Raw genomic sequence first — 139,672 nt, 5'->3', positions numbered from 1 at the left:
ACAGCAGAAGGAAGGAAGAATTTCTCCCTTTCCAGCAAAACACCTGAATGGTCACCTGAACTTCTTTAGCTGGTTTTTCTTTGGGTTGAGCTCCTGGTTACTGCCCAGCCAATGAGTAACTGCCACACTCAGCCAATGAGAAGCTGTCACCACCTTGAACTCTTCAAACAGCCCCTCCCAACTTCCACTCTAGTCCCTGTAAAAGCATACTTCCCTCTGCTGTTCTATGATCTTGCCCGTGGTTTGCCATAGTTTGCTCGTCCTGAATTGCAATTCCTCTGTTACTCCCAAATAAACCCATTTTGCTGGTAAAATAGATGGTTCATTTGTTTTTTAAGGTCAACAAGAGATGTAAACAAACACTCTCATTTGTCACCTGCAAAGGACCACGAGTCAATTACCGCTCTGAACATTTTTATCAGACTTTTTGATTCTGGGAGCCCCTGAAGGAGTGAGCCTCATAGTGGGAGGCCTTGGCAGCCAGAGGCTGGGCCTCCCTCCAGGAAGGCCCTTATACTTTGCTCAGTACCATAGTTACTGGCATATCTTTCTCTTTCACAAGAAAGTGAGTTACCTGAGAATAAGAATACCAGCTTATTTGTCTTTATATCCCCCCCCCTTCTTTATTTCTAAAGTCCTACAAAGAAGAGACAAAGTTCTTTTAAATAAGCTCTAGTCAGTCTGTGTCTCATTACTTTCTTCCCATTTTCTGTCCCCTTCTTTCTCTGTTCTCTGTTCATCCCGGAAACACTGATGGAGACCTCAGTGTTCTAAGACAGGGTAGTTATTAAATAAACAAAGACCAGTCCTGGGTGGCAGGAGTTCACAGCTGTGAGGAGAGAGACTACATGCCAGCCCTCCTGGGACCTTAGCAGCCTTCCTCTTCAAATTACAGCACAGAATCCAGATATACCTACCCAATAGTTCAATACTAACTTGTTAAACTTGACTTAAACATGAATTAAAAACCTTGTTTATGTAATTTAAACATTAACTGGTTTTTACTTATGGAATTTTCTAAAGGGTCATTGCCTCCTGAGGGAAGAAAAGTTTCCTCCTTAATATTATTAAAATCAAAAGCTGCCCAGCCAGACGCGGCTCAGCGGTTGAGCTTCGACCTAGGATCCAGGCGATCAGGGTTCGATTCCCGGTCAGGGCACATGCCCAGGTTGTGGGCTCGATCAATGACTCTCTCATCATTGATGTTTCTACCTCTCTCTCTCCCCCTCTCCTTTCCTCTGTCTGAAATCAATAAAGATATATTTTAAAAAATAAATAAATAAAATAAAAATATATATATTTATAAAAAAAAAAAAAAAAGCAAATGAAGACCAGCCTTGAAGGTTTCCTGGGCAGACAAAACCAGCTTAGTCATTAATTTAACTTAATTCCCAATCACTGTGAAGCAGTGCCTTCTCATTGTCGAAGCTGCTTTGTAACAGTGTTCCTCGGAGTCTCATTCTGTGTTTTGGTTTGAGTGCCCTGGGTGTGCAAATTTTTTTGTGTGTGCACAATAAATTTTTACTAATTACTACTTCACTGGTTTTACTTTGGCTATTTCTGCACCTTTGATAGTATAATACAAGTAGGTGCCATATGTACCCTCCAACTGCTGTACCCACTCCTTCTGTGAGTTGTTCCTTTAAAGGGGAGGCCACAATAACAGGGAGTGGCCTGGAGACCCTAAGGGCTGTGGAAGTGGCACTGGGAGCCTGAAGCTCTTCACAAACAGTTCCCAGATGAGCAACTCCCTCTAGTGGCCAGAAGCGTTAGCTGTGGTGTCCTCAGCCAAGGAAGTGTCAGAGGAGTGTAAGTCCCGCGAACCCTGGACTTCCTTTTCAGAGTCTGTCCTGTGGAAGAGTCACAGGCCACCTCCATTTATACAAATTTCCCTAGGTCCTAGGTGGAGTTGACGGGTGTACTGAACTCTCCTTGGTTGTACCAGGCCAGAGCCTTTGCTTGGGGCCTGTTCTGTGAAGGCAGCTCCTTGTAGTCCAGCCCCACCAGGCATCAACCCTTGATAAGAAGCTTAAGCTTCAGCACCCTCCCTCGCACAAGTCCCTTCTAAGGCCAGGGAAGAGGCCTTAGCAAAATGTTTATATGGGCCTATATTTATGCAAAATATGCAAAAGAGTAACATTTTAAATATATATATATCTTTTTTTATTGATTTCAGAGAGAGGGATAGAAACATCAATGATGAGAGAGTCATCATTGATCGTTGCCTCCTGCATGCCTCTGACTGGGGATTGAGCCTGCAACCCGGGCATGTGCCCTTACTGGGAATCTAGCCGTGATCTCCTGGATCCTAGGTTGATGCTCAAGTGCTAAGCCACGCTCGACCAGGCAAGATTTTTTTTAAATTTATTTTTATTGTTGGAAGTATTACAGATGTCCCCTTTTTTCCCCCATTGATCTCCTCCACCCTGTACCCCTCCGGCCAGGCCTTCACCCCACTATTGTTTGTGTCCATGGGTTATGCATATATGCTGATAAATTCTTATGTTAATCACCCCCCACCCCCCCAACCCCCCCCCACCCCCCCGCCTTCAAGATTTGTCAGTGTGTTCCATGCTTCTAAGTCTCTGGATTTATTTTGTTCATCGGTTTACTTTGTTCATTAGATTCCACATATGAGTAAGATCATGTGACACTTGTCTTTCTCTGACTGGCTTATTTCACTTAGCATAATACTCTCCAGGACCCACCATGCTGTCTCAAAGGGTAAGGGATCTTTCGTTTTTACAGCTGCATAATATTCCGTTGTGTAAATGTCTGAGAAGATGCTTGATATGATTTCAATCTTCTTGAACTTGTAGAGACTTGTTTTGTGTCCTAATATGTGGTCTATCTTTGAGAATGTCCCATGTGCACTGGAGGAGAATGCCTATTCTTCAGCTTTGGAGTAAAATGTTCTGTAAGTGTCAATTAAATCCATCTGATCTAGTTTCACATTACTGTTTCCTTGTTGATTTTTTTCTCTGGAAGATCTATCCAGTAAAGTTAGTGGGGTGTTAAAATCCTCTACTGTGACTGTATTGCTGTCAGTCTCTCCTTTAAAGTTGCCAGGAGTTTTTTGTTTTGTTTTGTTTTGTTTTGTTTTGTTTTGTTTTTCCAGCCTGTGTGAGTCTTTTGTTCTGAGGTGGGTCTCTTGTAGACAGCATATATTTAGGCCTTGTTTTCTTATCCATTTGGCTACCCTATGTCTTTTGACTAGGACATTTAATCCATTTATATTTAAGGTTATTATTGATAGGTACTTATCTATTGCCATTTTATTTCTTTATACCTATGTTTCTCATTCTCTCTATATCAACTTCTTATTATAGCAATCCCTTTAACATTTTTTGCAATGCTGGTTTGGTGGTGATAAATTCCTTTTAGCTTTTTTTTTGTCTGGAAAACTCTTTATTTCACCATCTATTTTGAATGATAGCCTTGCTGGATAGAGTAATCTTGGTTTTAGATCCTTGTTTTTCATTACCTTGAATACTTCATGCGATTCCCTTCTGGCCTGTAGAGTTTCTGATGAGAAATCAGCCGTCAACCTTATGGGAGCTCCTTTGTAGGTAAGAGTTTGCTTTTCTCTTGCTGCCTTTAAGATTTTCTCTTTGTCTTAGATTTTTGGCATTTTAATTATGATGTGTCTGTGCGTGGGCCTCTTTGAGTTCTTCTTGCGTGGCATTCTCTGTGCCTCCTGAACTTGTGTGACTTTTTCCTTGACCAGGTGAGAGAATTTTTCTGCCATTATTTCTTTAAACAGGTTCTCTAACCCTTGCTTACTTTCGACCTCTTCTGGCACTCCTATGATGTGAATATTATTACATTTCGTGTTGTGCCACAGCTCCCTTAAACTGTCCTGTTTTTTAATTGTCTTTTCTTTTTGGTTCTCTGATTGAGTGATTTTTTTCTACCCTGTCATCTAATTTGCTGATCTGATCCTCAGCTTCCCCTAATCTGCTGTTCATTCCTTTCAGTGTTTTTTTTTTATTTATTTTTACTATGTCATCTTAATTTCCTTCTTAGTTTCTATATTTTTCTCATGCTGTTGAGCATCTTTATGATCAGTATTCTGAACTCTGTATCTAATAGATTGCTTATCTCCATCTCATTTAGCTCTTCATCTGGAGAATTATTTTGTTCTTTCATTTGGGGCTTATTTTTTTGTCTCCCCATTTTGGCTGCCTGTTTGGATATATTTCTATGTATTAGGTAGATCTGCTAGGACTCCCAGTCTTTTGGATGATCTTTGGTGCAGGCCATGTCAGACACTGTTTGTGAAGTTTTCCACACTCCACAGCTTCTGGTTTCCTCTGCTGGGACTGGGTGTGTTTGGACAGGACCAAGATGTACACCAAGGTCTGCTTTTCCAAGCCCTGGGTCCAGAAGAAAATCAGGCAAGGACTCAAAGCACCCAGAGGCTGTTATTCAGTCTCTTAATGAGCCTCAGGCTGTAGAAACTCTAAGGGGTGGGGCCAGAGGTTTTTCAGCAGGGTGGCACAATTGCTTCCCCACCAGGCAAAAGCTGCTTGGAAGGTAAATGCCTGCCTGAGAAAGATGTCCTCTGCCACAAGGGGGAATGACTCAGCACTGGGGTCCTGATGGGTGCCCTCTGAGATTTATTCTCACAGACAGCCCCCATGGAATCTCCTCACACTGCTTTAGTCCACTCTGCCTCTGGTGGAGCCCAAGGTAAGTGGCTGCACACGAAACTGTGCATTGGACCTTTAAGAGGACCTGTATTTCCAGCTGTCTATCCCTGGCAGACGGAAACCCTGCTGCTTTTCACAGCCAGATGTTATGTGGGTACCTTTCTCAGTTCTGGTGCTCTGGCTGGGGTGCCTAGCTTGGGGTTTAGATCCCAGAGTTCTCTGTGGGAACCCCCAACAGCTGAGATATCCCTCTGGATCTTCAGTTGCTGCCTGTGGGAGCCCAGCCAGCCCTCTCATGCCTCCACACTTCCTATCAGTCTCTATGCTGTCTCCACTTTTCGTCTTTGGTTATGAGTGTGCTCTCCAGCTAGTCTTCCTTTGCAGTTGATTATTCAGGGCAATTTTTCTATATTTTAGTTATAATTCCAGTTTGGTACTGGGAAAGAGTTAGTGTAGTTAGTGTAGCTTCCACTCAATCCCCTACCATCTTGGATCTCCCAAAAGAGTAAGATTTTTTAAAAGTATTTTTCCTAAAGAGGGTCTCACAAATTGTATAAGACTTAGAGGACACAAAGTCTATATCTGAGCCTGATGGTGACATAGGGACCACTCAATCCAGAGCTCTCTGAACAGTTCATTAACTCAAATGTCCATCCTTAAGCCCACTTCACCCCCCAGAGACCACACAAAGGACTCTGGGAGGGCAGTCTGTACAAGGGTCAAGAACACATGTTGTAGGTCAGACAGATGCAGGTCTATATCCCACCTCTGTCCCTAGGCACACTACTGGACTGTGCCTCTCTTTCTTCATTTGAAAAATAGAGATAATAATTGTATATACTCTTTGGGTTGCTGTGAGAATAGAATCAGACAATACATGGTAAGACTTCTGTTTGATGACTGCCCTGTAGAAGGCACTCCAGGAATAAAGGCTATGGGAAGGTTTATAAATCAATACCCCAGCCTGGAAATATATATACTTCTAACTTAAATTTAACTCTCTATATTAAATGGGACCAAATACAATTGCTAATATTTCACTGCTTTTTTTACTTGAAAAAATGGCAGTTTCCCATGATCTCCCCAATAGAACAAATGACAATAATTACATAGGGTAGCTGGGGTATATGTTATTGGTAGGGACTCTCAGTCCCTCTCATGGTATAGTGTACCTGTGCTTTGCCTGGAGACACTGAGGGAGCCCTGCTCAGTGATCATAAAGACCTCTCATACAGAATAAATAAGTCATGGGGATGTAATGTATGGCTGGGTGACTATAGTTAATAATACTGTATTGCATATTTGAAAGTTGCTAAGAGACTAGATCCTAAAAGTTCTTATTACAAGAAAAAAAAAATTGTAACTATGAATAGTGACAGATGTTAACCAGCCTGTCATTTTGTAATATACATGAATGTCAAATCATGTTGTATACCTGAATCTAGTGTTATACCTGAATCTAATATAATGTTGTATGTGGATTATACCTCAATTTAAAAAATTTAAAGACTTCTGGTCAAGATGGCAACATAGGTAAATGTGGTACTTGAATCCTCTCACAACCACATCAAAATTATAACTAAACTACAGAAAACCATCAATCAAAACTGCCTGAAACCTGACTAAATGGAAGTCCTATAACTAGAGAATTAAAGAAGAAGCCACACTGAGACTGGTAGGAGGGGCGGAGATGCAGAACAGGCTGGTCCCACACCCACTGGTGTGAGGAATATCTCAGTTTTGGAGGTCTCCCCTGAGGAGTGAGGATCCCAGCCCCACACCAGACCCCCCATCCCAGAGTTCCAGCTGGGAAGAGAAGTTCCCATAACTTCTGGCTGTAAAAACCAGTGAAGATTGTGACTGAGACAAAGGGCTGTGATCAGAAATGCTGTTATCAGGGATTGGAAAGCTTCAAGAAGCATAGAGAAGTCTTCCAAAATGGCAGACAAGTTGAGCTGTAGTTTGAAGATAACACTAAACATCATGTAGATAAACTGAGTTCCCCAGCATAGAAAACAGGCCCTGGGGGCTAAAGGGCAAGTGGTTAAGTTAGAAAAGGTGAGCAAGGGAAGGAACAGGAAGCAGGAAGGCCTGGCAGACTCATCCTGGAGTGGCAGACTCCAGATGTTAGAAGACAAAAGATGCCTCATTCTTCAACAGCTGGAACCAGACCAGCCCCAGCTTATCTTCCCAGGGAGAAGCCCAGCCTGGAGATCTAATTCAGGCAGACTTTCAGGAGCACTGTTGGTGATCACATCTTTGTCCCTACTGACTGAAGACAAGAAGGTGAACAGAGGGTGAGACACACAGAGCACAGGCTTCCAGCTAGCCTTCTGGGAAGAGAATTTACACAGGTCAGTCCTGTGTACCATACCTTTGATGGCCCTGTGGACAATTTGTGGTTTTCTCTACACATGTGTGCTCTCAACCAGCTCAGCAGGAATCCGGCCACAAAGACATATGACTCACACTAGTGGATTTCTCATGTATCTTCGAGACTTAAAAGAATGTCAACTTCATTATAAAAGAACTTCACTCTTAAATATTATAATTGAGATGTCATTTCTTTGTGCCATTTCCATGGAGGAAAAAATAATATTTATTCATTTTTTTATGATCACAGAAGTAATTAAATTCATTGGAAAACAGCTGAAAATTCAGAAATGTATGAAGAAGAAAATTAATGTTGCTCATAAGCTGACCACTCACTTATTAATACTTACTGAGCTCAGACCTTTTCAATGCCAGGTATGCTCTGGGATGCAGAGATTAACAGAACTGGCAGAGCCCTTGTTCTTGTGCTGTTTACATGCTAATGGTGAAGCAGATAAGAGACAATTCAATAAGCATAAAATATGTCTGGTCATCACAAATAGCATGAAGAAAAATAAACAGGGAGACTAATGGGAGGGGCAATTTCTGCCCAGAAAGAAGCATAGTGAATTTTGGGGCGGTTTTCCTTCCAATTTTTTTTAAAAAAATATATCTTTATTGATTTCAGAGAGATGAAAGGAGAGGGAGAGAGAGAGATAGAAACATCAATGATGAGTCATTGATCGAGTCTGCAACCCGGGCATGTGCCCTTACCGGGAACCGAACCCCGATCGCCTGGATCCTAGGTCAACGCTCAACCACTGAGTCACACCCGGCCGGGCTCCTTCCAATATTTTAACTATCCATCAACAGTTTTATTATCAGTTGCAAATTTTCAGATGAAACTTTTAAAAAATAAACATGCTTTCTCTGTCTGACTTATTTCACTTAGCATAATACCCTCTAGGTCCATCCATGCTGTCGCAAATGGCAAGATTTCATTCTTTTTTATTGCTGGGTAATAGTTCATTATATATACAAAATATGTATATATCACATCTTCTCTATCTATCAATAAACATGACAAATACCGTATGATTTAAGTTATATGTAGAATCAAAAGCCAAAACAAACAAAACAAAACAAAAACAGACCATAGAAACAAATCGAACTGATGGTTGCCAGAGGGAGGGGTGTTGGGGGGATGGGTGAAAAAGTGAAGGGAAATACAGTCAGCAATGTTGTGATAGCTATGTACTGCGACAGTTGGTTACTAGACTTATTGTGTGATTATATCATAAGGTATATAAATGTTGAATCACTATGTTGTACACCTGAAACTGATACAATATTTTATGTCATTTGTACTTAAATAAATACACATATTTTATTAAAAACATAATATTGTAGAAAACCTGGAACATATGGAGAAGTAGAGAGACGACAAATCTCCCACATTAGTACCACAATAGGATAATTTTTTTAGGTATGTTGGTATATTTCCCTCTTTCTGTGTTGATTGCTAAACTCATGTAGTATTTACACATTGAATCTTACTTTTCTTCTCTTAACTTTCTCTCATAAACATTGCCCCGTGATGGTCAGAGTTATGAGAGAGAAAGTACCAAGAGCTACCATTTCCCTTCTAAGTGAGAAAAGGCCTTCAGAGAAACCCAGGTACCCTGCTCCCCTGGCTGGCTGCCTGGGTACTTCCCTGTCTGGGATCACCCTGGGTTCTCTATCCAATGTGTTATTGAAAGAGCAGGACACAAGTAATAAGTCCCAGATGCCCATAAGTCCAGTCTCAGGCAGATGAGCCACAATGTGTCAGACTCAAAGACAGCTGAAGTCACCAGCAGGGCCAAAGGAGTGTTTGTTTCAGAGGAAGAGGTAAGGAAGGGTATGAACTCCCAGTACATCAGGCAGGAACCAGAGAAAGGAGGCATCAGCAGCAGAATTGTCTATCCCCAGAGCCAGAGTTGACCACTCCTCTTTCTCTCTCCTTCCTCTCCATCTCCCTTCCTCTCTCTCTAAAATCAATAAAAACATATTTTTTTTAAATGTTGCTCTTCAAAAATCTCTGAGTGTGTATACTAAACCCCAAGAAGCGTTTGATTATCTGTGAAGGGTGGATGTGCCTAATCAAAGGCATCAGGGACACTCTCAGGATCTGTGCTCATGACCTGCCTATTTCACCATGGTCCAAATGGTCCACCAAATGGTCCAGTACTTGGAGCAATCTTTGCTTATGCTTCTACAAAGTCCTGTGACTTTCTAGTTGTAGGTCAATCAGCAAGTTACTTGCCCTTTCTGAGCCCCAGTTCCAGGGACTGGTAGGAATTGGTTCAAGCATTCTCCAATCCTGAAGTTACCTAAGGTCAGAACTCAGGGTCATCAACAAAGAGCTCTTGGAACTCCAAGGTGGCAGCAAGGAAATCTTGCTTCAGGGGAGGAGGCTGAGTTCAGGCACTAGGGAGGGTTCCATGTAGCAGGTGTGACAGGCACTGGGCCTTATAGCTCTAGTAGCATAGATTTACAGTCTGGGTGACCATCAGCAACCTAAGCACCTCTAAATTTCAGTTTCTTCATCTTACAACTAAAATAATAATGCCTATCTGATAGGTTTATTGTGAGCATTAAATAAATTAAAAAGAGAGGTCATCATCATAACTGGATTCATGATGAGGGCTCAAATAGTTGTTCTAATTATTTTCATATTATGATCCATGATTATTAATTACCAGGTGGAAAAGGGTGAATGGTGAGGGCATGTCAGGAAGAAAGAAAACCATTAGCAAAGTCTTAACAAGACATGATGCTTTTCTGGAAGAGAGACTTGTCTGAAGGGCTTGAAGGTATGTTGGCTGGCATCGTGGGGCCCAAAAATAGCATGGAAGATGAAGCTCCATCAACCTTTCTCACTCTGTATTCTGTCTCACATTCTCTGGAATCCTTACCACTTACCCAGATGTTCTCCCTAGAAATGCCAGCCACTCCCTTGCTCCTCACAGACCTCACCATCTATAGAGTGGGAACTGTCTCTCTAGCTCTCCCACTGCTAACACAACATGGGCCCTTGTCATCACCTACCTGGACAGCACAAGTCTCCCAGATGGTCCTCCCGGGCACAGCTTTCCCTCCAGCACAAGTCTTACACAGGGGACTCATTTATTATTTGTGCTACATAATATACATAATCATATGTATAAAATAACATTCATAACTAGTTTCAACTGTTTATTCTTAGGACAATTTTATGGGCAGAATAATTCTCAACTCATCTTTCTTGTTATGTTTATGTAACACTAATTAATAAAACTCCACCTAAAATGCAAATTAAAATCACAATGAGATATCTCTATACACCTATTGGAATATCTAAAATTAAAGAGACTGACTATACCAACTGTTTGGTGAGAATGTGGAGCAACTGGAACTCTCTACATTGCTGGTGAGGATATAAAATGAAACAACCACCTTGGAAAACAGCTTGATAGTTTCTTAAAAATTTAAACGTACACCTACTATATGATCAAGCCATTCCACTCCTAGGTATTCACCCAAGAGAAAAGAAAGCACACACCCATACAAAGACTTGTACATAAATATTTATAGCAAACTTATTTAAGATAGCTAAAAACTGGAAATAACCCAAATGTCTACAAGAGATGAAAGATAAACAAATTATGGTATATCCATATGATAGATATTGTTCTGCAATGAAAAGAAATGAACTATTAATACACAGCAGCATGAATAAAATTCAAAATAATAAAGTGTGAGTGAAATAAGTCAGATAGAAAGAGTATATATTGTATGACTTCATGTATATAAAATTTTAGAAAATTTGAGCTTCTCTGTAGTTCTAGAAAGCAGGTCTATGATTGTCGAGGCACAGAGGGTAAGGGAGGGAAGATTTACAAAGGGACATGAGGAAACTTTTGGGACTAATGGATACATTCATTATCTTTATAATGGTGATGATATTGCAGGTGCCAAAAAGGTATCAATTGTACACTTTAAATACACAGTTTATTGAATATCAATTATACCTTCTAATAACAGTATAAAAGTATAAATAAATACCTCAATAAAGCTGTTTAGAAAAAAAAATGTCCACTGTACCTTTTCCCTTTTTTCTCTTGGGACCTTATGTCTAAGGCCTTGTTTTATTTCCCCTTTTTCTGCCTTGTCTGTCTCTCCTTTAATTTCATAATCTGCCTAAATTAGGCAGGACTCTCCTCTTTGGACTGGGCAGTAATGTTATTCTTCCATAGCAATGAGATGAAAATGTCAGGATGCAACTAGTCAGAATCCAGTGGCACAATTAATACACCCTGTATTTCCTCTTATGGTGCCAAGCAGTACCCAGATATTAATCCCACTGATCTGGTCCTATGCCAAAGGTCCAATTTCTTTGCTAGTCTAGGCAGCTGTGGATCTCAGAGCTGAGATAGCTCTCCTGGTAACAGACTAAACAGAGAGGAGTCTTTTCTGTTTTCTCTACTCTGGAGAACATGGCCTCTGAGCAGCAACCATACACCTGTTCCAAGGGCAGAAACTGTTACTACATGTTTTATTACTTTCCCCAGGACAAAAATCATGACACCTAATTATACATTTCTTGAATCTTTCAATGACAAAGTAGAAAAATGTCCCCTAGTCATAAAAAGAAAACTAAGCCCAGTCAGCGTGGCTTAGCGATTGAGCATCCACCTAGGATTCAGAAGACGGAAGTTCAGTTCCTAGTCAGGGCACATGCTCAGGCTGTGGGCTTGATCCCCAGTGCAGGAGGCAGTCGATCAATGATGACTCTCTCATCATTGATGTTTCTATCTCTCTCCCTCTCCCTTCCTCTCTCTGAAATCAATAAAAATATATTTTTAAAAATACTTTTAAAAAGAAAACTGAAAAGCAAACAAAGATGGCTTTAAAATAAAAATGGATTTATAACAAGGAATTATAGTATTTATAATATACATCTTGCTGTATATATTATAAGTAGAAACAATAATCAAGTCTGTTAATTCCATATGCTTCCTATAAAAGGGAAAAATTCCCTACATGTAGGAATCAGGAGGCCTCCAGTCAATGGAGGGGATTTTCTCCCCAGGATCTACCAGAACCCCCTCCTGGCTGTATTCTGCCTTCTGCAAGCCTCACTACTTCTGCTGTAATAGAAAATGCTCCTGCCTGCCTCAGCTTTCTTCTCATCATCCAGCCCTTAACTCATCTCCATTTGGCTTTGGTCCCCTCCCTCTAATGAGGTAGCTCTCAAAGGCCACCAGTAGCCTCAGTGTTGCTTTTATTACCTTGTTTCAGGGCCAGTCGTTATCGCCTCACACTCTTCTCCCTTCCTCTCTTCTCTGCCCTTCTCCAAGTCTCCCGCTACCTCTCCAACCACTCTTTCCATTGGTTCCTCATTTTATCCCAGCCACTTATGTGTAGCTAACTTCCTAAATTCTATCCTTGACTGGCTTTTGTTCTCTCTGTGCACAGGCTGTCTCTGAATATCCTTTACCCTCCCATACTTCAAGTTTTATTTTATTCAAATGACTCAAGTTTTATTTTACTCAAATCTACATGGTTAGTCCTAAGCGCCTCCTCTCTCTCTCTCCCCCTTCCTCTCACTCTTAAAAAAATCAATAAAAGCATATTTTTTTAAAAAAAAAACAACACTCTTTTAAAAAGATACATTTCTAACAAATAAAAGAAAAGGTATTTTTTAAATCTGCAATTCAAAATTATGAAGGGGTCTCTTGGTGGATCAGAAACTGTGGAGAATTCCTGAAGATAAAATGCTGATGTAATAATAATGAGATTGGACTAGAGAAAGAACACACAGTTCAAAATGTGAATAGTAGTGCACCATGCCCAGAGGAAGGAGTTCCTGAGAGTTGGATAGGACCAAGGAAATTCAAAGGAGAACCACCCTTTGAGCCCAAAGGAGCAGTATTTGGGCTCTATAAATTAGCCCTGTCACATAAAGACAAACACCCAGCCAGTTAGAGATACCTGGGACACTCCTTCCAAGCAACACAGTGGATGGGGGCTTGACTCAGTCCCATGCTTGCTTCAGACAAGGCAGTGTGCCATACATACCAGAAACGAGCTCCCACACCCCCAGGACCAGCCTCTGCCTTACCCTATTTCCAACTGCCCACTTTTCCCCTTCCCCACTCTCACTCCCATCCCACTCCTTCTCCAAGCAAGTAGCCTGAACAGATGTTAGAGAGTCTAATGAGGCAAACCTCTCAACTACAACAATGAACATTGTCAACAATCAGCAAACTTTTGAGTAAGGTCAACACCATGAAGAAGTAGAGCAGATAATAAAAAAGAACTTAGAGGTAAAGTATAATCATAGCAAGACCTAAACATAATCCAAGTCCTCAAAGGAGTAAGTGAGAGTCTGGCATCCAAGAATAAGCAATCTATGAGGGGGGGAAAACAATGAGAACTCTTGGAAAAATATTTTTGAAATAAGAAATTAAGCAGATGAACTGTAACAAAATAATTACAGTTTATAAGAATTGCTGAGCTGGAAAATTTAGCTAAGGGGTTCTTTTAAAATGCAGCACAACAGAAGGAAAATATGAATTAATGTTTTTAAGAAATGTGGAAAGTGGGTCCAAGATGGCAGCCTAGGAAGACCCCCAAACTTACCTCCTCCCATGGGCACACCAAATATACCTCTACTCTATATAAGAGCAATTCCTCCTAAAGAACAACTGATGGCTAAGTGAAAAGCTCCTACTCAACAAATGAGAGAAGGGCCACATACAAAAAGATAGGAGAGATGGAGAGGTGGTAACTAAGGAAACCCTACATCAATGGGCGAACTGCAGTAGGGAGGCATAACACTGAGGGGTCTACAGGAGCCGATTCGCCTGCTCTGGGGCACAGAAATAAAATATTTATTTAAAGAGTACCTAAACTGTACATGAAAACAGTCCATTTACTAACCCAAAGGAACCTGCCAAGAAGGTGGACAACTGTAGGAATTTTTCGGGATCTGCAGGAACTCCCTGGGATTGAGATGCTGGTGAATACCATTGTTTACATTCCTCCTCCACCTAGAAAGCATGGGCAAGAGCTCAGGTCAAGCATTCTAGCCACCTCCACAATACTCCCTGAGTACTCCAGCCAGTGCCTGCTGCAGCCTCAGCCAGCCAGTTCACTAGGGCATTTCTGGAGCCCCATGTTCTAGGCCACCTTAGCAAGTGCTCACTGCAGCCCTGGCTGGCAGGCTGCCTCTTGAATGCCCCATGTGCCACACTCTCCAGCTTTGGTTCCAGCCAGCCTAAGAAAACCGCCCAATACACACAGTCTACACAGAGGTCGTTCCTACACAAGACCACTTCTTAAAGATCAAGAAAGATAACTATTCCCTCTAATTTATGAAAACAAACACAAAAAGTCAAATAAAATGAGAAAACAGAGGAATATGTTTCAAATAAAGGAATAATATTTTTTAAAGATAGAAAAAACCCTAATGAAATGGCAATAAATAATTTGCGTGATAAAGAATTCAGAGTAACATTCACAGGAAGCTTGCCAAACTTGGGGGAACAATAGAGGAACTCAATGAGAACTTCAACAAAGAGTTAGAAAATATAATAAAGAACCATTCAAAGCTGAAGAATACAATAACTAAAATGAAAAATACACTAGAAGCATATAGATCAATGAAACAGAACAGAGACCCCAGAAATCAACCCATGCCTATATGGTCAATTAATATTTGACAAAGGAGGCAAAACCATACAACGGAGTAAAGACAGTCTCTTCAATAAATGATGTTGGGAAAATTGGACAGTATATGCAAAAAAATGAAACTAGACCACCAACTTACACCATACACAAAAATAAACTCAAAATGGCTCAAAGACTTAAATGTAAGTCACAAAACCATAAAAATCATAGAAGAAAACATAGGCAGTAAAATCTCAGACATCTCACATAGAAGCATTTTCACTGATATATCTCCTAGGGCAAGAGAAACAAAGGAAAAAATAAACAAATGGGACTACATCAAACTAAAAACTTCTGCATAGCAAAAGAAACCATACACAAAATGAAAAGGGAACACATTGTATGGAAGAACATATTTGCCGGTGATACATCTGGTAAGGGTTAATTTTAAAAACTCATACAACTTGACAAAAGGAAGAAAAACAATCCAATTTAAAAATCAGCAAAAGACCTGAATAGACACTTCTCCAAAGAAGACATACAGATGGCCAAGAGACATGTGAAAAAATGCTCAGCATCACTAATCATCAGAGGTGCAAATTAAAACTACAATGAGATATCACCTCATACCTGCCAGAATGGCTTCCATCAATAAATCAACAAACAAGTGCTGGCGAGGATGTGAGGAAAGGGGAACCCTAGAACACTGCTGGTGAGAATGCAAACTGGTGCAGCCTCTATCGAAAACAGAATGGAGGTTCCTCAAAAAATTAAAAATGGAACTGCTGTTTGACCCAGCAATCCCACTTCTGGGAATATATCCTAAGAACCCCGAAACACCAATCAGAAAGAATATATACACAAGAATATATACACCCTTATGTTCATAGCAGCGTTATTTACAATAGCTAGGATTTGGAAACAGCCCAAGTGCCCATCAGTAGATGAGTGAATAAAAAAGCTATGGTACATTTACACAATGGAATACTATGCATCTGTAAGAAAGAAGGATCTCGTACCCTTTGAAGCAGCTTGGATGGACCTGGGGATTATTATGCTAAACAAAATAAGCCAATCAGAGAGAGACAATACCACATGATCCCGCTTATATGTGGAATCTAATGAATAAAATAAACTGATGAACAAATAGGTCCAGAGACATGGAAGCATGGAGCAGACTAACAGATCTCAGAGGGAAGGCGGGGTGGGGGTAGGAAAAGATTAACCAAAGAATTTATATGTATATATGCATAGCCCATAGATACAGACAATATGCAGTGAAGGGGTGGTGTGGGGCAGGAGCTGGGAGGAGTGAGGCAAAGATGGAGAGAAATTGGGGACATCTGTAATACCCTCAAAATAAAAATAAATTTTAAAAAATACACTAGATGGAATCAACTGCAGATTAGATAATGCAAAAGAACAGATTAGGAACCTGGAAGACAGAAAAGTTGGAATCACCCAACCATAGCAGCAAAAAGAAAAAGGGGGAAAAAAGAACTTTGAAAAATGAGGATAATTTAAGGAACCTCTGGGACAACATCAAGCACTCTAACATTTGCATTATGCAGATCCAAGAAAGAGGCAGAAAATGTGTTTGAAGAAATAATGGCTGAAAACTTTCCTAACCTGGGAAAGGAAAACAGACATACAAGTCAAGGAAGCAAAGAGAGTTCCAAACAAGATGAACCTAAAGAGACCCAAACCAAGACATATTGTAATTAAAATGACAAGTGTTAAAGATAAAGAGAGAATCTTGAAGGCACTAAGAGGAAAACACCTGGTCACCTACAAGGGAAACGCCATAAAGCTATAAGCCGCTTTCTCAGCAGAAAATTTATTGGCCAGAAGAGAGTAACAGGATATATATAAGTGTTGAAAGGAACTTATGATTCAAAGTACTCTACCTGGCAAGATTATTATTCAGAATTAGAGAGAAAGTTTCCCAGAAAGTAAAAACTAAAGGAATTGATTATCACTAAACTGGCATTACAAGAAATGTTAAAGGGTCTTCTTTAAGTGGAAAAAAAAGGCCATAGCCAGAAATTTAAAAATATACAAAAAAGCCCAGCTGGGCATGGCTCAGCAGTTGAGCATTGTCCTAGGATCCAGGAGATCATGATTCGATTCCTGGTCAAGGCACATGCCCAGGTTGTGGGCTCAATCCCCAGTAGGGAACATGCAGGAGGCAGCTGATCAATGACTCTCATCATTGATGTTTCTCTCTCTCTCTCTCTCTCTCTCTCTCTCTCTCTCTCTCCCTTCCTCTCTCTGAAATCAATAAAGATATATTAAAATATATATATACACAAAAGAAAAAAAACTCATAAAAGCAAATATATAGTAAAGACAGTAGATAAGCCACTTAAAAAGCTAATATGAAGGTTAAAAGACAAAAGTAGCAGCATCAAATATAAATACAATAAGTAGTTAGGGGATACACAAAACAAAAAGATCTAAAATATTATATCAAAACAAAGTGTGGCCCTGGATGGTGTGTCTCAGTGGTTGGAGAGTTGGACCAGGCACTGGAGGGTAGTGGGTTCAATTCCCAGTCAAGGGCACATACTTCGGTTGCAGGATCCCCACCCTGGTTGGGGCGGGTGAAGGAGGCAATCAATCAATGTGTCTCTATCACATCAATGTTTTTCTCTCTCTCTCCTTTCTCTCTCTTCTCCCCCCTCCTTACTACTCTCTGAAAAATCAATGGAAAAAAATATATTCTTGGGTGAGGATTAACAACAACAACAAAAAGTTTGGAGAAATACAGTGTTAAATATGCATTCAAACTTAAATACCTATTAACTTAAAATATACTGCTATTTATGTAAGTCAATGTACATAAACCTCATGGTAACCACAAAACAAAAATCTACAAAAATACACAAAAAGTAAAGAGAAAGGAACCCAAACATAACACTAAAGAAAACCAGGAAACTACAAGGAAAGAGACCAAAAGAAGAATAAAGAAATAGAGAACTACAAAAACAGTCAGAAAACATTAACAAAATGGCAATAAGTACATGCCTACCAGTAATTATTTTAAATGTAAGTGGGCTAAATTGGTCTAGTCAAAAAACATGGGTGGCTGAATGGATTTTTTTTCAAAAACACATCTATATGCTGCCCTCAAGAGACTCGCCTTAGATCGAAAGACACACACAGACTGAAGGTGAGGGGTAGTAAAAGATATTTCATGCAAATAGAAACAAACAAACAAAAAAACTGGGTTAGCAATACTCATATCAGGTGAAATAGACTTTAAAAACAAAGACTATAAAAAGAGACAAAGAAGGTCATCACATAATGATAAAGCGTTATCCAAGAAGAGGTTCATAAATATTTGTGCACCCTACATAGGAGCACCTAAATATATTAAGCAAATGTTAACAGACACAAAGGGAGGAATTAACAGTAATACAATAATATTAGGTAAATGTAATACCCCACTTACACCAATGAATAGGTCATCCAGACAGAAAATTAATAAGGAAATATTGGCTTTAAACAATACATTAAACCAGAAGGAATTAATAGATATTTATAGAACATTTTCATCCAAAAGCTGCAGAATACACATTTTTGTCAAGTACACATGGAACATTCTTCAGGGTAGACCACGTGTTAGGCCACAAAGCAACTCTCAATAAATTTGGGATGATTAAAATCATATCAAGTATCTTTTTCAACCACACCATATGAAACTAGAAATCAATTATAAGAAGAAAACTGGAAAAAAACACAAACATGTGGAGACTAAAAAACATACTACTAAACAACCAATGGGTCAAAGAGGAAATAAAAAACTATCTTGAGACAAATGAAAATGAAAACACAACTCTCCAAAATTTATGGTATGCAGCAAAAGCAGTTCTAAAGAGGAAGTTCTCAGCAATACAGGCCTACCTCAAGAAACAAGAAAAATCCCAAATAAACAATCTACTTTACCCAAAAGGAAGCAGAAAAAGAAGAACAAACAAAACTCAAAGTTAGTAGAAGGAAGGGAATAATAATGATCAGAGTAGAAATAAATAAAATAGACACTAAAAAAAAATAGAAAAGATCAATGAAACTAAGAACTAGTTCTTTGAAATAATAAACAAAATCTATAAACTTTTAACCAGACTCATCAAGAAAAAAGAGAGAGAGACCAAATAAATGAAATCAGAAATGAAAGAGGAGAAATTGCAACTGACACCACAGAACTACAAAGGATCATAAAAGAATACTATGAACAATTATATGCCAATGAATTGGACAACCAAGAAGAAATAGAAAGATTTCTAGAAACATACAACCTTCAAGCTGAACTAGGAAGAAACAGAAAATCTGAACAGACTTATTACTAGTAATGAAATTGAATCAGTAATCAAAAAGCTCCCAACAAACAAAAGTAGAGGACTAGATGGCTTCACAGGTAAATTCTACCAAACACTTAAGGAAGAATTAATACCTATCCTTCCCAAACTATTAAAAAACTCAAGAGGCAAAACTGCTTCCAAATTCATTCTATGAAGCCAGCGTTACCCTGATATCAAAACCAGACAAAGACACTACAAAAAAAAAATTGTAGGCCAATATTTCTAAATAACATAAATGCAAAAATTCTCAACAAAATATTAGCAAGTCAATTTCAACAATACATTGAAATTATCATGCATCATGATCAAGTGGAATTTATTCCAAGGATGCAAGGATGATTCAATATCTGCAAAATAATCACATTAACATTAACAAAACCAAGGATAAAAATCATATGATAATCTCAGTAGATGCAGAAAAAGCATTTGACAAAATTCAACATTCATTTGTGATAAAAACTCTCAATAAAGTGGGTATAAAGAGAATAGACCTCAATACAATAAAGGTTATTTGACAAGCCCATAGCTAACATCAGACTCAACAGTGAAAAGCTGAAAGCTTTCCCTCTAAGATCAAGAACAGGACAAGCATGCCCAATCTCACCACTTTTGTTTATCATAGTATTGGAAGTCCTAGTCACAGCAATCAGACAAGAAAAAGGAAATAAAAGGCATCCAAATTGCAAAGGAAGAAGCAAAACTGTCACTCTTCGCAGATGATATACTATATGTAAAAAATCCTAAAGACTCTACCAAAAGCTATTAGAACTAATAAATAAATTCAGTAAAGTTGTAGAACACAAATCAATATTCAGACATCTGATGTATTTCTATACACTAATAATGAGCCATCAGGAAAAGAAATTAAGAAAACAAACACATTTACAATCGATCACACCAAAAAGAATAAAATACTTAAGAATAAATTTAACCAAGAAGGTAAAAGACCTGTAGTGTCAAACCTCAGTTCTCAAATGTCTCCCATCTCGAACAATTCAGTTCTTGACCAAGTTGTTCACAGAAACACGTCTGGGTTAAGAAACAAAACTTCAGATGGTTCTGGGCCCAGCAACCCTTTCATGCTGATACCTGTACAATGAGTCATGCATCTCTCAAGCAACAAACAAAGGAGACAGTGAGTGAGTATGAATCATTTTACCACTAAACCTCACAACGTTAGAGCCTCAGGAAACTGTGCTGTGAATATTTATTGAGAAATATCACCATGACAAAGAAGTAACAAACCTTGAGGTAAACTTGTTCGATGATGATGCAGTGTTTCACTTCAGAGAGTGTTAAAATGCAGGCAAAGACCAACATCATTGGATAGGCTTTTAGTGAGACAGAGGGCTAGTGAGCCTGAAGTAAGTGCTAGTGGAGCAAAGAGACAAACGAGAGAAAGAAGCCCAGAAGAAGAGCTACCTGACTCTTTTATGGAAGGGGACTCCCTTTCCAAACAATAACATCCCCCCATATCTCTATCCCTCCTCTCCATTTTCAGTCATCTATAGTTCTCAACATTAAAGATAAGTTCTGGTATGCATGTTAATTTTAATTTTTTTACTGTACATTTTATTTCCTTTTTGTTAAATTTTCATTTACATTTCATGTCCTTTTTGTTTTTATAGTGTTTATAGATTAAACAGTAGATCAGATATGTACTGTATATAAGAAAGGTTAAAACAGGGAGTCATTTGGGGGTCTGGAACAGATTAATTCTATTTACATTATTTCTAATGGGGAAAAATGATTCAGTTTTTGAACAAATTGTTTCACAAACAGCCTTCTGGAATGAATTAAGTTTGAAAATTGAGGTTCCACTGTACTATGAAAACGATAAGACATTGATGAAAGAAAATAAAGATTACACAAATAAATGGAAGTAAGTGGATTGGAAAGACTAATGTTAAAATGTCCATACTATTCAAAGCAATCTACCCATATAATACAATTCCTATCAAAATACCAATGGTGTTTTTCACAGAACTAGAATAAATAATCCTAAAATTTATGTGGAACCAAAAAAGACTCCAAATTGCCAAAGCAATCTTGAGAAAGAAAAACAAAATTGGAGGGATCGTGAGCCCTGATTTCAAACTATACTATAAAGCCATAGTAATCAAAACAGTATGGTACTGACACAGAAACAGACATATAAATTAGTGGAACAGAATAGAGAGCTTAGAAATAAACCCACACTTATATGGTCAATTAATCTAGGAGGCAAGCACATACAATAGGGAAATGACAGTATCTTCAATAAATGGCATTGGGAAAACTGGATAGATGCATGCAAAAATGAATCTGCACTGCCCTGGCCAGTGTTGCTCAGTGGTTAGATCGCTGCATCACACACAGAAGGGTCACAGGTTTGATTCCCGGTCAAGGGCACATATCTGGGTTGCAGGGTCAATCCCTGACCCCAGTCATTCTCGGTGAGTGAGGAAGGCAACCAATGGATGTATGTCTCTCTCATATCAATGTTTCTCTCTCTCTCTCTCTCTCTCTCTCTCACCCCCTTGCCTCCCTCCCTTCCACTCTCTCTAAAAATCAATGGAAAAAATATCCTAGGGTGAGGATCAACAAAACAGAAAAATGAATCTGCACCATATACAGAAATAAACTCAAAATAAGTTAAAGACTTAAAGACTTAAAGACTTAAATTTAAGACCTGAAACTATGAAACTCCTAGAAGAAAATATAGGCAGTAAACTCTTTGACATAGCTCTTAGCAACAAAAGCAAAAATAAACAAATGGGACTACATCAAACTAAAGAGCTTTTGCATAGCAAAGGAAACCATCAACAAAATGAAAATACAACTTACTGAGCGGGAGAAGATAGTTGCAAGTAGTAACATATTTGATAAGGGGTTAATATTCAAATATATATAAAAAACTTACACAACTCAACATCAAAATAACTAACAATCTGATTTAAAAATGGACAGAGGACCTGAATAGTGGTTTTCCAAAGAAGACATACAGATGGCCAATAGATATGTGAAAATATGCTCAACATCACTAATCAGCAGGGAAATAAAAATTAAAAATCATGATGAGATATCACTTCACACCTGTCAGAATGGCTATAATCAGTAAGTCAGCAAATAACAAGTGTTGACAAGGATGTAAAGAAAAGGGAACCCTTGTGCACTGTTGATGGGAGTGTAACTGGTGCAGTCACTATGGAAAACAGTAGTTAGTTTCTTTCAAAAAATTTTAAACTAAAACTACCTTACAACTCAACAATTTATCTGAAAAAAAAGCACACTATTTTGAAAAGTTATATGCACCCCTATGTTTATTGAAGCACTATTTACAATAGCTAAGATATGGAAGCAATCTAAGTGTCCATCAATGGATAAAGTGTGTGTGTGTGTGTGTGTGTGTGTGTGTCTGTGTGTGTGTGTGTGTGTGTGTGTGTAAAAAATGGAAAATTACTCAGCCATTAAAAAGAATGAAATCTTCCCATTTGCAACAATATGGATGGACCTAGAGGGTATTATGTTAAGTAAAATGAGTCAGACAGGAAGACAAATACTATATGATTTCACTTCTATGGGGAATCTAGAAAAACAAAACAAATGGACAGACAAAACAAAACATAAACAGATTCATAGTTACAGAGAACAAACTGATGGTTGCCAGGAGAAAGGGAGTGTGGGGATGGGTGAAAAAGGTGAAGGGGAGTAAGAGGTACAAACTTCCGGTTATTAAATAAATAAGTCATGGGGACGTAATCTGCAACACAGGGAATATAGTCAATAATATCGCAATAACTTTGCACAGTAACAGACAGTTTACCATGTTAATCACATCATAAGGTATATAAATGTAAAATCACTAGGTTGTATACCAGAAACTAATATAATATTGTATGTCAACTATACTTAATTTTAAAACTAATAAAAAATTAATTAAATATTTACAAAAGTTAAAAAAAAGAAAGAGCTAGAGATGTGGGAAATAAATTCTGAAGTTCCAGTTTTCCTCTAATAGGTGTTCCAGAAGAAGAAAATAAAAGAGAGGAATAGTTTTTTAAATGCTAAAACAACAAAATAGAACAAAAAATAATGTAAGACTGTGTTTCCACAAATTAGTAGTGACAGTTTATAATGTTTTACCAGATGTGCTTTAAGTAATCTTTTTAAAGAAATAAAACGACAAATAAAATCAATGGTCTTTCTGACCCCAATCTCCCCTCCTCTCCTTTTTCCTTAGGGCAGCAATCACCATCATGAATTTGTGTATATCTTTCTAGTCCAATAATGTGTATTATATAATACTGTATATATGATGCTTTTGCATGTGGCTTTAAATCTTACTTAAGTAATAATATACTGCACATAGTGTTTCTGCAACTCACTATTTTCACTCAACAGTGTAAGTTTTATCTCTCTGTGTATTTATGGAGATAGTGCCAGTTAATTTTTCTAGGCTGCTGTAGAATAATTCACTGCATTTCAGACAATACCACAATTTTATATAATACTTTTATTTATAAATGGACTTGTTCAGTTGTTCCAAATTTTTGCCATCATGAAACAATGTAATAATATGTGCCCTATGCACATGGGTAAAGGTTTTTCCAAGTGCATATCCAGAAGCAGAATTACAGGGAGATAGGATATGCACATTTCTAATTTTACTAGATTCTGTGAAACTGCTCTTCAATTTATATTCCAACAAGCAGTATATGGCTGTCCCCATTTTCCCTCAACCACACCAAGACTTAATATTTTCAGACTTTTTAATTTTGTCAGTCTGATGGGTGTGAAATTATGCCTCATCACAATTTTTAGTTGCATGGCCCTTATTTCTAGCAAGTTCAACCATCCTTTCGTAGTCTATTGGCCACTTGGCATTCCTTTTCTATGAATTGTCTCTTTGAATCCTTTTTTATTTTAAGTGCTATATAATTGGCATATAACATTCATTAGTTTCAGGTGTATACCATAATGATTCAATGTATGGCAACATGATCACCACAATAAGTCTAGTTAGCGTCCATCACCACACAGAGTTACAAATTGTTTTTTCTTGTCTTAGGAACTCTTAAGATCTACTCTCTTAGCAACTTTCAAATATACAATGCACTATTATTAACTAAGGTCACCATACTCTATATTACATCCTCATGACTTGGTTATTTTATAACTAGAAGTTTATACCTTTGGACCCCCTTCATCCAATTTGTCCACCCCCAAGAAATTGAATTTTTTCTCAATTGCATTTATAGTGGGGGTTTTTTAATACAAAAGTTTTAAAATTTTTGTAATCCTCACCCAAGGATACATTTATTGATTTTTAGAAAGAGGAAGGGAGAGAGAGAGACAGACAGACAGATATCAATCAGTTGTCTCCCGTACGTAACCTTTCGGTGCTCAGGATGATGCTCCAACCAACTGAACCACACTGGCCAGAGCAGCTTTTAATTTTTTTATATTGTCAAATTTATCAATCTGATGGGAGATACATTTTTTTAAAAACATATCTTTATTGATTTCATAGAGAAGAAAGGAGAGGGATAAAGAGATAGAAACATCAATGATGAGAGAGTCATTGATCAGCTGCCTCCTGCACGCTCCCGACTGGGGACCGAGCTCGCAACCCGGGCATGTGCCCTGACCGGGAATTGAACCCCGATCGCCTGGATCGTAGGTCCACGCTCAACGGCTGAACCACGCCCGGCCGGGCTGACGAGATACATTTTTTAAAGAATGGATGAGCATTTCTCAAACCTGAAAAACATGAGGTCTCAGAATTGAGAGGATACACTGAGTGCTCAACAGGATGAATGTAATAAATGCCCATTTAGACGCAGTGGAGTGAAACTTTAGAATACGATTGTTTAAGGGGTTTAGATGTTTGGGGGGAGGGGGCCTTGTTGTTTGTGCTAGCGTTTTCAATGAGACCAGAAGAGAGAGGGGGCCCTCTGGGTACTGGGAGAAACTGGCAAGGAGCTGAGAAGGTCTTGAGCGTTCACCGGCCTCAATCTGTTAGTTGTGGCTGCTTCACAAATCACCAGAGACCTTGAGACAGTCCTGCAAACAGATTCTGGAGACTGATTAGGAAGCATGGATGGAAGAAGTTTGTTGTTACTGTTATTTGGGTTTGTTTAAAACAGTATCTAACAGTTTAGAATTCACAAATCATTGTTTGCATATTACAATGAACCATCCGAAATTGCCATTTTGGTAGAGTAAAAAAATGATTGAATGTTTGTTGGTTATGTCTTAGGGTTCAACCCAATACAAGATTTCATTTCACTCTGTGAGACACACATTATTATCATCAACTTCGTTTACAGATGAGCAACCAATGTGGCAGGGCACTTACATCTGCCGATGGGGACCTTATGATGGCTCAGTGGCAGAGGGTGGTTTGCCTGCTCCATCTCCTGGCCTGACTCTTGGGGCAGCACTACCCCTATCTGAGAAATGGGAAAAGCACTTCATGCTCTTCTCTTCCCCAGGAAGACTGTGCTTGTCATGGAGATCATCTGTCTTCTAGGGAGATTGACTCGAGATCATCAGTGCCAAGAAATGGCTTTTGCCAAGAGAACTTGGCCTGGACATTGGGACAGACAACATGCTTCAAGCATAACATATGAGCTGGAGAAAAGTATGTCAGGACAAGAGCAGACTGTAAACCAGAGATCAGGTGAGTGTGGAGAAAGAGATTTCTGTACTTGTCCCAGCTGCTGGTGTGCTGTTTCCTTACACCAACAATATTCCAGGAAGGACCGCCCGCCCACCCCACCCCCACCCTGCAGCCTGGATGACAACTCCAGCTGACCTGAGATTTTTCTGCTCATTCTTAGAATAGTGTCTGTGGTCACTTTGGTTGCAAACACAGTCTTGATTCAGAAATTAGAATGCTAATACAAGGTATTCATCAAAAGTCTGAACTTTTTACCATAAATCCCACTCTCTTCCCCCAACCTGGGCCTGCCCAGCTGGAAGCCCACAGTGGGGACAGTGTAGAGGGGCTGGCTTCTTCTCTCTTTTTCCACTCAGCCTCCCCAGCCGGTTACCATGGCTACGACTACTGCTGCTCTGTGGGAGCAGTCAGGGAAGGGGCAGCAACAGCTGTAAGTTGACTTCAGGCTTTCTTGCCAGGCAGATGTTAAATTCTGCCTCTTTCTTGCCAAATGCTTCAATGCCCTCTCCACAAGTTCCCCACTCAGCTTCTTTCTCCCGAAGTTCTCTCTAACCTGTGGATGTATCTGAAGTTCACTCTCATTTTGAGTGGTCACCTGAGACCCCTTCCTCAGCCCCTAGGCATTCAGCTCCAACCTTTAGCTAGTGGAGAGTCCCCACAGAGGAACAAAGACATGGAGTCCTCGCGGGCTCTCTCTACTGTGAGGCCCACATCTGTCCAGAGGAAACTCTCACGCTTCTCATACCCACAAAATCTCTGGAATTACAGGCTGGTCCCAGCATAGTGGCAGCAGCCCAACCAAAACAGCTTGTGGGCCCTCCTCTCACCTTTCAAATTTCCCAGGTGGAACCAAAGCCCAGGGCATCACATCCAGCTTTGAGGTCACACATTATGCTCTCGGAGTATCCCTGCCCCCAGACACAAACCCTCAGTAGGTTTGAGGTAAGGAAAGCAGGAACTCATTTGTCCTCAAGATGTGACTCACAGCACATCTTTCTTCAAGGAAATTTGTCCTCACAAAATCCTCCTGTCTCCTATTTTTACTTTTACAGAGTCTCAAAGTGGGCAAAGGGTTTTCAGAAGTCTTGGTATAGATTTAGGTGTTTCAGTAGAAAATCTCCATAAGGTGATTTCTTGTCTCAATTTGGATTTTCATATCTATGATACATATTAGTGTCTGGTGGAAATTTTAGTTTTAAAGCCCTGTTTATATGCATTGACCCTTTTTATGTTCATAAGTACAGATAACATTATTTCCCATTTTAAAGTTGAGGAAAACTTATCTCTGAGGGCTCAAAGAGGTAAAGCCAAGGCCACCCAGCCAGTCAGTGATGGAGCAGGGATTCCAAGTAGGTCTGTCCAGTGTCATCTGGGAGGTGCATGCTCCCTGGCCCTGACCTCAAGGAAAGATTTTAGAGACACAAAGGGAAGTGCTTCCTTCATTTAGGTCCCAGGCCCCAAGTCACCATAAGGGACTCCGGGTCACTATAGAGCTGATGTATGACAGCTCCTGTGGCTTGGTCCTGCCCACACCCTCACAGGACATATTCTGAGACCTAGTTTCAGAGAGAGGGTAGGACTTGGGTTGTGAGGAGAGACCAATAAATAATTCTACTGATCTGGCAGTGAACCCTCTCAGTGAGACTTTTGACTGGAAGGAAGATGCCAGGAGGGCTGACTCACCTAGTCTAGCATCCAAGCCAAACACTGAGGAAAGGGCTCTGCTCAGCCAAGGCTGTAAATGCAAGGGGACGGGGCGTCTGTGCTGGGATCCCAGCCATGCCTTTGCTGCGATGTTTTCTCAGTGTGTTCGGGCCTCCTTTTCTCCATAAATTTTGTGTGCTTGGGAACAAGGCAGGCTGGGGCTTCAACAGGTGGTCCAGAAACACCACACAAAGGTGTTGAGAGAGGAGAGATGGAACCACTGGCTTAGGGTCCTGGCAGGAGAGGGAGAATAGGGCACTGGCCAGCTCTCAAGATGGGCTTAGTTTCGTCTCCAGTGAAGTCCAGTCTGGTAGGTGTTTCCAACACAGGGAGTCAGTTAATAAGCCACGGTCCAGCCACAATGGAGTGGACACTAACGAGCATGCCAGAACACATTTAATTATGTGGAAAGATTCTTAAGTGAAGAATATGTAGAGCAGGATCCTGTGGGTCCTGGGATCGCACTCTACTTATCCTCAAAGTAGGCTGACCCAAAGGTGTAGAGTCAGGATAAGGCCCAACCCCTTCCACTTGCTAAGGTCAAAACACCTCACCTCCATCTCTCCTGCATCCTCTCTCAGGGATCTGTTGGCTGGTCTTCCACACCCTTCAAATACAAGCAGAGTCTCCATACCCCACGGCATTAGCCCCAGACAACTGGGCCCACTCACCGGGTACCCATCTAATGAATGCTCCCTTTGGCAATTCCAGGAAGCCTTGCCCCATCCCACCCCCAATTTCTGATGGGGCTGCATCCCTGAGGCCAGAATGTGTTTTTGGCACTTGCTCAAGGAAGAAGAGAAACATGCACAAACACACTCTTGTTTAATCTAAGACAATCTACCTAGAAACAAAACACAAACACGCCTATAAATATTGTTTGGGTTTTGTTTTTACATGCAATCGGCTCATAATAGGCATATTATTCTGCCACTAGGATTGAGCTAAATTCATAGGTCTGAACTATTTCTCAGAGGAAACAACCTGCAGAGATGCACCCCCGCTGCCCCACTGCAAAGCAGATCCTTCAGCACGTTGTGGGTGACCACGAGGTCACAGCGCCTCGACCTCTGCTCCAGAAGAGGCTCTCACAGGGCTTATAACTGAAGACCTGGAGGGAGATTTCTCAGGACGAGGGAAAGCGGTCAAACGGCTGGCTCCTCGATACTGCCGGTAGCTCCGAAATTACAGGGTTTGGATTCTCTTGGGATTGTTTATTTGGACTCATTCTCGCCACCAGAAGGAGGACTATGTATGCTTAGAGCAAATTCTGGAGGCACAGACAACAAAATGTTTAAAGTAGTTATGGAAATGACTTGAAATTAAAAGATTCTTTTTTTATTCTTACCTGTGTTTTCCACGATAAATGTCTTCCTTCTCTACTTTGCCAAAGAAATTGAAGCCATTGGCCTGAACTGCCTGAAATTCCTGGGACCTTCTCTTCACCCCTCCCTTAAGTCTTCACCCACCTCTGAGGCCACAGCCACCCCTTTCCTTCCCTCCAAAATCAGACACCGAGGCAAACTCTCCTTCCGCGGTCTTATTACCTCTGCCTGTGTTCTGACTGTACCAAATGTGTGAAGCTGATGTGCTCATGCACTACGAAGCTGTCGTCAGCAGTCATACTTCTGATAAATAAGAAGAACACAATAAATGATGATAATGTTTTAACTCTCAGTACCTCGGTTTCCTCATCTGTAAAATAAGATGATTATAGTACCTGCCTCATAGGATTGCTGTGAGGATTAAATGGGTTAATTTTATGTTAAAGACTTAGAAGAGCACCTGGTGCTTTATAAGTGTTTGCTAGTATTAATATTTCTAGTACTAATTAGTGTTGCTAGAAACCTCTCTCTTCAGACTCCTTCCCTTAGTTTATTCATTCAACTGTTTTCAACCCCTAATTTCATCCTTAACTTTAATAACCTATCTTTCTCCCCCTTCAAGTCCAGATGTCTGAAAGAATGGGTTTCGAGCCCTGGTTGGTGTTGCTCAGTGGTTAGAGAGTCAGCCCTCACACCGAGGGGTCACGGGTTTGATTCCCAGTCAAGGGCATGTACTTGGGTTGCAGGGTTGATCCCAGGAGGCAACTAATCACTCTATCTCTCTCACGTTGATTTCTCTCTCTCTCCCTTCCCTCCCACTCTCTCTAAAAATCAATGGGAAAAAATATCCTCAGGTGAGGATTTAATAAAAATGAAAAAAATGGGTTTTGAGGTTCACTTTTCCACATTTACTCACATTCAGCTCATCACTCATGATACAAAGCAATCTGCTGTCCCTCTCACATCTCCAATGAAGCTCCTCCAGCAAAGACCACAAATGGCCTTCTTTTGCCAAATTCAAAAGACCTATTTAGCTCTTATCTCTCTGGGCCTTTCTTATCTGACCCCACTCTCTCGCCTGAACCCTTTTTCCTTGCCCCTCCTGTCCTCCTTCTCTGGGCTCTTTTCTCAGCCTCCTTGCCTGTGTTCTTCCCTCCACTCAGTCCTCCAGCGCTGATGCTCCCAAGGGCCTGTGGCAGCCACCGGCCTCCTCACTCTGTTCATCTCCCTCAGGAAGAACTGGCCGAGCTCATTTTCCAGGCTTTTCTCGAGTCCATCCACTTCTCTCCCTAGGAGGCCATGTCAGATGCAGGCAGTGACAGCATTGTCTCAGTCTCTCTGTCCTTCCTCCTCCTAACCTTCTTCCTTTTTCATTCCCCTCTTGCTCCATTTACTGAATCAGTCAGTCAACCAACAAACACAGGCTGAACATCTCCAATATGCTAGGCCCTGGGAATATAGAAAGGAAAAAGACAATGCCCCTGAGGGATCTTGGGATTTGGTGGGAAAGCACCACCAAGAAGCCCAGTGTCATGAAATATGCACACACAAGGAGCTCAGGAGTCCTTCTGTCTGAACTGAGAGTTATGTCCATCTGGATTATTATAATTTTTACTATAATATTTCAGGCAAACAAAGAAGACACTAACATATCTTACATCTAAGCACCCAAATCTATGGAATTCTGGCATTTCTCTTTCCCCTGTATACTATAAAATATATATGTATCTGTATCTAATATTCATGTTTTCATGTAAAATGTCTCACACTTTTATGTCATTTTACAAAGTCATTTTTCCCTCAACATTATGTATTTGACATATGTCCATATTCACATATGGAGTACCTTCACTGCTCTGCAGTATTTCATTTACTTATTCATTCTACTGTTGATAAATATGTAGATGATTTCCAGTTTTTCCATTATGAGCAATGTTATAATAAATTTTTATACATGTCCTATATGTGTCTCCTTGTGCACATGTGAAGATTCCTCTAGAAGTCCATTGCAGAGTTGTAGGACATGCACATCTGACATTTATTAGGCATTTGCCAAATCACTCTTCAAAGTGATTGCACCAATTTATTCTCCCACCAGCAGCCCATGAGAGTTTCTGTTTATCTACTCTACATCCTTATAAATATTCAGTAGTATCACTTTTTAATTATTGCCAACTCAATGAGTGTGAAATGATATCTCATATAGTTTCAATTTTTATTTCCTTGGTTATTAGTGAAGTTGTCTATTCAGTTTTCCTTTTGGGTAGCAAATACTTTCCCCTAGCCTGAGTCTTGTCTTTAAATTTATTTAAGATGTCTTTTTTGAACAGAAATTGTTCTGTAAATGTCATTCATTCCTTTTATGATTGATTGTTTTGTCCTGTTTAAGAAATCATTACTTCCCAAAGGTCATAGAGATTTATCCATATTTTTTCTACAAGTTTTAAAGGTTAGCTTTTTAGTTATTTATTTTGGAGGATGGAACTAAGAACCTAATTTGATGTTTTTCCACGTGGATAACAAATTTTCCAAGCATCACTTATTTTTAAAAGTAATTTATTTCCCCTGCTGATTTGAAATGCCAACTGTTGTATATCTTTTCCATATGTGCGTGGGTCTCTTCCTGGGCTCTCTGTTCTGCACCATCACCCCACTCTCTAATTACCATTCCTTTATAATATCACTAAATCTTGTTATCTTGTAGGTTAAGTCTTCCTTCCATCCCACCTCCTCGTGTTCTTTTCTAAAATTATCTAGCTCTTGCTCTTCCGTATGAATTTTAAGATCAGTTTGTCAAGTTCCATCAAAAACAAACTTCATTGGGATTTTTAAATTGAAATGTAATTGAATTTCTAGATTATTTGGGATAAATTAGCATATTTCAGATACTGAGTCTTCTGATCCATGAACATATGTCTCTTCATTTATTTTCAGGTCTCCTTTTGTATTCTTCCCACAATGTTGTGCAATTTTCTCCATAAAAATTCTCCTATCTTCTCTTAGATTAATCACTAGGCAGTTCATACTTTATTGCACCATTATGAATGAGATCTTTGTCTTTCCTATTACATTTCTAACTGTCCATAATTGATGTGCAGGAAGACTAATTATTTTCCTCTGTTGACCTTGTGTCCAGCAATATTGCTGAATTAATTTAATACTTTTAATAGTTTATCTGTACATTCTTTTGAATTTTCTATATAGACAATTACAGTCTGCAAAACAAAAGACATTTCTTCCTTTCTAGTTTATACACCTCATCTTTTTTTCCTTGAATTGTTGCATAGGCTAGGTTCTCCAATGTGGAAAAGAAGTGATGATAGTAGGCATCTTGTCTTACTCCTGAATGTAAAAGAAATGCTTCTGAAATTGTGCTGTGTGAGTATGCTTGCTGTTGATTATTGATTGATAACCTTTATCCTGTTCAAAAAGTTTCTTTGCCCTGGCTGGGTACCTCAGTTGGTTAGAGCATCATCTCAATATGCCAAATAGTTTCCTTCTATTCCCAGTTTGATAAGTTTTATCATGAATGGATGTAAAATTTTATCAAATGCTTTCTCTGTATCTGTTAAGTTGATCATATATTTTCTCCTTTAATTTTTTTTTAATATATCTTTATTGACTTCAGAGAGAGGAAGGGAGAGAGAGAGAGAGAGAGAGAGAGAGAGAGAGAGAGAGAGAGATCAATGATGGGAGTCATCGATCAGCTGCCTCCCGTATATCCCGAACTGGGAATCGAGCCAGCAACCCAGTCATGGACCCTGACCGGGAATCGAATCCCGATCTCCTGGATCCTAGGTCAATGCTCAGTGGCTAAGCTGTGCAAGCCAGGGCTTCTTTAATTTTTTTAATATGGTAAATCAGATTAATAAATTTTCCTAAATTAAATATTCTTACATTCTAGAATAAACTCTATTATACACTGCTAAATTCATTTTGCTGGTATTTTATTTATAAGTTTTGCATCTAGGTTCTTAAATGAGTGTATCGGTTCTCCATGACAATAATAACAATTATCCCAAACTAGCTGATTAAAACAACAATAAACATTTATTACTTCTCAATTTCTGTGGGTCAGGAATATGGGAGCAACTTAGTTGGGTGGTTTTGTCTTGGGGCTTTTCATGAGCTTGTAATCAAGACATTGGCCAGCGCTGCAGTCATCTGGAGGCTTGACTATGACTGGAGGATTCACTTCTAAGATGACTCACTCACGTGACTAGTAAATTGGTGTTGACCATTGAAAAAGGCTCAGATTTTTATCACGTGAATCTGTTTCTAGGGATGCTTGAGTATGCTCATGACATGGCAGCTAGCTTCCTCCAGAGTGAGCTATACAAAAGAGTAAGGCAGGGAAGCTTTAGTGTCTTTTATAAATAAGCCCCCAAAGTCATACCCTATCACTTCTGCAGTATCCTATTGGACTGTGGGAGAGTACTACCCAGGGATGTGAAGAGCAGAAGGTTATTGGGGCCATCTTGGAGGCTGGCTACCAGTGAGATTGGTTTAAAATTTTCTTTTCTTGAGCCTACCTTGTTTTGTTAGTATCAAGAACATACTAGCCTCAAAAGTTTGTCTTCCTGTTTCATTCTCTGAAGCAGTTCTTTGAAGGTTCAGTAAAACCTTCCTGCAAAAGTGATGTCTTTTGAAGGGGGAGGTGTTTGATTAATTATACAATTATTATTGGTTAATTCAGACTTCCTATTTCTTCTTCAGTCAAGTTTGATTTCTCATATTTTTTAGAAAAGTATCCATTTCTTATTTTCTATTTCATTGACTTAAAGTTGTTCTGTTCTCTTACAATTTTTTTTAAATTTCCACTTCATTCCTAGTTTTGCCTGTTTTTTGTTTCTAATATTGTTTGTGACTTGTTTTTCCTTGATAATTCTTGCTCGATGTTTGTCTATTTTGTTCAGTTTCTTTTTCAATGAACCATTATTTTTACTATTCTCCTACTACTACTTTACTCAGGTTTACTCTGTTATACTTTTGTTAGCTCCTTGTATTGTGTCCCTAATTAATTTTAAGTCCGTCTTTCTTGTAATAAATGCCTTAAAAATTAATAATTAGTTTTGTTTCATACTATAAGTTTTGTTATATAGCACTTTGTTATCATTTAGTTTTAAATATTTGATAATTTCCACTGTGATATCTTTTTAACTCACTTTTTTAGTTTCATGTGCTTTTATCCATTCTGATCACCTCTGCATTTAATTGGTCAACTTAATCTATTTGTGTAAATAGTGGTAACTTAAATATTTTAAATTATTGATATCATTTTATTAAACAGAAGTTTAATAACCTTTTCTCTCTTTCAATTTGAAAAATCTTTGATGTTTTCTGGTGGATTGACAAAGTTTTTATATTATCTTATTTTCCCTCTGTTGGTTTGGAAGCTATATATTGTATTTTAATTCTTCAGCTTATTCTTAATTTTTCACTTTTATATCTAATTATGATTTATTTTAACAAATCTAAAGTTGTTCCATTTTCTTCTTTGTATACATCAAGGACATTATCACATTTTACTTGATCATTAAACAAATTCTCAATCTTTTGTTATCTAGAGTGATGCTGTCTTGTAAAAATAAAATATACCCCATGTATGTAATTTTATATTTTTAGTAGCCACACTCTAAATAGTTAAAAAGGGGAAGTTTATGTTAGTAGTATATTTTATTTAGCCCAATAGATCTAAAATATTGACATTTTAATATGTAATTAATTTTTTAAATAATGGGCTATCTTACATTCTTTTGTCCATACTAAGTCTCAGAAATCTAATATGCAGTGCACAGTAAATGCAATACATCTTATTTTAGACTAGTCACATTTCAATTGCTCAATGATCGTATGTGGCTGCTAGCTACCATACTGAGCTGTGAAAGTCTAGGATTTTCATTTTGCCTATTTAGAAAGAAAAAAAAGTTGCAGATTTCCAGTTACCAGTTACCTCAACTCCTTCCAAAATCTCTATTTTATAACTATTTAAAATGATTTTTTAAGCATAGAACCACAAAAGAATGGAGGACAAAAATGACACCTGGAAATTTTAGAAGCTAAAAAGCAGATGGATGAGAGTAACAAACCCAATATACCAGAAAAGGCTCACACCAAAGCCCACTGTACAAAAAATTCAGGAGCAAACTGGTACAGTGTGCACAATACTGAAAAGTCATAGAATCTGGGGACACCAGGTATCTCTGAGGGTAGGAATGTGGGTGGGACTAAACATAGGATGATTGATTTAAAATCTGTATGAGTTGGACTGTCCCAGTGGCATCCCAGAACAGGGCAAACAGGTTGACACCTCAAAGTAAACAGATAAGATTCTTCTCCAGGGAGGTTAACCAACCCTAGAGAAAAAAACTTACATATATTGACATTTGTGGACTCATGGGAAATGGACCAGACAGACCATCCTACAGTGAAACCCACCTGGACAATCCCAACCCATATACACAGAGTGTCTAGTCAGTTTTTTATTGCTTTATCCTAAATATTAACAAGCAAGCATTATCAGACATTTGAGCCTCCTGCGTGAAGAAAAAAATAAAATAAAAATAAAAAGAAATTTTGAGGAAATAAAGAAAATTGGGGAGAAAACTGCTTAGAAATCTATAATTAATATCCTTGGAAAGATAAGCAGAGATTTGTGGATAATTAAAATATGAGAGAAGAAATGAAAAATTACAAGGAGGCTTGGGAAAAAAGACAAAAAATCTCCCTGAAAATAAAACAGAGAGAGATTAAAAATAGGAGAAAAAATAAGACCTTTAAATGATCACCCTTTAGATTTATTAACATAATTTTATCAATCTATGCACTACCATTGTTTATTGTATCCTTTCCCTTCTTTCTGGGTTCATTTTTCTTCTTGAAGTACATCCTATAATAATTCTTCTAATGAGTGTCTTTACTTTATCTGTATAGAAATGTTCCTTTTTGCCTTTAATTTTAACTGTAAGTTAGCTGGGTATAAAAATCCAGTTGGCACTTTGAAAATACTACTCCATCATCTCTGGCCTCAGTTTTTGCTTAGGCTAGAAGTTCCTTTGTAAGTAATCTGTCTTTTCTCAAGTCTATTGTAAGGTCTTTTTCTTTTTGCTTTTGATGTTCTTCAATTTCCCCAAGGAAATTTCTCTGCTACTATATCCTCACATATCACTTCACTGTGATTCCGTTCATTTTCCTTTTTCCAAAACTCTTATTGGACATACATTGTCCTTTATATGTGCCATCCTTCATGTCTCATAAGTGCTTTTATATTTTTCAATGTTTGTCTCTGTTTACTGTATTAGTGTTAATTCCTAAGCAATGTCTAATTCTTTCTTGTGCCTGGTCTACAGTTTATTCTGTCTACTGTATTTTTTTAATGATCAAAGTTTTCATTTCCAAGATTTCTAATTTATTTTTTTTACCTCTACTTCTCATTTTATTTCTATCTACATTCATTCATTTATTGTTAATTTTCAATGAATAGTAAGCCTTCATTTGCCTTTTTAGGCACACTAAACATTATTATTATTTTTAAATATGTGTTTCAGAGAAAGGAAGGGAAAGAGAGAGAGGAAAATAGAAACATCAATGATGAGAGAAAGTCACTGATTGCCTGCCTCCTGCACGCCCCCCACTAGGAATTGAGCCCGAAACTGGGGCATGTGCCCTGACCAGGAATCAAACCTCAATCTCCTGGATCATAGGTCGATGCTCAACCACTGAGCCACTCCAGCTGGGCTAAACATTATTTTTCATTCTTTATAAGATTTTCACAAAATTAACTTTTCTTACCATAATATAGTTTTCATATATTTTGATTTACAATCTCACAGTGAGTTAAAGAATTTTTAAATTTTGTTTTTACATCTATTTTTTACTCTGTTTCTAAGTGTTCTGAGCTGGGACTTCAGGCCCAGTTGAAAACCAGGTTTCACAATAGTGTTTCAGGGCTCCTCTCTGTTGTGATATCAGGACATCACAGATCCAGGCACATAGCCAGAGGACGGCTTGGCTCTGCTCCTAGTCAAGAGTTTGTCTTCATCTTCCCACATTTCAAGCCCCAGGCTGTATATGGACAGCTGGCTTTTTTTTTTTTCTTGTCTCTTTTCATAAGCAGGGGAAATCTCATCCCACCCTGGACTTTAACAAGCCAGGCTGTTGTCCCCTGTCTTACATGGAGCACTTTATCTCATTACCATGAGCTATGGCTCTGGCAGCTCTTGCTGCTTCTAAACCCCAAGGCTAATCCACCCTCAACCCCACATTTCTGATCTGCTTCTGGAACACAGAGATATCCATCTTGGTTTGGGGTCCAACTATGTCTTTTTGTTTATCATTTTAAATTTTTTATTTATTATTGCTGTGTTTGGAAGAGAGGGAGTAAGCCACAGCATGAATTCACTATGCCATCTTGGCTGGAAACTGAGAACTGAATTGTGTGGTTGCCATACCTATAGAGAAATCCCATGTTTCCTTTTATTAAATGTAAAATAGAATATATCATTTTACAGAAATTCACTAGGCTTTTATACATGGGCTTTACTGTGAATACTATCTGGTTCTGATGGAAGAGAGGTAAGAGTTCATGTGTTCCTTGGTCACTCATATGCCCTCTACACACAGACACAGACACACATACACACACACACACACACACACACACTCTGAGAGTTGGCTGTACTTTAAAACGGAAGACCACAGGATGGATGCAGACAAGGCCTTATCAGCAACCACTCCTGCCTTCTCAGAGCAGAAGTAGGCCTGAGGATAACAGCTGGGAGTGGCCCAGTGCCACTGAAGGGGACTTCCCCCTAGTGGCCACAAGAGGAAACTGCAGTGCCTGAGGCCAAGGAAATGCCCGCAGGAGTTACCCTTTTCCACATACTGTATATCCATTCCTGGCCCACCTCTGACCAGTGGAGATGGCACAGTCAGTCCAAAGGTCTCACTTACACAGGCCCTAAGGTAGAATTCTCTCTCCCCTGCTATGCCAAAATGTAGCCCACCCTACTTGGGCCTGTTCCGTGAAGGCTGCCACTTCCTGTCTTGCCCTTCTAAGTATCAGAACATTTACTCAGGGGCCACCTAATCCAGAGAGCTCTTTGAATAGGTTCCTTAACTCAAATGTCCAGACTGCTCCATGAAGGCTACACAGAGGATCATGGGAAGTCAGTCTGCAGAACCCAAAACATGGGTTTGGAGATTAGATAGAACTAGGTCTGCATCACACTTGTCACTCACTAGCTATGTGTCTCTGGGTAAGTTACTTAACTTCTCTGTGTCTCTGTTTCTCCCTCTGTAAAATCAAGATACTACTGAACATTCTTTAATGTGTCATTGTGAGAATAGAATCAGATAACTCCCTGTCTCCCCTATATGTGGCCCTTGTTTGGGCAATGCCTAGGCTCTTACTGTCCCTTCCTGTCCCATTCCTGGGACCTGAAGTCTTTAATGAGCCTCCTCTGGGCCTTGGGTAGCAAGGATGGGGAGGCTGAGGAGAAACCAAACCCAGGTGGAATCCACACTGCAGAAGCCCCACATGAAGGTCAAAGGCCTGCCTAAAGCTGTCCCTGAGTATCACAAACTCACAAACATCCTCTGACTGTCAGTGCCTGGGTGGCTCCTATTTAACTATTTCCCACCCAGTGGCCTGCAGACCATACTCTCAGAGGACACATGGAGAATTCTGGAGCCTGAGCCAGAGGCACGATTCAAGCACAGCCAAGCTGGGCACTCGTCAGTCAGTTGTTAGGTGCCAACTCTGGGTATGACCTGGGGTTCTAAGGGAAAGGAGGTGATCCCTGCCCTCAAAACATTCACAGCAGGGTGAGGAGACTGACATGCAGACCCTCGTGGCATGACTCTTATAACTGCTTTAAAGAGAGTTGCAGCTCACAGTAAGAGCATAGATCAGGATCAATCTGGGTTAATCAGGGATGGCTCCCCAGAAGAGGGGTCTCTGGCTGGGCACTTGAATGTGGGGTAAGAATTTTCCAAGGACAGACTTCATCAATTCACTCAACACATTTTTTTTTAAGTGGAAGGGAGAGAGAGAGAGAGAGAGAGAGAGAGAGAGAAACATCAATGTGAGAGATACACATGGATTGGCTGCCTCCCACACCTGCCCCAGTGAGGGGCAGCATTCGAGCCTGCAACTGAAGTATGTGCCCTTGACCAAAATGGAACCCAAGACCCTTCAGTCTGAGGGCCAATGCTCTAACCACTGAGCAAAACTGGCCAGGGCTTGTTCAACACATTTTTACTCAATACCTACTGCCCTCTCCTCCAGTTTCTCTTCTATGCACTAAGCATTCAACGATGATAAAGAGAAAGCAACCCCTGACATCCAGGTTTTGGCCTGGCACCCACAGCCACGCTGTGTCATTCTCCTGTTGAACATAAACAATTTCACAGAACATCAACAGCAGACAAGGCCACTCTATGACCATGATGGATCTAGACAAAAACAAGCCCAAGCCCTGTAAGTCCTTTCTGACACCCCCATACTGAGAAGCTCACAGTTCCCCATGGTGAGTGTTCTCCTTCACTGCAACAAGCAATAAACCCAACTCGTTCCGCTGCAGGTGGGTTCCTGGCGAACTCTGGGTGGAGCGCATTGGCAGTGATGGCCAAGAGGTAGGACTGGAGTGGAGACAATGAAATGAGAGGCAAGTCACGTGGAGATGTGGGGGAAGAACATTCCAGGCAGAGAGAATAGCTAATGCAAAGGCTCAGAGGCGAGAATATGACTGGCATGTTTGAAAAATAGCAAGTAGGCCAACTTAGCTGGAACAGAAAAGTTACAGTAGGTATTCCATTCAGAGGGAGCAGACTGTGCAAAACTTCACGTCCAGGAAAGTAAACTGTTGTCTGGCAAGTATGAGTAGTTCCATGTGGTTGAATTAGAAAGTCAATGTGTTTTGTTTTGGGGAAGAGGGCAAGTACAAAGGAAAGACACAACAAAGAGTGTGCATTGCCTTTTTTGAGAAATTCTTAGCAAAATCACCTTGGGTCTTAATGCCCTATTGGAGCCACTCATAATGGCATTTTTCTTTTATATGTTAATAGAGTAAATAGATCAATACGTTCTCTTTTTGAGCAAGGTCTCCCAAAGGCAACTTCACTTGTTCATAACAATTCCTTCTTGTTATCACTAAGGGAAAAGAGGAAATAGATACCAATCTCCCCACCTTTTGGGTGACCCTGCCATCTCACACTGTGGGTGAATATCCCTAATCCATCTGGGGAAAAGCCTGTCCCTTCAGTGTAGGTCTAGCAGGATTACCTAGGCCAAATATTTGTGTGGTCAAATGTGATTTCGTAGTGAGGGAGACTGAGCAAGTTTTATCACCAGTTGTAATTTATGCCCCGGAAAGAATTCCAAAAAAGAGTCTGCCTTCTCATTGCTGGCAACATAAACCGGAAATTCCCTGCAGCTGCTCAGGGCTGCGGCTGCAGGTGTGAACACACACACACACACACACACACACACACACACCCCATTACGCCATCACTGCACCCCAACCCCAACCAGCTCAGGGCTCAGAGCTACTCAGCAGTTAGAGTTTCCCAGAGAAAAAGGGACAAAGTGATGCAGATGATAACCAGTGTTGGCATTTAATTGAGAACAAAAGTGAACGCTTTGATTCTTTCTGTCTCTAAGTGTCCTGAGATTCCTGTTTCATTAAAATTAATGGAATCCAGTACAGTCTGGTCCACGAGAGAAGTAAAATATGATTTAGGATAAAACCTTCAAAATGCCATGCACAGGCTTCTAATTTTTATCCTGCTGCCAATGGGGAGTTTTGGAAGTATTTTGAACAGAAGGGAGACGTAATCAGATTTAAAAGTTAGAAAGATCTCTCTGGTAGCTTAACAGTGGTAGATTAGGCCAATGCTTTCATCCCCACTGGTTTCTGAAATCCATTTTTGTTTAAGATTAAAAATTCATAAGGAAAAAGAGAGTAGGAGAGGTGTCAATAGCAACATTTTGGAAGCTGGAAATCAACTAGACAAATGGTAACCAATGTACCAGAACTAAGGAAGCTCAATCCTGAGCTTCTGGATAAGTAAAGGAAAAAATCCTGTTAAACCCCAGAACTGCCAGATGGTTCAGGAATCGGTGGCACCAGGTACTTCTGAAAATGAAGCGTGGGGAGGGATGCTGGTGAGGATGGAGCCCAAAACAGGAGGATTGAGGATCCTGCCCACCCCAGTCCATCCCTCATTCCAACAGACACTGGAGGTGTTTTTCTTCTGAACTGGCATGGCAGGCAGAGTGAGGGCAGGGCACCACGCTGACAACGGGATCCAGCGCCAGGTTACATGCTGGATGCTGAGACGGGCCCCACCCGCGGCCTCCTCCCCTATCTGCTCCCAACACTGGTGGCCACATTCCTAACCCCCAGCCAGGACACTGGAAGAGTCATCTCCAGAAATGGGACCAGCCCAAGAAGAAATCCCTAAAGATTCTGACAGCCACACTCCTGTGAAGCAGCCCCACCCAGCCCAGCCCACAGCAGTATGTTAGGCCAATGCAAACTGGCTAGACCCGGCGGCCCACACAGGGGGTCAAGGAGGGGATGAGCCCATACAGTGCCCTGGTTTCTGTTCACCTGGCCCCAAAAGAGACTTCCCCCATGCCTTCTCACCAACCTCTTCCTTCTGACTTGGGACCTTTTCCTCCCCACTCCAGGTCTCTTATGTCATTGCACATCTTTTGTGCCCTGTGTCACCTGGTGCATGAGACCAGGGAGGCACACAGGCACAGGATGCAGGCCTTGGGTCTCAGGGTAGATAGGGTGGATGGAGCTGCCCACGGGGTGAGGGATAGGGGTCTGTGGTCTCTCAAGTACTGCCCAAGGCAAGACCACCTCAAAGGTATTCAGGCTCCTGTGGAGCCCCGTCAATGAAAATAATTCAATTTTATAATATATTACCAAAATTCAACCCAGAACTTTGAATTTGTCCTGTGTCCTGAGTGACTCAAAGTCATATGACCCCACATGAGCTATACTGATGATTGAAGAGATACTTACACCTTTGTTTATTGTACAGTCAAAATATATGAAGGCTCTCCCTAATATATCAGCACCATCTCATTCTGTCCAGTCCAGGGACCATCTCCTCGTGTTGTGTGTGGTCAAAGTTGCCATTCCTGGTTAGCTCCATAAATCTCACCTCAAGGAAAAGGTAGCAAGGCTGTTATCACTCACAATGCCATGGCTCTTCATGGCTGTTTATATTAAAACAATATAGACCTTCCTGCCTCTGTAGTTCCCAAGTACAGTTTACTTAATGCCGGTTCCATCACTACTCATGACACAGTGCAGTCATGCTTGCTGGCTTCCCACCACTCTCTCAAAGGTTGTACTGCTTGGTACTCCCTTAGTAATGACCACAAATGCAAGTCTTCCCAGAGTATGCAAAAAAATATGTGCAATTATATATTTTGAAATCATATTAAATTTACCCTTGGGGATTTTATAGCATAAACACAGACAGCACATCTTCCAACCATAACTCCTCTAGAATTCTTTAGGCCATAATCACTGAATTCCTAGAATGTGATCTTTTCCCTTGTTGACCACACCCCTGCCTTCCACAGACCACAGGAAGGAAAGGTGAAGGGGCCCATGTCCAGAGTGAAAATAACAGTCTCACTCATGCTCACCATAACCATCATGGCAAGTAAAAACATCCATGGAAAAAGCCCTTTGTTGTTGAGCTGGTGTTGAAAGCTCTTGAAGGAGATGGGTGATTCCCAGAAGACTGCCTGGGGTGACCACCCTAGTGTCATTGGCAAGGTGGGAAGGGTGCACAGGGAACCCTTGCTGCCAACCCCACCACCCTGGTGTACTGTAGCCCCGAGGCAGTGCTGAGGTTGGAGCACCGCCAGGTGAGAAATGAAGCATGGCCACACACAAGAGTTGGCAGTTGACCATCGTTAGCCCAGAGCCTTGAATTTGTCCTGTATCCTGAATGACTCAAAGTTATATGATCCCACAAAAAAATATTGTGCTGGCTACAAGAGCAATCCACTCACCAGGCTGCCCCCCTGGAAGTGGGGCCCATGCACAGGCCCCCAGGATGACACCACTGGTATGAGTTCCAGAGCTCCTCAGGGCATGTGGTTGACCCACAGTGGGAGCAGAGGGTCAGAGACACCACAGAGGAGAGTAATGGGACCTGGGGTCCATGTGGGTCCTGGTCCTGGCTCAGGGACTCTGCTAGGAGGGCAGTTCTGACTGGTCTAAGTCATCAAAGTGGGACTTTGAAAATTTTGAGAAACAGGTTTCTGGAGACCATAACCCACACAGGCCCAGTGCAGGCTCAGGGCACCTAGCCCAGCTGGTGCTGCCAGTCTAGCCTAGACATCCAAGGGGCGGAGAGGTTAGAACATTTTGAGGGAGGCACTTAAAAGCACTGGGTCCTCTGAGGTCTGGACCAGGGCAGGGATCTGCTTGCCCACCTCTAAGAGCAGTATTAGCCCAAGGAGACAGTTTGCCTCCAAGGTGTCCTCTTAGCCCTGAGCTTTGGGGTCCTTGGTACTTCTGGTGCAGGTATGTATGTATTCAAGGTCCTCCTCCCCAGGTTGCCCTGGCCTATCTGTCCAATTTCATCTCTTATTTCGTATTCTTTCTCCACTGAACCCACACTCTTCCCTGTGATTTCCCATCCCAGGGCCCTTACGCCTTCCCTCCACTTGCAATGTCTAAAGCTTAGGGATCCTCCAAGGCTCAGATCAAATGCCACCTCCTCTGTGAGGTCTCCTCCATTGCCCCAGCTGGGAGTGGGTCTGTCCCCAGATCTCTACTGGCCTCACCTGTTGTCCTCATCACTCCCTGCTCAGTGTCATGGGGACTTTATGCACATTTTATGTCTCTCTAACTAGACAATAAGCACCCAGGGGGCCAGGCCTCTATGGGGCAGAGCCCAGGAAAAGAACAAAAGGGCCTGGAGGAGACAGGAGGAGGGGACCCATAGTGAAAGACAGGTTCTGGCATCAGTAGACGAGAGTAACCAAGTTGTCAGTGGCACCAGTACCTCTGCTACCCACACAAAAATGTACCTGTCACATAAGGGCATTTTGGCTCCTAGGAAACATCTCTAGGGTGACTGCCTGGCTCACAAATGGTCCTCGCTATGAATTCCTCTGTTCACCTACTTAACCCATACCCACACAGAGGTAGTTTCCAGGCGGCCACATTTTCCTGTGTGGCTCCATTCTCTGTACAAATTCCCTCTCCAAGGATTTGGGGTTCAAACACAGGCAGGGAGTCTCTGAGCACAGCTAGGACTGAGTCTCTATAAACCCCGGGCTATGGGTACCACCCTGTCCTTGGAAAAGCAGCAAAGACCTGTGTCTAAAAAAGGGAACTGAGAAGATGAACCAAGATCAGGGATCTTGGCCAGGTCTCATTTAGAAACAAGTGATGAAAACCCAGATCAAACCAGATGGAGCAAAAAGGGACAGCTCTGGCTCACTGAGTGCTAAGTAAAATACTGCTTTGCTTAGGGCCCAGTTGTGTCTGTGTGGCAGAACTTGGTCCCTCTCTCCACCTCTTGACTATTTCCCATCATAGACCTAAGGCTTTTAGAAGTGCCAGGGAAATGAGAATTCCTCCCAAGTTCACAGCTCTGCCCACAAAGACTCTAGCTGACATTGCTTGGACCACATGCTAACCTTGAGCCAAAGAATGCTGATAGATGGCCTCCCCAGGTATGTCTGTCTGTATCTGGAGGCAGAGTTGGGCTGGGGGAGGAATCCCTAAAGGCACTAGAAGAAGGAGTCCAGCTGAGCAAGCTTAGTGAGAATCCAAATGACCGCTGAGCTCAGTCCTGTTCAGAGCCTGACCCCCACAGTCTCAGAAGGCCAATCACCAGTGTTCTACGGATCTCCTCCATCCTCCATGAGTCAAACCTGCATTTGAGCCCTGGCTCAACTACTTACTAACAGTGTGTCTTTGTATGCCTTGCTTAATCTCCTAAGCCTCAGTTTCCTTTTCTATAATGTGGGAATAATAGTACCTACCCCAGGGCATTGTGGATGAAATTAAGAATACATAGCACAGCCTTGGCTGGTGGGGCTCAGTTGGTTGGGCATCGTTCCATACACCGAAAGGTTGCAGGAAGCAGCCGATCAATGTTTTCAAAATAGCTGTTATCATTCATTGTATTATTACCCCAAACCAGAAAGGACAGAATGAGCACATTCATACATCTGCCACAACAATCCCACACACATATCACTACCTCCACAAAATACAACACTGCGGGAGCCAGATACCATTGCCTGCAATGTGGTAGTATCAGGACCAAGGACTGACACCCTCGCCTATACCAATGACCGGCCTGCCTAATGTGGGCTTGCCCTGAATTCATTACGTGGCTTTGTCTGCCCCCCTTACCTTCCTCTTCTCTCATCTTCCTCGTTCGCCATTGATACTTCTATTTTCTTCCTTCTCCTCATTTCTACCTGCTCTTACCCTGTTTGCATCATCAAGTTTCATGACTTATGAACAACAGAAACTTACTCGAGCCATTGTGAGCAAAATGGGAATTAGTAGGGTAAGAAGGAGGAGGCAGGGAGGCTCTCGAGAGCAGTAAGAGCAATGTCCAGTCTCAGCTCAGGACCATCTGGCCACACGCTGTTGCTGTTGACACAATGAAATTCACCCACCACTATCCTCAAGCTTTTAGTCACATATTCTCAAGATTCAAAATCCCAGGAGAAGGTATCCAGTTGGTTGAGCTCAACGCACCTGCCCCCTCACAGCTGTCCCAAAGAAAGGGATAAATGGTCCCTTTGGTTTACACAAGGGATTGTAGCTAAACCTCTTATCAAGACTTCTCTCAGCCCATAAACACCACTACAATCAAGATATAAAATTGTTCCATCACCCCCCAAAATTCTCTCTGCTTCTGTGTAGTCAACCTCTTCTCCAGCCCCAGTCCCTGAAAACCACTGATCTCTTTTCTGTCCATATAGTTTGCTTTTTCTAGAATGCCATATGACTAGAATCGTACTTTTTGAGTCTGGCTTGTTTCACTTAAGCATAATGAATTCAAATTCATCCACATTGTTATGCATATTAGTAGTTCATTATTTTTTATTGCCTAGTAGCTTTGGTTCATTGAACGATGCAGCACAGTTTGTTCACCTGTTCACCTGTTGAAAACATTGAGGTTGTCCCCGGTTGTTGACAGTTATTAACAAAGCTTCCATAAACATTCATGTGCAAGGTTTTGTGAAAACATGGTATTCTTTTCAGTAGGTAAATACCTAGGGGTGGAACTGCTCAATTGTGTGTAAATATGTGTTTAACTTTATAAGAAGCTACCAAACTGTTTTCCAAAGTAGCTATACCATTTTTCTTTGCCATCAGCAATGTATGAGTGTTCTAGTTGTTCCACATACACACCAGCATTTGTCTAAAATACTTGTTTTGTTCTTTCCTCACTTCATCCATAGACCGTAATCACTACAAACCAACATTCCTGGGGCATCAGCTGTGTACAAAGCCCAGAGATAAGCATAGAGCCCTGTCTTCTCACCCTTCACTTTCCCGTTCTGGCCAGGGTGCAGATCTCCCCACCTGGGGAGCTACAGAAGCCCTGAGGGGCCAGAAGCTTCATCTCAGAGCCCTGGATCAGACCGGCTCCTGAGGTGTGCTTGAGTGGGAGAGGGATGCTTTCCCCAGAAAGCCTGAAGAAGGAGCACTGCAGCCACTGACTGATACTTCCTGACCCTACTTCTTCCCCATAAATGCAGCTCCAAGAACTCTAATCCTAAAAGCCCAGATACCTGAGTGGTTCATTTTCAGAGTATATTTATATTTAAGAAGTATAATTTGTGCCTTCTGATATGACCCAATAGGAAATACAGAGCACTCCTATGAAGCATTCCTGTGGGAAACTTGAACTGAAATCCAATGAAGACCCTATATTTGACTTTCAGTTTACAGGAATATAGGGGATGCAGGAACAAATTATATGGCACTACGAGGAGGCAATAAGTAAATCTAGAATGTGGATCATTCTGTAGATACAAAGAATCTCGTTTCTCTGACAAATCACTGGCGTGAAATAAAGGGGAGAGACCATACAGAATGAAAAGATTTGACAAGCATAATAAGAACAAAAGATGCACAACCAAAGGCACTTTAAGAGGAATTCCAAAGTTAAACAGAGACTTGCCATATGATCCAGCCATTCCACTTCTGAGTATAAACCCAAAAAATTGAAAGCAGGGACTCAGATACTTGTACACCAATGTTCATAGCAGCATTATTCATAGTAGCCAAAAAGTGGAAACAACCCAAATATCCAACAGGTGAATGGATAAACAAAATGTGAAATATGCATACAATAGAATATTATTCAGTCTTAATAACATATGAAATTCTGATGCATGCTACTACATGGATAAACCTTGAAAATATTATGTGACATTAAATAAGCACAACACAGAAGGCAAGTATTGTCTGATGCCACTACTACAAGGTTCCTAGAACAGGCAAATTCAAACCACTGTGCTAAGCTGCTGCTAGTTCAAGACATGCCATGTTTCTGGGAAGTTTTTACAAGTAAGTAAACTGAGGCAATGGAGGTCAAGTGACCAAAAAGGTCTCTAGCAAAGCAGCCTTTTCTTGCTCCTGAGGTCTGTCCGCACCATCATCCCCAACAGCTGCCTTCCTTCTCCTCACAAAATGTTATCTACTGAGCCCAAATCCATTCAGCTGAGTCTTCTTGGCAACCAGAATGAATACAAACCTTGCAAACTATTAAGGTAACCACAGCTATGTGGCGAGAGCTCTTCCAAGCTTTGGAGTAGCTTTTGCCTGATCTCAGGGGGAACAGCCCCTCCTCCCCTGGAGGCACATCTGTGACTCTCTCTAACTGCCACTTTCCAGCTCCTTCATGGCTCCCCACTGCTTCAGACTATTGTTCATCTCAGGTGTCCAAACCCATTCCTTCTTTATCCCAGGCACTGTCACCGAATATCTGCCCTGCATTGTCCCACTGGACCGAGAGCCAAGTTTATCCAATGCCTGCTGCACTCAGGCTGAAAGCTCATGAGATATGCAATAATAGGGCCAAATAAAGAAAAGAAGGATATAAAACTATAAACACAGGGTAAACTCAACAAAACACACAGGAGGAAGAAAATATCTCAAAACCTTTGTATTCTCTACAAAAAAAAAAAAAATCCTGGGTGTTTTTCTTTAACCAAATTTCCTATGTCATGCAAACATTACTTTTATAATTTAAAAAGATAGTTCACCAGAAATAACCATCTGAAATGTGCAAATAAGTCATGGTATATTAATGTTCAGAAAAAGATTAGGGGGGAAATCAAAGGTAAATGAGGATTATTTCTGAGGTGGTGTTTTAATTTTATTAGGTAATTAACATTAAATTTCTTCACTTTTTCCTGTTTTGTTTGCCAAAGCTATTTTTTCAATAAAAATTATTACATTTGTTACCAGACAAAAATAAAACACTACTTTTGTGATCCCTGTCAGGAAGTCCCCTCATTCACCTGCCTCTGGAGGAGGGCTGGGGAAATGAAAAACTGCTTCTGAAGGTCTTCCCTGTGCCATTTCCAGTGGTACCTCCGCTGGAACCTAAGTGATACCTCCGTTGAAACCTATGAGAAAAAAGTTCCTTCATAATAACGTCAGCCTTTCTTTAAAAAAAAAAGAGAGAGAGAGAGAGAGAGAGAGGAAAAAAAGCCTCTAAAAGTCAGGAAAAACATAGTTGATGTGAATCATATGTCTGAGTGGCCGAGTTCCCGCTAAGCTGGGAGAGCGCACAGATGTGCAGGACAGAAATTCCATCTCGCACAGCAACTGCTCCTCACGGAGCTCTGGAAGGTAATAGCCCGGCCTTTGTCACCATCCCTGCCTGGAGGGTTGTCTCTGTTCCCGTTTCCCTACCTCCCCACCCTTTGCATTCTCTACAAAAAAAAAATTCTGGGTGTTTTTCAGTCGCCTATCCTCTACCTTTTTTCCTAACTCTCCCCTTGTAGAAAGGAACAGAACCTGGCAATGATCATTTGCATTTGTTGACTGACAGGTTATACTTTAGCAGATGACCTAATATCGTAACCAGTTGTTTGCATTTTAAAACTCCCATCTTCCAGTTGTGGAAGGAAAAAACTCTTCTAAAGGAATTTCAGGCATCAGCCAGCAGGTGCAGTAATGTTTGTGTCAAGGGAAGAGGGGGATGAGTCCTGAAAGTAAATCTGATTTAGACCTCCTGGGGCCTGGGGGGACTGTGGTCAGAGGGAGGGGTGCTGGGCCACTCCCCAGGTGGCCCCCCCCACCTCCCCTGGGAGGACACCTGGGGTTGATCTGGTTCCAGCTGCAGGAGCTGCCTGGAAAGGGTGGGGGTGGGGAGAATGAGGCATCTTTTTTCCTCCGGCATCTAGAGTCTGCCTTTCCAGGATGAGTCCACCAGGTGCCTGCCCCTATAATCTTTCCTTGCTCCCCTTCTTTCACACGAAGCCCTTTCCTGAGCATTTTCAGGAGCCCATTTGTGTTTTCTGCATGGTGCTTCTCCAGGTGGCATTCAGTGAGATTTTCAAACTACAGCCCCACTAGCCAACCTCTACCATCCACACGAGGACCAGACAACCTCCTGGCCCACCCAGCACCCATCGGCAGAGGAGCTGGAACCCCACTGGTGGACTCGAGTCCATGTGCTGAAAATCAAATCACTGAATACTAACCTGCCAACTTTTCTGAGTTGTTGAGAATTTTTTCCAAATTTCTGGGGTTTTGCCTCCCCTGCCAATTGAAATACAAAGGGTCAGGTTTCCCTTAAATGTAATCGCCTGCTTTCCTTATTTGTGCAGACTTACATGTGCTCCAGCTCCAGAGGTTCTCACACAAATACCCGCTACTAGGTCAAGGACAGACATCACAGCCCTTCACAAGTGGCGACAGAGGTGCTGCAGGCACAGGACCCAGAGTGGGGGCAGGGCTGGGGCTGGGCAAACTAAAACCTAGAAAAATATTCAGTGAACTATTAATAGCAGTTATCCGGGGGTTGAAATTTTATTCTTCTAACAGGTGAATTTTTCTTTTTTCCTCACACATTTGTGTATTACTATAATTATTCACAATGACTTACTTTTATGATGAGAAAAATAATCCTGGCAGCCCCCTTTGTCCATGAAAACATATATTTGAGCCAAACAATGTTAAAAGGATGGCTTTATTTCACCGATACATCTCCTAGGGCAATAGAAACCAAAGAAAAACTAAACATATGGGACTACATCAAACTACAAAGCTTCTGCACAGCAAAAGAAAACAGCGTCAAAATACAAAGGAACCCCATGGCCTGGGAAAACATATTTGCCAAGGATGTATCTGATAAGGGGCTAATTCCAAAGTGCACAAAGAACTCATACTACTCAGCAAGAGGAAGATGAACAATCCAATTAAAAAATAGGCAAAGGGCCTGAATAGACACTTCTCCAAAGAGGACATACGGATGGCCAAGAGACACATGAGAAAATGCTCAACGTCGCTAATCATCAGAGAGATGCAAATTAAAACCACAATGAGGTGTCACCTCACACCTGTCAGAATGGCTCCATCAACAAATCAACAAACAACATGTGCTGGCGAGGGTGTGGAGAAAGGGGAACCCTAGTGCACTGCTGGTGGGAATGCAGACTGGGGCAGCCACTATGGAAAACAGTATGGAAGTTCCTCAAAAAATTAGAAATGGAGCTGCCTTTTGACCCAGTGATCCCACTTCTAGGAATATATCCTAAGAACCCTGAAACACTAATCAGAAAGAATATATGCACCCTTGTGCTCATAGCAGTGTTATTTATAATAGCCAAGATCTGGAAACAGCCCAAGAGCCATTAGTAGATGAGTGGATAAAAAAGCTGTGGGACATTTACATGATGGAATACTATGTGGCTGTAAAGAAGAAGGATCTTGTACCCTTTGGGACAGTATGAATGGACCTGGAAAATATTATGTTAAACGAAATAAGCCAGGCAGAGAAAGACAAATATCACATGATCTCACTTATATGTGGAATCAAAAGAACACAATAAACTAATGAGCAAAATAGATTCAGTGGCACAGAAGCATGGAACAGACTGATGAATCTCGGAGGGAAGGTGGGGGTGGGTGGGGAGAGATTAACCAAAGAATTTACATGCATATATGCATAACCCATAGACACAGACAATAGTGTGGTGAAGGCCTGGGGCAGGGACTGGGTGCCAGTTGGAAGGAGTCAGTGAGGAAAGGGGTGGGGGGGCATCTGTAATATTTTCAACAATAAAGATAAATTTTTAAAAAAAGGTAGCTTCGTTCTCAGAACTCTATCATCATTAACAGTCACACAAAAATTCTTCCCCTTTTGTCATCTTTAGCAATATATTTCCAGTATATCATATATATTTGGTGCCCCAAAAAATGTATACATACTTTAACAGCTGATAGCTCAATTTTTTAAAAAATATGTCTTTATTGACTTCAGGGAGTATAAGGTAGAGGGGGAGAGAGAGAGAAACATCAATGATGAGAGAGTCATTGATCGGCTGCCTCCTGCATGCCCCCTACAAGGGATCGAGCTCACAACCCAGGCATGTGCCTTGACCAGGAACCAAACACGATCTCCTGGGTCATAGGTCGATGCTCAACCGCTGAGCCATGCTAGCCAGGCTGACAGCTCAATTTTGAAAATGAAAAATATTTTAATAAACACTGCCTTTATAATTAAAGTATATGTGTACATTTTGGGGGGACACCCTATATTCTGTTTCCTCCTTCACATTTCATCTCTGACTAACCTATAATCTAATCTGATGAGCAAAAATGTGTCCCTTCCAGTATGCCTGCTGAACTCCCTCCTTGTCGCAATTGTATTACTTTATGAGACCTCCCCTTCCGTCACTTTTATTGTGTCAAAAGTGTCACACTTTTGCATTTCTATTTCCCATTATTTTCATAAAGGCTAAGGGTGAAATGCAATAAAACAGTTGTTCTGAAACTTTTTCAAAAGCAACTGACTCTTCTTTCTGAGAAGTGGAGCAGCTGACATGGAAGTTGAGGTGGGGGCCCTGGACTCCCCACTCCCAACAAGCACCTGGGCTGCACCACTCTCCCCAGCCCCCAATTTTCCTGCTGCCTGGAGGCACCTTCACGTGTCTGAGGCAAGGGTTTGAAAATTACCATGCTTAAGTCATTGCCGTAAATTATTCAAATACCAGCACAGACACTGCTCTGGTTGACTTGGCCCAAAGCGAACTGGTGGCTGCCAGCTGCCAGCAGCACCACTCTGTGATAGGCTGCTGCGGCTGTCCCTCACCAGACACCAAAATGTGGACGTGGCAAATAAAATATGGCAAAGCGGTGTCACCGCGAATGCATAAAAGATATTCCCAAGTAGGAAGCACAGAGTGGAGGACTGTGTGTTAAGGATTTTCCTCTTCAAAAAGCAGGTGTATCAGAACCACCCCCATCTCTCCTTGGGCCAGCCAGAGCCCCTGTGTGTTACCTTCTGTCTCTCCCAGGAGAAGCTCAGAGGCCCAGTTAAACCCTTTACAATGTGGAAGGCTTGACTGACCCAGGGTGACGGACCAAATTTTAAATCTGTTTTGAAACCCTAAAGTATTCTGCCCAGGAAAACGAGCCTCTCCTTGGATTTTGTTGTTGCTGTTTTAGGGTTGCTTTTGTTTTTTAGGAAAGCAAAGGACTCTCCGAGGTGGTGCAATTGCCTAAAGGTGAATGGATGAGGTGCCCTCTTGAGGTCTCTGCAAGTCAAGGCTTCCAGTTGTCTGATGTGTAACTCACACACTGCCCAGGGCTGGACTCTTGCAGTCACTATACCACACCCCCAGGACCTGGGGACGGGCCAGCTTTTGTTAGAATGCAGGCTGTGAGGTGAAAGGAGTTTCAAGGACTGTTGTCTAAGCAGAACAATGGTCTGCCTGGATCCATTAACTGTTCATTCCTTTACTCAACTGACATCCACCGATGCTGTTCTGCAAGCTGGCTGGCTGTTCTGCAAGCAAGCCCCCGCCCCTCGGAGCCCATGGAGCCACCCTGTGGATGCCCACTGCATCTACTCTTCTTCTTGTCTTATGAGTATCAGTAGCAAACTCATGTTAAATCTAAGGGTCAAAATTTCCCTTCTCAACCCTTCTTCCCACCAAACTCCCTCACCAGGGAAGACAGTACTGTCAGCTCATCCATTTCTGGGCCAAATCCTCCATCACACCATACCTGGAGCTGTACTTGGTTCCCTGCATTTAGCCCCATGCCAATCCTGCTGCTTTTTCATCCCTACCTGACCCTCTTGATACCCCTTACTGACAGCCAGGGCTCTGGGCCACGTCCAGTCTCCCCCATGCTCATCATATTTTCATCCCCAGCCTGCCCTCCCCATGCCCCCCGGGCACTCAACAGAATATCACACCAAACAAAACTGATGCCCATTGCCACTCTGCTTCCCAGATTTCTCCCTGCGTTTCATTTCAAACCAGCTCCAGGAATCCTACCTCAGCTAGAGTACCTTTCCAATGTATGTGTGCTAGGCACTGAGCTGTGTGATTCACAAGTTCTGATCAAATCCTGTAAGGGAGGTCTCTGTTTTACAGAAAGGAAATAGGAACTCTTAGAGGTTAAATCACTCAGCTAGTTAACAGCAGAACTGGAACTTGATGCTTCGATGGGATAAGACAATAACTTCTCAGGCACACACACCATGCCTATCCCTAAATAAGAAGGCTGTGATTTCCCCTTCCCACTACCCTACTAGGTCATAAAATTCCAGGCTCATTTTATCCCACATTGCTTATACAAAAGACAAGTCTGCAGGTGCATGTATTTGACAGCTCTCTATCCTGATGCTCCTATTTCCCACAAGCCTGTGAGGTCTGTGGGAGTGCCCAGGTGCTGGTGGCAGGAAAGGGGAAAAAGGGACAAGGGATTTTACTCTGTACATCACTTAGTCCCAAAATAAGCTCAGCCAAGAACTGGACTAGGGCTGATTCCAATGCACTCTGATCCAGATTTTCCCTAGAATTGGTCCAGAACACAATTCGTATCCAGGAAAGAAGAATAACAGGAAGTGTTTGCCTCATTTTAGATGGAGAAAATAGAGGTTGGTCATACTTCTCTCTCTTTGGAGCAACCTCAAACATGGAATCAGCCAAAGGGCCAGCCATGGGTAGACCAGCGGAAACTAAACTTGCATCTAAGTCCTGCTTCAGGTTGCCTTCGTTCCTGAGGCCCTGCTCCACCTCAAAGACAGTCCCAAGCTTCTCTGGGAATCCAGGCATGCGAGCCAGCTGCCATGCCATCCTGCTTCATCTCCAGTCTCTTCCACTCCCCAAAGCTCAGAGCAAAGCCCCTGGAGCGAGAGTTCACTGCTCTCCCATCCTACCGTCAGACCCTTCTCCACGGGGCCCACTCAGGTCCCTGGCCACAAAGAAAGACCTTTAGCTCAAAGACTGAAAAAAAAAAAAAGTTTTAATAAATACAAAAATCTTCAATAATGACTCTGCTCAGCTTAGGGGCAGCAGGAGTGAAGTGGGGGGACCCTTGGTGCTGAGTGAGGATAAATTAAAAATCCCAACAAGCCAGTGATGTTATGTACAGAAGGAAAGGGGTTGGGCTTCCAAGGCAGAGGCCAGAGGGTGATGGGGCAGGAGCTGGAGTGGCCATGGCCTTGGTCTGCCCTGATTGCCCCTTCCCCTTGTGCAGTTGTGGTTCCCAGAGGTAGTAGGGAAGGAAGAAGAGGCAGAAAAGAGGAGCCAAAGGCACTGGGTTTCCCTCAGGAGGATGCAGGGTCCTTGGCGCCACTCCTCCCAGCCCAGGCCCCATCCTCTTGGTCATTTGGTCTTCCAGCTGCTCCCTAGGAGCCCTGGGCTTCTTTCTCCAGCTCTGGAACTGTCCTGGTCTCTGGGGCTGCTGGAGACAGAAGGGAGTGAACTTTGGAGAAGAGAGGGAAGAAGTTGCATGGAGAGCCCAGCAGAGCATCTCTGTTCTGGTCCCAGAAAGGTCAGTATTTTCAAAGTGAGTCAGCACATCCCAGCTGTGTAACCTTAATCTAGTAGCCTAATTCCTCTGAGCTTCAGAAATCTCATTTGCAAAGAAAAGATTACCAATAACAAGTCCACCGGGCTGCTGGGAGAGCAGAGTGGAATGGCAGTTGTGAAGCAGAGGGCACTGTTCCTGGCACACATAGGTGCTCCCTTCCCTTCTCAGTATCCCGCAGTCGGCCCACAGCTGCTGCCCCTAGTACCCGTCACTTACCGCGTCGGGGTATGCAGTGGGAGCAGCAGCGACTCTCCTTCCCTGGGCCACAGGACAGTGGCAGCGAACAGTCATCTCGCTCACAGTGGGGCACCCCTGCCTGGTGCAGGACAGAGCAGATCCTGAGGGTCCCCGGGGGCACCGGGGCACAGCAGCCTTCAACCTCTTCAGGGAGGGCTGCCCCCATGAGCATGCCCTCCCTGGGAAGGTCTCCTTATTCCAGATCAGGCCTCCAGTGCCCAGCCCCCCATTCCCCACTTACCCCACATCTGCAGGTGATGCAGCTCATCTCCCCAAAGGGGGGCACTGAGGGGTGCCAGCTCTGGCTCTCTGGAAACCACTGCCCTGCAAAACGGCAGCCCCGGGGCCCATCGGACTGCATGGGGTCCCCCAGTTGGGGGTGGACCCCTGACCCCACTGTTGGAAGGGAGAGAGGGAGGTAAGGAGGAAGAGGTCAGCAGATATGAGCTCTGTGAGGGCCACCCAGGTTTTGTCTTTGAATCTCCAGCACCTAACAAGTTCTGGCCCTTAGTAGGTGATAAATGTGGATGGATGGATGGATGGATGGATGGATGGATGGATGGATGGATGGATGGATGGATGGAGAACTGGAACCCATCATAACCCACTAATACATGCACATCTTTCCATTGTGTTTAGAACCCTGGCTCCAGACTCGGCACAGAGTGGTGCTCAGTAAATGCTAGATTAGCTGAGAAGTCCCTTCCATCCACCCTCACTATGCATCCCCTCACCCAGGACAAGGCAATGAAGGGCCCTATATGCCCCAAGAGGCCTCAGTGCCCACCCCACTCACCTGGACACTGTTTGCAGCAGTCAGTGGGGTTGGCGCGGACAGGCTGGGCACAGGCCAGCCGGGGACACTGCACCTTCTCACAGTGCACCTCTCCAGTGTCTCCCTGTAGGGATCCATTGTGTGAGGGGTGTCAGGAAGGAGAGGGAGCACATAAGCCTCCTGCTTCCTCCCTCTCCTTCCGCATACCTCAAGTAATATATCCATGGCCTTTTATCAGAGGCCCCAGACTGATGCTTTATATACCTGAACTAAGTCCTCATTGTAGCCCTGCCAGGTAGGTGCTATCACATCTGCTTACAGGAGAGGAAAGTGCAGCTCAGGGAGGTACAGGAAGTGCCTGGGTTACATGGAGCTAGTCAGCTGGCATAGCCAGAACTCACTCCAGGTCAGCCTTTGCCCTTTCCCTGCAGGAGGCCAACTCTCAAAACCCAAAGGACTTTCCCATATTATTTTGATCCTTGAGCCCCCCTCACCAAGGCTGGGCTTTCCTCCCTAGCAGCCCCCTTCCCATCTCTGTATACCCATCTGGGTTATAGCACTGAAGAAGATTGAGCAGCCATACCTTGCAGGTGCAGACAGCACACTTAATTAAGCCAAAAGGCGGCACAACGGGGTGCCACCGGGTACCCGCTGCCCGCCAGCTTCGGTCACCATCAAAATAGCAGCCTGGTGGGGGACAGTTCCCAGCTGCCATTAGTACTGAGCTCATTGGCTGGATCCAAAACCAAGACTTGAGTCTCAGGTCAACCCCACCATCTAACCCCAGGGCCCAGTGGCAAGCCAGTAGCTATAATAAAGCCTATCAGGTGTCACTGGAACCTGTGTCCCTCAGCCTTCACCCCCACCCATATATACTCTCACCCTCCTGTTCCCTCCTGGTCCCACTCAACAGTTCCTCTTGGTTCCCCACCCTGGCTCATACACTGACAGCTCACCCTCTCCAGGGTCCCTGCTCCTCGGCATCCCTGGCAGGTCTCTGACATCTTGTTTCTCTGTGGAGCCAAAGAAATAGTGAAGGCAGAGGGTGACACTCCCCTTCCCTCCCTAGAAGCTCCATGGCACTCACCAGGGCACACAGGGCAGCACTGGTCTGGCACCTGCACTGGGCTCGGACAGCTAAGCAACGGGCACACCACAGGGTCACAAATCACCGTGCGTCTCTGCAGGGAGAGGTGGGAGGTTGACTGGAACCCTTGCCCAGAACCCAGGCCCCAATGCGCCCCTCCAGGGTCTCCTACCTGGCAGGTGCAGAGTGAGCAGAGTGGGTCATAGTTAGGTGCCCAGCGAGCCCCATGGGGGCGCTGCTGCCCCTCAAAGAAGCAAGTGTTGGGATCTCGGGCTCTCCAGGGGCTGCCGGGTTTGACAGGCGCTGGGGCATCAGGGCCAAGCACAGCAGGCAACACGGGCAGTGCAGCTGCAGCTGCATCGGAAGCCCCAGGCTTCCGCGCCTCCTCGGCCCCTGCCTCTGCCAGGCGCAGGCTGCCCACCTCGCATTGGTTGGTGATGTGCACCTGGGAGGAGAGGTGGGCTGAGGCAGCACCCGGGCTCCCCCTTGCGTCTCCACCAGCAGCAGCCAGACAGCCTGGGCAGAGACATCTCATCCCCTGAGTGCCCCTGCACCCCAGGAGAATGCTATTCATCACGGCAATCATCTGGCTGCCAAGGACAGGGTGGTCTGCTGCCAGCCTTGTTATTTATGTGCCTTGAATGGCTTCACCCTCCCAAGCAGCAAAGAAGTGTGACATTACCACCCCCAGGGTTTGAAGAGAGCAAATGACACAGGCACACAGTGCCAGCCCAACTCTGACCCTTCCCCACAGGCCCACACTGCCTGCCTACCTGCCCTCGAAGTTCCCCTTGGGGGCTCCCCTTGGTGGTGATCAGCAGGGAGGCGGTGCCCTGTGCCAGGTGCCGCAGCAGCTCAGGCTCCAGGTCCTTCACCACACCCTGGGCCTGTGAGTAGACAGGATAAGGGACGGAAACAAGGCCCTCTAGGGCTGAGCCTACTGTTCCCAATTTGCAGATAAGGAAACCGAGAGCCAGGGAGATTAAATAGTCTCTGGGATAGCAAAGCCCATTAGCAATGGTATGGAGCTCAGAAGCCCAGTTTCTCTGACACTAAGTCCATGGCAACCCACCCCACTCCTGGGGGCTTGGTCATCCCACCTATTCCTCCGGAGGTCCAGGGTCCCACCAGAGAAGGACACAGGAAAGAAAATGAATAATAAAAGGCTGGGTCACATTCACAGCCAGGTCTGTCTTACTCCCAAGCCCATACCAGCTCTGCCATACCAGACAGCCTACTCTCCGCTTACACACACACACACACACACACACACACACACACAGCCCTTTAAGCTAAAAAGCAGATATTTTCCAAACTGCCACCCACCATCACATCCTCACCTCTGGGCCATAGAATCCCTTCAGCAGCCGCCGGGGCCCTGGCATCCCAGGGTGACCAAGGAGGTGCGCAGTAACGGTGCCCTGTTCTGAGCCACCAAGCCCAGCCAGCAGCACTTCATAGTGCAGGTGACAGTGGGTATCCAGGGAGAGCCAGGCATGCCCTGCTGCCTGACTCTGCACAGGCGGCAACACCAGGGCTCCTGCCAGGGGCACGGGCAGTGCTGGATCCAGACAGAGAAGAGGTGACAGATGAGAAGGTGGCCTAGAGCAGCCACTCAATCAATCCTGGCATTCCCCATGTCCCCAGCACAGACTCCATGAGCTGGCAGACACTGTCCGTAGGCCCAGGGCTGAGAGAGCAGCAAGTGTTAGACCCCTGCACCATGGCAACAGGGAGGGTCTCCTGGGAGGGCCACCCTTTACATCCCACCTATACATCTCCAGATGCAAACCTAAAGCTCAGGCAGAGAAAGACACACCAGGCTCTGGCCCTCTGACACCATCTCTCACATGCTTGTAGAGGACAGCAAAGGGCAGGCAGACCCCCTGGGGCACTCACTACCATGGTGGGTGCTATGTCCACTGTAGGGGAGGGCAGCCACATGCCCCCGCAGCTCTCCCTCTGGAAAGTCCTTGGTGGCCACGTTCAGGAACAGCTCATTCTGCAGCAGCATATGAGCCCCTCGGGCACCCAGCCTAGGGCAGACACCCACAGCCTAGGGGAGAGTAAAGGGTGAGCCCCAGTAGCAGCCTGCCAGATCCCAGACAAACCCCTTCTCGGCTTTCACACAAGCCCAAGATTTTGAAGCCTTTCCATGTTTTGTGCTCCCACTACACCCATACATACTTCCACATACCCAGAACACTGCACAAGAAACTTGCAGGCCCAGGTTCAAGTCCCTTCTCTGCCACTTCCAACTTATGTTAACCTCTCTGATCCTTCACTTCATCATCTCTAAAATGGGTACTATGAGGGCCAAAAATAATATAAGTAAGGCAACCAGTATAGTATGTGGCACATAGAAAGGCTCAATAAGTGGCAGCCATTACTCTCACAATTAGCATATGAACTCTTGCACTGATTTCCCTGTCTAACTCCTCTCATTTGACATGAACTTGCTGAAGACAGGGGCTATGTCTGATTTCCTTTGTACTCTTTGGCCTGAGTCTCATTAAAAATGTGTCCAGTGAATCAATGAGAGAGCCTGTGAGTGAGCGAATGATGCTGAACCTATCTGCTAATCCAACCTAGCTTCCCACAGCCCCTGCATTGTGGCACATGGGCCCTGTGGCCCAGCTTTGCCTATAGCACTCACCGTGTGTCCTCTCGGCTGGAGTCCAGCCATGTGGCACAGGACAGTACGCTGGTCCCTCCGCTGAGGCTTGGTCTCCAGCGTCATGGACACCACCTCACTGCCTGTACCTACTACTTGCACCTGGTGGGCAGGGTTAGGGAGGGCAAATTGGAGTGGCAGAGAAAGCCTGAGGCCTGAATTGCAGGCCAAATCTCCACTCCACCCTACTGTCCTTCTACCTCCTGCAGCCCCCGACTCTTACCTGGTAGATTAGGGAGCCGTTTCCCAGCAGTGTAAGGCTGGCTGAGCCAGCCGCACCTGTCTGAACTGGGATCAGGGCATCTGCCCCGCAAAGGACACTTTGCAGGACTGCAGAGGAACAAGACAAGTGGAGGCAGGCTGGCCCCATGGCCATTCATACCCCAACCCCCAGGATCCCTCCCACACCCACCCTGGCCCTGCCCCTGGCACTTGTTTGTGCCTCTCAGATGTGTGTTCCCAGAGTGCCAGGCTCCACCCTGCCTCACCATCGCAGCTCTGCCTGGCAGCAATGTGTCCACTGATACGCAGCCCTGGGCCACCTGCCCTCTCCAGGGCTATCTGCAGCTCCCCCAGCACCAGCCAGTCCATCTCCTGGGCTGTCAGGTTGGGCAGCACCTCAGCGAAGCCTGGGTTCTAGGGACAGAGCAGGATATGGTGGGTGCAGCAAGAGGCCAGAGCAGGTGGCAGCAAAAGCCAGACCTTCGCTCACCTGGGCTGAGGCATTGGCCTGCAGCTCTCGCAATAGCTGCCCCTGGTGTAGAATCTGGAGCCGCAAGGGAACCTGGGCTGGTCCTGAAACAATGGTACATGTGGACACCTCCGAGAGCTAGATTTTCTCCCTACCCTCCTCACATGCCCTCCCCATATCCCACTCACCCCCACTCCTGGATTCCAGCAGCCCACGGAAGAGCAGCAAAAAATGCAAGGAGTCCTCCGTGTCACTGAGAGTGAGTAGGGCAATGCCCCCTACGCCCTGCTGTGGGCTGCCTTCCAGGGTCAGGATGGCACTGAAGGTCTCTAAGGGAGGGAGGACCGTGAGAGCCCATCAGAAAGTTCCCTTCTCATCCCACTCCATTCCTTGGGCTAGAGAAGACAGAACTTTATGCCCAGGGGCTGTTTGCTCCCCTCACCTGCAGCCAGAGCCCGGTGCCGGATGAGAGGCCCCCAGACCTCCCCTGAAGGATGAGTGGGTGTCACAAGTGCCACATGTAGCTGTTCTGCCCGAAGGAGCCTCAGAGACAACCGAGGCACTGCTCTCCACACCCCACAGACCTGGAGCAGAGAGACAAGACGACCCTACTCAGGCAGTATGTAGGACAGGCCAGCTAAGAGGTGCAGCTCTGGCGAAGAAGGAATATGAGAAGGAGCCCCCGGCCCTCCTGGGAAGCATAAGAAGGAACCCTGGATCCAGATGCTAGGGTTCAAATCCTGGCTCCACCACCTACTAGCTGTGTGACCTTGAGCAAGTTACATTCTGCTCCTGAGCCTCAATTCCCTCATCTGTAAAACAGGCATATATTGTCAGTGCCTTCCTCCCACTGGACTGTGGTGAGGCAATGCAGAGCACACTCTCAGACAGTGCCAGACTGGATAAACACATAAAGAGCATCATCTCACCAAGCCATCTTGGGTAGGGGCCGCAGGGTGTTCAAACAGGATGCTGCCGCTGGAGTCGGAGAAGCGGACTCGGGTTGGACGGTCCAGCCTGGGGATGCGGGTAAGGGAGAGCGTGGACTCAGCCTGGGCCAGAAGCAGCCCCTGCAGCCTCTCCGAGGTCTCTCCCGCGGCGGCCGGCCCACCCCTCCTCCCTGCTCCCCCTTTCTCACAGCCGGTGGGAGATGGAGAAACGCAGGCTAGAGCGCAGCAGTATCACTCGGGCCCGTGCCACCGCCTGCGACCTCGGCCCTGTCAGCAGCGCCACAAAGTCTGCGAGAGGAGGAAGATGTCCCTAGCACCCTCACCCGCTGTGGCGGCCAGGCCAAAACCACCGCCCCAGTCCCGGCCGGGGCCCTGCCTACCCGTGTGGCCATCCCCACGCGCCCGATCCTCAGCGCCCGGCTCCCCGCGGTCGCTGTAGCTGCGGTGCTCGGGGTCCCGCGGATACTCGAAGGCCAGGCCCGTGGGCTGCCTCTCGGGACCGCTGCGCTCTGCGCCAGGGTGGGGGACACGGGCTTCAGCTGCGCACTGGGAGGACCCATTGGCCGCTACATCCGCTATATTGGCTCCATCTGCCCCACACGAGAGGCTCGGGACCGAGTCCTGCAGCCGTGCCGCCCTCCGCTCACCACAGGACGGTCCTTACCCTGGGGGCAGGTCTGGCAGCAGTGGCCTGGCAGCTGGCGCGGCTGTCCGCAGGACAGGGCTGGGCACTCGGGTTTAATGTTCTTGCAGCTGACCTTGCCCGGGCCCCTGGCGCGGCGACCCCACTGAGGCTGCTCGCGGAAAAGACAGGAAAACGGAGCGAGGGTGGGACACCAGCCCCTAGGACCCAACGAGTGGCGCTGGGGGGGGGGGGGGCGGGGGGCGGAGACCGAGGCTAGGCGGCCCCACGGAGGCAGACCGCTCTGCTGCTTACAAGCTGCAGGACCCTAGACAAGTTACTTCAACCCTCTGGGCCTTGGTCCCTACCTGAAAATGGGGATAATACCAGTATCGCTCTAGGAGGGTTGTACTAGGTACTAAGTGAGAGGCAGATGAAACACAGCTGGCAAAGAGCCGACGCACAGGGGGCGACCAGCGATAGTCAACACCTGCGACTTGAAGGGGGCGCTTCCTCCCCAGTCCAACGCCAGGAAAATGTCCCAAACATCTGCAGGCTCGCGTCCTTCTCAGCAGCTCCGAGTCCACTCGGACATCCCACGACCCAAGCGCTCCCCTACCTGCGAGGGCCCGGGCCCGGGCCGCTTGGTCCACTCACCGTCTCGCAGGCGCACAGCACGCAGCGCATCACCCCGAAGGGCTCCCCCAGGTCCGGGTGCCACGTCTCGTCCAAGGCATAGACCTTCCCGCCGAAGGAGCAGCCTGCGGGGACGGGCTTGGCTGGCAGCCGCTGTCCCGCTCCGGCCGTGTGCCCGCCCCGGGCGCTGCCAGAGGGCCCCGGGTCTCCGGGCACTGCGCGCCTCGCGGCCCCCGCCCTCCCCTCCAGGCCACCGGCCGCGCCGAACCACCTGCGCCCGCGCCCCCTCCGGGCGGGCACGGACTTGCCCGAGCCGGACTCCCCTCCCGCGCCTCCCCTGGGCGCCCACCTACCTGCCGCTCCCCGAATGGGCAGCGGCTCCTTCTCGGGCCGGATGGGCAGCGCGGGGGGCTCGGGGCCGGCGCCGCGGGCCGGCCGGGGGCCGAGCAACAGCAGCCCGAGGAGCAGCAGCGGGGCCGGCGGGGCCGGGAGGCTCGGCATGACGCGAACCGGACAGCTGGGAGGCGGGAGGGAGGAGGGAGCAGGAGAGGGAGGAGGGAGCAGGAGAGGGAGGAGGGCCGGGCCGGGGGCGGTGCGGCGGGAGGGGGCAGGGGCCAGGGCCCGGGCGGTGCGAGGGGCTCGTCGGGCGGCAGCGGAGTCGGCGCGGGGCCAGGCGAAAGGAGCGGCCAGGAGGAGCGCGGCGGGCGGGCGCTGACCCGGGCCGTACGCGGCTCTAGTGCCCTGGGCGCCGGCTCGGGCCCGTTTTATGCCCCGTGCTCCGCACCCCGGCCGGGGGCCTCCTCCTCGGCAAACGGGGCGGCGGCGGCGGTGGCTCGGCAAGGGGCCGGGCTGAGCCCCGGGGGTCCGGCCCAGCCGCCGCGGCCCGAATCGCGAGTGGGGGAGGGGAGGGAGGGGCTGGGACCGGGCAGGGGAGGAGGGAGGGGCTGGAGGGGAAGGGGGAGCGAAGGAGGGAGGGGGAGGGGAGGGACCAGGGGCGCGAAGAGGGGAGGAGAGGCAGGTCTGGAGCCCCCCAGCCCCCCCTCCTCTGCGGTGGCCGCAGGGTGGCTGGACCAGGCAGGAGGTGCGTGTCGGGCCCAGGATGAGAGCCCCAGGCCAGGGAGGGGCAAAGGCTAGGCCTTAGGCCTGGGCCGGCCACTGGTCTAGGATTCGGTTCCTGCGGGAGGGATGAAGACTTGTCTTTAAGGATGACCACGTGCAGGAAAGGCCCATCAACTGGTCTCCCCCCTGACTCTGGGCTCCCAGCACCTCTCAAACCCCACCCACCCATTTTCACTGCCTAGCCTGGGTCCCTATTTCTTCTCTGAGGTCTCTCCTCCTTCTGTTCACCAGGACAGGAACTTAGCCAGAAACAGGCTGTGTCCTTTCCATCTGTGACAGGGTTTCCCTCCCTTCTGTGTAACCTGTCCTCAGGCTCATCGAACCATCATGGTCCCCAGCCTGACATGCTTTCTCACCCTCTTCCTTCACCCAGGGGACCCTCAGCCTCTCCATCCCACCTCAGCCTCCTCCGTCTTGGTTTCCTGGTCATGACTGCCTCCCTGTCCCCTCCCACCCCCCCACACTATCCCAACCATCCCAGCACCTTCCTTCCTAATCTTGAGAGGCATCTCATCTGGCTGAAATGGAGAATTCTGGGATCTAGGCCACAGTCCTTAGCAGACAGCCCCATCCTGGGGAGGAGGAGCGGGAAAGAGCCTGAAGAAGAACTGGGGGGTTGGCAAGGGCAATGGGAACAAGGTCAGTCCAGGAGGCCCTGAGTACAGAGGCTGTGGGGAGACTGGAGTTGAGAGGAAAGCAAAGGAACTAGAGCCAGGGCCAAAGGAAGAGGGGGGCTAGGCCAGCAGGAGGTGTTTGCTCACCGGTTGGGTGGGGTGTTAGGGGGCGGGGTTAGCAGCTGTCTTTCCTAAGATAGGGACTGATGGACCTGGTTATTCCTCTTGTCACAGGTGGAATGGTAGGAGATGGAAGAGGGAGAAAGACTGGGCAAGCAAAGGACTCAGGCAGACATAAGTGGGCTCAGCTGTCTGGGCGAATGGGCCCCAGCAGAGGAGCACCTGAGCCCAGCACACACACCCTTCACTGCACAGTCCTTTCAAATTGTCCAGACCCTTTCCCCATAACACTGACCCCTGACAGAGTCATTCTCTGATATAGGCAATACCCATGTTCCCACTAAGAAAGGGGGTATAAGACACAACCCCCTGGGGGTTACTGGAGAGAAAAGCAGGAAAGCAAGAGCCTTATTGGATTTCAGCAACAGGTGTGGTATCCAGGGTAAAGAAATTTGGCCAGCCAGAAACTGAAAGCAAAAATGTCCTGCTAGATTCCTCCTGAAAAAAACCTGTTCCCGTCCCATCTCCTCTCCAGCCAGGTCCCAGATTGTCTATTTCCTAGGAAAAGACAGATCCTTCAGGTGGTGTGGGTGGGTGAAGGAGCTGGACTCCACTAATGGACCATGGTCCAGGCAGGGGCTCCAGGTCCAGCAAGGGTGGGAGGAGAAGGCGTCACTTCCGGGGGCCCTCGCCAGTGTCTTGTGGCTCCCTGCTCTCTGATTGGACAGAAGTGGCCCAGGCAGGCGTGTGACCCCACTGCTGGGAAGGGGCTATGCCCCAACGCCACATACTAACCTACCCATCTGCTCCCCAGAGTGCTGCCTGCTCTGCACCTGGGTCCTGGAGCCCTTCTCCACCTGGTGAGTGGCAAGCAGGGTTTGGAGTTAAGTGAGGGTAGGAAGGACAGGAAAGAGGAATTGGGCTCTCAGCTGGGGGAGGGGCAGGCAAACTGGAACCCACAGGCACTGACCTTTGTCAAGAAGCGTATGGCCTTCCCAGAATGGGAGGAGTAGGACAGAACAGGGGGTAGGGGGTGGGGTGCTGGGTTCTGAGGGACTGATCACAGACTTATGGAATACAGCACAGTCCTGGCTGGCACTAAGGAAAAGGGACATGGACTCAGGGGAAAAATGAGAAAGGAGGTATATTAGGGCTTAGGGAACACAGCACCAAGATGGACACAGCTCCAATCTTCATTCTTACCCAGTCACTCCTAGTTAGCTTAAGGCTCTGAATCCAGGGACTGGGAAGCTGGGTCAGGCAAGCAGGGGCACACGGAGAGGGTGATGGGAGGAGGGCTCATGCATGTTGACAGACCTACAGGAAATCCCAATATTGAATCAGGTGCAGGCCTCTTTGCACAACTTGTGAAAGAAGGAAGCCATGCGGGGGGTCCTGTGAAGGAACCGGAAGGGGTCTGAAGAGGGGGCAGGGTGGAAGGTGTGAGCTATGAGAGATATGGTGGGTGGCCAAGGCGAGGTACACTATGTAAGGTGGGCATCATTTCACTCAGTAGGTATCCATTCCTGGACAACTTGCCTCAGGAAGGAAGTCTCCAGAGTGTTAGCCTATCTCTTTGCCTTGGAAAACCCAGTATTTCAGAATTTAGAGTGCAAAGAAAAACTTTAAGATGCTTCATGTGTGGGGGTAAATAGGGAAAGAATGGGAAGTTAATTTCTCCCACACCACTTTCTCTTAATCTTTTAATTGCTGGCCTCTAATAGTCAGTTTTTTGTTATCTCTTGGGGTTTTCTTTAAATTTGTTTTGTGTGTTGTTTTTTTGCATAATTCCACTTCTCAACCCCACTCCCCAAGCTACTCCTCAATACATTGTACATGTTTGCTAGTTCCTCATCCTGTTTTCCCCGTCTCCTCTCCAGGATTGTGCCACAATACTTCCATTCTCTATCCCCATTCCAGGTTTTCTCCAACCAAACAACCAAGGTTGCTCAGAATTTGAGGCCAATTAAGATGTGTGTGTGTACATATCCTGTCCTGCTGCTCTCAGCAGGGGCAGGGGCACCAAACTCATATCAGATTCACTGAGAAACCCTGACAAAGAGGAGACACCATATGCTACAATCACAAGTAAACATGGGATCACTCAGAGCTTTAGCAGTTCTAGGCTGGTCAGCATCGCAAGCCCGCCCAGCATCTGTTCCCCCAGCCAGACAGAGTCTCTTCCTTAAAACCTGAGTAAGTGTTCATTATTCCTGTCATTTGCAGGATAGATTCCAGACCCTCTTCCTCGGCCCACCTGTGCCGTGCCCCGCCCCACTCTGCCCAGAAGTGCAAGAGCCCAAGCCGCCTCCATGGCCCCAGGAAGGATTCAGGGGAGAGGCCCCATACAGGGAGCCACTCCAACCAGACAGCCTGGCCAGAATGGAGCTGACTGGTAAGAACACTCTCGACAAACTGAGGGCCAAATCAGAACATGGTAGAAGGGGAAAGAGAAAGTAGATATGCTGCAGTGGGGGAGGGATGAGCCCAGTTTCCCAGGAATAAGGCATCTGAGTGGCAGATTCCTTAGATTTCAGGTCTGGGTCCTAAATGGGAATTCCTGGACCACCACCCTACAATGATTTCTCCCTTATCCACCCCTTTCAACCTCACCTCTCCTAATCTAAGAACTGCTCCTCGTGGCCATGCTTCTCCTAACTGCAAGACTAACTCGGTCCAGCCCAGCTCCTCCTGCCTGTGACCCCCGACTCTTAAATAAACTGCTACGCAACTCTCATGTCCTTCACGGCAAACTGGTGAGAATCCCCAAGCACTGTCCCTTCTATCCATTTAACTGGTAAGATACCCTCACTCCCTGATCCAATCACTATTCTTCCAATATTGTCTTTGGTAAGACCACCACTTCCTGATCACCAATCCTTGACAAGGATTATGATTTGCAATCAAGCTCTCCTTTAAAAGATCTAGTCTGGATCTATTAATACTCATGGAAGCCCATCCTGGCCATTCAGTCACCATACCCACTCAGTTTCAGCTCCCTTCTCTCTTCCTCCCCACCAATCTTTTTCAACAGAGCCAGTGCCCAGACATTAACCCTTTGTCCACACCTGTCGTGCTGCCTGCTGTGGACTTCAGCTTGGGAGAATGGAAAACCCAGATGGTAAGAAAGCCACCCCTTCCTTTGTTTTCACTAAATCCTGTATTCATCAGTTTCCTACTGCTTCCTGTGTGGATTCTTCAAAATTCCCGAGCTCCCTGAAAAAATCTCACCTTCAGCTTGGCCACTCTAACCCAATCTACATTCTACTATGATAATATCCTCTGGACAAGACGATGGCTTGCAGTTCCACTATGTTAAATAGATTCAAAGCTGAACACAGTGAAAAGCTAGAGAGAGGTCTCTCCTAGGCCATGCCTTTAACTTATTCCAATTCAAGCTTCTTAAATTGGCATGAACCTGTCACCCACAGATGACACAAAGCTGGGAACCACGGCAAAAATAATAAAAGACAGAATCAAGATTTCAAATCACTGAAAGTTGAGGTTCAAAACATGGTGAAATTTAACAGAGATATATAAAAACTTCTACATGTGTAAAATAATTGAATCAAGTCCTATTCTAGCTTTCAGGCCACCATGCCCCTGCTCCCCTCATATAAACTTCTGGCCCTAGGATTTACTATGAAAAACATCTAGGAGGGTTAAGTTGACCCCAGACTTCACATGTGACATTATTGAAGCAGCTATTTAAAAACCTAGTGATTCTAGGCAGCTTTAGGTGTTTAGCACCAATGTGGAAATATTCCTATAAAATTCTGAGTGGACTGCACTTAAAAATACTGGACTAAGTACTAGATGTCCTCCTCTATACACATGCAAATTTATTCAGAAGGACCTATTAAACTAGCATGTGTCCAGGAGGAAGAACCTGAACAGTAAGAGGTTAGAAAACATGTTATGTGAAGAATGGTTTTAAAAAAAATTTTTTTTAAACCTGTCTGATTAGCTTGGAGGAAGTGGCGGTCTTGTGGTATAGCACAAAGAGCTTTAGTCAGACTCAGGAAACGTCCTGGAAGGGAGCACTCCATAGTAAGTCAACCCTTCTACCCTCAAGATCCTTGGGATCCCGTTCTTCCCTCAGATCTTCTAGGGGGACTGGGCTAGGGAAAGGCAGTTCCTAGGGAGCCCTTGTAGTTCCAGCTCTGCCATGTATCAGTAAGCCTTTCCTTCCCTTCATCTTTATGCTCTTTATGATGGTTTCATCTCTACATTCGGTTTGAAAAGAATCACATGATCCTAAGATTTTGTAGCAGAAAGAGATCTGCAGCAGTAGAACCAAGAGGCAAAGCCATAAAAGGGCAAATTTCAGTATAATGGGGGGGGGGGGGGCAGGGAAGAGCTTTTCTGACTGAAAGTAAGTGTAAGACCAGGCTGGTTACCGGACACTGGAGTTATTCAAGCAGAGGCTGATGACCAATTGTTGGGAGACTGTGAAGGAATTCCTGTGCTGGGTGGGACCTTGGTCCTGTCCAATTCTCAGCTTCTATGATTCATTCTGCTGGCTACTCCTCCAGGCTCCCCGCCTGCTATTAGCATGCCCTTTGAAGCAGTGCACTTCTCTCGTCCACTTCTTTCCCAGGAGCAGGCCAAGGCTCAGGATGTTCTGGGAGCAACAACCCTTCTCCTGGAGGGAGTGATGGCTGCACGGGGACAACTGGGACCCACTTGTCTCTCATCCCTACTGGGACAGCTTTCTGGACAAGTCCGCCTCCTCCTTGGGGCCCTGCAGGGCCTCCTTGGAACCCAGGTAAGTCCCCAGTCAAGAGAACTATAGAAATTGCCCTTCTTTTCTAACTCAGTCTCCTTAGAAGACCTGAGGGAAGAGGAATTCTAGGAATCTTAAGGTAGAAGAGATGACTTATCCAGGAATACTCCCTCTCAGCCATAAAGCCTGGGTGCTGGTACCCTAACTTCCCACATAGATGAGGGAGGCATGAAATCTGGCCCAGGTCTCTGGCCTCAGGCCCATCCTCTGCCCTCAGCTTCCTCCACAGGGCAGGACCACAGCTCACAAAGATCCCAATGCCATCTTCCTGAGCTTCCAACAACTGCTCCGAGGAAAGGTGCGTTTCCTGCTGCATGTAGTAGGACCCACCCTCTGTGCCAAGCGGGCCCTACCCACCACAGCTGTCCCACGCAGTACCTCTCTATTCCTCACACTGAACAAGCTTCCAAACAGGACTTCTGGATTGTTGGAGACAAACTCCAGTGTCCCAGCCAAAACTACTGGCTCTGGACTTCTGAAGAGGCTGCAGGGATTCAGAGCCAAGATTACTGGTCTGCTGAACCAAACCTCCAGGTTCCTAGACCAAATCCCTGGACACCTGAACAGGACACACGGACCTTTGAATGGAACTCATGGACTTTTTCCTGGACCCTCACCCAGAGCCCTGAATCTTCCTCCAGGAACTTCGGACACGGGCTCCCTGCCACCCAACCTCCAGCCTGGATATCTTCCTTCCCTACCCCACCCTCCCAATGGACAACATACACTCTTCTCTCTTTCACCTACCTTGCCCACCCCCACAGTCCAGCTCCAACTCCCGCTTCCTGACCCCTCTGCTATCATGCCCAGCCCTACCAGTCCTCTTTTAATTGCAGCCCACCCTCACTTCCAGAATCTGTCTCAGGAAGAGTAAGGTACTCAGGCACTGCCAACAGCAGTGTCTCTCACATGTAATTCTCTTACCCGGAGGAGAGCCCCTGGAAGACAACTGCAGCTACACCAGATTTCCTGCTTTCATCTAAAACCCAAAGCCCTTGTAAAGGCGGATACACAGGACAGAAAAGTCATTTTTCACTGTTTAAAACATCAGAAGCTATTTTTTTAAGCTATCAATAATATTCACCAGAGCAGCTAGTTATCGTTGGTCTATTTTCTGCACAAATTTACAACTTACAAATTCTCTATATGCTTTTTCATATGATAATTCCCCAAAAGCCTGGGCCTGGCCTGAACAGAGGTAGAGACTAATCTGTCAGAAAACAGAAAAATGAACTTTGGTTTTCTACTCAGAACTGAAGTTAGTCTCTGTACCATAACTCTTTACTATCATTCTCAATGGGACTCTGATCTCCTTTTCTTAAGAGATCCTTACCCTTGAGAAATGAATGAGAAGTTGTCTCCCAGAAAGACTGTCCCTACATGATAGACAAAACTGAGCCTGAATAAATAAAATGTAAATGAGTGTACCCAAAAGCTAACTGAAAAGAGAAAGATGTTCTTCTCAGGGGTCAATAGTTCTGCCCCTTCCTAAAAAAAAAAGGAAAGGAAGGAGTGGGAAGGAAGGAAGGAAGGAAGGAAGGAAGGAAGGAAGGAAGGAAGGAAGGAAGGAGGGAGGGAGGGAGGGAGGGAGGGAGGGAGGGAGGGAGGGAGGGAGGGAGGCTAACAGGAAGCCTAGGAGTGCCTCACACCTCAGGTAAGGCTGTGCAGACAGTTCAGTCAAGACAAGACCTGGATGTGACAGCTGAGCAAACAGCCAGAGCTTCAGCAGCTCAGCAGGAAGCTGCGCCAGGTTTGGGTTCCTGCCTCCCTCCTGTGGAGGTCAGGGGGAAGTGCAGGAAGTGGCATGAGTCAGTCTCCTGGGGCTCCCACAGCAGGAGAGACAAGTACAACTTAAGTACAAGTTGAAGGCTCATTTCCCAATTCCCAGAAGTGAATAGTATCTAAAAAGTGACCTTGTAGGACCACCATAAACTGTTAGGGGATCTCTAAAAAAAAAAAAAAAAAAAGCCAGGCTTTTAGTGCTTATTGCCTGAAACAAAAACTCCACTGCAAAGGACAACACTATGGAAGTGTTTCCTCTTCCCTCCCCACCAAAAGGAGAGGAAAGGCTACCATGTAGGTAGAGGAGCCAGGAACCCAGAGTTCCAAACACGGCCACAAATACCCCAGGATCACTAAAGGCATTCGAAAACAGTATGAAAGTCAGTGTACCAGGAACCTTATGTATGTTACCTTTTTTAAGGCTCACATGACTCTTTAAGGTAGGTGTTAACATCTCTATTTTACAGATGAGGAAACTGAGGCTCAGAGAAGCCAGGCAAGTTCCCAAAGGTTGCACAGTCTGTGAGCAGGAAAAGAAACACCCTAGGCTGACTTAGTCTGAAGCCCATACTCTCTCCAGTGTGGTGCACTGTCCAACGTTATGGAATGATTCTATTTATTGGGGAAAATTTCCAAGTCCTTAGGGAATAAATACATCAGCAGATAAAAGTTCTGAGTAGAAAGCCAAAGCTCTCGGTAGGGGTGACCAATTTAGATATCTCTAGGTGTCCCTCTCCCCCATTATGGACAGAACAGTTGCCATGGAGAAGGAATCAACAAATGCACAAAGCTCAAAAGTGTTGTCCAAATCTCGAATGGTGTCAGTTTCTGCATGGGAAAGAATCAGTTTATCCACACTACAAATTCCAGGATGCAGTCAAGGGAATGGTAAGTGGAAATTTTAATTTACTGCAGTACTAAGGTAGATTAAATCTAATAATCAAATGAAACCTTTTATGGTACATGAAAGAGGCAGCACCCAGGACCAGATATGACAAAGGGACAAGAAACAAAGAATTAGGGGTTCTCAGCACAGTCAGATGAGACAAAGATGGCAAAATTGCAAGAAGTATGTAGCCAGAAAGTTCCAGGCATCCAGTATTGGCATTTGATTTACTCCAGGGCAAATGCAAATAACTCATGGGCTTCTCCAGTATGAATGAATCTGTCCCTATTGAATAACCCATTCCCAAATCATTCTGTCTCTTCTTCCCTTTATACAAACAAAACAAATAATTACAACCAGAACATTCCTCTCTCTATTCAACTGTATGCCAGGTTCTCTTTCTTCTGTCACCCCAGAGAAGCTAGGATGCCACCCCACAAACTACTACTGGTAATTAGGTTCTCCCACTCTAACCTAAATTCACCCTCCTCCCTCCACCTGTCCCCCAACCCAAAACTGGACCCCAAGGGAAGGTTATAGGATTCCATAAAAATTCATCCCAACCCCCACTGCATCTCCAATTTCCCTCTCCACCCCACACTAAAGCAAAAGAAACACCTTTACCTCCCCCTGCAGGGACCATTTATTTTCAACCCATTTCCCTAAATACTCTAACACCTCATGTAAAGACCTGAAAATGATGGGGAAGGATATACCCCAGGCATCCCACCAGGAGACAAGCTCCCCCTGGCAAAATGAGAGATCAAAAGAAACAACTGCTTAATGCACACTCATAGTCTTTCTGGATAGTTACCCTGAATTTCCCAGGGGTAATCAGAGTCCTTTCTCAGAGAACTTGAATGCCAGGCTGAAGAGACAGCTACTATGCTGGAGTCCTTGTAAGCATCACTATTTCCTCAACTGTGTTCTCCCCCCCCCCTTTTAAATTAGTGACTGCAGTCAGGCTGCTGCATTGTCTCGGGCACTGGCACTGAAGACAACCTCACTGGTATTAGTGCCCTGTCCACTAAGCTGGTCTGTGCAACAGCTCAGTCCCTGTTCAGTGTCACTGGTAAGAAACACCACTTACCCTCCCTCCAGGTCACCACTAGAATATGGAGCAGACAGCTAGCTCCTCCACCTGCTCCCATAACCACCAAATCCACTCTTCCTACTTTTTTCATAATCGTGTCCCATGCTTGTGTCTAAAAGCCTCTACCCAAAGTTTCCATAAAAATGATAAACATTTCCAGGCTACGCAAGTGACTAGTTCAAGTCAATATAATTTCACTTCTTAAGAGACTGAAAGTATTGGAAGGACACAAGCAGGGCTCCTTGCCAATTCAAAATTCTATGCCAAATGGGTGTTAACTTCTGGGCCTGGAGTGCCCCCAGGAGCCAACAGCATGACATTCTCTCTCACATAGAAAGTCATATTGGAGTATAGATGTTGGGGATAGTCAGCCAGGAGACTGACAAACCCTGAACCCAGATACCAAAAGGCTGGGACAGATTTCATATTGACATATGATCATCTGGCTACCGGCCAGAGACATAATATACCATAGGCAAACTGAAAAGAATGATTTTAAAGTAAATGGGGGGGGGGGGGAGAGAATTTTAAGGGTAGTAAAAGTCTGAAAAAGTAAAGTTTAATTTTAAAAAAACATATACACAAAAACAACTTCTGGTTCATTTTAAACCTTCCCGCTAGGTCTTTCACAGCCAAGTCAGTTTCCTACTTGAGTCCAGACCACATAAAGCTGCACCCACAGTGGACAGAGAGCCAGTCCCTCCTGAATAGGTGAACAATAGCAACTGCTGCTCAGGCTTGAACAAATGTCTGTGACCTGAATGACTAAGCAGCAAGGTTGGCTTCCCAGGTTGTTCAAAAGGCCAGTTTCTTCATCAGCAGGTAAACTCTGGAATCTACTTCAAATCCATGCAGGTTGTTGGCATCACCCTGCAGCCTCATGAGCAGGCCCCCATAGGACACGTAGGCAGAGCTGAAACAGAAGGTCCAATCAGTCCCATGAGTCTGAGCTTTGGAGCAGCTGCTACTCAGCAGCTCTCCAGCCCAGCCTCAGAAAAAGAGGCACCCTTCTAATGTTTTCCCATTAGGAAACAAAATTCAGACAAAGGGGAGTGCACAGACATGTGCAAGGCAATGTACTTTATATTAGCAAAGGTGGAAAATACTACATGCCCAGAATAAAGGAAATGGCCAAATCAATTAACATATATCCATTTACTAGAATGTTATACAGCTATTAAATTTTTAGGAAAAGCTTTAAACTGACATGGGAAATATGTTTTACATAACATTAAGTAAAAAGAGAAGAAAACATTGTAATGAACAACAAGATCTCAAAAAAAAGCACACGGGGGAAAAACCCTAAATTATTCAAAAATGTTTATGTAAAAGGTTCCCTCTGGGTATGGAATTATAAATGACTTTTTTTCCTTCTTGACATTACTTCTCTGCTTTTCATATTTCTTACAAAGGGCACATATTGTTTTAATCAGATTTTAAAGAAAAGAAAAAGTAGTTGGGCAGGGAAACCAAAGAACTAGGGATTGGGTTGCAGAGTAGCAACATATACACATACATACATACATACATACATACAAACACACACACACACCTAGCAGTTTAATTACTTAATGCTACATTTATTTCCTGAGGAAGCAACCTTCCTTTGCACTACACACAGCAAGATTACCAGTTTCTCATTTGGACTACCAAGGAAGAGGCCCTTGCAAAGGGATAAGTGAGTGGCCTGCATTTCAGACTGAAAACTGTTCTCAGAAGTTTCTTTCGAGGTCCTGCTTAGGTCTGCAGTGCTTAGGGAGAAAGACTCAACACGGGGAGCATAAGCATGACCCAAACTCTCAGAACAGGGCAGAGTGAAAGGGTTCTTACAAGAGTAAGAAACTTACAGACGTGTTGCTGCTTCAGTAGAAGTTTCGTCTCCCTCAATCCTGTATACTTTCCCATACATTACATACTCAAATTGGTCAGCCCTGTGGAACAATAGTGGCAGTTACTGTTAAAAGTAGTTAACAGTTGCCCAGCTGGCATGGCTAAGTGGTTGAGCTTCAACCTATGAACCAGGAGGTCCTGGTCCAATAGTAGTAGTTAATAATAAGAGGTTCTTTAAAAGTGCTAACTAAGTTCCAGCATTATAACAGGCACTTTCCAAACACAATGTTATTTAGCCCTCACAGCAAACCTGTGAACTAGGTACAACCATCTGTCTTTTACTGATGAGAAAACTGAGGCTGAAAGAGGTTAAGGTTATTCAACAAATGAGTGGTAGGGCTGAGATTTTAACTCAATGGGGCTACAAACTCCCATCACATCAACCCCCCCCCCCCCCCAAGACCCAAGGCCCACACAGCCTAGATCATTCAGTGGTCATTTCCTCAGCCATCAAAAAACTACAGTTCAACCCAGCCAGCATGGCTCAGAGGTTGAACATCAACCTATGATCCAGGAGGTCGAGGTTTGATTCCCAGTCAGGGCACATGCCCAGGTTTCAGGCCCGATCCCCAGTATGAGGTGTGCAGAAGGCAGCCGATAATAACTCACTCTCATCATTGATGTTTTTACCTCTCTCTCCCTTCTTCTCTCTGAAATAAAAATATTAAAAAAAAAAAAAAAAAGCTACAACTCACAAGCATGCAATCACTGCTCTGGATAAACAGCTAGTTAATTCTTAAGTGCAGCAATTTCCTAAGGTTCCTCAGATTCTGCTGATAATTATTTATTCCACAAATTAAATAAAGGTCTTTGTATACCACTTATCTACTTAGTCCCCGGGCATCTTTCAAGTACTTCCTTCTCCACTCCCTCACCTGGAAGGTCTATCATCTGTGGGGTTGTATTCACCATCATCCAGGGTACCATCTTCATACAAGGTACTGGCTATGACCAACCGGAACTTGTCACCTAAAAGTAATAGAAATATCTGAGGGTGAAGAACAGCTGAAATGGCAAAAAGTCTCCTACTCTTGTCTGTGTTCAATACTTACCCAAATCTACAGGGTAAATCTGAATGTTTACATCTAAGATAAGGTCCATCTTGAAAGATTCACTCTCACAATGCAGCCGAGACACTGGAGAGAAGCAGAGAAAGAGTGGCAGGGGTTAACTGTCCGAGCCAAACTGACCCTGCAGACACCACTTTGGGATACCGTATGCAATAGAAGACTCAATCTAACTCAATCTGCAACCATTGGCCTCTCGTGTGCTCTCACAGAAGTGCAGGCTCAATCAGAACCAGATATGCAAGAAGGAAAGGGGAGAAAAACCATGGCAAGTGGACATAATCCCGAGGAAAGAATCAAAAGTCCTCTGGCAACAAATAATATCCAGATTCTAGGTCTGCCTAGGTGATTAAGAAACAACCTGACTTTGGGTAAGTTATTTATTCATCCAAAGGTTTTGTCTTTCTGGGCCAGGCATTGTGCTGAGGGGGTTATCAGGCCACCTAAGACCACTGTTTGTCTTGAAGAACATCTCGGTTTCCAGGCAAAGGGTGAGAAACCAGAAAGAAACAATTATTGATCAATGACAGAATAAAGAGCAACTCATTATTATTCCAAGCAGTCAACTTGAACTCAGAGAGGGCTTCACAAAGAGCAAAAGATTCTAAGGGCAATACAAGAATATAGGTGGAAAGAGGCTTTACTTTGGGCAATAGGCACACCATGAAGGACGCAGATGATTTGCTGAGTTGTACACTTGAAACCTGCAGAGTTTTGCCAACCAATATCACCCCAATAAACTCAATAAAAAGATTTTTTTTAAAAGAATATAGGTTCTGGAGTCGGATTACTTCTCGGAGCAAAATGGGTAACACACCACCTACCTTATGGAGACTCTTGAAAGAAGTAAGACAAAGCGTATAAGGTGCACAGTATAGCGCCTAACACAGTGGGCAGCGATCAGAAAAATGCCCAGGAACTTACTAGCACCACGAGCAAAGGCCACCCAGGCACCGGGCACAGCATGTGTGAACCCAAGGAGAGCTCGGAGTCTCCGTTCTCTCGTCGATAAAATGTTCCCTGAGGGAGGTCCCTACATCAGAACCTGACCATAGGGGCACGCCACCAGGGTTGGGTGGACCAGAGGCCCCGGGGCGTGTCCCCAAGGATCGGATTACCCCTCACCCCAAACCGCCTCTACATACCTTACTTACCTCGGTCAAACTTCTTGCCCTCCGGGTCAATGTCTTTCACATCAAAAATATCCTCAAATAGAATGCCGGCCATGGTAAAGGGGCCACGAGAGTAGCACCGGAGGCTGAGCGCGCAACCACGCCTAGGGGTACGCGCTCCCCCTCGCGCGGAGAAAACCAGGGAAGAGGGGAAAAGGCAGCGCCTAGAGAGCAGCAGCGAGGCAATAGAACGACGCATGCGCACCGACAGGCAGCAGCGCGGCCACTTCCGTCGCTTGGCTCTCGGGGCTTCCTAACTTCCGCCCCTACCTACTGCTTCCCAGAGACTTCGTGCTGAGGGCGGGGCTCCGGCCAGATAACTCCGCCCGGGGCGGGACCACAGCGTCAGACCCCACCTCCCGCCGAGGTGGCGCGGTTTCTCGTTCTCAGCGGAGGCTCCGCTACAGGTCCTGTCGGGAAAACTGGAATGCATGGGGGCCTACCCCAGCCAGAGACCTTGATCCTTGGCCCAGAGAAGCCCAGCCCAGCCCAGCCCTACCCGGCCGGTCCTCAGGCGCGCGGAGGGCACAGTCCGCGCCGAGAGAGGGCGGAGCAGAACCCCGCCCCCAGAGCGCTGGCCCCGCAGGGCGCAGTACCCAGCCCCTACAGCTGGCACCGCGGCCCTTCAGGCCGGCCAGGCCCAGCTCGACCCTGCTGGATGTCATCCGAGCTGGGTCCTTTCAGTTTGGGAATTTGCCATGATGTCACTACGGGGAAGAGGAAAGCCTGCACTGTCCCTTCTCCTAGTACTGCACCCTCCCCACCGCTGTCCTCTTGCCCTGAGCCCTGCTCTCTTCCGCCACACCACCCCTACAGCCTGGCATTGACCCCATCGCACTGCCCTCCCGAGCACTGCCCCTTGAGCTTAGTACTGCCCGTTCCCCCTCCACTGTCCTCTCCCCCTGGACATTGATCTCCTATGTGCTCCTTCATCCCGGCACTGTCCTCCCCTACCGATACTCTTCCCTGACGTTTATTGCCCCTTCCTCTTGGATGCTGGCTCCTCTCACACTGCCCCCTTCCTGGGCACTGCCCCCTCCTCCGAGGCAACACCTCTGCGTCCCGCATGTCCCCTCATCCTGTTCCTCCTCTGGCACACTGCCTGCTTCCTGGGCACTGGCCTCTCCCCCGACACTATCTCTGCCACACACGAGGCGCATCCACCCTGTATGCACCCCACCCTCTGCCCTGTCCTTCTTCGGATCCCGATGGAGAACCAAGAGCCCCATCCGGCCGTTCCCCCATGGCGGCGAGACGTCAGCGGCTACTTGGGTTTCTCCTTGGGCCCTGGCAGGAAGAAGCGACCTCTGTCCCTCCACGCCCGCCTCCCAGGAGCGCCCTCTCCCGCACCTCGACCTCCCTCCCTTCGGGCCTCACTCCCCCCCCCCCCAGGCCCGCACACCCCGCTGCAGTCCAGGTTGCTCCAGGTGCAGCTCCCCGGGGAAAGAGGAGGAAGGGGAGGGATGAGAGAGCCCGAGCGTCTCAGCTCCGAGCATTGCCCCCGCCCCATTCCCGGACCCAGTGTCCGCCTCCGAGTCCCCGCAGCTTTGCTGCTCACTCCAGACAGAGCAGCGGTGCATCTGAGCCGTAGGAGAAGCAAGAGAGGGCACCACTCGAAAGAGGGAGATTGGGCCCGGAGAGTCTGACTTAGACGGCCCTGCGGCCCCTGGCCCCGGGCTCTCCGCAGCCCCGGCGTCTCCAGTCTCCCCCGCCCGGCGCCGCGAGCCGCAGACCCGGCCCGGCCCCTCCACGTGCCAGCGGACCCGCCCCCGCTCTGGCACCGGACGCCCCCCTCAGCCCCGGGCCTCCGCAGAGCGGGGGAGCGGGCTCACGCGTTCCAAGCGCCCCCTACCGCCTCCCAAGCCTAGGAGGCGGCCCCACAGCAGACCCCGGCCGGGCTGGGCCGGTCGGCGGGGATGGGCCGGCGGGCGGAGCAGCACCGTGGGCACCGCCCTCGGCCCGCCCGCCGAGGAGGGGACGCGAGCCGGAGGCTCTCTGCACTCGGCCGCCGGGGCTGCGGGGACGGGACGGGTGTCGGCACGGGCTCCGCGGGCGGGGAGCCGAGTCCAGGCCGGAGCCCGAGCGGCAGCGGGAGGCCCGAGGGCTGTGCGCAGAGATGGCGGCCGGCGCGGCCGCGGCGGCGGAGGAAGGGATGGAGCCGCGGGCGCTGCAGTATGAGCAGACCCTGGTAAGTGCAGCCGAGCCGAGCTCGGGGGTGCGCTCCGGACTGCTGCTCCTGGCTGCCCCTGGAAGCACGAGGACCGGGGGCCTACCTTAACCTTGCCCCAGCCTTCTGAGCTGGGGAAACTGAGGCTCGAGGGCCTGAGAGGTTGGAGGGCTACGGGACGAGCTGCATGCAGGTTCTGGCTGAGGCTGGCAGCCTGCAGAGGACAAGATCAGGTGCTTGTCCCAGGTGTCCTTCCCATTACTTCTCCCCACCACCACCACGTTTTCTTTGCTCCTCCCGCGATCACCTGGGCCCAAGTCCCAGCACCCCCACTACCCCTCCCCAGAACGGCTCACACCCGTTGAACTTTATCTGTCTACTATCGTATCTCCACCATCCAAGACATTCTCTCTGTCCCCAGTAAGTGCATTTTACTGTGCTAGATACAGAAACAAGAAGAGTGTGTAGAAAGACGATCAGACCCAAACCCAGCCCCCAGCACTGGCAGGAATCCCTCTGTCTGTTCTCTGGAAAAAAGGTGGCCTGCCACCCTGGGGGACAGGAACTTAAAGGAAGATGGGTCCCGCACGAATCGGTGTGGGAACTGGGACCTTTGTCCATGCTTACTCTGAGTATCCAGCCCCTACCCACCTCAGGGGTGTCCCTTGACCTCATTAGAAGCAGGGGTCCTGGGGTTCTGAGCTGACTCATGGCCACCACTGTAACTTAGTGTTTGAGAAGCCTTTTGCCCTTCCTTGTGTCACTGGGGTGGGGGACCCAAACTCTAGGGAAGGGCTCCTTTTTAAACAACTGGTACTGGAATTTGCCCAGGAAGGAGGCAGGGAGGGAGTCCCTCCAGGAGGAGGAAGCCCCCCCCCCCCAAACCCCAGCTGTAATTGAGACTGGGAGGTGCCCAGTTAAGAGAGGCAATGACTGGATAAAACTGGATGACAGGGAGAGGTGGCAGGGGTGGGGGTGGAGCAAGGGTATAGGGGTGAGCCTTCACATAGGGTGGAGGTGTCTGTTCATCTGCACTAGCCAAAAATGGGCCACTGGTCAAGGAGCCAGGCACCTTGCCCTGAAATGGTGTCTATCTGCTGTGCCAGCCCCATCCCCATCTCCTCCTGGTCTTTATCTCTGGTATGAGTTCTCAGGGTCAAGCTCTCTCCCGGGCACTCTCTGCTCCAGGCTCTCCCCCTTCTTCCGATCCCTTTGTCTTTCTCTCACATCTCACAGGCTCACCTCCCACTCTGACACTGTGTCGGCCTGTTTATACTCTACTTTGTTTCTGTCCCTTCCTCCTCCCCTCTCCTTCCTTTTCTCGGCTCCTTCCCCAGGCCTCTCTTTTACCCCTTTCTCTCTCTGGTTTCCTCTCCCTTTCCTCGCTCTCTATCTTGTTCTCTCTCTCTCCCCCCCCTCTCTCCCTCCTCCCCCCCCCAAGCCCCAACAGGAGCCCTTTGTGTCTCCAAGCTCTGCGGGTGGCAGCCGGAATCTACTCCTCCCCACCCCTCCACACATGCCCAGCTTGGCAGGTCTAGCCATAGCTCAGAGACTCTCCCATCCCATCACCCCAGCATCCACAGTCACAGCCCAGCCATCACCTTCTGCTGTGCCCTATCATTGGACTCAGGGCAGCTCCAGTGTGGGCTGAGGCCACCAAGCACTCCCCACCCACCCAGAGAGACTTTCCACTCCCAGCTGGACAGGCAGGATGGTGGGGGGTTGGGGGGGATGGGGGTGGAGAATAGGGACAAGGGGATTAGGGTGGGTGGGAGGGGTGCATTGGACTGGGTCACTGGCCAGAGGCCAGAGGGAACGTGACAAGGATTGAGGCCCCGCCTGCTCCTAGGCCCAACTCAGCTGCCCCCAGCTCCTTGAGGACCTTATTGTTACCCATATGCCCTTGACCATCCCTTATTCTCTGACCTTCCCTCCTCCCACTATCAGACTGCCTTAGGTTTTTCTGTCTCTCCTTCTCTGGGGCATTCCCTCCCACTCCTCCTCAGTGCTCCCCCTCCCCCAGACCTGTGAGAAGAGAAGTGATTATTCTGCCACCCCCAGAGCTATGTCCCTGTACCTTGGCTGTCCCCCTCACTCCTGCCAGGACAGCTCCCACAGTCTGCAATGTGCATTGTTCCCACACCCAAAGCCAAAGTGGGACCTGTGGGTTCAAGAGGGGATATATAATGTGGGGGCTGGGAGAAGGGGAGCTGAGACCCCAGGAGCCCTCCCTGAATCCCCTCTCAGCCCAAACACATGCAGGGCTCCTAACCCTGTTTTCCCCGTTGCGCAGATGTATGGCCGGTACACTCAGGACCTTGGGGCCTTTGCCAAAGAGGAGGCTGCTCGGATCCGCCTGGGAGGGCCCGAGCCCTGGAGGAGTCCACCTTCCTCTCCCGCTCCCCTAGAGCTCCTTGAATATGGACAGAGCCGTTGTGCCCGGTGCCGCAGTGAGACTTGGGTTGGGGCAAGGGATCTGGCTGTGCTGTACTGGGGGGACAGAGGCCATTCATTAGAGCCCATTGAGGGTTGGGGGAGGCAAGGGTAGGAGCACTTTGGTGCCAGCCTCCCCATTCTTCCCTTCCCTGCTCCCAGTCTGTTCCGTACGCTGTCATAAGTTCCTAGTATCCAGGGTTGGTGAAGACTGGATCTTCCTGGTCCTGCTGGGGCTCGTCATGGCGCTGGTCAGCTGGGCCATGGACTATGCCATTGCTGCCTGTCTGCAGGGTGAGGACAAGGGCTGGCAGGGGAGGGCTGGGAAGCACCAACCTGCTTCCTCCATGCCACACTTGTCCAGGTATCTTCGCTACTTGGCCAGCCTGAGTGCCCACCTTCAGACATAGTCACTGCCACTCCCACAGGCCACGACTTCTTGCCTCTCCTCTATCCTGCAATGATCTCTCTCCCACTGAAGGCCCTCTCAGGCCCCCTCCCTGCCCCTGGTACCTGGGTTCTGTGTGATATTCCCTGGGAAGGCCTCTCATATCAGTATGTCCCAGTGGCAAAGGGGGACTGGGTGTGACCTCAGGGGTCCAGCAGCACATCCTCTCCCTACAGCTCAGCAGTGGATGTCCCGGGGCTTGAACACCAGCCTCTTGCTCCAGTACCTGGCCTGGGTCACCTATCCTGTTGTCCTGATCACTTTCTCAGCTGGATTCACACAGATCCTGGCTCCTCAGGCTGTTGGTACAGTAGGAGAGGAGGAGAGGGCAGAGGTGGAACCTCCTGAACTGGGCACATCAAATTACTCTCCTGGGACTCTATACTCTCCAGGGTCTGGCATCCCCGAGATGAAGACCATCTTGCGGGGCGTGGTGCTAAAGGAATACCTCACCCTCAAGACCTTTGTAGCTAAGGTCATCGGGCTGACCTGTGCTCTAGGCAGTGGGATGCCCCTTGGCAAAGAGGTAACTGCAGGCTGGGGAATAAAGGAGTCCTCCCCAGTGGAGGAAGGGACCAGCATGTGCCCCTTCCCCACTCACCTCCTGACCCCATCCCCCAGGGCCCTTTTGTACATATCGCGAGCATGTGTGCTGCGCTGCTCAGCAAGTTCCTCTCTCTCTTTGGGGGCATCTATGAGGTAAGCGGTACCCTGGAGGAGGGCAGAGGAGAAGGGTGGGCTGCTGAGCCCGGCTGATTCCCCTTTCCACTACTCTCGCCAGAATGAATCCCGGAACACAGAGATGCTGGCGGCTGCCTGTGCCGTGGGCGTGGGCTGCTGCTTTGCAGCACCTATTGGAGGTAGGCGGCCAGTCCAGCCCCCAGCCCTGCCCTTGACCTCGCCTCCTTTACCCTTCTCATCTGGCTCTGAGTCCTGAGGCCGGGCCCAGGCCTCAAGTGGCACTCTCCCTGGCCCCTCGCAGGTGTCTTGTTCAGCATTGAGGTCACTTCCACCTTCTTTGCGGTGCGGAACTACTGGCGGGGCTTCTTTGCTGCCACCTTCAGTGCCTTCATCTTCCGGGTCTTGGCGGTCTGGAACCGTGATGAAGGTGGGCACCTGGAGGATGCGGGGAGCCCCTGAGATGGCTCAGATGGGGCCCCTATGCTACACCTGCCTTCCTCTGCTACTCTGCCTTCCCTTCAGAGACTATCACTGCTCTCTTCAAAACCCGGTTCCGGCTTGACTTTCCCTTTGACCTCCAGGAGCTGCCAGCCTTTGCTGTCATTGGGTGAGGAGCTGTGGGAGCTGGGGCCCCTCTGAGAGGGGGGTGTAAAGGAGGGAAGACCCATTTTACGATGATGCTTCTTCCCTCTCCAGTATTGCCAGTGGCTTTGGAGGGGCTCTCTTTGTCTACCTGAACCGGAAGATTGTCCAGGTGATGCGGAAGCAGAAAACCATCAACCGCTTCCTCATGAAGAAGTGAGTTGGCTTTGGGCTCCTCTAGGCTGCTCTGGGTGTGTGAGGGTCACAGAGGGGTGGGAGTCGGGGGTGGTGACAGGTGAGCTGGCATATAGTGGCCCAGTCAAAAACAGGCACTCCCTTGAGAAAATCAGCCAATGGTGTTTTCCAGGCGGATTGAACACTTTGTCTCTTATATGAATTACCTGAAAATTGGCACTTTTGAATTTTAAGTCAGTGGCAGAGAGCATTTTAGATCAAAGGCTAAGGCTTCCTTAGCCTTTGGCCTGACACAGATAGCAGTGCTCCCTAGAGAGTATGTGAGCCTTAGTTTCCTCCAGGGAAACATGGAGATGGTGAGGGTTTTTTTAATCTCCAGAGCACAGCTCTCTCAGTTGTGACCCAAGGATTGGGAGTGGGGAGGCCTGAGACGTGACTTTTGTTGGAACTAATGTCCTTCAGGGAAAGGGCAGCCAACTGAGCCTGCTCCCTATGGCACCTTCTGTCAACTTCATAAGTGACCCCAGCTTCTTTCCCCTAACACTGACCTTCAGTCTAAGTCACCACAGAGAAACAGAGGCAGAAACTTCTCCACTCTTACACAATGCACCCTTCAGCTAGGGCTTCTGAGGGCAAGGGAAGGAGACACAGCTCAGATGTGTCCCAAAGAGGGCTGGGGGATGTGCCTTCTGCCATTGCTGCCCACCTAGGGAGTCAGGAGCCAACAGAAAGTTGTTTGGGCTCACAATAACCCCAGATGGCCATCACCCTCTGGGCCATCATCTTGTGAACAGCAAAGCAGACCTTCTCTCAGAACTGTGCTTTTATGTAAGAGCCAAGGCTCTGCTGTGACCTCAACCCTGAGGTATGTGAGGGCACCCAGCCTCTCACCAGTCTGTAGTAAGTGCACCACCCATGTTTGATGCTGTGAAACCTACATCTCTAGACGCCTGCTCTTCCCGGCTCTGGTGACCCTGCTCATCTCCACTCTGACCTTCCCCCCTGGCTTGGGACAGTTCATGGCTGGACAGGTAACCCCAGGCAGAACAGGAACGTATGCCTTCCCTTGGGATGCATCCCTCCTAAAGCCAACAGGCCCTGCTCTCCCATGGGCCCCTTTCCTTCATCCTGTCTGGTCCTCAGCCTGAGGCACCCTTTTCCTCTACAGCTCTCACAGAAAGAGACGCTGGTCACCCTGTTTGACAACCGGACATGGGTCCGCCAGGGCCTAGTGGAAGAGTTAGAGCCTCCTGGAACTTCACAGGCCTGGAGCCCTCCACGTGCCAATGTCTTCCTCACTCTGGTCATCTTCATTCTCATGAAGGTGGGGCTCCTTATAGATGTATAGCTAATGTTTACATAGGCTTATTAGGTACCAGGCACTGTTCTCAGCACTTTCCACGTATTAACTCCTTTAGACCTTACAACAGTGCTATGGAAAAGTACTATGAGTCCCCCTGTTTCAAAGATGGGAAGTCAAAACATAAAGAGGTTGTAATTGGCCCAACGTCACATAGCTAGTGGCAAAGTGAGAATTTGAACCCAAGCCATCTGGTTCTGGAGTCCTTCATCCCTTCAGCTCTAGGGGATTCTGGGGTAGCTGGGAGGGGTAGAGCTGGGGGCTACCTGGAGCCAGGTGGCACCTCTACCTGTCTAAACTGCCTCCTGCCTGCAGTTCTGGATGTCTGCACTGGCCACCACCATCCCAGTGCCCTGTGGGGCCTTCATGCCTGTCTTTGTTATTGGTGAGTCCTCAGTTGCCTGTTCTCCCAGCCTGCACCCTTTCCACCCTCTGGCTATACCCCCTGGCCATTACTTCTCTGCCCGGGAGTGGGTTTTGGTCCAGCCCCAGCCCCAATGCCCACTCCCACAGGACTATCCCCTCCACTGAATGATCCACTGGCCCCTCCCCCACCCTCTGACCCTCTCTCTTCCTAGTGCTCCCACCCTCCCCCTCCACTACCTGTTTCTCTTCCCACCCCCCTCCCTGAAGGAGCAGCATTTGGGCGTCTGGTGGGCGAAAGTATGGCCGCCTGGTTCCCAGATGGGATTCACACAGACAGCAGCACCTATCGGATTGTGCCTGGGGGCTATGCGGTTGTGGGTGAGTGCTCCAGTTCCCCATAGTCCTGATAGGGCCACAGGGTCTGAGGCTCTGGTGCCCCCTGCTGTCAGAACCAGGCTTCTTTCAAATGCAGAAACCCAATTCTCAAGACTGTACTGGGCAGCCCTGAGGGCACCCACAGGACTGTCCCCAGGTGGGGAGGGTCATCTGGTCCCTGGGAATCCTGAGGAGACTAAAGGTGGTTGTCCCCAGGAGCGGCTGCGCTGGCAGGAGCGGTGACACACACAGTGTCCACGGCTGTGATCGTGTTTGAGCTCACAGGCCAGATTGCCCACATCCTGCCCGTCATGATTGCCGTCATTCTGGCCAACGCCGTTGCCCAGAGCCTACAGCCCTCACTCTATGACAGCATCATCCGAATCAAGAAACTGCCTTATCTGCCTGAGCTGGGCTGGGGCCGCCACCAGTAAGGAGGGCCGGGCAACAAAGGGGTTGTGGGTGAGGGGTGGGTGTCCTAGGACCCCCTCACACCCACCTCCAGCAAGGTCCTCAATCAGTGAAGCTGGGAGAACAGCCACCCTGCTGCCTCCTGGTCAGAGCTCCTCTTGTTCATACCCTGGCAGGGGGCACTCCTTGGCCCTTAGCCCTTGTCCCCATGGGCTATGGGGCACTCCTTATGGCCCCAGGATGGTAGTGCTCTGGCTACCCCCTCCCCATGCTGACCACAAGCCAAGTGCCTCTCTCTGCCCCCAGGCAGTACCGGGTGCGAGTGGAGGACATCATGGTGCGAGATGTTCCCCATGTGGCCCTCAGCTGCACCTTCCGGGACCTGCGGATGGCACTACACAGGACCAAGGGCCGCATGTTGGCCCTAGTTGAGTCCTCTGGTGAGACCAGCAGGGGGCCCAGGAGCTATGAACATCTCCCAGGTCGCTGCTCAGGAACGGGGAGGAAACAGGAGCTCAGGACCAGTCTCCTTGGTCCCAAAGGGAATAGCCAGCATTTGCCCGGCAGGGATTTCCCTCTGGAGTGTGGCCTGTGTCCAAGGCCCCACTCTGAGTGTAGGAAAAGGCTGGGAGGCGGAGAGGAGGGCCTCGCCATCAGCTCCTGAGACCTCCTACTTGCTCTATCCAGAGTCAATGATCCTCCTGGGCTCCATTGAGCGCTCACAGGTGGTAGCATTGCTGGGAGCCCAGCTGAGCCCAGCCCGCCGGAGGCAGCACATGCAGGAGCGTCGAGCTGCCCAGACTCCTCCGCCACCCGATCAGGAGAGTCCCCCTAGCCCTGAGACCTCAGTCCGCTTCCAGGTGAGGGGAAAGCCCTACACAGCAACATAAACTTCTTCCTAAATGTTGTTGTATATACTGATCAGGAGGGTCACCTAGAGGTATCCTGGGACCGCAGCTTCACTAGCCCCTTCCTGCCAGTGCAGGTGAACACAGAGGACTCCGGCTTCACTGCAGCTCGGGGGGAGACTCACAAGCCCCTGAAGCCTGCTCTCAAGAGGGTGTCCAGCAACTCAATGAGCCTCAGGGAGAGTCCTCCAGGTGAGCCAACACCCACTAGCAACTCCCTCCACTCTCCCACAGTGCCGGAGACCAGCCTCTGAGACTGCACTAGAGTCCCTGCACACCTTTTGGCTGGGGCACATACCAGCTGAGAGGCTGCCTGAATAGACCAGGGGTAGAACCAGGATGCCTCTCCCCTTGCCCTGCTCCCCTCTCCCCCAAAGATGACATTGCCCTAGGGCCTTGTGTTTGGGAACACAGGGAACGTGGAGCAGGCTGGCATGGCCCTCAGGAGCCTTTTTTGTGGCAGTCCACCCCCCGAGGCTGCTTCAGAGGTGAGTGGCTGGAGCCTCTCCCTCTGGCTCTTTCTTTTCAGTCTCTAATGCTGGGATAACCTCTCCATTAGCCCTGTAGCATCTGCTTCCATTCTCCCTGCCCTTCTGTCCTATTTGCCAGCTCTGTCCCTGCAGTGCACCTATAACATCAATTCCTCTTCTCTCCCTTTCGGCTCTAACAAAGTTGGAGAAGTCAGAATCATGTGACAAGCGCAAGCTGAAGCGGGTCCGAATCTCCCTAGCAGTAAGTACCCACTTCTTTCTGCAGCTCAGGAGCACCAGACAGGGCAGGCCAGGGTCTAGGTGATAAACCTCCCTCAGTGTGGGGATACCCCCCATCTCCCCAGCCCCCGCTGCCAGCCTCCCTCCCTTTCTCCTAGAGCGACTCAGACCTGGAAAGTGAAATGACTCCTGAGGAGGTAAGGTGTGACTGGACTCTGGACTCTGTTTCTTCCGGGATGTGTTCAGTCATCATCTTGGCTTCTGTCCCCATGGGAGGGACCATGGGGTAGGAAAAAGGGCAGGCCAGCTTTCAGGGAGGTGAGGGTCACTGTTAGCACCTTCTCCCTAACCCTCCTAGTCTCATACCCTCAGATTCTGGAGTGGGAGGAGCAGCAACTAGATGAACCTGTCAACTTCAGCGACTGCAAAATTGACCCTGCTCCCTTCCAGCTGGTAGAGCGGACCTCTTTGCACAAGGTAGGGCCTGCAACCTGGGGCTGGCCTGGGCTCTCAGGAGCACAGGGTGGGGATATAGGTCCTCCCACAAGTTTGGACTCATGCCAGTGGTGGGAAAAGGGACAGCAGAGAGTGGGCTCTATGCTGAAATGTTTTTCAAACAAGGGGCGGCCAGGAGCCAGGTCCCCTTAGCCTCTTCCTGCCTGTGGTGGAATCAGGCATCATTTTTCCCCTTCTCAGCCTTGTCCCTAGGGAACTCTGGACCAAAGCAACAACAAAGACAGGGCTCAAGCTGGGTAGAAGCCAGAAGGCCAGGCTAGGGTCAGAGCTAGGAGGGAGGCTGCCAGCTCCCAACAAGGCTGATACACCCACGCTGTAAAAAAATGGGTGAGAAACAGGCAGGATAAGAAAATCTAATAAACAAGCTAACAAACATCCAAGTAGGGGTGGGGACACTGCAGAGAAGAGATAAACAAAGATGAGAAACACCCAGTGGGGGGCTTGGAATGTCAGACCCCAGAAAGTCTCACTTAATGTAGGCCAAAGGAAAACTGGTAAGGACACAGGAAAATAGCTCAGCAGAAGGGCAAAACCAGCCTCCAGGAGTGGGGAGAAAACGAGTGCAGAGAGGTTGGTGGTGGGTGAGGCTGACATTAGAGAACAGGGGCTCCCCAGGATGAGGCAGTGGCATCATTGGGCACCGTCAGGCTTCTAAGTGAAGGTAGGGAATACAGACACACCCAGCAGGCTGCTAGGGCACAAACCAAGTGGTATTTTAGCTAAATTGTTAGATTTAATGTGCAAACCTCTGAGGTGTGGGGGCAGGGGCCGGTGGGAGAGCACTCCCAAGGTCTGCAGCTTAGACAGCTAGTTTAGAGGCAAGCTGTGCCTAAAAGCCAGCTTAGTGTGGACAAGCAGGGGCCCCGGGCAGGAAAGACAGAGGACAAGAGAGATACAAAAAAGCAAAAAAGTATTAAAGGAACTTATAAGCCTTTGGGTAAAGACCTTGGATCAAAGTGAGTGGGGAACTGCAGTACAGTTACAAGAAAAAAAGGAGATAGGCCTGAGAATAATACATTTGGCTTTTATTTAAAGCCTTTCTTCCTAAGACCTCTAAAGCTTTTCCATCATCTTACTTAGTCCTCAAACATCACATAAAGATGACGATGCTGATGCTGACATTTTATTAGTGCCTGCTATGTCCCAGGCACTGGGCTAAGCTGTTCACAAGTTTGATGTAATCCTCACAACCACACTGTAAAATAGATAGTATGATATTCGTTTTTATAGATAAGGACATTGATATTCAAAGAAATTAAGCAAGTTGACCAAGGTCACACAGTAAGTAGCACAACCAGGCCTCACATCCAATATTGTCTGACCCAAAAGCCTGTGGATTTAACCATTTTAATACACGGGGAAACTGAGGCAGTGAGGTCACTTGCCTGAATCAGGATAGCAGTCAGGCCTAGAGCCCAGATTTCCTGGCCCCAGTTCCAGTATTCTTTAAGAGGGCCACACTGTCCCTCTCCCTATCAACTCACTGTTCCCAAGCCCAAGAAATGCAGGCTCTCCAATGAGCTCCCTGGTGTCTAATTAAATTAAAATGAAAAAGAACAAAGTAGGTGTTTGTTACAAACTTAAAATCAGAGGAAGAGAAGACTTTGAGGAACCGACTACCAAAAGTACAAAGAACTGGAAGCGATAAGAACATAAAAGATTAGAATTCAAAATGTCCTTGCAACCCTGAGGAGTCAATAAGTAGTAGCCCAATTAAGTTCAGGAGCTGAACATTCAGAGGAGCAAAGGAATACAGTGGAGACTATTTAGGAACCTGTGCAACTGGAGATCACCATATCAGCTAAGTACCTCATTCATTCAGAGGGACCTACAGGGAAGCAGCGAGTGGAGGTGGGGGAAGCTATAGTGCCAACACTGGGTCAGACTGGCTGAACCCAAATCTCCACTCTGCCGCTTGTTAGCTAGCTGTGTAACCTTGTCATATTTCTTAGCCTTTCTGTGCTTCAGTTTTCTTTGTAAAATGAGGATCTTAGTAACAACATCATAGGGTTTTCTGAGGATCAAAGGAGTTGATATATGTGAACCACTTAGAATAGTACCTGGCACATAGTAAGTATTCAATATATTTTAGAAATCACTACCAGTTAAGCTTAGAGGCGAATAGGGAACTTTAAAAGATGGTGTAATGAAGGAAGTGTGCAAGAAATTGATGTTTTCAGAAGACGATGAGTGATTATGTGAGACTGGAAGCTGGGGTGCCTGGAGGAATCTGAGGCTGGAAAAGACAGGCTGGGGTGGGCTTGGAAAAGGTCTCACGGGCCATTCTGGGGAGTCCAGGCTCTAACTCAAGTTTGAGAAAGCTGATAGGATGGCAGAGCGAAGTTGAATGGAAGGGAGGCAGAAAGCAGAGCCCGTTAAGATGTTACAGTCCTGTCCCGGTCAGGGTGGTGAGGGAGTCAGGGAGAATGGCCAGGATATTCACGAGGTAGATCAGTAAGGCTTGGTGACTCCCCAGGACAAGTGGTTTGCAAAACCAAAAGCTTACAGCCTGCCAGAAGCTCACTCTGATTAGGATTGTGAAGATTAGAAAATTCAGAGGAATGATTTAATAGGATCCTTGAGAGAGGATGATATGGGTTGCTAAGCATAAGACAAGGCCAAGGATTATTAATGCAGGAAATCTTATCATAAAGATATGTTTCCCTATGAAATCAGATGAGGAAATTAAAGATAACGTGTAGCATGTAGGATTCAAGGGACTTGCTAAACACATGACAGTTATGACAGGTATTAAAGGAGTACAAAAAAGCTTATGCTAAAACAACTTCCAGCTCCTTTTATAAGTACTGTCATGCCTTAGGAGAAAGGAAAGTTCTGAAGTTCTTTCCTAAAGAATTCAGCAGCTGTATAAGAAAACATTTTTAAAGTGTTAAGACAATTAAAATTACTTCTGAGTAACTGGTACTCAAGAAGCTGGGATATTAATGCCCATTTCGATTCAAGCATTAAACCAAGAGGCTTACAAGTAAACTGAAAACAGTGTGATAAATGATAGGCCAAAAATTCCAGGAACTGCTGAGTCAGTAGAGTGTTTTTTCAAGACATCTGGCCCAAGAAAATCCACTTGGAGCACAAGGGGAACTAGCTGACAATTTCTGAACTCTTGGTGATTACATTTGAAAGCTTGGGGGAAGGGCCCAAAGCAAGAAAAACATGGGGGGTTGGAGAGACTGTTGTCCTTTGGACTGTAAGCTACATCTCAACAGGACTGCGGTGCTTTGGGCCCCAGAAAAGGCAAACTGTGTGAGAGATACAGAGTGCTGCAGGCCAAGATTGAGGAGTCAGAGCCAGGGTGAAGGGATAGCTTACATGTTCATCCAGTGGAGGGCAAAGGGGAAGCATGTGTCAGCCACCCAGGTGGGATAAGAGGAACAGGATTCAAGGCCAGTACCCCTAAGGGAGGTGTGGAACTTTCCTCCTGGATATATCATCCATAACTAATTGGACATCTGCATCGGACAACTAGGGCAGTGCCTCTTCTAGTGTGCTGAAAAGTGGCCTGGAGCTGCAGGGGCACTTCTTACTGATGACCCCGAACAAGTCACTCCACCACTGAGCCTCATGCTGCCTGTCCCATAGAATGGGTGTCAAACTTCTCAGGACAGTGCTGAAATTAAATGCTAATGTAAGACTTAGCTGGGTGCCTGGCCAATCATTAGGTATTGTATTTCAACAGCTGTTCCTTCCTCAATTCTCTTTTCTAATATGGGATGATGAATCCTTTCTCTGTCCGTTTTTCTATCAACGTAAAGATTCCCACTATCAAGTTTCTGAGGAGTGGGTGTACATTCTCATTATACTTTTTCCTCTGTTGGCCCTTCCCCCTCCCCCCACCACCTGTGGCACCCCTTCTATTCCACCCCCAACCCAACATCTCTTCCTGGGCCCCTTTCTCCTTGTGCATAAAATCCAATGTTTTTCTGCCCACCCTGCAGACTCACACCATCTTCTCACTGCTGGGAGTGGACCATGCTTATGTCACCAGTATTGGCAGACTCATTGGGATCGTCACTCTAAAGGAGGTAAGATGATAATGGCTGTTAAAGCCACTTCCACTTCCAAAAAGGCATGGATGCTTATGTCCAGCTCACCTGGGGGAAGTGCTGGGGAGGAGTATGTGCAAGGAGCTCCGATTGACCCTCTCACCTTTCCAGCTCCGGAAGGCTATTGAAGGCTCTGTCACAGCACAGGGCGTGAAAGTCCGGCCGCCCCTCGCCAGCTTCCGTGACAGTGCCACCAGCAGCAGTGACACAGAGACCACTGAGGTGCATGCACTCTGGGGGCCCCGCTCCCGCCACAGCCTCCCTGGGGAGGGCAGCCCTTCTGACAGTGACGACAAGTGCCAGTGAATTCCTCAATGGGCGGCCTGGGATGGCGGTGGCTGGGGCTGTCAGCCTGGATCCTACAGCTCTCCTGTTCCTTCTGCCTTGGGAAAGCAGGAGGTAGAGCTACAGCCAAAGGCTGGAGCCCTAGCCCCCCTTCCAGACCAGGGGTACCAGCTTCTCCCAGTTTCTCCTACCTGGAGTCTGACCCAGCAGCACCCACTAGCAACAAGTATTCCAAGGGCAGGAAGATCAGCACTGCCCTAGCAGATGGAAGTGGGATCACTTGAGCGCTGCTGCCCCTTTGAGGGGGAAAGGGGTAGAACTAAGATGGGTTTATACTGGAACCTCCAATGACCAGATGTATATAGAGATTTACAAAGATTTTTATATTAATTTAATAAAACAAATTCTTAAATAGAACAAAATAAACACCTAATGAGCCACTTATATATAGAATGCCTGTGCCCATCAGCTCGTGTTCTTACCTTGGGCCCTATTACCTGCCTAAGCCTACAAGGCCTGAAATCTGTAGCCACCTACACCCCCATGGCCATAAAACTCCAGAGCCTGCTGTCCATGGAGTGTAGGATCTGCAGAGGCCTCCACTGCTTGGCCATCAACACCCTGGTTGCCCCCAGTACAGTAGCTTTAGCCTGTCCTTCAGCCAAGAAAGGCACTACCCTCTTTCCTCCCCAATGAGAGACAATCCTTCATGACTGTCACCCGTTGGCACAATTCTTGCCCTGCTCAGGCATCAGCAGGCAACTGCCTGGTCACCCGTGTGGCCCCCTGGTGGCCCCCTCTGGAAGAACATCAAAGTCACAGCTCTGTAGCAAACAGAGCCATCTCTTCCAACTCCACCCTACAGAGATCTCAATGAATGAAGCAGCCTGGTAGTCTGGGAGCCACTGGGCCCCTGCTCACACATCCTACAAGGGACTGGGAAAGGGCACAGACCCCTTCAGGGTGGCCAGGAAAAGGGTGGTGGGTAATGCTTTCATCATTCCAGTGCCTCCCAAAGATCCGACTGAAAGAACAGACCAAAACCCCTTTCTTGAGAAAAAAAGATTTAGAGACAATGGAGAGGTGAAGCACAGCACGAGCCCAGCTGGGAGAAAGACCCTGGGGACAGCTCATTCTGTAGGCTCCCTGGGTGGGGGTGATTCTATCAAGCACTGCACATGGACTCAGACTCGGAGGTGAAGAGAGAAGCAGAGAGGAGAGAGGCAGGGGGAGGGGCAGGGAGAGGCCAGGCTCCCTCCCATTCTATCCCACACAGCCCAGTCATAACTGCCCCCTCAAGGGTTCACATCATCAGAGGAGGAAATGTGTGGCATTTTTGATTTAAGAACATGAACATCACTCTGCCACAGCTGTAGCCATGCCCCAGGGGCCCCGGGCAACCCCCGGCAAACCCCAGGAGTGGGGGCTGGACATGCGCCCCCAGCCTGGTCCCCTGCCTCCTCTCTAGACACTTTCATGCAAAACACACAATGAGGAGTGAGTGCTCCCAGGAGCCCTCTAGGCTTTGGAGCTCTGCTGGAAGCCTCAAGCCCACAACTGGGCACAGAGGCTCTGCCCCCAGCAGCCAGGGGACACATGCCACCATCAGGCATGATTTGCATCACTGTTCCTCTGGCTCCACCTCATCCTCGTCTAAGGACACCACCCCAGAAGAAGCCACGTCAGAGGCTTGTAGCTGGCATTCCCAGCTGCCCACCGCTGGTGGGCAGAGTGGCTGGCAGTCCTCGCAGGGGGCTGGCTCCTCCTCGGCGGGGGAAAGGCAGGACTCTGTGAGGGGCGAGTTGTAGAGCGAGTCCTGGGCCTCCAATGGGCCCAGACTGCGGAAGGCACTTTCCCGGCTAGGGGGCAGTTTGGCAAGGAGCAGCTCTTCGCCCAGCAGCTGGGAGGCCAGGTGGGCCGGGGAGCCCAGCAACCCGTCCTCCAGGCTGCAGAGACTAGAGCACAGGGTCTCTGGGGACACGGTCTGCGAGCAGTCGCTCTCAGGCTCCACAGAGCCCTGGCGCATAGGCCTGGAAAATCGGTGGCCAGTGAAGAGGTCCTGAAGGTGGGGTCCCAGGGGCAGCTGCCCAGCCATGTCTGTTGAGGGAGAGAAAAGAAAACAGCCCTGCTAGCCCCATCTCAATTGGCCAACCTGGAAGCCACATTCTCCCCATTCCACCTTCGTCCAGCTCTGGGGATGGTGGGTAGGAGCTGGGGAACTTTAGGAAAGTCACTTAACCTCTCTGCCTTAATTTCCTTAATGGTGAATTGGGGATTCTAATATACCTACCTTATGGGGTTGCTGAGAGAACAGTCTGGCACACAGTAAGAAAGCAATAAATGCAGGGATATCCTACATGGTCATGCAGGTTGTTCACTGCCCAAGGGGAATGAACTGAAATTCAGCCCACACTCTGCTCATCAAGCAGCACGCCCTGGCATGGGGCTGTTCCCACCAGCGAAAAGAGTGCTTTTCTCAAATTTGCACAGTGATTCTACATGGGCTAGTAGTGGCCTTGGATAAATGTTACTTATTATCATTATACCAGGAGTCAAAGCAGGCCTGGAACTCAATCAAACAAAAACACTGTGGTTCAGGTCTATCTTGGTCTCGGTCATCCCAATCAGTCCTCTCTGGACAGCAGCAGTCTCCAAGCTGCTCTAATATATTGCCTGCTTCAGAGAATTTGTTAATTAGCTAGAGGAATGGGGCCGTGTGGAGGCAATCTTCAAAGGCAAAGGGATGGGGGGGGTGTTGTGGCCTGGGAAACTTGAGCCCAGAAGTTACAGAGAAAGTCAGCCATGTGGTCTGGAGAATGAAAGATGAAAGGAAGACCTTGCACAGCTGCACAGCCCCTGCAGGGTCCCCTCTGCAAGCACTGGTGGAGAGAAAGGCCCCCTAGCCTGGAATGCAAGGATGCTAAGCTGGAGCCAGCAGCCCTGTGAGTAGCCCAGGCCCAGCAAGCTTCCTGTTTGCCTGGGGCCACAGCCCCATGAGGTGCTGTGCTGCTGCACTATGCACGTGCACTACCACAGCCAGCCAGCCAGGAGGCTGCCTTGAGAGGACTTTCCAAGGCAAGGCACAGCAGACCCTCCCAGAGACATGACTGCACAGAAGGTGCTGGTGAGGTCTCCAAGTTTTGTTTTGTTTTTTGAGGACTGCACGGCCCAACTGCACAGACAGGCAGAGAAGGCTCAGCACCTGTAGGAAAGGAACTACTCCATTTCCACTTGCTGACTGTCCACCCATGAGGGTAGACAGCCCTCCTGCCCATGGAAAATCAAGGATTGCCTGGACAGAATCTGCCTCTCTCCACTCTCCTTCCAAAGCGTGAGGACATTCTGGATCTCCTCTTCCAAAGGCTGAGCTCAGGCAGTTCCACCCCAGCTGGCAGCACTAGCATGGAATATCCTCTCACCTGAGTCAGTTCCTCCAGCAAAGTCCTCATCATAGGATTCATCAGTAGAGTCCTCACCATCCACTGAAGACCATGCCCGGAGCTTGGCTTCTGCAATGGCAAACTGCTCAGCCACTCCTGTCGGGGAGGACATGGAATTCATTAAGAGGTGAGCTAAGATTAGGGCTCAGCTTGGAGACAGGAGAGGAAGACACAGGGGTGTGGAAAGACTCCAAACCCCACTTAGGCCCAAGGAGATGAGAGAGAACATCCCTATCACAAATGTATGGCTGATCCTTTCTGTCACTCACCTGCTGCAAAGCGAGCCTCTTGTTCACCCTCACTGAGATCCGAATAGGAGGAAAAGGCTGATTCCAGGGCAGCAGGAGAGTCACTTGGCTTACTCCAGCCCTTCCATTCAATAAGGTGAGCCACTCGGCCCTGGGCCATGGCGGTGGGCTTTGTCACGTGGTCCTTCACCACCTGGGAAATACCTAGAGATGGGGCACAGTCAGAAACCCTGGTAAGAGCATGGGTCAGGGAGCATCTGGGAGGGAAGTGGAAGGGTGGTAGTAGTGAGGATCCACATGTGCCTTTGGAGGGAAAAGGGGGTCTGGGATTCACCTAAGAGAGGAAATGGGAGACAGAAGCTCATAGTATACAATCCCCAAGGGCATGTGCAAAAGGGAGAAGAAAGGACCAAATGGCCAGAGGCATGGGAGGGGGGTTCATACCATGCAGGGAGGATCTGGCCAGTGCAGCGATCTCCTGGATAGTTAGGGCTCTCCGGGACTTGGGCAGCATCGCGATTGTGTCTCCAACATTCACCTTGGGTGACAGCATCAGAGGTTGAGTGCTCCTCTGACAGCAGTGTCCTCCCACATGCCCATACCACACCCAACCCATCAAGGGGATATGGGAGCTGGGAAGAGATGACAGGGCAGCACATGTGTCCCAAAGGCTGTTGGGATTTGTAAGAGGATAAGCAGCCAGGAACAGCAAACTATGTCCTCCTTGGGAGCAACAGAGACATAGGCCCAAAGGAACAGAACTACAGCTAACCCTCCACCTTCCCAGCTCCCAGAGGAGAAGAAGACAGGTCAGGAAGAACCATGGAGTAGGGTCTTTGAGGAGATAGCATCCAGGTCCCCTTCCTTTTGCCCCTCTTCTCCTCTCAGTCTTCAGACCCACATTCCAGTGTTTCTAGAGCCTATGAGGGCCACAAACTCAGCATGACCAAAAACAAACCCAACACCTTCTCCCCATATCTGGCCCTGCTTCCAGACTTCCTTACTTTGAGTGTGATTTTATTCATTTTAGAAAGAGAAAGAGAGAGGGAGAGAGAGATAGAAACATCAATGATGAGAGAGAGTCATTGATCAGGAATCAAGCCGGCAACCTGGGCATGTGCCCTGACCAGGAATCAAACCGCGATCTCCTGGATCATAAGTCGATGCTCAACCTGAGCCACGCCGGCCGGGCAGACCTCCTTACTTTGCATTACCCCACCATTCTCCCGGATTCAGCCTGGCTCCAAACCTCAGTATTACCATCAACTCTCCCATTAGCTTTCCTTACCCATATCTGTTGTTAAGACCTAATGATTCCATCTCCAAACTGCCTCTAATACTACCTCATCCTTTGCAAATGCCCTTCCTCAAGCCCTCAAGGCCCCTTGCCCAGTATGTTGTGTGTTCCCCTCCCCCCTTCTCATATCTGGCTAGCTAGCTCTTTCTCATCTTTTGGGTCTTGGCTGAAATATCACTCCCTCAGAGAAGCCTTCCTGGCCACCATACCAGTTGTACACCCTCCCTCTGTAGTCTCTAACAAGTCACCATCCTCTATCAATGTATCCCATGTGTGTAATTATGGTCTATTTTATGTGTTTCCTTATTTCTTGTTGGTCTCCCTCACTGGTCTTAAGCTTTTTCAGAAATTCGGTCTCTTTTGGTCACTGCTGCACCCCAGTGTTTAGCAGTGCCTGGTACAGAGCAATCTCTCAAAATATATAGAATGAACAAGACAAGGTATAAATGTAAACAATTTCCTTGGGGTGCAACTGGTCAAAACATGTCCTTATTTAAAATCTTTTCTGGGCTCCTTCAATGTCCAATGAAGTGTAAGCTCACAGCCAGGCAATGAAGGACTCTGTGAGGCCCTGCCTCCTTCCAGGCCTGCTTGGGATCCACCACTGATCTCCTCTGCCTAGTAAAACCGTACTTCTCCTCTTTCACTGTCAGCAGGCAGCCCTGCTTTCCAGGCAAAAAAACCCAGCTTTTCCCTGGGCTAAGAATGCTATCTTTGCCTGACAAAATGCTCCTTACCATTTAAGGCCTCACTCAAGTGACACCTCCTATTGGGTTTTCAGTCCACAGTTTTCCCATCCCCAGCATTACCCTTGCATCTCTCCTGAGGGATTTCAGGATGGCAGGGCCTGAGTTTTATTCACCTGCGTTCCTACCTCCACCTTACACCTGGTTCTGTGCTCCTTGACAAGCCCAGGCAAATGTTTCCTTCAATGAATGAATGAAGTCAGAGGTACAGGCCCGCTCCCCGGCATTGCCTAGCTCTACTCCATCAGTTCCCACTCCTCACAAGAGGGGCTCCACCTGCCCCTTGACCTCAGGCCCACCCCCTCTGTCCCCCCCCCTTCAGTACCTGGCTGAAGGGCCCCCAGTGTGGCGCCGGTAGCCTCTGGCCAGGCCTGGAGGGAGGAGCACCTGCTGGGTATTTCCTGGCTCGCTCTCCGTCCCTTCCCTCACTCCCCACAGCCGCCCCATCCGTGCCAGCCCTCCGCGCAGCTGCGGCCCAGGCCCAGAGAAAAGGTGTATGTCTCCCTGGCAACCCATCACCATGCAACAGGGTCTCCGGGGATATGGCCCGGGATGCACTGACGTCAGCGCCAAAGGCGCGAGCAGCCCGCCCAGAGCTGGCACAGTGCCTCGCAGAGCAGACCGGCGGGGGCGGCCTTACTGCCGGCCGGATAGCGCCTCCGCTCACAGGCAAAGGAAGCCAGAAACAGGCTGGGAAGGCGGGGGTGGGGAATACAGATCCCCTTCATGTAGAAGCGGACCCCTTCCCCCTACCAACACCAGGGGCCCAGCACCTCTGGCAAGTCCTGGCTGTCCACGGAAGAAGGGCGAGAGGACCGGCTCCAGCCTCGGAGGGTGCGAGCAGATCCCAAGGAAGATAAAGAGAGGCCCCGAGGAAGTTCGATCCACTCCACAGCCCACGCGGGGTCCGAGGCCACTGAGGAGTAGGGGAAAAGCTGTTCAGCTGGGCTCCCACTTCTGCCAAGATCCCCCTTATTTTCATCCCGTGTTGCCGTATCATTCCTCCTCACCCCTCCCCCACCTCCCAGAATCTGAGCAACCACCTGGTGCTCTCCACAGCTCTGAAAGCCCCTATCCCACTACCCCTAACCTTTAGGTCCCTGGGGCCATTTTGTGGCAGCCACTGACCACCTTCCTCCACTGGACATATTTTGACACCAAAACCCTTGGGATGAAATCTAAACTTTGATAAATTCCGAATCTTCTCTGGTTTCTCAGCCTACCCATTCCTCTTGGAAAGTACACCTCATTATTCCACCGCCACCACCATCCACCTCCCCGCCACCATCCTCGGTCCTTTGCAAGCTTGCTGCTTTGCTTATTTCTCTTGGTTCTTTCTTCTCACCAGACTTAGTCGATACGCAGCTCTTTACTCTTCTTCTCTGACAAACCCATGATTTTTTTCTGACTTTTGCTCCAGTCCCCTAAGGTGGTTTCCTAATGGCCTGTCTGGCCCCAGCCTGGTTGTTCCTGTTTCAGCCTCATGCCCAATATCTAAGCCAAAGTAATTTTCCTCTTGCCACCTGAGAACCCTACTCCTCAGGTTCCCATCACCTCCCAGATCACATCTACGGTCCCTGCTCTCACCTCTGCGACTTGTCTGACAAGTCCATCGTCCTCCAGGCCCTTCACGCTGCCACAGAAACATTTTGCCCAGCACAGAAATCATAGGCATGCTGGCTGTGTTGATGCAGAGAACCAAAAGCCCAGAACCGCTCCAGGCTCAGCTCCCAGTTCTATTCCTATTTTGGTTCCGGATGCTGAGCCAGTCCCCTCCCCACTTGGAACCTGTTCCTAGTCACATAAGGAAAGTGTTCCTGCCTCATGGCTATGAGGAGGTGGGAGTGACAGGGGCCCAGCCAAGCTCTGTGGAGCTCAGCTAGCTGAGGCCTGTCCCCTAGACAGTGCCAACAGGCAATGTATATCACAACTGACCTTTAGCTGGAGCAGCCGTCTCTGTCCCTGAGCCTCAGCCAGCTGGTGGTCCCTAGAAATGCTACCAACCAGAAGGAAGACACAAGGTTACAGGCCATCCTGGCCCTAACTGGTACCTAATCAGGGCTCTTGATGCCAATCCTGAGGTCAGCCAAACTCTGCCTTGACCACAGGAGGGAATGACTTCTTGAACGCCAAGCCTTACAGGGCCAGAGGGATCAGAGCAGCCTGCTGCTTCTCAGCTTCATAAGCCGTGAGGTTAATTTAGGACTACAAATCCCAGAATTCCTCATGGGAACCCAAGGAAAGTACAAATCTCAGAGTCTTAGATCTAAAGAACCTCAAGTACCAACCACGCTAAGGCCTGTGTGACTGACCACCTGCCCTGAAAAGCCCAGGACCCATTTGAAACCTAGCCTTCAATGTCATAAGTTCCTACCTGGCCTTAGGCTTGGAGAAATCCATGACACTGGAGTAAAGTAGGCTGGCCAACCTCAGATGCACAGGACTAAGACCAGGCCCCAGCATGCACCATCCATGGGAACCAAGGCCCAAGCAAGAGTCAGCAGTTGTGGGAAGAAAGACCTGATGGCCTCCCTCTGGGCTCGTTTCCCTCCACAGGGTAGGGTGATTTTTTGTTGTTGTTGAGAGTGGGGGAAGGAAACTAAAAGAGTTGTAAGAGGTGAGAGGTGATCAGGTGCTCACAGGTGCCCCAAGTGGGGCCTCAGTCCTGTTCATCAACCTTCTGACTCTGAAGTGGGGAGTAAGGTTTAATTAAAAACTCCCTGGTAGGGTACTTGGCCAGCGTTTGCAGGCCTAAGGGGGTTGAGGCACAGATGAGAGAGGCAGGTTCCCAGGATAGGGCCAGTCCCAGGACAGCGAGAAGAGAGGAATAGGAAAGGGGTGCGGGGTGGGAGTGTATGTGGGCGGACAAGGCCAGTCGCCAAGGGATGGAGAGGGCTGACTAGCCCCTCCCCTGGCCATGCGCCTCCCGCCACCCTCAGCAGTGGGAATCCAGGCGGAAAGACACGAGTCTACCCTGCAGAGCCCTGAAGCAGGCAGGCCATGGGACCGAACCCAGGTCCGTTTAGCCCTCTCCCCGCTCCAGTCCGCTCCCTCCTCTAGCCTGGCCCGCCTCCCCGGTGCAGGCTCCTCCCTCTCCCGACACAGGCCCCTTCCTCAAGGCCCCGACCCACCCACGGCCCGCGCACCCGCAGCCCGACTCCCCAACCCGTGCCCGGCCTCTGCTTCTTACCCTGACCCGCCGGGCTCCGAGAGCCGATACAGCCCATGGCCGGGAACCCAGGCACGCTAGCCCGCGCTCGGGACCCGGGCCATCGGCTTGCAGAGGGTCGGGCCGCGGCCGCCACCGGGGAGGGGAGAACCCGTGAGGGGAGGGGGTGGGAGCCGCGCGTCCGCCGCCGCTCCCGGGAGAGGGAACCGGGCCGGTGACGTCAACGTGGGGGCGTGGCCTTCCGCGTCACCACCTAAAGCGGGCGGGGACAAGCCGGCGTCAGGGCCACGCAGGGGAGGCCTGGGGCGGAGTACGGAAAAAAGCTTGTCCTCTGCTCAAAGGCCCAACTACCGAACGACCCCTTAAGGCGGGTGGAGCACAGGAGAAGGGGAGGGGGCGAAGAGGAGGGCACTCGCTGCGCCCAAGCTGCCAGTAGCCCCGTATGGGGATATAAGACCTCACTGCATCCAACCCCATTTTATAGGTGAGACCTTGGAACCAGAAAGGACTCCCCAGCTATAAACAGCTTTAAAACCCAGGACCTTCTCCACGGAAAAGGGATTTGGAACACATTTCTGGTAGGAAAGCAAAACTAGCCAAGTGTATGCTGGTAAGTACCCCACAGCTATTTGTCCCCCTCCCCTCCTAATCAACAGGGCACCCAACCACATCCACTTTGAGGGCCAAACCCTCCAAGAAAGTGATTCCCAGCTCCCGTAATCATGGACAGGGGAAGAGGCAAGAGAGGTGCCAAGTTGTAGGAAAACTGTGCTGTAGTGCCAGCTCTGGAAAGGAGGCTGCCCACCAATCCATACCCGTTCTCCAGAGGGAGAAGGCCATAAAGCAGAGAGGCAGTGAGCTTAATTGAATTCATGTTTAATAATTACAGGCACCGTGCCCCCCCTTCCCCCTGCCCAAGCAGCAGCAGGGGTGGTGCAGGGGCTGGGGCATATGCCCCCAGCAGCGAGGACGGCAGTCCCAAGAGTGATTTTCAGAAAATAAAAAAAGGACCCCAGGGGCAGGCAGTGGTGCCCCCCCCAAGACACACCAAATTTCAAGACTTTATATATAATATATCTCTGTGCCCCAGGGGGGAGTAGAGGGACACCTGGCAGCATCCTGGAGGGGGTCCCAGGCAGCCCCAAGCCATCCTGCCTCTTCAGCCACTTTATTAGCTCAGACACATCGCACTACAGGCACCCACTGCCACCGCCGCTGCTGCTGACCCCCCTGCAGTCCGGGCAGCTGGCTGGGCCATCCGAGTGTCCACGGGGTTCCAAGTCCCCGACCCCAACCGGCCCTCAGTTGTGGTCGGACTCCTCGTCCCCCTCACGAAGCCACTTGAAGAAGCCTGTGACAGATTTAAGGGCCACGCCCTTGCCCTGCTGCTCAGCGGGGTCCTTGCTACTCTCCCAGCTGTAGAAGGCATCCTCCTTCAGCACGTCCTCATCGTACAACGCATCAAAGAACATCCGAAGCAGGTCTGCAAATAGGCAGGACAGATATAAGAGGTGTGCTGCCCACAGCTACCCCATCCCACCCCCAGGAATCCCTCCCTCCGAAGCTCCACTGTTAAAACAAGGCTCTTGACCCACTGTCCAGACAGTTGTATGTTTGACCATTTCAGAGTAACTAGGTCTTTGACAGGATGCTAATCTCATGACCGAGGAGACTGGCATGCAGGAATGAACCGCTTAGCCAAATCTTACAAATCTGCCTAGCTTCACTCACCTCGGCAGCTTCAAATTTCTTCACTCATGATACATTTAATGGGGGGGAAAAAATCTGTAAAATTGGTACTCCTGAATTTGGGGAATCACAAAAGTCCCAAATATATCACTCACAAGTCAAGGGTATAACCCAGAACATCCACTGGCCCCCATTACAGATCTGGACAAACCTGACCCCAACTTCCTCTTACTTTCCCATCTCCTGAACACATATACCCTCTCTGGCCTTGACACTTTTATGTGTGCTACATCTTTTGCTGGGAACAGCCTTTCTTTTGTCACCTTCCTAGTGAATTCCTTTGGGCTCAACTCAAGCACCCCTGCTCTGACCCTTTTCTCCCTCACCCCTAGCCTACCCAAGCACTTGTCCAATAACCCTGAACACAATCTACTTCCTTCCCCACACTGCACTGCCAGTATTTCCAAAGCAACTTGACATTCCTAACGGCAAAAGGAGGCTGAATAGTGAATATACTACTTCTGAATAAAGAAATGAATATTGCCCTGACTGGGTAGCTTGGTTGGTTAGAGCATCATCCCAATACACCAAGGTTGTGGGTTCAATCCCCGGTCAGAGCACATACAAAAATCAACCAATGAATGCATAAATAAGTGGAACAAACAAATCAATGTTTCTCTCTCTCTCTAGAGAAGCTACAAGCCAGGATGTTCCCTGGAGCACACATACCCTCAAATCTACAAGTGCATCCCTGTGGACAGCCTCCCACCCCCATCCCACAGTAATGGCAGCAGTACATCATTTATCCCAAATTTGTGCTCCAAATCCTATGTACACCCATCCTGGGGATCCTATACAATCAATTATTCACTCTGCACTGTATTTTCAAGCCCATGTTTCTCCCATCTCAACACAAAAGGCCTCCTTTACAACTACTTTCTCTTATAACCAAAGTATTTTTGTCTTTTGACCAGAGACTGAATTCAAAGATTTTTGTCTACATTTGGTTTTCCTTTCTCAGTCAAGTATTACTCAGTCCTTTTCCATTAAGAGCCTGCCCCATGCTCCACCAAATGATACTGCCAGGGTGGCTTCCATGTTTTTAAACTGCAGAAACCCTTAACTTTCAGGTCTCCTCTCATGGAGCTCTTAAGCAGCAGCTAGCATTACTGACCACTTCCCCCTCCTAAAATTACTGCCCATTATAGGGCCATCTTCCTTTGGTCCTTATCTGTGGGTCCTTCACCTGAAGGCTCTATCTCAGGTCCTCATCACTCTCTCAAGCAATCATGTATCTTCTTGTGACTTGCATGTGTTGTTGCCCTGTGTTAGCAACTCAGAGAGACATCCAGCCCTGACCTCTTCCCTTCCAAATGAATTCTAGCTGTCTACCAACATCTCTGATTACCCAACCCACAGACCAAAAACTCAATATGGCCAAGCTCAACTTGATCCAGTGTTCTCTACCACCCAGTGGATGGTACCACACTATCACCTCACCTACTAAAAAACCATCTGGGAGGCATATGACTTCCGATCTCTCATCACCCTATCTCAGGCCAGTGTATATCTCGAACCTGCCCAGTCCTCTCCCAACTTCACAGCCACCAACCAGACTGAGCCACTACCAACACACTCCTGATTGGCTGATCCTACCGCATTTACACTCACCTCCATTCCAAACCACTCTTCCTCTAATAGCCAGGATAATCTAAAAACTGAATTAGAATTTTTTAATTCCTTGCTTAAAATTCCTCAAAGGTCTCTTCCTGTCTTTAGGCTAAAGACCAAAACTCATCCGATGGTTCACACAGACCTGTGTGACACAGCTGGTGTCATCTCTCCAACCCCATTTTGCCTCATGACTGGTTACTATGCTCTCCCACAATGGTCTTCCTTCAAGTTCTTTTACCTTGTGTCCAGTTCTTCCTACCTCATGACCTTCTACACATAGTTCTCCTTTGTTCCAAGTCTCCCCCCCATTTGTCACTTCACTTCCATTTGTCACTTATCCCTTAAACTAGGTATACTCCCCCAGAGGGCACGGGAACCCCGCAGGACCCATCTTCCAATACTCATCACTGCTACAGATTCCGGCCAACATGGGAACTGTGCTTGATGTACTCATTGCTAATATCTCAGGCCCCCGGACATACCTATCTGCGGAATGCATAACCTCAGGCATGTTAACCTAACACTAAGTCTCCCAAAATGGAAAAGAGAACACCATCTATTCTAAACAATGGTTATGAGATTAAATGAGGCAACAAAGCATCTCAATCCTGTGCCAGGCAGAGGGAAACATTATCATTTATCAGCTCTGTACTCCTGGCATCTAACGGTTGGCTAAGCACAAAACAGGTAGTCAACCTTCGAGGCTGAGTCTAACTCCTCCCATTTGTAGACAAGGAAACAAACACTAGAGGGAAGGAATCAACCATCAGAACATTTTGCTCTCCAATGACCACCCACCTTTCCATGGCTGCCCCCGCTATCTGGCAGTTCTTCTACCCCACCCCCAACCCTCCAGCCTGGCTCTTACTGGGGGGCTGTTCTAAGGTCACTACAAGGGCCTGGAGGGCATAGAGTGCCTGCAGCTCCTTCTGCTCATCACATAGGTATTTCTGTAGCAGTTTCTCTCGTGCTTTCAGCACCGCAACATCCACTCGGAGGGGATTCTCAACTACAGGAAGAAAGACAGGGATAAGTGGAATAATGCACCCTCATTCTGGTTCAGAACTAGGAGGCAAAGACCAAAACCTCCCTCCCTCCATTTGTCTGTTGGGCCCACCCTTGCCCCACCATGTCCCTGGCTCCTCTTACAGACAATTGCAGAATAGCAGACAGTTTTCATGAGGGCTCGAACTAATGTGTTGGATGCTATCTGCTGCTCAGTCAGGTTGGCCTATGCAGGAGAAAGAAAACACATGGCCCATAAATTCTGAATTCTGCCCCCACCACCACACCAAGAACGACTTCTCTTTTATCCTGCTTTCCCATTATCAAGAGAAACATACCTCTATCCAGTCAAACACCTGCTGGTTACTACTGTTCTCCTTCAACAGCTTCTCCAGCTGCCTGCTCAGCTCCTCAGAGGAGAGCAACCTCTGGCCAGGGGCTTCTGACTCCTCTCCCAGGGTATACTCCACCTTCTGCAACAAAAACAGCCAACAGTCAAGAGGTAAGCGCACCATGTGACTGAGATAAGGGAAGGAAAAGACCAGCAAGCCCCAAATGGAGTTATCCTAATTCCAGCCGCAAACCTGTTCAGTGACGAATGTACCAACATCCTGGCCTTCTGGTAGAAATTCTTTCCAGCTGAGTCCAGCTTCTCGCCACAGCGCCCCCACCTTTTGGGGACCCTGGAAAACACAAGACCAACTCAGCAACTCCGCTCTCTCTCTAAGAATCAAACACCACCACAAATGGCATCCACCAAATATTTACTAAAAGGCCACTCGGTGCTAGACAGAAACTCAGGATGCTATAGAGGTACTAACAGGCAGTCCCTCCATGATTAGTCTAGTAGTACCAGGCATAGACATCAGTCATAGACACAAGAACTCATCCACAATAATACTGCGGGTTGGGGGAAATGGCCTAAGAGGCTCCAAGAAAGATATCAAGATTCTCAAAGAATTACTGGACCATCAAAGGTAAACAACCAAATCCAAATATACATCTCATCCCAGCCTTCCACACTCATCAATATTTTTTTCTAAAATAGTTTAGTTTTTCACTACTTTAAGTAACAAATGCTTTTGGGAAAGGACAACTAACAAGTACATTTATTTGGTTCCAAAGTCCAGAAAGTTTTAGAAGCATATATACCCACCCACCCCCAACACAAATCAGAATCCTCATATAAACAGCAGGCTGAACCCATATTCTCTACAAGGCAAGAGTTTCTGAAGGTATCACTTTTATAATAACGTGTATTCAAAATAATGACATCAACCCTTAAGGTTATTATAGTTCATGAATTTTAAGGATGCCCATTTTAACACTACTAAAATGGAGTTCTCGCAGTTGAAATATTACATTTAATATGACTGTCTTTTTTTTTCCTTAGCAGAGCATAAATACATCCTATAATCTACGTCACCTTAGATTCAATGAAAATATATAAGTAATTCAATATGCTTTTCCTTTTTTTTAAACAGAAATTATCCTGGTACATATTCCTACCTAAAAGGATTAATATGAAGCTGAAAGAACAATTCCTTTCAATTGACAGCCTCATTCCTCTGGGCTACAGGTAGCTGAACTCTTCTGAAACTGTACTTTCCAACCTCACTACTACTAAGCACCACACGCAGCTTGCCTTTCCACCTTTCCACCTGCTAGTCACCAATTAACTTTCACACCAGGTAGCTTTAGTGCCTTTCCAGGGAAGTATACTGTCAGGAACACTATCAATCAAGACACTCCTTTGCAACCTCACAGTACACTTGATCTCAACCACTATATTTCATGTTTAACTTCACACAGTTGTTTTTAAGCTGAAATTTATTTTTTTTTTCCCCCTCTTCCAACTTCTTTCCTGTGTTTTATTCACGGTTGTATTATCAATGCCCACTATGTAGTAAATGTTGGTGTGTGTTTTTATCTTTTTTTCCCCCAAAAAAAACTATATGAATGAATGAATCAATCAATCAATCAAGGGTCTAGGGTCCTAGATTCCCATTCTCCAACCTTGGCCAGAACTCATAAAAGGAACTGGTCTGAGGGAATACCAGCCTCTCTCAAATACTAACACAGCACTACCATCTACCCCCATTAACTCCATCCCACCAAAGGACCATGAGAGGCTCCAGTGTCACCACAAGTAGCCAAAACCACACAGTGGAAAGAGCAATCCTGAACACATCACCCATGGAAGGCTCTCACTCACCATGCTTTTGCAAAGGAGCCCCAGGATCTCCAGCAACAGGGAAGCAGCTTTGCCCAGGGGCCTCAGGGGTTTTGTAATCTCCCTATAAGAAAACTCCAGTGTTGACAGCCTCCAAAGCCCTCAACATACTACCCAACCCCTCCCCAAACCAGCCCTCCCCTGACCACCACCCCTCCCTCTCCACTCCCCCTTCTTCCTGTCTCACCTGAACAGCTCCCCCATGGGTATTCCACCGTCCTGCAGAATTGGTGTCACCAGTTCTGCTAGGTAGAGCCACACGTGTGGGATGTCAATTTCCACATCTTCAGCCAATTCTAGGATTTCAAACAGCCTGCAAAGGGAATTCAAAGTCAGGGCATTCTAGGAAAGAAGAGCCAAGAGTCCACCCTCCTTCTGCGGCAACAAGGCATGACTAAAGGATCAACTGTGAAGCCCATCAGGAACACTTCCTAAATATGGGGCAATTATCTCAAGCTAAGAACACCTTTTTGTCCTTAGATGGCTCAACCTCCCATCCCTGCCAAAAATAATGTTCACCAGGATAGTTGAGGAGCCTACGTTTCCCCCCCAAGGTTCCACCGGTGCTACAAAGAATGGAAATGTGTGGGTTTGTAAAAGTGAAGGTGTCACAGAAGTCGGTCATACCCTTGATAGTACTGAGCAGTGGAAAGGTGCCCAGCACAGAGCAGCTGGTACAACAGCTGCCCCATATGTTCACGAGTAATGGGACTGCGCTCCAGTGTGGACTCGATGCCATGCCGCACAAAGATGAAAAGCAGGGAAGGTGAGGCCAGCTCCTGCACACACTGCACTGCCTCCTGCAGGGGACACAGAGTATAAGAGAAAGTGAGCAGTCAGTGTCTGTCCCAGACCCTACACTGTATACCAGGCAGCATAGGATCTCTGCCCACTCTGCCATCACTCAGACCCTTCCCAATACCAACCTTCATGTCATTGAGATGGAGATATTCCTCAATGATGGCCTTGGATTTCTTCCCCATCTCCTCTTCTGAGAGTGCAGGCTTTGGGGGGCTCATGGGAGGCAGAGTGGCTTCTCGCTTCACTGAGGGGGTATAAAACAGATCAGAGACTCTTTAGTTCCAGTCTTTCCTGCAAACATCTGGAGCTCTGAAGGACTATCTAGGGACTGGCTAGTCCCAAACTAGCCCACACCATTCCCTTCCCTTCCTCTGTAAACCCCTTACCAGCATCCCGCCCGCGGTCCCGATCCTCTGAGAGACTGGCTGCCTTGCGCAAACCCTCAGGCTGGGAAGGTCGCTCTCTACTCCGTTCCTCCACTTCCTTGCTGAAGCTCCGCTTGGTACCAGGTGTCCGAGAGCGATCAAGCCGGTCCCCACGATCACCTCCCCGTTCACTCCGCTCTAGGCGGTCTCCCCGGTCCCCAGCTTTCTCACCTCGTTCCCGACTCAAGCTACTCCTGGAAGAAAGGCACATCGTCTTTAAATAGAGGCACTCTCTTGCCCGGCCGGGCATGGCTCAGCAGTTGAGCATCGACCTAGGATCCAGGAGATCGGGGTTCGATTCCCAGTCAGGGCACATGCCCGGGTTGCGGGCTAGGCGGCCGATCAATGACTCTCTCATCATTGATGTTTCTATCTCTCTCTCTCTGCCTTCCTTTCCTCTCTCTGAAATCAATAAAGATCTGTTTAAAAAATAAATGAATAAATAAAAAATAAAAATAAAATAAATAGAGGCACTCTCTATTTAAAACTACCCAACATGCTGAGCAACCATCAGGCCTTGTTCTTGGCATCAGGAATATGCCCCATGCTCAGCTAGGGCCTCTGAGCATTACAGTTATGTGTGAGGATTCCCATGGCAATAACCCAAACCCAATCATGGTATCCTCCGTGTGTGTGAAAAACAGACACTTAGGAAACCTCACCTCTGGGCCACACGTCTGTTTTCTGTGCTTTCTGTAGGTGCTGCTTGTTGAAGGGCTGAGAAGCGATTCAAGGTACTAGTAGCTGGACGAGCAGCTTCTGATGCTGGGGAGGCAGAAAATGATGATTAAAATCTATTTTCTTACATCCTCTCCCCTACTTTTCAGCTTAGGACACTTGATCCTAAGCCCCAACACTAAAGCAGTTCAGTCCTTAGTCCCTCCAAGTAGTACACGACTCCTGTATTACCTAACCACTCTATACGGAAAGCCTCCCACATACACAAGGAGAAAAACCTCCCATACAGACAAGGCTCTACCCTCGAGAGAGCTCATTAACCACCACCTAGCTCTTCACAGTGGCCTCCATACCTGCATCAGAGGGCTTTGCTCCTGAGCCTCCACTGCTGCCCTTGCCCCAGCTCAATCGCCCTCCAGGTGCAAAGAGCTGATTGTTAGAATCAATAGAGCCAGGCTGAGGAAGGAAAGGGAGTGAAGAGTCATGGGTCTGATCTGGCCAAAGCCCCCAGCCACACACAGCCACGAACAGCCTAGAACAGGGGCCAGGCAAACCTTTCCTATAAAGGGCGAGATAGTAAATATTTTAGGCTTTGCAGCCACAGTTTCTATTTCAACTACTCAACACTGCTGTTGTCACACAAAAGCAGTCAGAGGATAAAGGAAATGAATGTGGCTAAGTTCCAATAAAACTATGGACAATGAAATTTAAATTTTATATAATTTCACATCACATAATAGCACTCACTTATTTTCAACCATTAAAAAATATAAAAACCATTCTTAACCTGGGGGGTGAACAAAACAGGGAATAGACCTAATTTGGTGTGTATGTCAGTCAGTTTGCTGAACACACAAGTGGCCCGGACCAATGTGATCACATCCCCTACAGTTGGCAGTCCTGTCTCTAGTAATCTAACCCATTCAGCTGTCACTTACCCAACCTCAGAGAATGAGGGGACTAAGACCCAAATTGTGTTTAATGCCTACCTTGATCCCTCTTTACCCTATTACTAACACCCCCTCCAATATACACAACCCTACCTTTGTGATCTTGGTAAGTCGGGAGGTGTCAATAGGGCGGCTGCCCTTACTGATGGGGACTGTGTTCCAGCCACCACCATCATCTACAAGTGGAAGGCCGCGGCCTGGGACAAAAAGGAGAAAATATTGAAATGGTGAGTAAGGCCTAAGAGCCTTGTCCCCTTGGAGTGACCCCAGTTTCACTTCCTCAGATCCTCAGTTCCATCATGGGGTCTCAGTGGCCCAGACACGTGGCACTAACAAGAAGTCATCAATGGAAAGCACAACCCCTCACATTGCCCCCTCTCAATCGTAGTCTCAAACTCACTGATAGGTGGGCCTGGAGGGCCACCCCGACGCTTGTCGCTGCCCTTGGCCATTAGCTGCTGCACTTTTATGTGCTCCCGATGCTCCTCCATCTCTGCCTCCTTATGGATCTGGTCAATGGTCTTGGGACCCTGATCCCCTCGGCGCGGCACCCAATTGCTCTGTGGGAACAGGAAGCCAGTCACAAGATAATTACATCAGAGAGACCAGACCAAAGCAGTCAGGGACTGGGGACTGTGAGGTCAGAGGCAGCAAACTAGCAGTGGGAAGGAAGAAACACACACCCTTCGCAGGTCCAGCACATCTTGCAACATAAAACGGATTCGGGATGAAGTCTTCTTTTCCTTAATTATTTTTTCCATCTGGTTGAAATACTGATCCATTCGTGGCTAGGGAAAAGCAAAGGGATCAGACCAAAAACTTCTAATTCCTCACCTCCAGCTATAGGCCCTCAGCCCCATCACTGTGGTTCAGTGGCCCAGACATGATAGCCCAACAGGGAGTTTGTCAGCAGACAGCAGGCCTCATGTACTTCAGCTTGTCCCCCTCCAAATCCCAAGACCCCTACCTTGGCTTTTTCAAAGTCCAGGTCTTTGCCAATGGTGGTGAGCAGACGGCAAAGGCATTCAAGGGACTCTTCGTCGTGGTTCTTAAGTAGTTTAACTACACAGTCATGCATTATTGCCTCTGTTAACATCTTCAGCTTGAACAACTCCCCAATAAACTTGATATTTCCTAAAGAGCGTCGCCGGGCTATGTCTCGAGCCTCTTCCAGCTCTTCCTTCAGGCGTCCCCGTTCCTCTGCCTGGCAGTCATGGGACAGAAATCACATCAAAAAGATACCCAGCCACATGGCTAAAACCCTTTCCTCCACTATCTGGATTTGTACCCAGCAACAAGCACTGATGTCCCCAGGCAGAGAAACCCTTAAACCACTATTTCAACCCCCAATTCTACAGCTAAGTAGCATCTGGATAAGCAGCAGAGTTAGTAGTTTTCTCTCACCGTAGCAGCTTCATCCATCTCTTTTTGCTTCTTCTCAAAAACTTCATCATCATCTTTATCTTTTTCAAACTCCTTCTGACATCGATTCAACAACAGTTTTCGAAAGTTTACAGTCACTGTTGGCTTTTCTGTAGTGGGCACTTTCAGCTGTATGTCAAAGAGACCGTCACATTTAGGTTAGTACAGGGCAGGGAAGACCCCCCCCCCCCCCCCAGAGAGTCTTTAACTACCTAACCCAGGAAGACCTCCAGCTCTGGCTCTGCCTCCTCTTGGCTGCCATCAACAACACAGATGAAGAGAACCAAGAAGCTGGATTCAAGGAGGAGGAGACCAGACCACAAGATTTAGAAAATAGTGGAAACTAACCGCCATGAGGCAACGGCACATGTTGGCGTAGGCCACAGAGAAGTTGGGCTCTGAAATGGCCTTCTCAAAAATGAGGTCAATGACCCCTTTCAGGCGTTCCTCCGTGTCGATGGCCAGCTGCGTCACTTGCTTCATCAACTGCTGGAACATCTGGGGTGTCAGCTTATTAAGAATGGAGCGCACCCTACGGAACAGGTCCTGGTGGGGAGAGGGAACAGAGGATCCAGTGAGGTTCTCAAAAGAGGAGGCCACTGGGAGGGACGGAAGAGGGTAGTGATGAGGATGGACAGAAGCACAAAGGCAAAGTTGGCTTAGCAAACCCTAAAGAAAAGGAATGGAGACCAAAACAAGAACTTGCTGGTACCTGGGTTTTGCTGCCATCAGCATCCTCTTCCCCTCGGTCCTTATCAGCTGCTGTCCGCTTGCTGCTTGGTTTCCAGGCCTTCTCTGCTTTGTTCAGCTTTATATCTTCTGTCATTAACACTGGGACAATGATCTTGCGTGGCTCCTTTCGAGGGCCCTGCTGAGAGCGCCGGGGTCCCAGACCAGGCTGCTAAGCAAGGGGTAAGGATAAAAGATACAGTAGTCAGCACACCTGAGACACCACTACCACACATCTCCAAGGCAGACTTCTCATTCCCCAACGAGATACAGAGGGCCACATATCCCCACTCCCCTTGCCCATCTGCCCCTCTAACCAGTCCCACTCACCGGCCCTCGGGGCAGCTCCCCACCTGGCCCACCCCTTGGGGGCCCACGGATGCTGAGGGCTGGTCGGCCAAGGTTGGCAAAGGATGGAGTAAAGTCTGGGCCACAATTTATGCCCTGAAGTCTAGCAGGATCCAGTGGCCGCAGTGGTGTTTTATTGGCCTGTGAAGAGAGAGAAGGTATCAGAAACAGGCTAGTGTTACTCACAGCTCTTTCAAGATGTCAGGCTCCTGCCCAGCCAGCCAGTCTATATAAACTTAGCCTCCCCCTCAAGCCCACCAACCTTATCCAACACCACATCACTGATATGGGGCAGTCCCTCCGGCTTCTGCATACTGGCAAAGATGAACTGAAAGCCAAGCAGGAACTCACGGTCATAACGCTTTTTCTCCTCAAGGTTTAGAGGCTTCCACTGATCTGTAAGAAGACAGATGAACCAACCATACTGTTGTCTCCTGGGGCCCTGACAAGAGTACTCAGCTCTCTCAACCCTTCCTTCATCATACCTGACTTGTATTCATACTTCTGTTCCCCAGGTTGGATGTTCTCAGCATTGTGAATTTTGTCTTCCTTTGAGTCCCAGGTCTCATCTGCTTCCTCAGGCCGTGGGGGCACACTGCTGGCCTCAGGCTCTGGACCAGGGTTGCTGCCTACAGAAGGCTGATTTTCTACCTCTGGTACTCCCGGGTTCGCCTATAACCACAGAACATTCCATTTGGTTGCAGTTTGACCACTGTTCCATACCCAAACTCTGCCCTCTGCTACTATCTGCTCCCTTACCTCCTTGAAGGCATCCAGAAGGTCTCCTACAGCTTCTTTCTTATTGAGCTCCTTAATTTTCCGTCTCCTCTTTGGCACAGACACTGCCACTATTTAGGGGGGAAAAAGAAGTAGGAATAACTTACGTAGTACCCCTAACTCCTAGGGGGAAAAAGCAGCCATCACACCCCCTCCCTAGACTTAAAATTCTTTAATCTAGCTGTTAGTTTCCATCACAGAGCTTCTGACCCAGACATAATGGCATAAATGAGAGATCATCAATAAGCAGAAAGAACCACACCCTCCAGCCTGACCCACCTCTACCATCCAGCCACACCTTACCTGGGGTGGCTGCTGCTGCCTCCAAATTCTGGGACAGATGGGCTGGAATAGGGGTACTATCTGGGGGGAGCAGTTCCTCTCCTCCCTTCTCACTCTCCGCTTCTCCTGCTTCTCCCTCTTCGTCCTCTTCCTCTTCTTCTTCCTCCATTTCCTCCTCTGGAGCAGGGGAAGTCACTGGAGGTGCCATAGCTGGAGTGGCAGAGAGCACAGTGGGGGGAGCCACTGGTGCTGTAACTTCCTTGGCCTGCTCCTTTGGCTCACTGACTGGGCTTAAGTCCACAGCTGGTGGCGAGGGGGCTCCATTGAGCAGTTCCTCAGGTTGGGCAGTTGGAGCAATGGGCGTGGGGGATTCAGAGGGACAAGCAGGGGGAGGGAGAGGAGAAATCTCTGGGTTGGACTCCAGCTCTGGTTCTAGATCCTCAGATGGGACCGTGCCATTAGGTTCAGGAAGAATTTCCACCTTGGGAGATGCCAGGGGGATGGAAACCTGGAGAGGACTGGAAGAGAACTCAGATTCTGGAATTGGTTTGCTAAGCGTCACTTCTACTTCCAGTATGGGTTCAGCGAGGGGAGTGGGTTCTGGAGAGATGCAATATGGCTCCCCAGTTTCACGGGGCAAGGGGGTTGATTCTTCTACAGACATCTGTATCATTCCCGTTGTCATAGTGTCCCCAGGAATAGAGAGGACTGCGAGATTAGGCTCAGATCCTGGTTCCAAAATTGGGGGTGGTGATGGGGTTGGAGAAGGTGATGAAGGCTGGGATTCTGAAGGGCTATGCTCTGTGCCAGGCAGCCCTGGCCGGCCCCCAATGATCGCTCCCTGTGACCGGTCATCTGCACCACAGGAAGAATGAGTAATTAAAGGCAAGTCCTTCATTGCTGCTGTTCCTCCACCTCCGCCTCCCAGCCAAGGCATTCCCAACCTACCACTCCCCTTCCTCAATCTTCTCCCACCTAAGCCTTTTCCCTTTTCAACCAAAGCCCAACCTAGCCTCAAAATCCACTACCTGAAACCTAAGTCATTCTTCTCTGGCACCTGATTCAAGTCACCACCCATCTCCTCAGCATTTTAGACTGTTACACTCCTCTTCCCCATAAAAGCTCTGCCCCACATGCTTACATACCTGGCCGGACAACGACAGCAACCTGGGGAGTCTCCCCATTAGCTTGAGGCTCCAGACCGACTCCCGTCTGCAGGACACAAAGGGTTACCAACTTTGCCCTGAAGAGTCCCACAACCCTTCTTTACTAGAGCCATTTCTACTTTAGCTCTGCCTAGAAATCCAGGAAAGCAGGGAAATAAATCCCTTAGTTGAAGGAAAAGACCACAGGACTTGGGAGTCCAGGGCATAATAGCCATCCCAGCCATGGCATTACTTATCAGACAATACCTGGGGAGGAGTGGGTGTGGAGGCGGTTCGGGCCCCAGACATGATTTCCTCCGTGATATCCTTCCCTCCTTGGTTTGGATCTCGAATTCGGATCTGGGGAAAGAAAGCTACAGGATGAGTGGAAAGCAGGAGGAGCCCACCTCTCCACCCTGCCCCACACCTAAGACTCCAGGCCAACCCTCCACCCTCCCACTGGGAAGCAGGTGGGTGGGTGCCGGAAACCCTGTGAGTTCTACTGTCAACCCATCGGGCTGCTCTTGTAGCCCCTGCCCTGGTCCCCACCCCTAAGACACCCTTGACCTCACAGAGCAGCCCTGTACATCACAATGCCCCTCCCTCCCTCATTCCTGCCCCACCAACAATCCCCAAGTCAGTGGCTACACACCCTAGGGCCCAGGACCCCCGTCTAGCACCCATACAGCTCACTTGTGGCTAGTCGGCCTGATCTCTGGGGGCAGGGCCCAGACCCAGTGGGTGGAGCCAGGGTGACTCAGCGGCTTCCCCAGCCCTGGCACCCTATTCTGGGCACCACGCCCAGGGCTTGAGGATTGAGCAGAGGCGGAGGCCTCAAGAGCTTCCAGGACTAGGGGGTGGGGGTGGGGCCATAGAAAACTAACCATTTCTAAAGCAAGCCACCAGAAACCTAAAACCAAACATAGATTTTATGGACACCAGAACCCAGGTCTCTCAGGAATTTCCCCACTAGCCACTTTAGCCTTCCCATGAGCTTCTTCTACACTAACCTTAACACCGTACAAAAAACCTGAGCACTTCACAGATCCCCATTCTTTGCCCACTTCAACTGAAGATCTCCTTCCCTCAACTTCCTGCTCCCTGACCCACAATGCGCCTGACCTTGATTCTCCCTTTCCAAGATGTCCTAGAGCCCCTTGTTGCTACTCACCGTTTTCCGCTCCCTCTTGGGAGCAATCTGGGGTGGCTGGTTCATCAAAACTGGGGCGGGGGCCACACCAGTGGGAAACTGCTGCACACCCTGGGCTGGATAGTAGGTGCCAGCTTGGGGAGGGAAAGGGGGACGACGACACACGGAAAGGAAGAATGGTGGCAGCGTCAGGGCACAACCATATACAAATGCCTGCTTGAGCACCTCCCAGCCCCACAACCTCTCATCACCCACAGCCGGCCCCTTGCCCTGCCCCACCCTCCTCCCCAAGGGAATAGGTGTCTATCAAAGCAGGGGAACCAGTCTGAGCTGCGTTTACAAGAATTCCTGACACTGGCACACACACCCCTTATAGGCAGGGACTCGTTCCCCATCACACACGAGCCACCAGGATTCTGTCTATTCCTCTTCTACCTAGTAACATGTTTTATGTACCCCACCTTGAGCACCACATACACATATACTGAGGGAGCAGTAACTACTTAACCTGAAACAGAATCAGGTCTTTGGCTGGGAATGAAAAAAAGAGATTTGCCAACCCTATCTACTCAACCTGAGTCCAGTTCCAGTCTCCAGCCCTTTGTGCAGGAGCAAGGAAATGAAAAGTAACATTATGAACCGGGTCCAGGATGAGGAAAAATTAATTCCTTAAAGCAGTGGTCTCCATTGGAATGGAATGGTTTCCAAATGGAATGCATTCTTTAATCTCATCCATAATCCCCACTTGTTTTTCACAAGCAACATAAGTATTGTTTAAATTATGCAAGCATATAAATAAACAAAAACATAACATGTGTTAGAGGTACATAACCAAAATTTTCCCTGATAGATGATCAAAAAGTTTTGGAAACTACTGCCATAAAGAACAGACTAATCCTTTCCTAGAATATAAATGAAAAACAGCTACAAAAACCTCCCAAATCCATGTTACATGGGCTCCCCCCCAACCAGAGAAAGAGTGTCACAGGAAATATTTACTAACAGGCCCTCAAACTGGTGCCTGCTCCAATATTCCTTGAGGTGGAGAGGACTTCAACTCTCAGGAGTAGGATAAAATTCCCCACTACCCACACATATCCCTAGTTTCTAAACCAAGAGACAAGCCTATAAAGAATCTTAGGAATTAGTGAGTTTAGATGCTCACTTGTACTCACTCTCACCTGACTCCCTCCCCTGCTTACCATAGGTCCCAAACTCTGTAGGGCTTGCACCCGGATAGAAGCTTGGGGCTCCTGGCTGCACAGGATACTGCTGTGTCGGAACAACATATGTGGAACGCCCCTGGTGAGGGGGAAGGGGAAGGAGGAGGGGAGAGAAGGAGTTGAGGAAGCTGAGTACCATATCACACTACAAAGAGAATGTAGGGCAAGATAGGACAAGCCAACTCTGGACAATGACCAAAGGAAGTCCCACCTCTGGAAAGAGATGGGACTAGAGGGTCCAGATAGGGGAGGTAAGGGTTGGGGTACAAGATTCTGTGGCTTCCAGTCCCCAAGCCTCCAGCCTCACCTGTCCAGGGATGTAGTAGGCCCCCTGGGAGGCTGGGTAGGAGATCTGGGAAGGGATCATCATTACTTGGGATCCAGCAGGGTAGACATGGGCAGCTGGGCCAGGGCGGGCGGGGGCTGCACTCTGCACTCGGGAAGCTGCACTGCTCGGGGGCTGGGCCCGGCTAGGGTAGAAGTGCTGTCAAGAGGGAGGAAGGCAGTTGATATTGGGAAGTGGAGGAAGTGGAGAGCAAAATGGCCACTCTGTAATGTCTCTAGTCTGGAGAGAAGTACTAGGGGTTATGGAGCATGGGGAACAGTCCTTCCAAGACCCACTTGACCAAATGATGGTTAAGTGGCCTCTTGTACTCACACATGCCCTCCACACTGAGGTACACACTTTGAACCCTGTTTATTTTCTCCCTCACTGCCATGCATACTCATTCACCTCCACCAGGCTACCCTTCCACAGAGGCCTAACACCCAGATGCATCATGCCTAAGTAAAGCCATTTTGGACAACATACACCCCAGCATGCACCACTCCACCCTAAGGTACTAAAGGAACTGATCGCTAACATGCAAAGGTCACCTGGTTCCCAGGGACACACTCTGCAAGATTCAGCCCCTAACATGCATCAGTCAGTCGCAGACTGAAGACCTGGACAGCAAACAAGTCCCCACCCTGAGGCCTCCAGTCCTTAGGTCTAGCCCCTGACTAGGATGGAGGGTAAGGTAAGACCAGGAGAGGGTCCAGAATTAGCAAAGGGGGTATTACCTGCAGAGACCTGAATCCTCCCTGAGAGCACATGGGGACAGGAAAGAAGAGAATTATCCCCAAGGTGATTGGGGGCGTGGGGGAGGATGAAGGAAGTAGGACAAGAATCCTCTCACTTAGTGAGGAAAAATTTAGGGAACAGAGAAAGGCAAGCAGCAGCTGGAGTGTTTATCCTGCCATAGTCCAAAGAAAAAGAAGGGAAGGGGAATGGAGCAATGGCAGCCTCCCAGTAAAAGGAGGAAATAGGAAAACAGCAGTTGGCAGCAGAGCTCAAAGCACTGTCCCCAATTCTCATGGTACAAGGACCCCTAGTAATGTCACCCCCACGGACTACATACTCCCCAAGGGGCCATAAGTAATCAACAGTGCAAAGTGCAGAGTCGCATGAAAGAACGCAGAGCAACTATCAGGAAATTGGGGCAGGTACAGGGCCTCCATAGTTTCCATCCCAGGCCCAAGCTGGCTTAAGCTTTCCATAGCTCCCACCCAGGCCCCCTACTCCCATCCCCACGGACCCTCAGGACCCTCACCTGACGGGGCTGAGAAGGCGTGTTCATTTGTGTCGCTTGTGGCGTACTGAACACCACCGGTGCTGTCTGCCCCGGGGGAAACGCTGGCTGAAGGGGGAGACCAGAGTTCAGCAAGAGGGGAAACCCGGGTGGGGCAGAAACCCAAGCTGGTGAAGTAAGGGGGGCAGATCTGTGTCAAGAGCCTCAGCAGTCCACATACCCCCTCCCCATGACAGCCCCTGGGAACAGCCAGGAGCCCTGTCCCAATTTGGCAGCAGGAAACTGCACTTTGCCCTGACACAGATGGGGGTGGGAAAATCCAGAAGGTTGGAACCTGTTCCTGCCCGGCTGCCTGATCTCCCCCACCCCCACCCCAGTCTCTGCTAATTCCTCCCTAATTACCTGTGGGAGTCCGGGGGATGGGGCGGGTGGGGGGCCTGTGGGCTGTGGAGCTTTGTTCATTTCATTTGGTCCACATCAGGGTCCCCCCAACACCTGTTGGGAAAGAGTGGAGCTTGGAAAGGGGAAGGGACCCAAGCTTAAGGCAAATGGAGTGGGGGAGGGGTTAAGGCAAGGGCTAGGTCCCACACTGAGCCCCAGAGGCGCCAAAGGGGTGAAGGAGCAGAAAAGATATAGCTTATGGCCCCACCAACACGATGTCAACCCGCATCACCTCCAACCACCCCCCTGACCTGCTGAAACAACACCCTCACTCACCCCCTCGGTTAAGAATAAGTCCACGGTGCGGCCTACAGGTTCTGGGCATCCGAGGGCCTGGGGTTGGGAGGTGAGGGGTATCAACCTGGCTCCGCGGGGCCCAAGACCAACCAGACCGGAAATTCCAGGTCTCGCTGGCACCAGGCTCCCGGATCATAAACGGAGCTAGCAGCTTCGGCCGTGGTGTCCCCACCCCCCACCTGGGGACACCGGGTTCCGGGCCTGGCCCAGGGGCACACAAGGCACGCCTGCCGCGGGTGGCCACGGGGGCACCCGCGAGGGGCCAGAGGCGAAGCCTGCCGCCGCCCAGAAGTGGAGGCCAGGAAGGGCGGGAGTCGGGCAGTAAAAGCCCAGGCGGGCGGCGGCCGAAGAGGAGCCGGTTTCAAGCGAGGGTCGGCCTGGAGGGCGGGCGGGGCCGGGGGCTCCTCCCTGCCCACCGCTGTCGCCTCCCTCCCCTGCGCCCTCCCTGCGCAGAGCCGGCCAGTGCCAAAGAACAACGTGTCACTTCCCGGCGGCCGGGCCGCAAAGGGGGGAGGGGGCGGCGGGCCGGGAGCGGTAGTGCCTGAGCCCGCGGGGCCTCCTCGGGTCAGACCGTGGTGGCACTTCGCGGCCGGTGAACCTGGCGCCCTCTCAGGCCGCAGGGACCGCATATTCTGGCCCCGCGCTTCCCCACCCCCACCCAGCCGCCAGGCCGGGCCAGGCCGGGCACACGTGGGCCGGGGATCGGGCCCTGGCGGGCGGGGGCCCGGGCTTGAGTCGCGGAGCTAGGGCCCCGGGGCGGCGGCACAGGGTGGCGGGTCCCGGCCCGGATGGCGGCGGATGCGGGGGGAGGGGGTGGGGGGGCCGGGTCGGGCCCGGACATGGCGGCTTTACCTTCAGTCTCCTTCAGTCCGCGCGGCCGAGCCCCACGCAGCCGCACAGACGTAGTCCACAACCATTTCCGGCTCCCCGCACAGATCCCGCTCGGCGGCCACCGCTTCTCCGCAGGCGCAGCCGGCGCCCCCACGTGACCGGCGCAAAGGGCGGAGCCGCGCCGGGCGCCGCGGAGCACATGGGATTTGCTCCGCCTCGTCATGTGACAGCCACTGCCCGCCCCCGTGTCCCCTCCCGAACTTTAGAATGCCCAGACCGACCCCCTAACTCTGAGTCTGTGTTCCGCAGTTCTGTAGTTCATTCATACTTTGAGCCAGCATTTATTGAGTGCATACTAAATGCTAGGCGAAGTGCTGGCTAGGGCTGAAACTACTGAAATTAAAGACTCAGTCCTGCCTAAGTAAATCGTGGTACCAATACGGAAATACGAATTATACAGCCTTTTAAAATAATGTAGATTAGGTCATTGAAAGACCTATTGATGAATGTTATGCCCTGGCAGGTAGCTCAGTTGGTTAGAGTATCGTCTGGATACGCCACGCCAAGGTTGCGGGTTCGATCAGGTCAGGGCACATACGAGAATAAAACAATAAATGCAAAAATAAGTTGAACAACAAATGGCTGTCTCTCTTCCTCTCTTTCTCCTCTCTCCTTTCATCTCTCTAAAAAGTCTATTAAAAAATAAACTGAGTGCTATGCTAAAAGAATTGCAACATTCTAACTAGGAAATTAATATGAGTGCTATGTCTTTCACAAAGTTCAGCCACTCTCAGGGAGAGTAAAAAATCAATCATGGAAAATTCAGAACGATGGAAGAAGTAATCCCAAAACTGCTGCCCAGGAGCCAAAAAATTTGGGACTCCGGAAGGGACCATATTAGAGCCAAATCCATGTACCAGGAGTCTGGTAGATAGCCTGGCTTTTAATCCAAATTCTGCTACTTACTACCTGGCAATGTACCTACTACCTACCTACTTAATACCAGTTGTAAAATGGTAAGATTTGAAACCAGGCAGTCTGGATCAAGTCTACGCTTTTAACCACTGTGCTTTCCCTCACAATGATAACATCCACTTTATTGGATTGTGAAGATTGAAGGAGTTAATTCCTGTGAAAGTGCTTAAAACGCTTCCTAGGTACCTAGCAAAGGTTCTCGTTCTCTCTCCCCCCTCTCCCTCAACCTCAGAAGAAAAGTTTCTCAGCACCAATAATGAAATGGCCACTTAATATATATGACCTATGTGACCTCAGTCCTCACAACTGACTACAGAATAGATTGCATTATCATTCTCATTGTCTATGAGAACTGAAGCTCCAAAGATAGAAGAGCAAAATAGATACACAGAAGAGGAACTACAGTGAGAATGAAAATGCAGATCTAGAGTATTCTGTGACTTAAGTGCCATGACTTAATCACGTATGGCTCCCTTCTCTACTCTTCTCATTTCTCTTTGTCCCTGAGCTGACTAAGAAATAAAAATCAGCCCTGGCCAGGTGGCTCAGTTGGTTGGAGCGGCATCCTGTACACCAAAAGGTTGTGGGTTTGATTCCCAGTCAGGGCACATGTGGGAGGCAACCATTCAATGTTTCTATCTCACATTGGTCTCTCTCTCTCGCCCCATCCTCTCTCTAAAATAAAAAACCAACCAAAAAACGTATCCTTGGGTGAGAATTTAAAAAAACAAACAAATAGCCCTGGCCGGTGTGGCTTGGTTGAGCATCATCCTATGTACTGAGAGGCCGCTGGTTTTATTCCGTCAAGGGCACATGCTCAGGTTGCAGGCTTGATCCGCAGTAGGGGGCATGCCAGAGGCAGCCAATCAATGTTTCATTCTCTCACCAAAGTTTCTTTCTCTTTTCCTCTCAAATCAATAAAAACATATTTTTTAAAAAATCAATTACTACCTACATGCCAATCCATTCCTACCTCAGAAACCACTCTTGAACTCCAGTCAGAAGAAAGTTCTACCTAAAAGATATCTTCACCTAATCATCCCACAAGCATCTCAAATTATGTATGCCAAGATAGAAATTTGTCATCTTTCCCCACTCAATAGCATCCTCCACCTCAACCCCAAACATGTTGTTGCTCATGTATTCTATTAACAATGAAAACTGCCCAACCAGAAAATCTTGGATTCATCCTCCATTCCTTCCCATCCACATACATCTAATCAGACACCAGGTCCTATTGCTGTTTGGATCAAAATCCAGTCCTGTTGATTTTACCTTTAAAAAAATCTTTTCTCTGCCCTTCCTCATCTCCCCATTTCTACTGCCCCAGTTCAGGCATTTATTACCCTTGCCTGGTCTCTGAGCTTCCATGTTGAGCTTTCCCACCCAGATAGCGAGCTGATCATGTCACTTTCCTGCTCTTATTCAATGATTGAAATACTGTATTTCTTAGCACAATAAAGCTCTTCTAAACCCTATCTGAGAAGGCTTAGAACTGTACCTCCTACCACACTTTCCCTGGCCCTATACACTTAACCAAACTAGCCATGGTTTCTGAAAACAAATAGCTTTTCCACCTCTCTGCTCTTGCTACTCTCTTAGCTATATCCTACCCTCTTTTCCTCTGGACATACTCATTTTCCAAGTTTGCTTCCTCAAAATCCCTCACCCGGTACCCAGGCACTTAGGCCCTATTTCAACACCAGGGTAACTTGTTCACACCCAAGTACAGTATTGATCACAATATATCACAATTATTCTTTTCCATTACATAAGTTTTTCTTTGCATCCCCACAAACTAGAATAATGTCTAATGCAGAATAAGGCTCCATTGATATTTCTTGCTGAATGAACAATTGAATGTAAAAGATTAAGAGCCACCATGAAACTTTCTTACTCTAAAGCACTGATTTGGGAGGGTATTATCCTTTTACTTTTCAGTTTACAAATCACTTTCTAACTTATTTTAACATCACCACCACTGGACATCAGGTAAGGCAATTACTATATCCCCTTTATATAGATAATGGAGGCTCATCAGACATGCTGATTTGCTCAAGACTACATAGGCCCCATTAAAGGGTTTGACAGGTCTGCTGTCTCCTAAGTTCAGTACTTTAACCTTTTACACAGGTTTTATTCAGGCTGCCAAGTGAAAGCAGAGAAAGCAATGGAGACGCTCAATCCAAAATTGTTGCTTCTCCAGCTAGCCAAGAGCTTGGAATACAATGGGGTCTACAAGTCTCCAAGGCTACAAAGATAGATTAATATAGTAAACTTAAGAGCATGGGTTGTGGAGTCAGATGGATTTAGATTCCAATCCTGGCTCCACCACTTACTATGTGATTTTGAGTAAGTGGCTGAACCTCTACAAACTTTACATTCCTCACCAAAATACAGGGATAATACCTACCTCTCAAAGTTGTTGTGAGATCTCAGAAGTATGTGGAATTATTCTTTCAACATTTATAGAAGACCTATTAAGTGCCAGTCACTGTTCCAAGGTTAAACCCATAGTAAATATGGATAAAACACTAGCAATTACTGCCAGGGCCACATGTTCTCTACTGCATCCACAGGGACCCAGGCTCCAACAGTCAGTGTAGCTATACTCATACCAGCCCCACCAAGAAGCAGCACTGCAGATCAAGAGTGATTACATTTATCCTGGCCGATGTGGCTCAGTTGGTTGAGCGTCATCCCATGCACCCAAGGGTAGCTGTTTCAATTTCTGGTCAGGGTATATGCCCAAGTTGTGGGCTCCATCCCCACTAGGGGGTGTGCAGGAGGCAGCCAATTGATGTTTCACTCTCTCCCTTTCTCTCTCTCTCAAGTCAATAGAAACATTTTTTTTTTTTTAAAAAAAAAAAAGGTGATTACATTCCAGAAAGGAGGCCACTTCTCTTTCCCATTACTATACCAAAAGGAAGGTCAGGGTCAAGTTTTCTTACACTGTTTGTGAAAGGACAGCCCAATAGATGTTAACATGATCAAATCTCTCAAACAGCAGCCTCCCTAGAGTCACAGAAGCTAAAGAAGTCCCTTTCATTCAGAAGCACAGAAGTTGAATTATAAAAGTGGGGCTAATTCTGCTGCCTATTAGAGCAGGGACCCTTAGTTTAGTCCACAGTCAGGAAATGATGGGCTTGAGGAGGGTGTGCATTGACAGGGTTGGGGTAGGAGGTGTATGGGTCCACAAGCCCCTGGCAAAGTTATTTGTAAGAGTTTGTGTAAAAATTTGTGTATATGCATCTCCTAGAAAGAAGGTCCATTATTTATCATCATCTCAAGGGTTCATGCCCTTAAAGATGAACCACTGTCTTAAGATGATTAGGAAAGAGAGAAGGAAAAGCGGTTTAGTTCTTTTCATTCAGGGCAACCTCCCTACTGGCCTAGGCTCAGAGTTGCTACAAACAATGCCTGCTCACATCTACTCCCCAACCCAGTCTGGCCTCTGGCCACCATACCCCAGAAAACAGACCAAGAGGGACCTCAGGGATAAAGGTCTTTATTCAACAAAGTTATTTCACTCAGTAACAAAAGAACAGGAGGTAACAACTCCGCCAAAAGTCTGGAGCAGTGTCCACCCCTGGCAGCAGGAAGCATGGCCACTGATATATCAGCTGCAGCTCAGAGCCTTTGGTGGCCACTTAGAGGTCATAGTTGGGGTTCTTCCGAAGGATAACAAAACCTTCCAGAATGGGAGTGACAGGAAGAAACTCCTCAGTGGCCAATTCTGCCCGCTCCCCGTGAGCCAACAACACTGGGGTTGTGTGTGTTTGGAACCCTGTGATGGCCTTAGGTTTGCCAGCCTGGCCCACCACATCCACTGCCTGTAGGGTGAGAAAATTGAGATGAAGGGACTCTGGATGGAAATGCAGCAGCAACCCAGAACCCATACCAGTTTCAGAGAAGCGGGTATACGTGCATTCTCCAAGTTCTAGAATACAGTCTGAGCCCTCCCCTGTTTACTCCCTCACCTGGCCCACACGGACAGACACTGGCAATGGCCGCAGCTCCTCATCAAATGTAACCAGCATTCGGGGCTGCATGGCAGCCACCAGCCCGTACAATACATAGTGAGATTTGCCTAGGATGACTGAGGGAAGAACACATAACAAATGTAGTTAGAGCCTTTAGGACAGGCCTGATCTAAACCTTGGGACCCCACTCCAGCCCTGACTCTTTAACCCCTCAGTCATATAGCTGACCCCACACTCCTCTCCTCATATAACCTACTATAAACCAGAGATACCCCCACCTTACTCTACCCACAGCCCTCAAACTCGATAACCACTTTCTCCCAGTCACTCAGGAGTAGAAATTGCGCTCCAGTCTCAAAAGAAAATCTCTTTGGGCCAGATGAAAAGTGTGGGAGATAAAAGTTTCATGAGATCCATCGAAGGCCCTAAAAACCTCCAGAGTGGTACAGAGCTAACTCAAAGTCTGACTCCTAAATGATCAAGGTGGCCCTAGCAGGAGTGGAGACAGGGCACCATGTGCCACCATAGAAGATTCCTGACAGAAACTCACTGTTGCGGACATCCAGGAAAGAGACAAGCACAGTGAGTAGCCCAGCCACAGCCACTTGACTCATAAGCTGCCGGTCACTGTGGTAGGGGCAGAGGGTGAGTGTGCCCTTCCCCAAATGTGTCAGGCCCTGAAAAATACAGGAAGAAGTGGAGGTGGAGAGTCACATCTTAAAAGACATCACCTAAGCTGGCACACACATCCACCAGTGTGTTTCTACTAGAAATCCAACTCACATCCTCCCTCTAGATTGAGCTCAAGGTCTCCTTCAAGTCACTACAGGTCTCCCTTTCATCCCCACAGATAGGTCCCTTGGCACACTCTAAGGAAAAGAGTTCTATTCTTTACCTGTGCCAAGCGCACCATGAAGAGGTTGTTGGGGTCCTTGGCATGATACTGGGCTAACTGGCGCAGCATCGCAGCCAGGCGGGCATTATTGGTACCTGGAAATGTTAAGCATCACAGAGGATTGAAAAAAAGGGCCTCAAACCTTCCTCCAAGCTCATGATCTTTTTCTGAGGTATACTCACCACTGCCCACCATGCCCATGGCAAAGATGGAATTATAGGAAACTTCTGGGTCAGCATCATGAGAGAATTTGCTTAGGGTATCCAGGATGTTGAGTCGCGGATTTGAAACAGAAATTAAGGCCAGTGCTAAAGGCACAGCCCGTCGGAGCGTGGGCTCCCCGTATCTCAGCTGGTAATAAAAGAAGCAAAGGCATCACAGAAAACAGTAAAAATAAGCTTTAATCAAATTTTATGGAAAGGGCACAGAAAAAAAAAATTTCTCAACTATGAAAACACATCAGGAAAGTCTCCTCTGGGGAACCCCAAGCATCAAAATCAGTATATCAAAATCATCTCCGTGAGATACTCACCAGGTGGCCAAAGGTTCGTAGTGCCATCTCCGCACCAATCTCCTCCCCCATAGCAATAAGAGCAATCCCCAGCACAGCCACTCCCTGCAATGAAGAGGCAGCAGAACCCAGTAAGCTCAGGGAACAAAAAACTCACCCTTCACCGGAGGCCCGTCTAAAAAGAAAAAGCTATACCGTGGGGCACACCCTTACCCCTCCTCATGTATGGAACCCAGTCTTGTGCTATTTCAATACACAGCAATACCCAGAGGGGTTCAAAACCAAACCCAAACCAGCTCCCCCTGCTCCCCTGCAGACCTCTCTTCCCTCAGAGCCTCCCTGAGAGTTCCCAGCTACCCACAGAACCTGATGTGCCCCCATGTCAGCGGGGGCTTCCTTCTTGTCCTTGTCCTTTTTTTCCTTCTTGTCCTTGTCTTCCTCCTTTTCCTTGGAGTCAAAGTGTTCACTACAAATGTGGAGCAATTGCTGCACCTTCAATACATTCCCAGAGCCTGCAGCAGGATGGTAAGAGAAAGGGAAAAAAAGAGAAGGTACCAAGGAAAAGCTTACTCCAGGAATAGGAGAAACTAAACAATCTAATCAGATCAGAACGACTGAGCAAGGAGAAACAATCTGAAAAAAGGTCCAGGAGAGAAAAGAGTCAATGGGAAGCACAAAGACACAGACCTGCATAGGCACACACATCCACCAGTGTGTTGGCAAAACTGCGGAATGGCTCTGACACAACCTCCAGTGCAGCCAGGATTGCCTCGATGGCCTCTCCCTTACCTACAGGACAGATTCAAGGGGTCAGAAGACACTTGCTTCCATACAGCACAGCCTGACACATAAACTGTCCCTACTGTATCCACTTACTGTCAGCCTTTTGCCTACAAACAGAGAGACATTCTCTCACCCAGGTGATTGAGGCCCAGTCCAAGAGGAAGCCAACGGGCATAAGTGTCCTTAAGCTCAGTCTCTGACTTCTCCATGATGGTCTGAAGGATAGTGGAAGTGACATCCCCATTGCAGGATCCCACTGCTATCATTCCACAGGCTAGAGCTGTCACACCTGCCACCTAGAAACAGGAAAATCAGTATTACACAAAGTAAGTTATTAAAATAGTTGTTTACCTATCTTGACTCCAGATAGCCAATTCCTACAGCCTGCTGTACCTGCACTAGGTAAAAATCCCTTTCTGATAGTAGGTCAAAATAATAATAGTAGCAACAATTCACTGAATACTATGTCAGCTACTATGTCAACTGTTTTGCATACTATTAACATTTAATCACAACCCCATGAAACAGGTCCTACTGTTATTCCACATTTATTGGTGAAAAAATGAAGACTAAATAAGTTTCTCATTTATTGGTGAAAAGAGGTTAAGTTATGTGTCCAAGATCACATTGTTCATAAGCAGAAGTGGCAGGATTTGAACTGAGGTCTTTTTGACTAACACTGATGCCATACTCATCCATCACTAAAACGACTGCACAAGAAAGAAAATTTACTGTTGACCAATAACTAAAACAGTGAGTGAGAATCGTCCACCCCAAACTGGGTTAAGTTACTCGCCACTCTAGTACTTCCTCATGGATCCCAAGGTCTGGAACTCAACACCAAAATGTTAACATGTTAGCAACAACACCACTGGGACTTAAGAATCCCAGTTCCAAAGGATTTCATTGAAAGTGATATATTTCTCCCTCTTCCACCTCCAGCTCCCTTTCTTTTTTCACTATTTATCACAGAGAGTACCTTCGCACCTCCCCTACATGACCAACAGCCTCTACTTACCTCCATACTGGACTTGGAATCTCCCATCACAGGCAGCAGCAGTGTTAGAACATCTTCACGATTGGAGCCAGCATAGGCCAAGCCTAGCCTGCAAAAAACAGGGAGATGCAGTCCCCGACACACACCCAAGGAAGGAACAAAAGAGAGACTCATCATTTATTCATCATTTCAACAGTCACCAAGAGCCAAATACTCAACAGGCATGGTAGTAGTTCTAGGCAATACAAAAGTGAAAAGGGCCAATTCCTGTTTTCATGGAGATTTCAGGCTGAGCGCTACCAGAAAGAGAAGCAATAAGCCTTACCCAAAGATAGAACCAAGTCTCATAGTGTTGCTGTTGTGGAGGACATAGTCTGAGAGCAGTGCCAGGGCGGGGTCACACTCATTTCGGACCCCCGAGTTCACAATGCCACAGGCCAGGAGGGCTCCTGACTGCAAAAATGCAAAGAGATCCTTCATTCAGGCTACTCTACCTTCCTCCTGTGTTGCAACACAAAGATGCAACACAGGCCTCATAGCAGCACCTGCCTTAACTGGAGTTAAAAACCAGGTAAACCTTACCAATGAAAGGGAGGTCCTGTGAGCCCTAGAACAGGGAAGGAGGATACCCCCATTAGTGAGCTGTACCCAGACCAACCTTGATGTAATCCTCAGAGGAGTACAGGTACTTGTCAATCTGGGTGAGGCCACCATCCACATCCCACAGGAGAATCATGCCAAGGGACGCAGCTGCACTCAACATTCCTATAACAAGAAAAAAATCTGTCTTAAAATGGTCCTACACTGAGAAAATTGTTATAAAGAGCTCTCCCGGGAACTGTACTGGGGATTGCTTGTCAGGTAACATATATAACTAGGAGGACAACAAGAGTGACCAAAGCAACACAAAGATAAAGTAGAAACAGAATGGTACCATGGTCTTTGTTCTTATAAAGCCATTTGTTGCCATCATCAGTCAGCAGCTTATCCTGACCAAAGGCTGCATTCACAAAGCCATTCACAAAAGAGGAGGCCAGATTCATGCGGGCAGAGTCCACTTGAGAGCCACTGCCCCCAAATCCTGCACAGGAGGGAGAGGAAAGGAAGGTTGGTTTAGAGTAGGGCAAGAAAGAAACATGGTGACTGGTATCTGGTTCAGAGCTGGCCTCTTAGGGTCCTCTATCTTTGCTCCCAACAGTGTCGTGGAGGAAAGGTATGTGGGAATTCTGAGCTCTGTAGGGCAAATGTGTTTGTTGCGCGAACCTATCATTCCCAATACAAGGGGCATAATTAATAATCTTCCAATCCCCGCACGTGCAAATGGCTACTCACTGTTGTTCTCTAGGTGAGTTTTATAGATGTCATCAGGCACCTTCGGCTCCATGATATCCAGCTGAAGAGAATTCAGAGGGTCACAACTGCTCCCCCCGTCCTCCCCTAGTTGTCCCTTCTGCTATCCCACTGAATGGAAATTCTAACCAAGGAGAGTCTAGTCAGTTATAGTCAGGTAGAATCACAACCAAGAAAGCTTTGATAGAAAAGGGCAAAGTCTCACCTCCCGAGCTAATGCCAAGAAGTTGCTATTGAGCTGCACATTGGACATGATCTCTGTTAGGTCCTCATACTCCTCCACATCTTCACTCAGCTCCAGAAACACCCCATGCCGGCCCAGCATGAATGCCATCTGCTTTTGCACTACCCTGTGGGAAAGAGCCATCACATCTGCTCAGTCCCTATCCACTAAGGGCACAGAAAAGCCCCTAAAGCTCTAAGCAGAAACTACAAGCTCCCACCCATGAGCTTATCTCTTCCTTTGCCGACTTCTTTCCTACATACACATCCTTGCAGGAGGTGAAGATGTCTTCTACCAGTTCCATGTCATTGAGCATCAATGCCAATCTCAGAGCTTCGGGGAAGCGACTGAATTTTCGGAACACACCCAAGGCACAACGCAGTAGGGCAGAATTCTCAGGCTCGGGAACATAATTCACACAACTACAGAGGTAAAAAATAATAAAGGAATCAGAAGTTCCAGACATACATTTATCCCATTTACTTCACTTACCCAAAATAAATACTAAGTACTACATATGTGTGATCCAGGTACTATGCCAGATGCTGGGACTACTGAGGAGACACGATGCTTCTGTCCTCAGGAAGCATACAGACATCAATAAATTAACTAACTTGATGCTACCCTTGATGCAAATACTCTGAGAAAATAGAGGAGGCACACTTAAGAGAAAAGTGCTGGGATGGCAGGCCTGCCACCATTCCCTACCATACTCGCTCACCTGGTGAGATAGAGGCAGACCTTTGCATATGCATTCTCATCAATGTCCTTCTCCAGCATATCCACCTGCTCAATTTCCATGAGCAAGTCACAAGCCTCATGCTCTGCATTGTGGGCCATGTTGTAGGGGACAATCTCCTTCACCAAGGTCAGCAGTGGCTCCCGCTGTGTCTTCTCCGCATCGTCCAGCTCCTGCCACTCCTTAGCCACTTCTCCTGCTAGATGCCTACGGATAGGCCCAGACCATTAGGGGAGCCCAGTCTCACAGGAAGCACCTCCTTGTCAGTCAAGGAATTCAGTGTCTGAGAAACTCAGTACACCGGTACTCCAAGACAGTACTCTAAGACCAAACTCAGAATTATGCCTCAGAAATTCCTTCAGATTCCCCTAAAAAAAGGTCTTACCTGACATACTCATGACCCCATGATGCCAATTCCTCCTGGGAGCCCACTAGTCGATACTTGAGACACTCACGCTCCCCACTCATGGTCATCGCCAAAACAGAGATGATATCAGCAGCAAAACGCTTTAAAGAAAACCAGTCTTTTAAGTTAAATCCAAGGTAAGGGAAGTATCACACTATCAAGATCACTGTCACTATCCCCAAAATTAAGTATTAACTATACACCAGCATCTATACTAGAAATTTACACATGGCATCTAAGCTAAGCCTCATGATAGCTCCAAAATTAGTGTTGCTATCTCCTTTTATTTTTTAATCCTCACCAAGGATATGTTTTTATTGATATTTAGAGAAAGAGAGAGAGGAATATCAATGTGAGAAAAACATCGATCAGTTGCCTCCCGTATGCACCCTGACCAGGGATCAAACCTGCAACCTTTTGGTACATGGGATGACGCTCCAACTGAGCCACCCGGCCAGGGCACTACCTCCCTTTTAAACCAACATGACTGATGGGTGGTAATAAGGGGAGAGTGCAGAAAGATGGACTCTCAATTTTATTCTAATCACAATAATAAACTATTAAAAGGTTTTAAGCTGAAAAAACTCACAATCTAGAAAGACCACTATGACTGCTGTATGAAAGACAAACTGTTTGTAGGAAGTCAAAAACAAAAGGATGAAGGCCAGTTAGGAGGCTACGGCAGTAATTCAGGTGAGAACTAAAGATTTCCTAGTTTAGGGTTGTTACAACAGGCAAAGAAGTGATTGAGCTGGGGGTACATTTTATTTTATTTTATTTTTAAAATATATCTTTATTGATTTCAGAGAGAGTAAGGGACAGAAAGAGAGAAAAAGAGAAACATCAATGATGAGAGAGTTGTCATTGATTGGCTGCCTCCTGCACAGCCCCTACTGGGGATAGAGCCGGCAACCAGGGCATGTGCCCTGACCAGGAATTGAACCAAGATCTCCTGGATCCTAGGTCGATGTTCAACCACTGAGCCATGCCCACGCGGGCTGGGGGTATATTTTAAAGATAAAACAAATAAATGTACATGGGATATCAGAGAGAAAAAAAATCAAGATTAAACATAAGTTAAAAATAGATCATGAAAATAAAATCCCAGCGTCCAACATAAATGACAGAAACAGTATCTTCTAAGAAGGCAATCCTCCCCTATCAGCTCTTATGTGAGTATTTTGACTGTGATGAGCTCTGTTCGACTAGCTCAGGTCTCAGGTCTATCAGGTTTCCTGCAACTCCCCATGAGTGCCATGGGTCCTCATGAAAAGGAATTCCTAAACTAGTCCTCCACCAGCTTCAGAAACAGTTTTACCTTATTCTCCCCAGGGGCCATGTTCTCATATATTTCCTTCAGCTTGCCATAGTGTGGGCGCAGAAATTTGAGAGGCTTGGGCACTGAAGTCATGGAAGTTGTAGAAGAACGAATCTGCCTTCGCAGTTCCTCCAGGGCAGGTCGGTACAGGGATGTGTCCTTCTCCTGATCAGGAGATGCAAGGGTCAGACAAAAAAAGAATCATATCCCTGAAGTCATAATACATAGGTTTTTAACAACGTCCCTAGGAAACTCACTGTCTTATTCATCTGATTGATTTCCCAACTACCTGCACACTGCCTGACACAAAAACAAATGACCTCAGTTAAGAGTTCAAGAACTGCTTCTCCCAGAGAGAAAGCTACAACATGCTTCAAATATCCTTTGTTACTTCCCCCCCTCACAACTTCATCGTAACACTGATCCTACAGTCCATATTTCCCTATACCTCACAACTGTTGTTGCCTCAAAATGGAACAAAGCAAAACGGGAAAGCTCCAAATAGGACCCACTTGGGTTAACATAATGACTCACCCCCAGTCGTTCCACGAGCATCTCCAGTTCATCCTGAAGCTGTTTGTCCTCCTCAGACTGGAGGGTTGGAGGAAGCAGCTCATCAAGAGAAGGAAGCCCACACACACCCTCCTCCCACTCACCCTGGGGCAGGTGGACAGTAAGCGTGTCCCTTTAGGAGAGACCAGGTGGACGAGGAAAGAGAGCGGGAATGGGAAGCCCTACTGGGAAGGCAGCCTGGCCTCTGGGCCAATCTCTGCTTGAATGCCGTTCTAAAGCATGGGGTGACAATGATCAGCCCCGGCCCACCTCAGGAGGCGGTGGTGAGGGCTGGCGGGGGCGGCGATGGTGACCGCGTGGAATGGTGGATGCGGGACAGAGAAGCGGGGTGCCGGGAGCACGGAGGGTCACCCCATCAGCCCTCTCCCGGGTGCGGCGGGGCCGTTGGGAGTCTGACCCGAGGCCTACGGAGCCGCAGTGACTCAGCCCGGCGCCAGGTCCCGGGGCCACCCCTCACCAGCTCCTGCTCTTTGTCCTTGTCCCCAGCATCCCGCCGCTCCTTGCCGCCCGGCTTCTCCTCCGTGCCTCCGGGGGCCGACGAAGGGGGCTGCTGGGACTGCACCGATGACTTGTCGCGGCCGCCCTCCTCCATCTCCGCCGCCACTGCCGGCCAGCTGCGCGCGCACCGCTCACACCGCCCCGTTTCCCAGGGAGCTTCGCGCGTCACCCACAGCGCTGCTGCTTCTCCAAAGCAGGTCCGCGACCGGAAACGACGCCGAGGCCTGGGAGTCCCAGCTCTCGGGCCCGGCCTTCGGAAGCCGCAAGAAAACTACAATTCCCAGCTTCCCGCGCGCCACAGACGCTGCCCGTCGACCTGGTGTTTCCCGAACGCCACAGCGCTGGGCCGTTTGGGGTTCGGGTGTGCTCGCTGCTGTGGGAGGTGAGCCGGCTGCGCGCTAGGAGACCGCCGGTAGGTTTCCTCATAGCGGCGTGACTAGTACCCACAGTGGCACCCCAGGTGGCTGCGTGGTGGGACAAACGGGTGGAATTCTTGAAAACCGGGATTCTTGATTGCCGTCTGTGTGAAGTTTGCGTGATCTCCGTGTAGCTCCACACCGCTGTGGAATATTAGCTTTATTACACACCCCACCACCACCACCCCGCAGTTGAAGAAGTGCGCTCTAATATTACCATGAGGACATGACTACCATCTTCAATCCACCAGGGGAGCCAGGTGGAGTAGAACTCAATAAATAAAGTCTTACGCTCCAGGGGTAAAATCGGAACGAGGAAAGGCCTTTGCCGTCCGTCTGTCGTTTGGTCTTCCTTGGGTATGCCGGGTACTGCGTCAAGACAGATTTTAAAGATCACATATTGTTCTCACCACCTTTTGAGTTTGGTAGGGTTGTGTCCATTTTACAGAGGAAATCATATATAGTAAGGAGTAGAACCCGGATTTAAACATTGATCTTTTCTGTCGTTCAAGCTCTTGACTGTTTCATGCAAACCTCAAAGTTTCTTCTTCACTTGGGGCTATGCGTGTTTATCTAGAAGGTGAGAAAAGAGGAAGTAATTCTCTCCTTCATCTGGTGGGAACACTCACCATTTGGCCTAGAGCCTTATTGTATTGGTTCTGAGGCATTAAAGAACACAGAAAGGTGGTTTCAAAACAAAACACGAACGCAGCATGGTTAGCACTGAATGAATGTTGGCCAAATACAGGGTGTCCAAAAAAAAGTATATACACTTTAACAGCTGGTCGCTCAATTTTGAAATTGAAGTGTATTTTAATAAACACTGCCTTTATCATTCAAAATGTGTGTATACATTTTGGGGGGACACTCTACATTTGTATAGATATAGGTGTAAAGGTCTGAAGCCCACTTTCAAGCCTATTGTTTTTTCCACTCAGTGCTAGGATTCTGGGGATGACTGCATTTCCTTCGCTGACTCCCCTAGCCCTGGTCTGCTGACAGAAATTGGGTAGATTATAGCTGTTCTGCCTATATTATTTCTGACTTCAAGATATCCATATATTGTCCTGCTTTCTTCAGTCATCTGTAAAGGTATTTCTCCTAAATCTTGTTTTTCTATGACTTCCTTCCATCAGAGTTCAGATTTTTGTCTTTTATACCAGTTATATCCCATCTTAGAGGAAATGGGGTGATGAGGCATAAAACACAGGCCATTAACAGCTGGTGATTGCAGATGAAGAGTGTATGACTGTTTGTTGTGTACTATGTTTTAATTTTTTGACAGGTTTGAAATGTTTCAAAATAAAAAGTTGGGGGTGAGTGGGAGAACATAAGCTTTAGAGAGCAGCAGGCCTGGTGTTTAAAACCAAATTCTGTCCTTCACTTGTTGTGATAATTGGGCAAGCTTGCTAACCTCTTTCAGCTGGTCTCTGTGAAGTGTGGGTAATGAAGTATCTCCCTTGTAAGTTGTTAACAGAATGAAATATGACAGTGTATATAAAGTGCTTGGCTACGTGCCTGGCAACTGGAAAGCAGGCAGTTGCCATTTTCCACATACCTGAAATCTGCAGGGCTGATGTAAATGTTCTTGTTCCCTGCTCCTGCTCTCCACCTCCAAGCACTCAAGCCCCCAAGCCTCTCTAGCCAAATGTAAATGTCTGGCAGTTTTTTTTAAGGCCCCATGATAACGATGATGTTCTGCCTCAAGCTTCATTTCAGTCGGATCGCCCTCCCAGAATCACCCCTTCCTGCCATTTGGCCAAACTCCCAGCCTTGTTGCCAAATTTCTCCTCATTCAGGGCCAGCCCAGCACCTGTCCCTTCCTACTGCCTTCCTCAAATTGCATCCACAATCCTGCCGTGCTGCCTCCAAACTGGCCTGAGATGTAGAGCTATGCATCTGATGGATGGCACTATTCATCTGAGAACCATTCAAGCCAAAGTATCACTTATATAACACCAGAAGTTCTCCTGGCAGGACATAGCATTGCACTGTTTCCACCAGGTTGCTACTTTCTTTGTATGATATTTTTCAAATAGGTTGCACTGTGGCCCTTGTTACTGTTAATTCCCAGGACAGCAGATGTTACAATCCCCGCTTTTCATACCTCCTGTTGTAACTTTTCTCCAGACTCTTGCCTCTCATTATGCCCCTTTCACCTACCCCTTCTGATCATCCCAAACATTTCACCATTTCTGAACATGCCCTGTCCTTCAAGCTGATTGGCATTTTCACGTTGCTATTCCTTGTGTATGGAATGCCCTTCACTTTTCAGCTAGCAAATTCTCCCATCCTCTGCACTCAAATTCAGTGTCATCTGTCTAGGACACTTTTCCTGTTCTACCCTTCAAGTTATTCATTTCTTCCCTCTACTCCCACCATACTTGATACATAACTCTCCCTCCCTAGACTCTCAGCTCTTGGAGAACAGGAACGGTGTCTTCTTCATCCTCCTGCCCATAGCACCCAACCTGATACCTGACTTGCGGTAGGCCTTGACAAATATTTCTTGAATGAATAAATTGAATGAATGAATGAATGGCTTTGCATTCATTTTTAGGTCATCTTTATGTATAATAATAGCCTGGGGCTCTCTTTGGGTCCCAGAGTGGGGAATTGGAAAACTGTCCAGATTCTACTTTGTGAGTCATTATAGGCACTGAAGCTGTGCTTATTTTATAAGGAACTCTCTTCCAACCTGACATTTCCAGCATGCTCCCAAGTGTGAAATCATATTGTTTGACATACGTTACCTAGTTTGCTTGGGAATCAGTCAGACTTCCCAATGGGACAATGTAGGGTTTGGCCCAGCACCTTACCAGTAATTGCACTCATGTGTCCAATCAGGAGCACCGTCCTTTAATCCCCTCTTCTGCCTTAACACACCACAGCATACCACAGATGCATGTTCATCAGCATGGCAAGGCTACTAAGGGAGAAGTTCAGTCACCTGTTCGCCTTGCCTCTGGAACCAAGCACCTGCAGAGTGCTCAACAAACAGGTGCTACCTGGCTTAATTTCAGCTCAACATGTGCCTAGGTTTTCTGCAGCTGCCTGATTGTCACATGTGCTTGGCCCAAGGGAGCTGGGTAGCATGGAAATGCACCTGCTGCTGACGGTCTCACCTAGAAGTATGATGAAACTGCCCAGACGACAGTTGTCTGTGCTTAAGTCTAAACTCTGTCATGACTTAGAAGACTAAATAGTGGTGATTAAGAGCACCTAAGTTCCATATATTATTTAATACAATCTGACTTATCTGACATTGGAAGTTATGTAATCTTTTACCTTAGTTTCCTCACTTATAAAACAGAGGTGATAGAACCTCCTTATAAGCTATTGTGGGCATTTAATGAGATGATGTTTTTAAAGTGCTTGGTACAGGCTTAAACAAAATAGGGACTCAGTAAATGAAAGCTGCTGCTTATAATAATAGTTATTATTATTAGACACCTTGACCTTTTTGCAGATACGTAGTTTCTACGTCACATTGGCCAGGTGGTCAGCATCCTGAGTCGGCCTCTGAAATTAGATGTCAAGGGCAAGACTTTATGCTGCCAAGCCTCTCTCCTCGCTCATTATGCTCTCTGACATATAAATCTCATCCTCTGTGTAACAGCCAAACTTCACAAATCATTTCTTAATATTTCTTTGGGTTCTGAAATTTGGTAAGCCCAGGAATTCCTTTTATTAAGTTTCTTTATTGTTAAAAATATTACAGATGTCCCCTTCTTACTCCCATTGATCCCCTCCACCCCATATCCATCCCACCCCCAGACCCTCTCCAGACCAGTGTCTGTGTCCATGGGTTATGCTTATAAACATATAAGTCCTTTGATTAATCTCTCCCCACCCCCTACCCCCTCCCCACCTTCTCTCTGAGATCCCTCAGTCTGTTCCAAGCTTCTATGTCTCTGGATCCATTTTGTTCATCAGTTTATTTTATTATATTCCACATATAAGTGAGATCATGTGGTACTTGCTTTCTCTCATTGGCTTATTTCACTTAGCATAATACTTTCTAGTTCCCTCCATGCTGTGCCAAAGGATAAAAGATCCTTCCTCTTTATAGCTGCGTAGTATTCCATGGTGTGAATGTCCCACAGCTTTTTTATCCACTCACCTACTGATGGGCACTCAGGCTGTTTCCAGATCTTAGCCATTGTAAATTGCCCTGCTACGAACATAGGGGTGCATAAGTTCTCTGTGATTGGTGTTTCGGGTTCCTTAGGATATATTCCTAGAAGTGGGATCACTGGGTCAAATGGTAGGTTAATTTTTAACCTTTTGAGGAAACTCCACACTGCTTTCCATCGTGGCTGAGGAATTCCTTTTTAAAACATTAAAGCTGAACTCATGCTCACACATCACCTCATCCAAACCTCTTATTTTACAGACTGCTAAGGATACTGAGCCCTGAAGAGGGGATGAACCATGCCTAGTGTCACACATTTAGGGGGTAGCAGAGCTGGAGCCAGAACCAGGTTTCCAGATGTGACGGCCCTCCTCTTTCTGATACATTTTGCTGTCTCTCCTAGAGTCATGCAAACAGAGGCTCAAGCCATGCCTTCCCTTGGTCTTAGAGTTCCTAAGGCCGCTTTGTGCCTTTTTGAGTAGTCATCTATTTCCTTCCCTTGGTAAGCAGCCAGTACTTTCAAGTAACTTGACAGGGGCCCAAATATAGCTCTTTATGAGAACAGCCTGGTGCTAGAACAGGACACAAACTGTGGGACACATGCTGGTGCCATCACCCAGGGACTAGGGACCCTAGCACCAATCACTGGCAAAGCTTCATTCTCACGCTTCCAAACTTAACAAACCCACCCCCACCCTGAGGAACACTGAGTTTTAAAGAGAATTGAGACTGGACTCTTTCCATTGTTTTGCTCTAATTCTCATTTTACAGATAAACTGAGGCTCATAGGGAGGTTAAGGAA

At 47.5% G+C, this 139,672-nt stretch overlaps 7 protein-coding genes across 28 annotated transcripts; 2 read left to right on the top strand and 5 right to left on the bottom strand.

The window, feature by feature from the left end:
- Nucleotides 1–54,200: 54,200 nt before the first annotated feature.
- Nucleotides 54,201–62,989, bottom strand: CHRD (chordin). 4 transcript variants are annotated; one of them, XM_081138749.1, is made up of 23 exons: nt 62,821–62,989; nt 62,489–62,592; nt 61,874–62,003; nt 61,590–61,718; nt 61,398–61,497; nt 61,189–61,276; nt 60,702–60,843; nt 60,448–60,588; nt 60,281–60,363; nt 60,057–60,204; nt 59,792–59,898; nt 59,551–59,670; nt 58,794–58,950; nt 58,235–58,455; nt 57,668–57,781; nt 57,067–57,339; nt 56,895–56,988; nt 56,764–56,820; nt 56,391–56,494; nt 55,829–55,931; nt 55,274–55,428; nt 55,012–55,111; nt 54,201–54,666 (listed from the first exon to the last, which is right to left on the bottom strand). In XM_081138749.1, exons 1-23 carry the CDS (start codon nt 62,966–62,968, stop codon nt 54,611–54,613), a joined length of 2,874 nt encoding a protein of 957 aa, XP_080994875.1. In that variant the 5' UTR covers nt 62,969–62,989; the 3' UTR covers nt 54,201–54,610. The 4 variants fall into 4 exon arrangements, with proteins under 4 accessions (XP_080994875.1, XP_080994876.1, XP_080994878.1 ...); XM_081138750.1 differs by having other exon boundaries at nt 58,797–58,950; XM_081138752.1 differs by having other exon boundaries at nt 54,205–54,663.
- A 3,641-nt stretch (nt 62,990–66,630) lies between these two features.
- Nucleotides 66,631–70,636, top strand: THPO (thrombopoietin). 3 transcript variants are annotated; one of them, XM_081138666.1, is made up of 6 exons: nt 66,631–66,715; nt 66,949–67,076; nt 67,355–67,441; nt 68,921–69,088; nt 69,324–69,404; nt 69,521–70,636. In XM_081138666.1, exons 1-6 carry the CDS (start codon nt 66,703–66,705, stop codon nt 69,893–69,895), a joined length of 852 nt encoding a protein of 283 aa, XP_080994792.1. In that variant the 5' UTR covers nt 66,631–66,702; the 3' UTR covers nt 69,896–70,636. The 3 variants fall into 3 exon arrangements, with proteins under 3 accessions (XP_080994792.1, XP_080994791.1, XP_080994790.1); XM_081138665.1 differs by having other exon boundaries at nt 69,336–70,636; XM_081138664.1 differs by having other exon boundaries at nt 69,324–70,636.
- Nucleotides 70,637–71,982: 1,346 nt separating this feature from the next.
- POLR2H (RNA polymerase II, I and III subunit H) lies at nt 71,983–78,170 on the bottom strand. 3 transcript variants are annotated; one of them, XM_081139305.1, is made up of 6 exons: nt 76,970–78,141; nt 76,749–76,844; nt 75,810–75,893; nt 75,633–75,726; nt 74,715–74,798; nt 71,983–73,780 (listed from the first exon to the last, which is right to left on the bottom strand). In XM_081139305.1, coding segments are annotated over exons 2-6 (381 nt in total). In that variant the 5' UTR covers nt 76,750–76,844; nt 76,970–78,141; the 3' UTR covers nt 71,983–73,662. The 3 variants fall into 3 exon arrangements, with proteins under 3 accessions (XP_080995431.1, XP_080995429.1, XP_080995430.1); XM_081139303.1 differs by lacking the exon at nt 76,749–76,844 and having other exon boundaries at nt 76,979–78,170; XM_081139304.1 differs by lacking the exon at nt 76,749–76,844 and having other exon boundaries at nt 76,970–77,199.
- A 694-nt stretch (nt 78,171–78,864) lies between these two features.
- On the top strand, nt 78,865–92,948 carry CLCN2 (chloride voltage-gated channel 2). Its single transcript, XM_081138380.1, is given in 25 exon segments — nt 78,865–78,991; nt 78,994–79,184; nt 81,457–81,613; nt 81,759–81,890; nt 82,221–82,349; nt 82,437–82,570; nt 82,666–82,743; nt 82,826–82,904; nt 83,027–83,152; nt 83,248–83,332; nt 83,422–83,523; nt 84,449–84,533; nt 84,671–84,826; nt 85,178–85,247; nt 85,496–85,606; nt 85,820–86,033; nt 86,321–86,454; nt 86,702–86,874; nt 87,000–87,114; nt 87,337–87,410; nt 87,595–87,654; nt 87,791–87,829; nt 88,005–88,109; nt 92,105–92,191; nt 92,324–92,948. Coding segments are annotated over 25 exon segments (2,910 nt in total). The 5' UTR covers nt 78,865–78,912; the 3' UTR covers nt 92,519–92,948.
- FAM131A (family with sequence similarity 131 member A) lies at nt 92,862–101,628 on the bottom strand. 3 transcript variants are annotated; one of them, XM_081138383.1, is made up of 8 exons: nt 101,419–101,594; nt 100,603–100,827; nt 100,164–100,224; nt 99,002–99,144; nt 96,630–96,723; nt 96,207–96,389; nt 95,917–96,033; nt 92,862–94,594 (listed from the first exon to the last, which is right to left on the bottom strand). In XM_081138383.1, the coding sequence occupies exons 5-8, from the start codon at nt 96,697–96,699 to the stop codon at nt 94,119–94,121; spliced, it is 846 nt and encodes a 281-aa protein (XP_080994509.1). In that variant the 5' UTR covers nt 96,700–96,723; nt 99,002–99,144; nt 100,164–100,224; nt 100,603–100,827; nt 101,419–101,594; the 3' UTR covers nt 92,862–94,118. The 3 variants fall into 3 exon arrangements, with proteins under 3 accessions (XP_080994509.1, XP_080994508.1, XP_080994507.1); XM_081138382.1 differs by lacking the exon at nt 100,603–100,827 and having other exon boundaries at nt 101,419–101,628; XM_081138381.1 differs by lacking the exons at nt 100,164–100,224; nt 100,603–100,827; nt 101,419–101,594 and adding an exon at nt 99,816–99,971.
- Nucleotides 101,629–102,257: 629 nt separating this feature from the next.
- EIF4G1 (eukaryotic translation initiation factor 4 gamma 1) lies at nt 102,258–121,240 on the bottom strand. Of its 13 annotated transcripts, none has more exons than XM_081139219.1 (33): nt 121,090–121,240; nt 120,217–120,273; nt 119,902–119,994; nt 119,521–119,607; nt 118,236–118,412; nt 117,908–117,974; nt 116,727–116,839; nt 115,823–115,915; nt 115,556–115,622; nt 114,432–115,265; nt 114,111–114,199; nt 113,837–114,023; nt 113,614–113,747; nt 113,334–113,492; nt 112,987–113,172; nt 112,623–112,820; nt 112,257–112,403; nt 111,820–112,056; nt 111,536–111,640; nt 111,253–111,412; nt 110,946–111,049; nt 110,256–110,358; nt 109,887–109,989; nt 109,186–109,418; nt 108,925–109,043; nt 108,626–108,798; nt 108,186–108,311; nt 107,981–108,062; nt 106,350–106,448; nt 106,104–106,238; nt 105,910–105,991; nt 105,629–105,769; nt 102,258–102,880 (listed from the first exon to the last, which is right to left on the bottom strand). In XM_081139219.1, exons 3-33 carry the CDS (start codon nt 119,959–119,961, stop codon nt 102,699–102,701), a joined length of 4,782 nt encoding a protein of 1,593 aa, XP_080995345.1. In that variant the 5' UTR covers nt 119,962–119,994; nt 120,217–120,273; nt 121,090–121,240; the 3' UTR covers nt 102,258–102,698. The 13 variants fall into 13 exon arrangements, with proteins under 13 accessions (XP_080995345.1, XP_080995346.1, XP_080995334.1 ...); XM_081139220.1 differs by having other exon boundaries at nt 112,987–113,175; nt 117,908–118,007; nt 119,521–119,666; nt 121,090–121,233; XM_081139208.1 differs by having other exon boundaries at nt 112,987–113,175; nt 117,908–118,007; nt 121,090–121,233.
- A 4,295-nt stretch (nt 121,241–125,535) lies between these two features.
- Nucleotides 125,536–134,523, bottom strand: PSMD2 (proteasome 26S subunit ubiquitin receptor, non-ATPase 2). The gene is made up of 21 exons (XM_081137702.1): nt 134,279–134,523; nt 133,783–133,839; nt 133,249–133,413; nt 131,910–132,031; nt 131,507–131,731; nt 131,049–131,207; nt 130,768–130,912; nt 130,545–130,605; nt 130,147–130,293; nt 129,871–129,977; nt 129,538–129,665; nt 129,234–129,321; nt 128,349–128,511; nt 128,120–128,221; nt 127,799–127,944; nt 127,454–127,537; nt 127,104–127,272; nt 126,922–127,016; nt 126,577–126,703; nt 126,024–126,142; nt 125,536–125,876 (listed from the first exon to the last, which is right to left on the bottom strand). The coding sequence occupies exons 1-21, from the start codon at nt 134,411–134,413 to the stop codon at nt 125,694–125,696; spliced, it is 2,727 nt and encodes a 908-aa protein (XP_080993828.1). The 5' UTR covers nt 134,414–134,523; the 3' UTR covers nt 125,536–125,693.
- Nucleotides 134,524–139,672: the final 5,149 nt, after the last annotated feature.

Source organism: Miniopterus schreibersii (assembly GCF_964146895.1).
Source record: "Miniopterus schreibersii genome assembly, chromosome: 5".
In the NCBI taxonomy this organism is placed as follows: domain Eukaryota; kingdom Metazoa; phylum Chordata; class Mammalia; order Chiroptera; family Miniopteridae; genus Miniopterus; species Miniopterus schreibersii.
This window is presented reverse-complemented; position numbering and strand designations above follow the sequence as displayed.

Coding starts and splice junctions, on each gene's coding strand:
- THPO (XM_081138664.1), top strand. Junction 67,077..67,354: donor ATGTCCTTCACGGCAAACTG/GTGAGAATCCCC, acceptor CTTTTTCAACAG/AGCCAGTGCCCAGACATTAA. Junction 67,442..68,920: donor GAGAATGGAAAACCCAGATG/GTAAGAAAGCCA, acceptor CTTCTTTCCCAG/GAGCAGGCCAAGGCTCAGGA.
- CHRD (XM_081138749.1), bottom strand. CDS start 62,968: ATGCCGAGCCTCCCGGCCCCGCCGGCCCCGCTGCTGCTCCTCGGGCTG. Junction 60,205..60,280: donor AGGCCAATGCCTCAGCCCAG/GTGAGCGAAGGT, acceptor CTCTGTCCCTAG/AACCCAGGCTTCGCTGAGGT. Junction 55,429..55,828: donor CTGCTGCAAACAGTGTCCAG/GTGAGTGGGGTG, acceptor CCCTTCCAACAG/TGGGGTCAGGGGTCCACCCC.
- EIF4G1 (XM_081139213.1), bottom strand. CDS start 119,961: ATGAACAAAGCTCCACAGCCCACAGGCCCCCCACCCGCCCCATCCCCC. Junction 112,821..112,986: donor CTGATGGCAGCAAAACCCAG/GTACCAGCAAGT, acceptor TCTCCCCACCAG/GACCTGTTCCGTAGGGTGCG. Junction 111,413..111,535: donor ATGTGCTGGACCTGCGAAGG/GTGTGTGTTTCT, acceptor CTGTTCCCACAG/AGCAATTGGGTGCCGCGCCG.
- PSMD2 (XM_081137702.1), bottom strand. CDS start 134,413: ATGGAGGAGGGCGGCCGCGACAAGTCATCGGTGCAGTCCCAGCAGCCC. Junction 129,322..129,537: donor AGACTTGGTTCTATCTTTGG/GTAAGGCTTATT, acceptor TGTTTTTTGCAG/GCTAGGCTTGGCCTATGCTG. Junction 128,512..129,233: donor ATTCCAAGTCCAGTATGGAG/GTAAGTAGAGGC, acceptor TCCTGTTTCTAG/GTGGCAGGTGTGACAGCTCT.
- FAM131A (XM_081138381.1), bottom strand. CDS start 99,903: ATGCCTATGATTTCTGTGCTGGGCAAAATGTTTCTGTGGCAGCGTGAA. Junction 99,145..99,815: donor TTGTCAGACAAGTCGCAGAG/GTGAGAGCAGGG, acceptor CCTACTCCTCAG/TGGCCTCGGACCCCGCGTGG. Junction 96,390..96,629: donor GGCCAGATCCTCCCTGCATG/GTATGAACCCCC, acceptor CCCCATCTCTAG/GTATTTCCCAGGTGGTGAAG.
- POLR2H (XM_081139303.1), bottom strand. CDS start 77,195: ATGCGTCGTTCTATTGCCTCGCTGCTGCTCTCTAGGCGCTGCCTTTTC. Junction 75,727..75,809: donor GATTTACCCTGTAGATTTGG/GTAAGTATTGAA, acceptor TATTACTTTTAG/GTGACAAGTTCCGGTTGGTC. Junction 74,799..75,632: donor ACAGATGATAGACCTTCCAG/GTGAGGGAGTGG, acceptor ATTGTTCCACAG/GGCTGACCAATTTGAGTATG.